General features: G+C 38.8%; 15 protein-coding genes across 19 annotated transcripts; 7 read left to right on the top strand and 8 right to left on the bottom strand.

Moving 5' to 3' along the window:
- Positions 1 to 18346: 18346 nt before the first annotated feature.
- LOC129722284 (uncharacterized) lies at positions 18347 to 19002 on the top strand. The gene has a single exon (XM_055675610.1). The coding sequence runs from the start codon at positions 18388 to 18390 to the stop codon at positions 18922 to 18924; it is 537 nt and encodes a 178-aa protein (XP_055531585.1). The 5' UTR covers positions 18347 to 18387; the 3' UTR covers positions 18925 to 19002.
- Positions 18922 to 19650, bottom strand: LOC129722285 (uncharacterized). Its single transcript, XM_055675612.1, has 4 exons — positions 19505 to 19650; positions 19392 to 19451; positions 19158 to 19325; positions 18922 to 19094 (listed from the first exon to the last, which is right to left on the bottom strand). Exons 1-4 carry the CDS (start codon positions 19506 to 19508, stop codon positions 18988 to 18990), a joined length of 339 nt encoding a protein of 112 aa, XP_055531587.1. The 5' UTR covers positions 19509 to 19650; the 3' UTR covers positions 18922 to 18987.
- A 7890-nt stretch (positions 19651 to 27540) lies between these two features.
- On the bottom strand, positions 27541 to 36151 carry LOC129724203 (cyclic nucleotide-gated cation channel beta-3). Of its 3 annotated transcripts, none has more exons than XM_055678902.1 (7): positions 36000 to 36151; positions 33815 to 34661; positions 33581 to 33753; positions 33136 to 33521; positions 32927 to 33076; positions 32767 to 32851; positions 27541 to 29091 (listed from the first exon to the last, which is right to left on the bottom strand). In XM_055678902.1, exons 2-7 carry the CDS (start codon positions 34603 to 34605, stop codon positions 27842 to 27844), a joined length of 2835 nt encoding a protein of 944 aa, XP_055534877.1. In that variant the 5' UTR covers positions 34606 to 34661; positions 36000 to 36151; the 3' UTR covers positions 27541 to 27841. The 3 variants fall into 3 exon arrangements, with proteins under 3 accessions (XP_055534877.1, XP_055534878.1, XP_055534876.1); XM_055678903.1 differs by having other exon boundaries at positions 33581 to 33750; positions 35871 to 36108; XM_055678901.1 differs by having other exon boundaries at positions 35871 to 36106.
- Positions 36152 to 36583: 432 nt separating this feature from the next.
- On the bottom strand, positions 36584 to 38993 carry LOC129724591 (probable tyrosyl-DNA phosphodiesterase). 2 transcript variants are annotated; one of them, XM_055679589.1, is made up of 5 exons: positions 38779 to 38993; positions 38642 to 38722; positions 37552 to 38587; positions 36905 to 37490; positions 36584 to 36845 (listed from the first exon to the last, which is right to left on the bottom strand). In XM_055679589.1, exons 1-5 carry the CDS (start codon positions 38810 to 38812, stop codon positions 36711 to 36713), a joined length of 1872 nt encoding a protein of 623 aa, XP_055535564.1. In that variant the 5' UTR covers positions 38813 to 38993; the 3' UTR covers positions 36584 to 36710. The 2 variants fall into 2 exon arrangements, with proteins under 2 accessions (XP_055535564.1, XP_055535565.1); XM_055679590.1 differs by lacking the exon at positions 38779 to 38993 and having other exon boundaries at positions 37552 to 38584; positions 38642 to 38736.
- A 554-nt stretch (positions 38994 to 39547) lies between these two features.
- On the bottom strand, positions 39548 to 41464 carry LOC129724592 (inactive peptidyl-prolyl cis-trans isomerase shutdown). Its single transcript, XM_055679591.1, has 2 exons — positions 41047 to 41464; positions 39548 to 40985 (listed from the first exon to the last, which is right to left on the bottom strand). The coding sequence occupies exons 1-2, from the start codon at positions 41088 to 41090 to the stop codon at positions 39704 to 39706; spliced, it is 1326 nt and encodes a 441-aa protein (XP_055535566.1). The 5' UTR covers positions 41091 to 41464; the 3' UTR covers positions 39548 to 39703.
- A 20019-nt stretch (positions 41465 to 61483) lies between these two features.
- LOC129721530 (uncharacterized) lies at positions 61484 to 63926 on the top strand. Its single transcript, XM_055674207.1, has 2 exons — positions 61484 to 61713; positions 61772 to 63926. Exons 1-2 carry the CDS (start codon positions 61688 to 61690, stop codon positions 63906 to 63908), a joined length of 2163 nt encoding a protein of 720 aa, XP_055530182.1. The 5' UTR covers positions 61484 to 61687; the 3' UTR covers positions 63909 to 63926.
- Positions 63925 to 64905, bottom strand: LOC129721531 (UPF0598 protein CG30010). Its single transcript, XM_055674208.1, has 3 exons — positions 64579 to 64905; positions 64316 to 64523; positions 63925 to 64255 (listed from the first exon to the last, which is right to left on the bottom strand). The coding sequence occupies exons 1-3, from the start codon at positions 64702 to 64704 to the stop codon at positions 63957 to 63959; spliced, it is 633 nt and encodes a 210-aa protein (XP_055530183.1). The 5' UTR covers positions 64705 to 64905; the 3' UTR covers positions 63925 to 63956.
- A 12141-nt stretch (positions 64906 to 77046) lies between these two features.
- On the top strand, positions 77047 to 78183 carry LOC129723641 (protein TEX261). Its single transcript, XM_055677982.1, has 4 exons — positions 77047 to 77333; positions 77394 to 77695; positions 77756 to 77867; positions 77923 to 78183. The coding sequence occupies exons 1-4, from the start codon at positions 77264 to 77266 to the stop codon at positions 78033 to 78035; spliced, it is 597 nt and encodes a 198-aa protein (XP_055533957.1). The 5' UTR covers positions 77047 to 77263; the 3' UTR covers positions 78036 to 78183.
- Positions 78101 to 79400, bottom strand: LOC129723639 (ribose-5-phosphate isomerase). Its single transcript, XM_055677979.1, has 2 exons — positions 78627 to 79400; positions 78101 to 78573 (listed from the first exon to the last, which is right to left on the bottom strand). The coding sequence occupies exons 1-2, from the start codon at positions 79053 to 79055 to the stop codon at positions 78184 to 78186; spliced, it is 819 nt and encodes a 272-aa protein (XP_055533954.1). The 5' UTR covers positions 79056 to 79400; the 3' UTR covers positions 78101 to 78183.
- Positions 79401 to 79919: 519 nt separating this feature from the next.
- Positions 79920 to 81106, top strand: LOC129723640 (neuferricin homolog). Its single transcript, XM_055677980.1, has 2 exons — positions 79920 to 80383; positions 80445 to 81106. The coding sequence occupies exons 1-2, from the start codon at positions 80086 to 80088 to the stop codon at positions 80957 to 80959; spliced, it is 813 nt and encodes a 270-aa protein (XP_055533955.1). The 5' UTR covers positions 79920 to 80085; the 3' UTR covers positions 80960 to 81106.
- On the bottom strand, positions 81047 to 82732 carry LOC129723638 (E3 ubiquitin-protein ligase MARCHF5-like). The gene is made up of 3 exons (XM_055677978.1): positions 82546 to 82732; positions 81789 to 82443; positions 81047 to 81731 (listed from the first exon to the last, which is right to left on the bottom strand). Exons 2-3 carry the CDS (start codon positions 82385 to 82387, stop codon positions 81284 to 81286), a joined length of 1047 nt encoding a protein of 348 aa, XP_055533953.1. The 5' UTR covers positions 82388 to 82443; positions 82546 to 82732; the 3' UTR covers positions 81047 to 81283.
- Positions 82733 to 87068: 4336 nt separating this feature from the next.
- LOC129722003 (THO complex subunit 5 homolog) lies at positions 87069 to 89898 on the top strand. The gene is made up of 4 exons (XM_055675170.1): positions 87069 to 87249; positions 87316 to 88063; positions 88127 to 89091; positions 89156 to 89898. The coding sequence occupies exons 1-4, from the start codon at positions 87139 to 87141 to the stop codon at positions 89390 to 89392; spliced, it is 2061 nt and encodes a 686-aa protein (XP_055531145.1). The 5' UTR covers positions 87069 to 87138; the 3' UTR covers positions 89393 to 89898.
- Positions 89899 to 113760: 23862 nt separating this feature from the next.
- Positions 113761 to 117140, top strand: LOC129724302 (transferrin-like). Its single transcript, XM_055679057.1, has 6 exons — positions 113761 to 113967; positions 114433 to 114523; positions 114595 to 115016; positions 115082 to 115760; positions 115822 to 115970; positions 116114 to 117140. Exons 1-6 carry the CDS (start codon positions 113892 to 113894, stop codon positions 117007 to 117009), a joined length of 2313 nt encoding a protein of 770 aa, XP_055535032.1. The 5' UTR covers positions 113761 to 113891; the 3' UTR covers positions 117010 to 117140.
- On the bottom strand, positions 117065 to 124267 carry LOC129724301 (protein rotatin homolog). Its single transcript, XM_055679056.1, has 10 exons — positions 124131 to 124267; positions 123885 to 124075; positions 122470 to 123830; positions 122316 to 122411; positions 122069 to 122255; positions 120887 to 121947; positions 119169 to 120797; positions 118760 to 119109; positions 117609 to 118701; positions 117065 to 117520 (listed from the first exon to the last, which is right to left on the bottom strand). Exons 1-10 carry the CDS (start codon positions 124168 to 124170, stop codon positions 117154 to 117156), a joined length of 6375 nt encoding a protein of 2124 aa, XP_055535031.1. The 5' UTR covers positions 124171 to 124267; the 3' UTR covers positions 117065 to 117153.
- A 7219-nt stretch (positions 124268 to 131486) lies between these two features.
- LOC129721808 (uncharacterized) lies at positions 131487 to 135350 on the top strand. Of its 2 annotated transcripts, none has more exons than XM_055674813.1 (5): positions 131487 to 131601; positions 131663 to 131792; positions 131860 to 133085; positions 133739 to 134189; positions 134257 to 135350. In XM_055674813.1, exons 2-5 carry the CDS (start codon positions 131685 to 131687, stop codon positions 134791 to 134793), a joined length of 2322 nt encoding a protein of 773 aa, XP_055530788.1. In that variant the 5' UTR covers positions 131487 to 131601; positions 131663 to 131684; the 3' UTR covers positions 134794 to 135350. The 2 variants fall into 2 exon arrangements, with proteins under 2 accessions (XP_055530788.1, XP_055530789.1); XM_055674814.1 differs by having other exon boundaries at positions 131557 to 131579.
- The last annotated feature ends 6316 nt before the right edge of the window (positions 135351 to 141666 follow it).

Raw genomic sequence — 141666 nt, 5'->3', positions numbered from 1 at the left:
ACATCACTAGCGCTAGATTCCCGGTGGAAAGTAATCAACGATCCCCACGGTAGTGATCATCTTCCAATCGTTATATCAATTGCTAATGGTTCAACTCCCCCGAACCCAATCAATATTTCCTACGACCTTACACGTAATATTGATTGGAAGTGTTATGAGTCTATTATAGCGCAATCTATCGAGACTCACGAGGAACTTCCTCCGGAGGAAGAATACGCGTTCTTAGCTGGCTTGATAATCGACGCCGCGACTCAAGCTCAGACGAAACCGATACCCGGGGTAACGATTAGACAGCGCCCTCCCAACAAATGGTGGGACAAAGAGTGCTCTGAGCTGTACGCGCGAAGGTCCGCGGCGTATAAGGACTACCGGGAGTACGGCACTGTCAACCTGCTTCGAAAGTACGAGGCACTGGGCGAAAAAACGCGGGTACTGGCGGCGGTTCGTAAACGCGTTGTCCAGGGAAACAGCGATGAGCACTCTTTGGGATACCGCCAGGCGCATGCGGAACCGTGACGTTTCGAATGAAAGCGAGGAGTATTCAGATCGCTGGATACTCGATTTTGCCAAAAAGGTCTGTCCAGACTCTGTACCGGAACAGAAAACCTTTCGCGACGCGTTATTAGTAACTACGGAAGAGCCTCCATTTTCGATGTTGGAATTTTCAATGGCTCTCCTGTCGTGCAACAATAAGGCTCCAGGGTTAGATAGAATAAAATTCAACCTGTTGAAGAACCTACCCGACTCTGCAAAAAGACGCTTGTTGAATTTATTCAACAAGTTTCTTGAGCTAAATATTGTTCCGCATGACTGGAGGGAGGTAAAAGTCATTGCTATTCGGAAACCCGGGAAGCCTGCCTCTGATCACAATTCATATAGGCCGATTGCGATGCTCTCTTGCCTCCGGAAATTAATGGAGAAAATGATCCTCTTACGGTTAGACAAATGGGTCGAAACAAACGGGTTACTTTCAGATACTCAATTTGGCTTTCGCCGGGGCAAAGGGACGAACGATTGCCTAGCGTTGCTTTCTACTGAAATTCAACTAGCCTTTGCTCGAAAAGAGCAAATGGCTTCTGCATTCATGGATATTAAGGGGGCTTTTGACTCTGTCTCTGTAGAAGTTTTAAGCGCGAAACTTCATTCGCAGGGACTTTCACCATATTTGAATAACTTTTTGCTCAATTTGTTGTCAGAAAAGCATATGTATTTCTCACATGGCGATTCGACAACTTCCCGAATTAGTTACATGGGCCTCCCCCAGGGCTCATGTTTAAGTCCTCTCTTATATAATTTTTACGTCAATGACATCGATGATTGTCTTGCAAATTCATGCACGCTAAGGCAACTTGCAGACGATAGCGTTGTATCCATTACTGGTGGCAAGGCTAGCGACCTGCAAGGACCATTGCAAGATACCTTAGACAATTTGTCTGAATGGGCTCTTAAGCTGGGTATCGAATTCTCTCCGGAGAAAACTGAGCTGGTCGTTTTTTCTAGAAAGCATAACCCAGCTCAGCTGCAGCTCCTACTAACGGGTAAAACGATCTCTCAGGTTTTAGTCGCTAAATATCTCGGGGTCTGGTTCGACTCCAAATGCACCTGGGCTTGTCATATTAGGTATCTGACACAAAAATGCCAACAGAGGATTAATTTTCTTCGTACGATTACCGGAACTTGGTGGGGTGCTCACCCAGGAGACCTTCTAAGGTTATACCAAACAACGATATTGTCAGTTCTTGAGTACGGCTGTTTCTGCTTTCGCTCCGCCGCGAACACGCACATTATAAAATTAGAGAGAATACAATATCGTTGTTTGCGTATTGCCTTGGGTTGCATGCAGTCGACCCATACGATGAGTCTTGAAGTGCTAGCGGGTATTCTTCCGTTGAAACATCGTTTTTGAAATCTCTCTTACCGGTTGCTAATTCGATGCACAGTTATGAACCCATTAGTAATTGAAAATTTCGAGAGGTTGGTCGACCTTCAATCTCAATCCAGATTTATGACTTTATATTTTGACTATATGGCTCAAGATATTAATCCTTCTTCATACGATTCCTCCAATGTCGCACTTTTAGCTACTTCTAATAATGCTATATTCTTCGACACCACCATGAAACAAGACATTTCTGGTATCCCGGATCAATTGCGACCCCAAGAGATCCCTAAGATTTTTTCCAATAAGTTTAAACATGTTAGTTATGATAAAAGCTTTTACACTGACGGATCTAATCTAGATGAGTCCACTGGCTTCGGTGTTTTCCACGAAAATTTTACCGCCTCCTACAAACTCGATGCTCCTGCTTCCGTGTACGTCGCAGAACTTGCTGCTATTCAGTACTCTCTTGGAATCATCGAAACCCTACCCATAGACCACTACTTCATCTTCACAGATAGTCTCAGTGCCATTGAGGCTCTGCGATCAATGAAGCCTGTGAAGCACACCCCGTATTTCCTGGGGAAAATACGGCGGTTTTTAAGTGCTTTAACAGATAAAAATTACCGGGTTACCTTAGCGTGGGTCCCTTCTCATTGCTCGATTCCGGGTAACGAAAAGGCTGACTCTTTAGCTAAGGTGGGTGCTATTGACGGCGATATTTATGAAAGACCAATTGCTTTTGATGAATTTTATAGCATTTTGCGTCAGAGAACACTCAACAGTTGGCAATCATCATGGAACTCAGATGAACTGGGACGGTGGCTACATTCCATTTTTCCTAAGGTATCGACGAAAGCATGGTTCAAGGGGTTGGATGTAGGTCGGGACTTCATTCGCGTGATGTCCAGACTTATGTCCAATCACTATACGTTAAACACGCATCTCTTTCGTATAGGGCTTGTAGACAGTAATCACTGCGTTTGTGGCGATGGCTACCATGACATCGAGCATGTTGTTTGGTCGTGTACCGAATACTGTGGTGTTAGGTCTGAGCTTATAGATTTCCTTCGGGCCCGAGGAAAACAACCGAACGTACCCGTTAGAGACATTCTGGGAAGCGGTGATCTCCAGTACATGACACAGCTATACGTGTTCATAAAACACGCTGGTATTAAAATATGAAACTCTTCTATCTATTTGTTAGATTACCATTCCCGCTACACGCTGAAAGAAGATGATACACTAAGCTGGAGACACCCAAACGAAGACTCGGCATCTTCATGTTCACGCAGACACCTCAGTCCAAACTGCTCAAATAGAACATCACTGCTTAGCCATGTACAAATAAATAAATCGTATAACTCAATATAGTTGAAATCAAAATTGTAACTCCCCTCCTCTCACCTTAAATCCCCACTAGCTCGTAGTCGGCCGCGAGAATAAAGAAAAGGCCTCCCTCTTTTCCCTGCTAATTTAGAATTTAAAAAAAATGTACTTGGCTCAGTTAAACATAAATTGTATCGTGCCGTGTCAAATAAACTATTTAAAAAAAAAAAAACACGCATCCACCCGAGTGCCTTCCGTGCACTCTCCGGCCAACACAAAGTATCGTCGGCAACGATAGTTTTTCTCTCGCACTGCGGCAGCACGACGGCAACTCAACGCTGTCCCGGTCTGGGCACGGCGCGTCGGTGTGAATGCGTTCATAAGAACGCATGCAATCAATCTCAAACGAGCCCGGACGACACGCGGAACAGCCACGGCCCGGTCCCGGCCCGGTCCCGGAACGGAAGCAGTGGGAAAAGCCCTTTAAGGCTCGAATACACACACGGCGTATAAGGCGTAAACGCGCCTTCCGTTGGGACGCCTTTCAACCAGAACCTTCTAGCTTTGTCTTCTAGTGAAGAAGGTAGTCGTTCGCCGCCTTCAACTGCGTACTTGACTGCCTTCCGTGTAGACGCATCGTGCCTTCCACGCGGTCTTGTGTCGCCTTCTTTTGGCGAAGGCGCTGGCACGCCGTGTTGTATCATTTTCCGCCTGCTGGTAATTCTAGAAGTGTGTTGCCTTATTTTTTCTTCCAACAAACATAAACAAACATGAATTAGGTGGCATGACGACAAGAAGGTTAGCGCACGCCGTAGTTCGAGTCGGCGTGATTGCTCCTTCCGTGTAGACGAGTGGAAGGTGGCAGATGCTAGAAGGCACATTAAAAGGTTTTAAGAAGGTACTGACAATTTTCGTCAGGAAGGCGTTGTCATGCCGTGTGTCTATTCGGACCTTTACTTCGTTTTGTAACTGAGCGTATTTAAGTTTGGTACATTTTGAATCTGTATGATCATTCGCTTTTATTCTCAGTAGAGAATATGCTTTTTAACACCAATTGTAATAAACACAACACCAATTGTAATAAACAAATTCTATTATTTTTTTTCAAATGATCTTATATCTGAAAAATAATATTCCATTTTTAGTTACTCTTTGAGTTTATGAATTTGACTCTTGAATATCGTGCTTGTTGTAGCTTAAACCAAAAACAGTGGTAGTTCGCGGCAAAAAATGAATCGCGGGTGGCAAAACATAACACTTTTAACTATGTATGGGTATGTATATTTATATACAGATCCTGTTAAATTTTGGCACGGTTCAACTTTGAAACTGTTCAATTTCAATTTCAGTCATGTTTGGTTTTGTAACAAAATCTAGTTAAACAAATATTAAATTAAAATCGATCATCCAAATTAATCTCATTTCAATGATCTTACCAATGGCAGAACAAACGCTAGCGTAGTAATCCCAATACAGCAAAGGAAATCAAATTTTAAAAATCCTGATAGCCACAAACTTCAAGCTGGCACTGAAATAATCACGCTACTGAACCGATTTTTGATGTTCCAAAAATCACCTAGATTTGCATTGCAGTGATATTTCCGAGTAAACTCTGTACATTCACGACGGTTGACAATGGAAACCCGAAAATGGCAACAAAAGAGACAAGATATTGATTCACTTGTCGGATCTCCACGCTTACTGTGATGGTTACTGGCTGTTCATTAGAGAAAAAAACGAGTGCGATGATATTTTCTTTCTCGTCATAGTCAACATTTTGCTTGGATTAATCGCAGCTCTGGTCTCATTAGGCAACTAGACCCTCCATATGACACTGCAGTGATGATTTTATGAAACTCGGTCCAGCTATGAGTGACATAACTGAGATTGAATAGTCTCCAGAACACGTTTCTTTCCATAACTATTGAACCACAAATTCAATCTTAATAAAAATCAAAAGTTAAGGGTTTTTTAGGTAGTCCGTTTATTTAAAACCAATTTTGTTCAAATCGGTTGTGTAGTTTCTGAGATAATGAAGTTTCGTGATTTTCACATTTTGATAAATAACATACAAACTAAAAATCCGAATACAATCAAATTTGATAGGATTTTATGGGGCAACTAGACCTTTCATTTGAGAATAATTTTATGAAAATCGGTTCAGCAATCTCTGAGAAAATCGAGTGAGATTGAAAAGTAGTACATACACACACAGACAGAAAATGCTCAGCTCGTTTAACTGAGTCGAGTGATATATGCCATTCGGCCCTTTGGAGCACTTTTACTCCTTCGGTTTTTCCAGTGATTGCTATACTTTTCTAGGAGAAAAATGCGAAAATGCGTGCCATAATCAATGATTTAGCATTGGGGGTTTCTTTTGAATGTTGTATTTTTTTTTAATAGGGGGATTTGTTAGTAGCTTAAGTATTTATGATAAAATAAAGTAAATAATGAGTATGTGTGTCCAATCACAAATGGTGACTTCTCAACACTGTTAGTAATTTGTAATTTTAACTGTTAAGATTTGTTTGCTTTCGCAATTAGGACTTATCATTCGTAGGGATTTAAACCTACTTGTCAAGAAAGGAAAGTAAACTTACAACTAACAAATGCTAACTTATTGGCTATAAAAAGAGCTTATCGTAGCAATTGAGGATTGCAACGATTTTTGTCGAAAATTGTTAATAATTTTATTTGACATAGCTTCTAATGGTTCAACACCAGTAAGTCTATGTAATTCGAGTGTACCAAACCAAGGAGGACGCATCAAAATCATTTTCAGAATTTTATTCTGAATCTTTGGAGCGTTTTCTTCCTTGTTGAACAACATCTTGACCAGATCGGTACAACATAAAGCATTGCTGGTCTAAAAATTTGTTTGTAAATAAAAAGTTTGTTCTTTAAAAAATGTTTAGAATTCCTGTTAATTAGGGGATATAAACATCTCGTATATTTGATGCACTTGGCTTGTATACTCTCAAAGTGCTCTTTGAAAATAAGTTTTTTATCGTAAATTATTCCCAACTACTTAACCTTGTCAGACCAACTTAAAATAACCCCATTCATCTTGACAACGTGATTATTGTTTGGCTTGAGGAAAGAAGCCCTAGGCTTATGAGGAAAATTTATCATTTGAGTTTTAGAAGCGTTGGGAGAGATTTTCCATTTTTGCAAGTAGGAAGAAAAAATATCTAAACTTTTCTGCAATCGACTGCATATGACACGAAGGCTTTTTCCTTTTACGGAAATGCTTGTGTCATCGCAGAACAATGACTTTGTGCATCCTGGAGGCAATTCAGGAAGATCTGAAGTGAATATGTTATACAGGACTGGGCCCAAGACACACCTGCTCTGACAAAATATCTATCAGATTTTGAATTCTGATAGACAACCTGCAGAGTTCGATCAGTAAGATAATTTTTCAAAATTTTGATTAGGAAAATTGGAAAATTAAAAGTTTGCAATTTCGCAATCAAACCTTTATGCCAAACACTGTCGAATGCTTTTTCTATGTCTAAAAGAGCAGCTCCAGTGGAATAACCTTCAGATTTGTTAGCTCGTATCAAGCTAGCTCGTAATTATTATTCTCATACTTCTCGGGTCCTCAACTGCGTTCCTAAAAGAATTTGACGATTTGAGTATGCGTCAGCAGATAAAGAGTCTGTAGGAAAAAGGAGAGGAAAGTGATTTGACAGATGCGACGTCCATTGTTTACACTGTAGTTTTATCGCTGTCAGTTTTTCGAAAATTAAACAAGATGCCGTTACCCGAAAAGCAACGTCACGAATTGATTTTGTGCAAGCACCTGGAAATTCGTTAACGCTTTCATCGGGACATCGGAAATGTGTCTCGTAATGATCTGGTGCTCCAATATTTCGTTCGTTCTACTGGTACAAATCGTACAAGTAAAAATTCCTCAAAATAAGGAAAAAAATAATAATTAAGTAAAACTTTGTTCTCTTGTTTAATAAGCGGGTGCCACAAATCTTCAAACATGCTAACACTCACGGGCCAGATAATTAACGTATCTGAATTACCCGAAATCTAATATGGGTCATTCCATTCGAAATGACCACGAAAAAGCACAAATTTGGACACGACCATCACAGATTTTGCTCCAAGTTGGCAGAATTATTCATCTACTGTCACTTTGGAAAAATCCCAAATTTGGTGTCGATTGGAATACCCCCCGCTCTGAGGGACCTCCCTGTTTACTGCAAAGTCACGCATTTTTTGTTCAAAATCTCATTTTTCTTTTTCTTACAATTCATAGACGTAAGATGTCCGAAAAATTATGATAGATGATTTTTGAAGAAAATAAACCAAGGAATCCAGAAAAAATATAAGTTTTGACCGAAAGTGTTTGTATTTGAAAACTAAATTTCCATTTTTCGGCAAATGCAGCCATTTTTATTTTAAATTTGATAATTTCATCGTGTTCTTTGGAAAATTTCACATAAGAAACAACTATCATCCCGAGGTAATATAAGCCAATCTCGAGATATAACATTTTTACGAAAACGGTTGTAAACTTCGTAATTAATTTTTTTACAATTTATAGACGTAAGACACCCGGAAAATAGTGATAGGTGAATTTTGAATAAAATAAACCAAGGAATCCAGAAAAAATATTATTTTTGACCAGAAGTGTCGCCAGATACATTATTTTTGTATTTTAAAACAAAATTTGCATTTTTCGGCAAATGCAGCTAATTTTATTTCAAATTTGTGGGTTTCATCGTATTTCTTGGAAAAAATTACGTAAGAAACACTTATCACCCCGTGGTAATATGAGCCAATCTCGAGATATAGCATTTTTACGAAAATAGTTCTGAATTTCGTAATTAATTTTTCGTAAAAATGTTATATCTCAAGATTGGCTCATATTACCACGGAGTGATAAGTGTTTCTTAAGTAAAATTTTCTGAGAAACACGATGAAACCATCAAACTAAAATAAAATTAGCTGCATTGGCCGAAAAATGCAATTTTAATTTCAAAATACAAAAATAATCTATTTGGCAACACTTCCGGGCAAAAATAACATTTTTTTCTGGATTCCTTGGTTTATTTTCTTAAAAATTCACCTATCACTATTTTTCGGGTGTCTTACGTCTATAAATTAAAAATGAAATAATTACGAAATTTACAACTTTTTTCGTAAAAATATTATATCTCGAGATTGACTCATATTACCTCGGAATGATAGTTGTTTCTTATGTGAAATTTTCCTAGAAACACGATGAAATTATCAAATTTAAAATTAAAATGGCTGCATTTGCCGAAAAATGTAAATTTAGTTTTCAAATACAAAAATAATTTATCTGACAACACTTCCGGTTAAAACTTATATTTTTCCTGGATTTCTTGGCTTATTTTCTTTTAAAATCATCTATCAGTATTTTTCGGACATCTAACGTCTATGAATTGTAAGAAAAAGAAAAAAAAGAGATTTTTGACAAAAATTGCGTGACTTTGTAATAAAGAGGGGGGTCCTGGAGAGCGGGGGGTATTCCAATTGACACCAAAATTGGGATTTTTCCAAAGAGATAGTAGATGAATAATTCTCCCAATTTTGAACAAAATCTGTGATGGTCGTGTACAAGTGGCATGTACACTTCGTATGGAATGACCCATATGTATCTGATTATAACTAGAGCAAAATCGCCCTAAGGAACCTATGGTCGAATATCGAACATTTTTGATTTGAATGAAACCTCATAAAAAAATAAACAACGTGAAAAAAAACTTTGACCGAAAAAAAATTAAAATAAACACTAAATGTCAATTAAAGAAAAAAGAGTTGTGTTTTTTTTGCAAAGAAACTTGAAGTTATTACGCAACTAAAAAAAGTCTAGGATGGAGAAATAAAAATCATTTTTCATGGAAGATATTTTGTTTAATTTCAACATTTTTTAAGTCAAACATTTCAAATCAAAAATTTTTAAATCATCTGATTAGAAAATACACGTTTTTTTAATTTGTCCCTGGTTCTCCAGCAAAACCCAGAAGTTTATTGAAATGTATGATCAATATTATGCAATTAATTCTTTGACAAACAGACGATTGGGAAAACGGTCCGCAAAAAAAAGGGTTAAAATGTTCCAAATGATATATTCATATATTAATCAAATATACAGCTTCGCTCGTATCATATTTTTTGAAATCTGAACAAAAGAGTGTTAGTTTTGTGTACCGGTTTTTATTAATTATATTAATTGTTATTAATTATAAATTTTTGCGTATTTCCAGCTCATTTGAGGTGGTTTTTCTCACTAACAATCCTCTGGTTCTGGTAAAAAAAAATCACGATCAGCATTCGAGTGCGGTGTCACGTTGTGTTTATTTCATGATTCGAATAATGTGAAATTAGACACTTTATATTAATTACCTACTTTTAAATCAAAGCTAAAATAATTACAAAAATAGCCTACCTTTTGTAATGCTTGGGAACTTCTCTATTTTTTTGTACTTTGTGAACTAGATATAATCCTTCAATTGCAAGAAACTATATTTTTTTCACTGGCAAAATGGTAATCCAAGTCTCGACAGTTCATATGTCAAGTGGCAATAAAGGCATTTCATCAAATCAACAAATCAGTTATCCAGAACCAACAGGTGCACACAGCTTATCCATTATATTTTTCCGTCTCACCTTTCGAGTACATCGTAGGACACAACAACAGCCCACATCACTGCTTTATAAACATATGGGAGTTAAAATATGAATAACTTTATTCCAACATTTCAACTTTTCCACCAAACAAAAACATACCCGCAGATATATTGCCGAAAGTAGTATCACATTATAAACCGCGTTTAGTGTCGTGTTTACTGTCGTGCCTTACGCAGCAGTAGTACTACCTTCATGTTCTAGGCCTGACATAGATGTAATCCGACCGGCAGACGGCTGACGATTGCATCTGGCATGGTAAGAAGTTATTTCGAAACTACTAGCCTGTAGGCGCCTTCCACCCTATGTACCTACTAACATGCGCGCGTAGTGAAAGTGAACTTACGACAGCAATCACTTCGTGATCCTCGTGTTATGAACAAAGGGTGCCCCTTGTAGTTTAGCATTAAATTGAGATGCACAACGAAAATTTTTATGAATCTATAGAAAATACTAATCAGTTAAAATCGAGCTAATTTTAGAAAATGTTCATTCCATGAAATTTTTTTTTCACTTAGAATGACTAATTTTTAAACACGAGAAATACCGGGAAATTTTTTTCTATTCCTCCGGTTTTGCTGAAGCACAACCCCAGACATGCTTCTATGTAAAACTAAACGAAAAAATGGTTTGCAGGATGGTAAACGCGCAAAGTAGTAAGTAAGGGAAGTGTGTAGACAAACAAACCAGAATAGAATTCAGTTTTGTTGGTGCTTCGAGTCGGCAAATCGTAATAATTGTATCAGCCTGATACTATCAAGTCAACCAAAACAATACAATACTCTTTATATTTGGGTTTAATCTTATGTTTAATTATGAAACTAATTTAACAGGGATGTTCTAGCATTAAAAAAAAAAATCAATTCTATTACATATTTCAGCGATGATCTCTATTATTGTATGTACCTATATTCATTTAATAAATAAGTGGTAAACGTTTGGTATCCGGGACCCGGGTACGATCAGAGTGAAGGTCTTGTGTCACAATGTGTTATCCTTGGTAACAGCTCTGTTTGTTTCATTGTGACAAAAACATTCTATGTATTAGACAAGTTTTGTATTCTACAATTAACGCAAATGTGTAACTTTTGTTATTTAAAAAAAAAAACTATTGTCTTCAACTGAAATTACTATTCCGGTACGTATTTCCGGTGCTCACCTTAACGTGCATTTTTGAATATTCGTGGCATTTGTTTTTCTTTGCCACGTGAACACAACTATATCAGATTATTTCCACCTCGTCCGTAATATACCGCATCCTACGCTTATATGTCACAATTTACCGAAAGCCAAACTGCGCTTCAATTTCCATAATGTGTATTTGACACGCTTTCATCGCCCGCGTTGTGCCGGACGTTTCGTGAGTGCTATAGTTTGGAAAATTTCATGTCGGTACGGTATTGATTAGACAAATATAATTTTAACGAAAGACGCCGATAATGGTAATAAAGCGGTGAACTTTATCATTCTCATAGTTGAAAGAAACAAGCGGGTTTCTTGAAGTATACACAGTATAGAACTATAAAATATTGGTCGGAGAGCAAAACTTTATCCAACCCTTTGGTGGAGTGTATGAATGTGGTGCAGAGTTTACAGGGGGAAGCACAAAGGTTAGCTATTTTGATTGGGCATCGAGGGGTGGTCGATTATTGTGCGATAGCGATGAATTGCAGGAAGTTTATGGCTTTCATTAAAGTACATAAACCGATTACTTTTAGCCAAGGCTTTCCTCACGACGATCGATACGGAATTTTCCACCTATTACTTGATGGTGTATATCCGAAAAATGCTTGAAAGCTTTTACGAATGATGTTTTGATAGTTTGGTTCCCATTCTGAATTTTTATTGCACGAATTCCTAAAATAAAACGATGTACCTGAAGGTTTCGGATTATATTGACTTCCTCTATTGCACTTTTCTTAAGCGAATTTTCCCGTTTTAAAAGTTGACTAGCAATAAATAAGACCCGGCGAACCGAAAAAACAATGTTGAACCACCAATGTGATTGTGTTTTTTTATAACTTGTAGTTTGTAACTGTAACCAATCAAACTACAGGGAAGGTGGGTAAGTTCTTTAATGCTTAATATCGTGTCACACTATACTATTGCGTCTCGTTTCTACTACTTACTAACTTATTTTCCTGGTGTTTCATCCCTCAGGATTCCACATGCTGGATACATAACTCGCCGTAGAGTTGTACCAGCTCGTGGTTCATTCTTTGCCTTCATACGCCACGCTCACATATTCCGCCGAAAATGGTCCTAAGTACACGTCGTTCATAATCGGTTAGTACTTGCGAGTGCTTGCGAGAACTACCGATGTTATGAGCGTTATGTATATGGTGCGGTTGGTACGGGGGCGAAGTTTGCCAGACCTCAACGTCTTGTGTCTGAAGTAAGCATGACTTCCAGCTACAATATGTCTGCAGATTTCTCTGCTGCAGTTGCTGTCTGCCGTTACCAATGATCCGAGGTACACAAATTCATCAATCACCTCGAACTCATTTCCGTTGATCACTACGCTACTGCCTGTGTCGCTGTCAAACAGTCCCAAACCGTGGTGTGGCTTTTGCTGTACGTAAGAGTCGTCTCCATTCCACTCGGTCCATGGGTGCAGTTCGCCAGCTCTGCAGTCTGCGTAGGGTCCGCAGGTAGTCTTCCACCTGATCGATCCACCTTGTCCACTGTGCACCTCTCCGTCTTGTCCCTGGCGGACTGGTTTTAAGAAACAACTTTACCGGGCTGTCGTCCGACATCCTTACAACATGCCCCGCCCACCGCAATCCGTTCGCCATCTGCAGTCCACCGAAGATGGTACGTGACACCTTCTGCTCGGAGACCGCAAGGGCGCTTTGGTCCTCCACAAGCATAGTCCATGTCTCATGCCCGTTGAGGACTACCGGTCTGATCAGCGTCTTGTAGATGGTTAACTTGGTACGGCGACGAATTCTACTCGATCGGAGCGTCCTCCGGAGACCAAAGTATGCACGATTTCCTGCCATAATGCGCCGTTGAATTTCTCTGCTGGTATCGTTGTCGGCAGCTACCAGTGAGCCAAGATAAATGAACTCATCGACCACCTCGATTTCATCACCACCAACTTGAACTCGAGGTGGGAGGTTAGCACTGTTTTCTCGTAAACTCCTTCCTTTCATGTATTTCGTCTTCGATGCATTGATGACCAGTCCAATCCGTTCGGCTTCATCCCTTAGTCCGATACGTATCCGCCATCTTCACAAAGGTCCGAGCCACAATGTCGATATCGTCGGCGAAACCAAACTGTTGACTTTTGAAACCGACTTTTGGAATATCGTGCCACTCCTGTTAATCCCCGTTAAACATTATGTTAAACAGTAGGCACGAGAGATCATCACCTTGCCATGGATCTCTCCGGGTTTCGAAGAGGCTCGAGAGTGCCCCCGAAACTCGAACTACACACATCTCTCGATCCATCGTCGCTTTGTCCAACCGCGTCAGTTTGTCCGGAAATCCGTAGTCGTGCATTATTTGCCTTAGCTGGTCCCGATCGATTGTGTCATACGCCGATTTAATATCGACGAACAAATGATGTGTGGGCACGTTATATTCGCGGAATTTCTGCATAACCTGCCGAACTGCGAATATCTGATCTGTAGTGACGCGGGCACCCATGAATCCTGCCTGGTATTGCCCCACGAACTGCTTCGCAAATGGTTTACGCACCGATGACAGAGTATTTGGCAGAGTACCTTGTAGGTGGTGTTCAGTAGAGTGATTGCCCGATAGTTGCAGCACTCCAGCTTGTCGCCCTTTTTATAGAAGGGACACACAATTCCCTCCATCCGCTCCTCCGGTACTAGTCCTTCCTTCCAAACCTTGACAATGACCCAGTGCACGGCTCTAGCCAGTGCTTCTCCACTGTATTTCAATAACTCGCTGGGAAGTTGGTTCACTCCAGCAGCTTTATTGTTTTTCAGCCGGCCCTTCTCCTCGTCCACTTCCAGGAGATCGGGGGCTGGAATCCTGATGTCATCTGCTCGTTCACCAAAATCAGTTGCCATACCGTCCTTGCGCTCTACTGCATCGCCGTTTGCTCGTGGAAGTGCTGCTTCCACCTTTCGATCACCTCACACTCGTCTGTAAGGCGGTTGATGTCCAAGCTCCTGCACATATCGGCTTGCGGCACGAAGCCTTTACGGGAGCTGTTCAGCTTCTTGTAGAACTTCCGAGTGTCGTTAGCTTGGTACAGCTCTTCCATCGCTATGCGATCTCGGTCGTCTTGCTGGCGCTTCTTCCTTCGGAGGACTGAGTTTTGGCTGTTCCGTGCCTGTCGGTATCGTCCCACGTTCTCTCTCGTCAGTGTTGCAGCATTCTCGCCCGTGCTGCATTATTCTCTTCGACTAACCGTTTGCATTCGCCGTCAGACCAGTCATTTCTATGATTCGGGGCCCTTGTACTTAGTAGCGCTACAATAGTGCTACCTATGGCGGATCGGATGCTCCTTCAACTATCTTCAAGGGGAGCTGCGCCAAGCTGCTCTTCCGTGAGTAGCGCTGCCTCCAGCTGCTGCACGTATTCCTGTGCAGCCTCGGCATCTCGCAGTTGCTCAATATCTGGTCACGGCGTTCGACTCCGGCGGGTGTTACACACCGTCGATAGTTTTGAGCGCATGCACACAGCTACTAGGTAATGGTCCGAATCTATATTTGCACTACGGTAGGTGCGAACGTTGATGATGTCGGAGACGCGAACGTTGATTTGCTGTCGATCAGAACGTGGTCGATTTGGTTCTCTATCTGTTGGTCGGGTGATCTCCAGGTGGATTTGTGGATACCTTAGCGGGGGAAGAACGTACTTCGGACTACCGTACCATGGTGCAAAGTTTACGCACCGATGGCCGTTATAACTAGACACGGCATGCAGGCTATCTGGTATGATTACCGGTCTGTACATTGCCTTCCGTCCTACCTTAGCATTCATGTCCCCAATGACGATTTTCACATCCCGTCGCGGGCAGTTATCGTAGTCCTGCTCCAGCTGCGCGAGAACGCTTCCTTCTCGACGTCGGGACTTCCTTCATGTGGGCAATGCATGTTGATGATGCTGTAGTTGAAGAACCGGCCCTTTATCCTCAACTTGCACATCCTTGCGTTGATCTGCCTATGCCCTATAGGGCGCTCCTGCCTATGCGAGCCCTATTGCGCTATTTATTTTCTGCTCAACGTTTCAGCCTGGTATACTGTTCAGTAACCGCCTGGAACGTCCTTCCGATAAGGTCCGAGTCGTCAGCAAAGCAGATAAACTGGCTGGATTTTTTGAAAATCGTGCCCTGCATGTTGAAGGCCACACGTTTCATAACACCTACGGGCGCCAAATTAAACAGAAGGCAGGAAAGACCGTCGCCTTGTCGAAGAAACTTGTGTGTTTCAAACGGGCTTGATAATGCACCCAAAATCATCGCACAGCACTGTACACCATCCATCGTGGTACTGATCAGCCTTGTTAGTTTCACAGGGAAGCCATTTCCATCCACAACTTTTCATTGCTTTACACGGTCGATAGTGTCGTAAGCGGCCCTAAAATCGATGAATAGGTGGCTCGTGGGGACTTGGTATTCACGACACTTTTGGAGGATTTGCCGCAGTGGAAAAATTTGGTCCATTGTCGATTGCCCATCCACAAAACCGGCTTGATATTTTCTTATAAACCGTGTATAATCTCGTGCTAGCGGCGAGAGATGGTGAATGATGAACTGGGAGAGCACTTTGTAGGCTGCGTTGAGAATCGTGATCGCTCGGTAGTTCTCACATTCCAACTTGTCCCCCTACTTGTATATTGGGCATATTACCCCCTCCTTCCACTCCTCCAGTAGCTGTTTTGTATCCAGGGCCTGGCTATCAGCTGATTATTCCGTCACATTTCAGCTCGCGGCACACAGCCTGCGTGGGATGCATTTGGTTTCTCGTAGAATTTACGTGTTTTTTTTGAGAACGATACAGCTGCTTCATTTCCTCACACACCAGCTCTTTCAGACTGCGCTATTTGTATCGGGAAAGATGGGTTTACTGTCTTCATTTCTGTTTGTATCGACTCACGATATGACTGGTCGAAATGTCCTCGCTGCATTCTTGTCGTCTAGAACCGTCTTATACTATTCGTCGAACCAGTTGTTTCGTCGATCTTCTCTACGAATCCAACAGCACCTTCTGCTGCATTTTTCTCTAGAGGGGCTTCGATAAGCTCTCCCTCATCCGGTAACGCTGCCTCAAGACGTACTCAGGCCATGTTTTTGGAGGCGGCGAAGTCGATGAGTCAAAGGCCGTTATCGTTCGTGACCCGGTGTGCACTGAACTTTATATTGACCGGTCTGAATTTCCTCTGCTAGTCAATCTGAGCGCTTAGATCTCGATTTTGGCGTCATGTTGTGGGTAGCGGTCATGTGCACGCTCCAACTGAACGTAAAAGGCGTCCTTATCGTCGTCGATGCTTCCTAGGTGAGGGCTGTGCACGTAAACGATGCTAACGTTGAAGAAACGGCTTCTGATCCCCAACATTCTGGTGACGATAAGCAACCACCTAATCACGCATCCCGTTCCTAGCACACCTTGACCAGCCACACACAATACGTACTGTTATATCTATGGCTTGCGTGTGATCGTGACCAAGGTTGTTAATCGATAATCTATCGTAAAAGTCGATGACGATACCGTCTGTTATCGTTATCGACGATAACGCTAACGTCTTCAGGCATTATCGTCATTGCCGAAAACGATAGCAACTGGACGGTATCGAATCAATAACGTTTGTTTACGAACAATCATTGTTATACCAATATTTGCATCACAAGATATATCATTCAGATGCATTTTAATTGTGATTTGTGATTATGACAATGCCACATACCTTACTATGCATATTCGTGCTACAAAAAGCGCCTCACAAGTTGAAACAATTAAAACTGAGACATTTCTTTTCCTGATGAGAAACCAAACATAAACAAACGAGGAAAAGTTTCTTCCTGTTGCCTAGTGATGCTTCGTCTCCTACCCTCAGAAGTGAAAAAACGCTTCCTCACCCCGTGCCTACTTTTTGATCAAGTTGTTGCAACATTCGCAACCACAGCAGACAAAACTGACATAAGACGTTAGTGAGCTGATAATGTCTGGCGACTATCGTCATCGCCGATAACGTTGATGTTTGAAGACGCTATCGTTATCGTCAATAACGATACCAGATGTTATCGGTATCGGCGATGACGATTGTCGACGATAATTTATCGTATTAACAACCCTGATCGTGACATTCACTCGGTGTTCTCTAATCGAACACGTTTGACGGTAAAGCTCTGTTATGCTAAAGATAGTTTTACGCAGAAAAAGCAGAACGATTTGCAACTCCATGTCCCGAGTTTCCAATCGTAGTTTATATGTCGTTGCATAGGTCCATGAAGTTGATTGCTACTGGCTGCAAATAGGCAAAATGTCCCTCCTGGTTTTGTTTGCGTTAGTACTTAAGGCCTTTTCTGATATCCCTATAGATATATTCATGGAGGCTGGGTGTGAGGCTATACTATGCCCACTACCGCCGGCGGCGGGTTTATTATTGCACATGAGAATTTATATGAGCACCCGTGAGCAAATTGACAACTATTTGTTCACACTTGATTGCGGGAACAAAACATGCACTTTTGTATAAGGTGTATTAGGGTAAGTTCGAGTAAATTAAAAATGAATGTTTGAACCTCATTTGGAAATACAACTATTTTAAAAATGTCAGACGTTCCTGAATGATATATATTCGGACTATGAACTGGAAATGGCAAGGGTAAGATCGGCTGAAGTAAAAAGTTTTTGTTTTAATTTGCCCCCAACTACCTTACATCATTGAAATTCACCCAAAGCTGCGGAAATGTCGTGTTTGAATTCGCAATATGATAGTGCTATTCACACAGTCACGGTCAAGGATCAACGAAATGGGAAATTAAATCAATAAATCGTGTATTGCAACGGCTGCTATTTCCAATCATTTCGGTTATATCTAACTTAAGCTGTGCAATGAGCTTTCCAATTATTGCAATAGTGCTGCATATATTACGCCAATTGTTCACCTAGGTATCTGTTTGTTTGTCGTTAAGCGGGAAGATAGCAACCCAGTGGCCTTTTATAAGCGTGACATTGAATTGAGATCTCATCCCGGTGCGGCTTTCGCATTCTGCTGCAGTTTAACGAACTTTTAGTGTTATGGCATAAAATTGGCGTGTTCTGTGGCTGCAAAGTAGAAATGAAAAAACTTGTTTTTTTTTTCATTTCATCCAGTGCCATCGGCGACACTCTTAGCTATCCACTTGAACGCTTGAAACATAAAGTAAGTAAACATAAACGAGACATTCTCCAATAAGAAGATCATCAGACGACCTGCGATTTGGTACTGGTTGCACTAATGATTGTTTCACCTTGAATGAGATTCAATAAATAGGTCAGTTTGGAAAAAGAATGCTTTAGTTTGATTATTGACCACGAAGGATAACAATGTTGTCGCGTTTTTCATATGCAATAGTTGGATGCTTGGTAGTGGTAACTTATGCTGCACCTCAACTAAACTATCCTGCTGGCACGCGGCTCGATTCACTTCCGGTGAAGAACAACACCGAAACACATGGAACAGCACAAAGTGATTTGATTTCGGGACGAAAGAACGTGAGGAATCAGAATGAAGAGACCTTAGCAGAACTCCAAGCCAAATCAGCGCAGTATTCGTACGATTCTTCGATTAAAGATTCAATCAGTGATCAGACCGTATTTCGACAGGAAACACGCGAAGGACTCGCGCTGAAAGGAATGTACGCCTATAGCGATGGATTCTACAAGCGTGAAGTGCATTATGTCGCCGATGACAAAGGTTATCGGGTGGTGAAAGAAATTTCGATTCCAATTGGTGATGGACCTCAGGTGGACCCTAACGGGAAGGCAGATGTATCGTCATCGCTTTCCGGGTCATACTCTATCACAGCTGATGATATTGCTAGGCCAGTGAAAAAGAATGCGAAAAAAGTGGACAAAATCTAGTTTTAATATGCAGAAAAGTATTTGTATTCTATCGCATCTAACGAGTAATCAACAAATAAAGTATTAAGATCGTACACATTTTTGACGTTTAGTAGTTTTATCCAGCTGACAAGTTTCATAGGAGTTGCACTTCGTGTTTCCACAGTAAGAACCGGCTCCACCAGATTGATCTGTATGATTTATGAGATAAAAAATAACACAACACAAACGTATAAGTATAAGTGTCAACTTACATTTGTTACCCCCTGAGGCACTTTGGGTCAGTTGGTTCGGGCTGACACAGGATTTGAAGTTGCATGTATTTGGACAACACTTTCCGCCGCTAGTACTGCAGTCCAGATCGCTCAAGCACTTTGGGGTACAAGTCTGTACCTTCGATGAAACAGGGCACACGTTAGAAGCTAAAACCAAAAAATCAATTGCTCAGACATTCAAATCAATCTGCTTTCGTCTTAAGTACAACTCACATGCGCCGTCGATTACGACTATAACAGCCAAAATGATGAAACCCAAAAGTAGTAATTTAGCTGAAATATTGAATAATTTTAAACAATGATAACAAAATGAGCCTTCCTAGTACCCATTATAGAAAATGTATTTTTTCACACTGATTATTTACACCGCAAAACTTGACCGGCTGCGATCTGCTGAACAGACTGTTCGGGAATGACGATCAAACGACTTAGTGGAACGAACCTGTTTTGAAGTAAACGAAGCAAAGGAAAATATCCAACAACCTTCGCACAGGTCAGGTAGCTTGAATATTGAACAGGAGGGGCTGAGAAGTCGTCTATCCTACGAGTATCTTTCTGTCGTGTAGAAAATTGATGACATACCTACACAGAATTCTTTATGTCAACAGGGTAATTAATTTAGTAAATCCTCTCAAAACTAATTATGCTAACAATTCTTAATAAATAAGTCAGAACTATTCTAATGCACTTTTTTTTTTTTTAACAGAAGTTTGATAGTTGCTATTATACAAAGAATAAAAATCAACGAAACATAAGATTAGGCTGAATTCTCGGTAGATGGATTGGTATTCTTTACCTCGTACTCTCTCCATGGCACCTCGTTTGTTGCGTCTTGACTAACGCTGCATGAAGTCATATGCTTACATTAAGCAATTAAATATTGGTGCAGAAATTTGCATCAAACAACATGTTTTTTCAAACGGCTTTCGTATGTAGAATCATACAAGTCGTTACCAAGTTCTATATAAAAAATGGTTGTGTTTGCAATATATAAAAATCTGAAAAATCAACGAATCATATCATGTCAACTGTTTCATGTGCGATCCAGAGATTCTCGTTTGCTTAATTCTGAAGGATGATTAGGACGTGAAAGTACGTTTGGACACAGGTTTTGCAAAGTTCCCGAAATTTGATTACCCGGGAAACGGAAAAGAAAAGTTTCATTTTCCGGGAGTTCAAAAATCAAATTTGAAACGTAGTTTCAAAGTATATAAAAAGTAATAAAAAAAACCATTCACATTTTGTCATCAATCAGCTTGAAATACGATTTCAAGAAACAGCATATTCAAGTTTACACAAAAAATGTTGTTTGTTTATCGCCTAGCGCCTAAGTGGCAATTACGTCCTAGAGTTTTACACGGTTTTCTGGTTTTTATGGATCAGCTGAAAAAGTGTAATTTTATGAACAAAAGTGATTTTCAAAAGTTGCATCGTTGTCCTTTGATTTTCAAATGAATAATTAAAAAACTGCTCGAAATGTCTTCAATGACAATTCGCCCATATTCGCTCTGACGGAGTTACGGTGCTGTCACCTTCAATTTGTTTACTCTATGAGTGCAGAGGGTAGGAATTTCTTCAAGGGTGAATGTGATAGCAACCATTTTTGTAATTCTCTCTAAAATTCGCTTACGGACAGTTCAATGTGTGTGAAGGAGATGATTTAATTCCGTCAGGGAGAATACCGTACAGGGTAAACTGTCATTTAGGACATTTCGAGCAGTTTTTCATTTTTCATTTAAAAATCGAAGGACGATGATAAACATTTTTTAAAGATCACCTTTTGCTCAGAAAACGCATCTTTTTCAAATGATACATAAAAATTGGTAAAGCTTTGGAACCCAGTTATTTTGGCTTCATTCTGTCGAAAATTCTCCCGTTCATCAGAAATCCATTTACAGCTCCTCGAATAGTGGAAATAAAGTTTTAAACTGTCTGATTTCTATAAGGTGTTTTGCTAAAGTTGATAATTGGATCCTTAGATTTTACACGGTTTTCTTATTTTCACTTATCAGCTGAAAAAATGTAATTTCCTGAACAAAACGTGATTTTTAAAAAATGTTTATCGTTGTCCTTGTCCAATGTGTTGTCCAATTTTAAATGAAAAATATCAAACTATAACGTACATGAGCGAACTGTCATTTAAGAGATTTATGACATTTCGAGCAGTTTTTATTTTTTTATTTAAAAATCGAAGGACAACCTTTTATTAGAGTGCCTGTAAATATATAGAGTGGCGACACTGTCAAAATTGGAATAAAAATTATCTGTCAGTGTCATTCCAATTGAGCAAACAATTATTAAACACGTGTGGGGAAAAAAGAAAGGATGTTCAGTGTTACCAGCGTTACTTTGGATGACACGGCGCCACTCTAGTTATATATAGGCACTCTACCTTTTATTACCTTTTTAAAGAATTACGTTTTGCACAGAATACATTATTTAAAAACTGGTATAGCTTTAGGATCCAATTGGTTATTTATCGGAAAATAAAATAAACGGAAACCGTTTGATTACGATATCAACGCAGTGTTGCTATTGCTCTCAGTGACATCCCATGCTAACCGTTACCGTGTATATTTTTGTTTTCTGCTGCACACGACTTGAGGGGTCATCCACATACCACGTGGACAGCTTTGGGAGGGGGAGGTTGGGAGGTTGTTGGTTATTGTCCACGGTCCATACATTTTTTTTAGAATTTATATGAGCCGTTGTCCACGGAGGGGGAGGGGGGGGAGGTCAAAATCGTTAAAAATCTGTCCACGTGGTATGTGGATGGCCCCTTATCTATTGATTTGTATTGTAAGTGTAAATTGTGTTGCTCGAATGCGATACCTTTTCGTGCTAAAATGCCATCATATAGTTTTGTTTATTTTATTACTGCCTGTGTAAAGGAGACAGCCGCACGAAAATTCAATTTGAAAATGGTTTTCTCTATCTGGAACTCAAATAATAATATTTATTTAGAGGCCATGAGACATCATTCACACTCAATCACACAAATTCATACACAGTCAGTGCTAGTGTGTAATGGAATTAACTCGACTGCACGCCTGCACTAAACCATAAGAAATAATTGTTGTTCAGTGAGAAGTAATTACGTCAATCGTTATTTTTCCCGTTTGACTAAGAGTTGGAAATATATGTTTTCTATTACTTAATAGGTTCAGTTCGATAAAGTTACTAGCTACTAATTTTTGACTAATTTCTAATTTTTGACGTAGAATTACGTTGCTCAGAAAGGTCAGCTACATAACTGCGTAATGTTCTCTCGGTAAAATAAAATACCGAACTGCCTGAAAACATTTTAGTTTACCGTTGTTCAGTAAGAAAATTACTGAGAAATCGGAAACCGTAAGTGTTTACCGGAATACCGTAAATTTTTTTACAGAAAAAATCCGTAAAACCGAAAATTTCCGAGTTCAGTAAACTAAAATTCCGAATCTCGGAACCCTGACATCATTTAACCGAGATTTCGTCGAACGAAAAAACCTCTTACCGAGATTCCGAAAAACTGAACTGTCAAAATAACGAGTACTTCACTAGCGGTTTTTTCGTGTTTCGGTGTAGAAAGAAAAGGAGCAGGTTTTGCGGCTGATTATTATTGAAAAATCTGCAAATTTCAGATTAACTAAAATATTGAGTGAGTATACACTATTTTTTTCAGATCTCGTTTTTTTGCTGCAAAGAATATTTGAAGAAAACGATTAATTCTTTCTCCAATCAATTTTGTAGGTTACCACCTCGCTCGCAGGATGGAAGTTGCAGAGTGATAGATGTTACATTATTTCCTGAAAGCAATACAACATTGCAGTTTTTACCAGCTGTGTTTAGTTGATCAGTTGACTTAGTAATTAATAAATTAATTTGTATATTTAATCGTTTTAACCATATTCTGGGTTATCTGACAAACAAATATCGCAAAATACGTACCTCTGTAAATTTTACCAAAGTTCTCGTAATATTTTGACAGTTGAACATTACCGAGAATCTCGTTAAAGTTGACAGGTTTTTGATTATTGCTTTTACAAAATCTCGGTGTTTTGATGTATTACCGAGATTTTTACAGAGATTTTAGCTATTGAAATCTCGGTAATTTGTTTTGCCGTACACAATATCGCACGCTTAGCCTTGGGGCTAATAGCGGTCTCGATCAACTAGATTAGTTGAGATAATTCGTTATCGATATTGTTTTTGGCACATTTTGCATGTGTAGGATAAGTACAACGATACACCGTGCCCCAGTGCTGAGTCGAGAAAATTTCCAGCTCGAAAAGATCCTTGACTCGATCGGGAATCGAACCCGATATCACAACCGTGTGGGAGAGCTAGCCGACCGACATCGCTAACCACAGAGCCACGGGGACCATTAATTTGTTTTACCGTACTCGGTGATAAAATCTAAGTGTGTAGGGATGTAAAATGAAAATCTAGAAACGGAAAAAGTGAAAAATATGTCCAATTTCAAATGCTAAGAAGTCGGTTAGTTTTCAATGGATTCCCTTCGTTTTTGCAGTAATCGATTGAAAAATTATCTATGTATCCGCCCAAATGCAACAAATTGTAATTTGCTGATTCGAACTATTGTAGTATTGAAAAATATCAAGCCTCGTTAAAACGCAAAATTCGACCTTGAAGAAGAATTTGATTAGTAGTTTAATGCGTACTTTCCCTAGCACGGTCGACAGAACTATATATCTAGTAAACCGGAAATTTTGACCTATATAAGAGTTTGCTTCTGCCTAAACCAGTCATATTAGTTCTGGATAGCGACTAGGACAGTCCAGGCTTTATTTCCACTGTCGGGGATAGCACAGAGATGCGATCAGCATCATATTCGATATTAAATCAAATAACAAATTGTCCTTTTGAAGACAAATTGAATATCTAATCGAAGAATTATTATTTTTTCGTTCATTCATTACACTTCATTTTAGATGTTGGAACGGTTATAAATTTGATTTCATCTCCATGTCTCAGCACGTACTGATTTTTTTCTTCAGCAATATGCAGCACCCAACAGCCCAACGTTATGTGCTTCTAAACGACACTATAACACATAATCAAATCTTTAAAATGGTCAAGACTTAATAATGCAAGCAACTATACTATTGAAAATGGTCAACCCATGCTGAAACATAGATTTCGATGATTTCATTTAAGGCACGAAACGAAATTTGAGAAGAGAACATCGTTACCAGTATAGTGTATGAAGATTGCAGAAATCGACTTTGTCACTTTTCCAGTACATTCCACAGTATTCAGAATAGTATAAGAATATATGTACACTAGGGTGTCCCAAAAAAAAATCGATGTTGAAAAAGTCAAGGTGCTCAGCTCTAAATTGAAAGATAATGTTATCTATAGCATTTTTGTAGAACATTTCGACTTTCTAAAAAATTGTTTTCAGGTTGCCCAAACGTGATTTTTGAAAAAATGCCTTTTTTAAGCTACAAACCCAATTTTTTGCACTTTTTTCAATTCTGTACGATTCCTTTTTTCGTACATTTTTTTATTTTTGTTGGGTTGTTTTTGAATATTTTGCATGGTTTGGTTCAGCATTGTATTCAGTTTTTTGACTCCCAGAGCCCATTAAACATCACCAGCATATCGAACTATTTAGTTTTTATAATTCTTTTTTTTTAGTCCCCAAAAAGTGTGTATTCCGTTCATTTCATGCTATAGTAAAAAGCTATTTGGAACTTACTGTTCATTAATCTGGGAACTTTGTATCGATGACAATTGAGCGATAACTTCATATCCTCACGAAGTTCGTGTGTGCATTAAGGTGAAACAGTATTGGCACACTTCGAGCATCCACTTCTAATTTTCAGAAGCACAAGACTTGGAAATAGATATTATGTTCCTTGTTAAAATGTTATTTTATGTTTGCTTCACCGCAGCAAAAATAAAAAAGCGTGTTCTCATGTGACGCATTAACTGTTACCGAGTCTTGTGCTTCTGAAAATTCGAAGTGGAGGCTCGAAGTCGGCCATTTTCGGATTCAATACCGTTTGGCATTAACTGTTGTCATTCATTTTTCCCCGCAAAATGTGTTGTCCCGAAGCGGTTTTAATATTGTGATTTTTGCTATGCGGAATGTATAGATGAACGGAAAAACAGGAACTTCTTGTTGTGAATATTTTTGAACGGCATTTTAAAGACTTTTAATGCCAGAAATGTAAATAAAAGCTAAAACACGTGCCTTATCTACACATTGACAGGCAATCATCGTCGTCAGCTTTAGTTACCGACAGTGCCTTGAACCCTTTATAAAGCTTGACAGCTATTTCTTTGGAAACTATTCATTTTTCAGTACTGAAAATTTCATCTCGTTACGTTTACGTCATCTCGATAAGTTTGAAAAAAGTTGTACTGAATGGAAGACAAAGAAAGTTGTACCTGTAGTGAACTCGTCGAAATCTTACTTAGAGAGTGAGAGATCAAATGAGAATGAGATCCAGATTAGAACTTCTGATTATGTAAAGGTATATAGGAGATAGCTTGGTTGTACCTAAGGGGAGACATCTGGCTTCCTACTCTTGTTACTCACTCACCTCTATGATCCCTGTTGTATTTTTCGTAAGTGATGCCATTTACTCGGAAAATACTTGTTTTTAATGCTTTTTGTCAGCTATATGTATCATTCCTTCTGCAGGCGATAGTTTTACCGCCTGAGGGTTACCGGAGAATCTGCATCTTTAATATACTTAAAATCAATCAATGATTATGATTCATTCATTGACCCATCTGAATTGTACTCTCCGCACAAGCAATATGCCTCAACAGGTATGTTCCAAACTTAATCCAGAACGGATTCAAAAGTAGAAATAAGCTTACACTACACTATTTACTACTGAGATTGAGCAGCGGTATGCTGTTCTTATGCTTTACGCAAAACCGTATTATCTCCTTGCACACTTTTAGATCTTTTGGTAATCGATATAAGTGATGATCCAAGTCGGATCTCTTGTAGGCTTTGTACTTTATTTTGAATGTTCACTTGAAAATATTTAAGATTATAACAGGTGACATCATAAAAAACATAAATCAAAATAACGAAGCATGTTGTTCAGCAACACTGCCAGCAAGCCTGAGGATAAATTTCAACGCACTCGGGGTTTTCAATTTCAACCAATCAGCGAGTGGTTCCCAAAGTGGATGCAAATCTATACCCAGTTGTCTTCCCTTAGGGTTGTACAACAGATCTTGTTGTCCAACCAAGCTACCAAAACGTGTTCTATTTTAGTACTAAATGGTAGACAAATAATTTTGTACACTCATGTCGAGAATAGAACGTGGTCCTCTCTGAAAATTACAAGAACACAAATTTTCAAAATCAACTGTCAAACGTTTCCGAGAACGAATGACTGTGAACTGGAAGAATCAGACTCTCGGATCGGGATATCGCCAAAAAATATGCACTGTCTGGCGAATCCGGCTGCGTCGGCTACCAATTTATCCGTAGCTGTAAGCAACTCGATATGACGCTTAAGCACCTAGTCGCTAAAATACGACTCTGACAAAGTACAAAAGAAACACAGCACGGGGTCATGTACCTGTTAAGCTTGTTTTTGCTAATAAATTTGCACGGAAACTAGTGATCTGGCAAGGAATTGACAGCTGTGAACGGAAAACCCATGTTTTTATTACGAACAAAACAATGGACGTTTACAACGGTTCACAAGCAATAGTTTTTAAAAAAAAAATGAAATACTCAAAATATGTTGGGTGCATTTCCAACATAAGTATTTCAATTTGTTTCCTATGCTTTTCTCTGTCAGCACTTGTTCCCAGATTGTGAGTTAACCAAACTTTAACAATAATCAATCAAAGTTCCCTATCGAGGGACACTATTACAATCACCTCGAACCTACTCTAAGCAGTTTGCATCTGTTTTGCAGGGGATTTTCTTCAGGCTGAGTGGCTGCAATTTCGGCAGATTTTCTTCGTATAATGTTTATTCAAAGATTTTTCTGTGTTGAACCGTATTTCATGTATCCCTAAGACACGTAGTTAATCGGAGTTTTTGTTCTAGGTATTTAAATTGTCCTTAATGATCAAAATTCAGATGTTCGAGGGCCGTTTCCTTGGGCTTATTAAAATAGGCGCCACTGATTAAGCCGTTCCTTACCCTATATTGTGGTATACTCCGCGTTACTCTATATGCACTGTCAGTTCGTTCGTTCGTGATAGTCGCTCCCAGACTTTGCATTTCACCCCAAGAAGGTTTGACTTGTTTGATGAAGATCTAATACGTTACACATAATGTTACATACATGGGACCTACCGTAATAAAAAAATAGTTTCCATTTGCTAGAAGGTGTTCTTTCAAACCTAGATTGCAGTCATCTAAACGATGCGATTTATTACTTGAAAAACACAAAACATTTATTATTTCGAGCTATTAGTCTCTCCAGTGTGTTTTATTGGTACTAAAACTGACGGGTTTCTTCATGGCACTTTCATTTCACTTGTTCTTCCACAGAAGGTTAATTTTTATTATGGCTATTAGAACAAGAATGTTACAACAGACATTTTGGTTTTTATTAACTCCAAGTAATCTTGTGATTCTGTTCACGATAACAAATAATATTTAAAAAACATTCTAAAGATTTTCTAGACAATGTTTCACATTGAATCAACGAGGATGGATCAACCGAGATTTACACTGGTGATTTTTCATGTTCATTAAGCTCTTTGGATAGCTCGTTCAGCAGTTTGTATTTTTCCGTATCGGTTAGATTAATGTAACTGTTATTATCCATCAGCTCCTGTTTAATACTGTAAACTAAATCACACGGAAATTCAACATTTTTTTCGTTTTCAATTTGCACCTGTGTAGTATGTACTTCCAGACTACGATTAGATACGGTATCTTCCTTTTGGTGCGATTTGTCAATTATTTCCACCTTCACGTGATCGCCTTTAAATCCTTGGGTGAGAAGCTGTACGGCAGGTGATTCACTTGGTAATGCCTGGATGACTGTTTTCAGTAATTTTGGTGATAGGTTATGATTCGGATTACTGATAACTACGTCTGTATCGGCATCTGTGGTGTCGATACTCTGCTGTGATTCCGCTTTTTCTCGAGCAGCATTCTTGCGCATCAAACTCTTAGCTCGTTTCTTGAGAATTGCTTGTGCATTCGGATAGTAGACGATCGCTTCATTCAGATCGGATTTTGATAAAACAAACAAATTCGAGAAACCTTTGGATCGTACATCAGCAGTCCGTCTATTTCCTTCAGCACCGTTGATAGCCAACAAACTGATTTCTCCGAATACAGAACCTTCATAAAGAGTAGCAAGAACAATATCATTTCTGGGGCCTCCCATAACCAGAACTTGACCAGTTTTGACGATGTACATTTCTTTGCCAACTTCGCCTTTACGACAAACGTAATCGCCGGGAAGAAACGTAACAGATCTTAATTTTAGCACCAGCTCTCGAAGCAACGCTTCTTCACAATCGGCAAATAGTTGCACTTTGGACAGAGTTTGAATATGAACGGAAATAGCAATATCGGTCTTCAGATTAGCAGGCAACGCATCCATAATGTGTGTTTCATCCAAGCTTCGCTGCTGTTCCCAGGTAAAGGTAAACCACATCTTAACTCGTCGCTGAAGATCTGTCGGCAGGCTCAACTGCCGCATGTACTCCAACGTTTCGTCGACCAATTGTTTGTACTCGGATTTCGATCGTGTGGCGGTCGCTATTATGTCTCGGATTTGGCCAATCAGCAGCGCAAATACGAACACTCCCATCAACCAGGCGGCCGTCATAAACAACAGTTCACCCTCCTTCTCCGGCTTCGGGTTCTTACCGATTGATGTGGCGGTTTTGGTTGCGAACGCGAAACAGCGAACATAGGCGTGACCTTTGTTGTTGAACACCCAACGGTTGGAGCCAAGACCTGAAATAGTTTCGAGTAGAGGGTATTTACTAATTTTGATGTTTTTCTTTACGGTCGTATCGAATTAGTACGTAGGTATTGTCAATGTGCATTCCTGTCTTCGTTTGAATCAATTAGAATGATTGAACGCTCTTTTATTTAGCTTATTCGATAACGGGAATAGCATTTTTCAATTCATTCAAATCGATGTTTTCATACGAAAGTCGTTAACCACAACAAGGGTAATATTGCTGCAACATTTTTTTGTTTCTTTTTCTATCACATAAAATTATTCTTTCATTATTGAATAAAAATATGGCTTCGCAGTTATGTATTACATTTCATTTGTCATTGAAACAGCACAACGTGAATAAAATAAAATGGCTTTAATGTGCAATCTAATTAATTCGAACGTTAAAATGCTCTTTTATTTAGATCGCGAGATACATTATAGCATTTTTTTATACGAAATATATAAGCACAAAGTCACTGTGGAACACATTTGAACATTTAACTGTTCTAGATGTAGTCAATAAATTTTCAACTTTCCTTCCTTAATCATATTTTTAGCATGATTTTAACGTGTTAGCTCTTATTTTCTCTTTGAGACATAATTCCACGTAAGTGGGAACAAAAAAGAATACACTATAGAGCGACCTTGCCACAAATCTAGCACAAGTTTTAAATAACAGTGTTAAATGAGAAGTGAATTGAATAACTTAAGGTTCATTGTTCATTAAATACTACAAGGTTGTATGAAATGGTGACGTGGGACTAAACACTGTAATTAGTGGATTTTTTGTTACAAAAAATACAGAGCCTGCAGACAGAATCAAGGTGTTTGCTCAGCGACTGTACGTATTTTTATTTTCAGCCTTCCCTGTAAATCAATTTTTTTAAATATATTTAACAACACTCGAAAGAATATCGTATATATTTGGCGATATTAGTAACAGCCTGTAGTATTTTTTTGTGCAAACAACATGTATTTGACAAGGCACAAGCATATCATTCTTGTTGAAAAAGCACCAAGAATTTCTCGTAATGCGTCAAAGTCAGAATTAACTCTATATCCTCTAAAACCAAATCCAATAATACTTACGTTATTATAATAAATGGTTTTGTCTTATTTAACCCTGATTTAATCAAATCTATAATATGGTTCTTATTTTCAAAATAATATAGAAGCCCTTACAAAGGTTCATTAATTGGCAAACATAAGAAGATATGTCTAGGGACGTTGCGATACCATTAAACATCGATACTTAGGATCGATACCTGTATCGAGAGCAAGTACTGATATTCCGATAGTATCGAAGTATCGAGGCTAACGTATCCATACCTAAATGTATCGTTGTTGACTCTGACAAAAATCAGAAACCGTGGAAAAACTGCAAATCAATGAATATCTGCACACGGACTCCAAAAATCTGCGTTTTGCAGACAAATCTGCACATTTGGTATCCCTGTCAGTTCGTAAAATGGTCTATAAATTTACTGAATCTAGAAACACCAGCTTCTGCAGAAACTTAGTCAAAAGTCGATTACGCTTTTCCTTAATAATTGATCCCGTTTTCGAAAAGAGCCGCTGGCTCTGTAGATTTTACCTTCGGATCTGCATGACCGTAGAAAAGAATCGTTCCCGTAGGTTAATCTACAGAAATTTCTGTTAAATTTGCATTGCAGAGGAGATGGTATGCATGCATACGAAGCATCAAAATGGCACAGAAAACAGCAAGTTTTCTGCTTCGTTCGTTCTTCTTTGAGTCTTTTCGATACTGAGAGGTGTGTATCGATATTGATTAAGTATCGCTGGTAAAACATCGATACCAAATATCCGAGTATCGGAAGTAGAAGGATCGATTCTGTATTAAGCCTGTAGTACACTCTTTGACCGAGCGTCAAATATTTGTCACTTTTTGACAGATAAAAATTTGGTCAAAGATAATTATTTGTCACTCTCCAATTTTAACATGGGGCAAACACGGGCAAACAACAACCATGATGTCAAATAAATTTGACCATTATGTCAGAAGGTCAAATATTTGACCATTAGACAAAGAGTGTACTACAGGCTTTAGTATCGGTGGCATCGCAACGTCCCTAGATATGTCTAACAAAATTATTAACAAGTTACAGCAAAAAACCGTAACAATCAACAATTCCATTTTTGTTTTTTGCTTGCCAATTTTTTCATTTACCTACAACTAAATTCGCTGTATTACGAAGACCGGTAATATACATACGTTTATTATGGTAAAGCTTTGAGTAATAATATATCATCTAACAATTTTGAAATGTAAAAAGAGATTCTAATGAATCTTAGTAAATAAACCAAAAATTTACAAGCATTCGCAGGCTCTTACTCTTCTATAAATGTGTATATGTGGAATTTACTCTCTCGATACTATCCGGTCACGATTATTTAGTGAATATCGAAGATAAAATTGAATAAATATCCGTTGCAAAAGATTACAATTCTTGTTGAATATTAAATGGTAATCATATTTATGAGATAAACTTTCAATCACCATCAACAGCAGCATTGCAGTTTTTCCTCGATTGCACACGAATAGAAATGTACGAACAAAAGTGTACCACTGCAATACGAATAGTACCGCTGCAGTTCGAATAGTACCGTTGTAGTACGAATAGAAGTGTACCGCTGAGATGTACGAATAGAAGAGTACCGCTGCAATCATAGACGACGAGAGACCTGCGGTTCTTTACTCCACTGTTGCTTTTACCAGCATGTTTTCTTTCAAGACATCAGTTTTTATTAGGTTTTGAAAGCAGGTTTAAAAATTGTTCAAGAATCGGGATTATTTCAAACTTTTCGAAAAACTTTTAGCTTCAAGACATCATTTTAGTCTAAGCTCATAGAAGCAAAAATAAATTGACCTATTGGGACGGGGAGACTCTGTCAATTTTTATATCGATATCGATACAGAGAATAACACGGGAACGGATGGTGTCCATTCACGTCGTCTGTGCTAGGAATGCTCGCATGTAATTGGTTCATTGTTCGCGTAAGTTTCCCTGTAACTTTTTATCAATTTTCACCTTTGAGCAGTAAAATAATAATGATAACTAGCGTGTTATAAAATTGTTACACATTTTATCTATCCAACAACATATTGGTTATTGTTATCCATCATGTAGTTATGCTGTTATAACCGTTTGAAATCTGACGCAACATTTGCCAGTTACATTTCCAATTTTAGAGAATGCATCCCAGTATAGTAAACAAAGACGTAGTCCCACGTCAAAAGTTGTATAAAATTTGAGAAGAAATGGAAAAAATGTCAATTGGATAGTCGCTTAAATTCAAAGTACTTCTATTCTACTGTTAATTTCTGAAGCCTCCGGTGATGTAGCTTCATTTTTACCGTACATAAAAAGCCTATCCATGTATTCGATGGAATCGAAAAATTTGTAATAACATTTAGAACCGAATGCGCCTGTTGTTCATAAAGGACTCTGGCAATTGAAAAATAGTAAAAATGTTTTAAAAAGGATTCATTGTGATTGAGCCTGTTACCTCAATTATAAATTTGTTTTGAAATCTCTATTTAAAAAAATTAAAATCAATATTTCTAACTAAAAACCAAACCAAAACTGTAATTTTTAGGTAAATCATGATAATTTGCCTTTTCACACAACAAAATCATCAATAACTTAATTCTACATGCTCACCTTGATAGGCGCTATACGCATAATATGAACAGGCCGTCAGGTGAATCATGTACAGCATATAGGTGAGCGTCTTGACGACACGAATCTAGAATGCAAATCAGCAGAGCAAAAGATTAATGATAGCGCTAACCGGAACCTGCTGCTGCCGTTTGCTACTGACCATATGCGGCGACGAAATCACACGATCAATCAGTTTGAAAAACTCCCAGAAGCTTTGTATCTTCAGCAAACGCGGCGATCGGAGTACCACGTGTTCCGTGCCGAACTTAAGGTACAGCAAATCCAACGGCATGAGAGCGACTAAGTCCATCTGTAATCATTTATGCGACATGAGAATTTCATTAAGTCTGACAGGTGTGCAATACTCACTTTAAACTGTAGTTTTCTCATGTAGTTCTTTCGGGTAAGGTTGGTGTCCTTGACCCAAAATCCTTCAAACAGATACATTATTCTATGCTTCACAAACAGAATATCAATCAGATAAATAACATCTGCACAGATATCAAGGGCGATCCAGTATTTCGTATTCTCCGGAGTTTGGTACGGGAATGAAGACCGCAATGGGATGACCCATGCGTTATAGAGGAATGACAGCGAGACGATAAATAGCCATGAGATGTAAAACTTTCCCTGTGGGTCCAAAACAGTGTTTGTTTTTGCACCAGTACAAAATATAGGGCAAAAGTAGTCGTGATGACAAGTTTCGGCTCCGGTAGCCGATTGCAGGGTGAGCGCCGAATTTTGAATAGCACGTACTAAAATTAAAACATAATAATTTTCATCACATGTCTTCACTCAAGTTTATGGTACAAACATTCTACGTTGTGTCTTTGAGTGGATGGGGCTATGGAAGGGGCACTGACACTGCTTGATGGTGTGGGCGGAATTTCCAATTTACTACGCATTCGTTTAGTTCTTTCGGAAAATCTGTTAGCGAGATGTCGTAATCGGCCTGTTACAAAATCGTTGGCACTTGCTGGAGGACTTCTGAAACAGGGAAACGTTGGAATGAAATCAAATGCTTTTTAATAGAACACGATATACTCACATTATGGTGCCTTCATCTTCAATCGTTCTTTCACTGCAAAAGTTTTGTTCCATTTTTGATTGTGATACCTCGTCGGCTGGCTTGTCATCTAGAACCTTGTAGGATTCATCGCACAACGAGCCAACGGATTCTGTGACACACATTTGCAAGCTCTCCAACGGGGTTCCCACCGAAACAGGCGATTCCTCTCGGATATCGGTTGTGTAATGCTGATGCTCCAATTTTACTAACATGTTGTTTTCGTCGTTGATAATTCTTTTCACTAACTCGTGGGTACTCCTCAAATTGGATGCAGTTGCTTCCGCGTCGAGACATCCAATCTTGCCATTCCGGAAGTACAGTTTGGATTTGTAACTTTTTGGACTAAACGATTTGATACGTCTTTTGTGCGTGATATTTACTTTAAAAGTTGGTGATTTAACTCCCGAGTCATCGGCTCGACCGAAGCAAATTTTCGTTGGACTGCATTTACTCCTAATTTGGTGCATAGTTTTTTCGAACGCCTTCCGCTGGCGTTCTCTTCGGTATAGTTGTTCATCGTACTCGCGTTCTCGTTTTAGAATTTCCTCAGTAACTGTTATGAAATCTTCTAGTTCTTTAATGTCTTTGGAAATCTCTTCCAAACTTTTGTGCAGTTTGTTATCATCACGACTGCTGTTACGTGATATACCCCCACGTGAGTGGGAAAAGCGGCCATTAGCCGACGACACCGAATATTTTTCCGGATATAACACAGTCTCCGAGCGAGACTTGTTGTCCTCCCATGCACTCGTTAACCTCGCCAAGGACATGGTGGGCTCCTAAACCCAAGACACGCGACGCACAGCGATCGGCACTCAATGCGCAACTGTGGAATAGAGAAGGAATTGAACACATCATTTCCTACGGTTATCGTTTCAGTGTGCGAACATCCTAATAGTAGCAGCAAGTAGTTGAGTATCATTGGACAGACAGGTACCTATTACTGCTTGTGGCCAAAGCAGTTGCTGCAGTGAATACTAATCGCGTGCTAGATGGTAAATTATGATCGTCATTTTATTGCATTCCGTGCCAACCGCTGTCGGTTATCGGAGTACCTCACAGACATTGAATATTGCCAATCAATTCATCTATAAGTTAAAGTTTCTGCCAATGCGTACAAGATTTAGTGCTTTAACGTGACTGTTCTTGCTATGGATTTTCTTAAATTACATGATTTTAATCGATTCAATAGGGTTTTTTTTCTCTTGATAATACAGTCATACGCACTCCGCATTTTTTTTAAAGATACAAGTATTCAACGAATGGCGTAAGTAAAGCCTGTAAAAACGTTTGAACTACGAGAAAACATTAAGTTAGGTTATATATTTTTCAACCAAAAAACACTTGGTGTTAGCAATATATTAAAGGAGATATCTTTGTAGAGTTGGGCCTTAGCAAAGCCTAGGTGCTAACAGTTTTTATCAAAGTACAAGATCGCAATTAAATAATACCTTGTTTAGTTGCGTAAAACAACAATTATGATGATTTGATTTTAGTTTTGAAGCTTTATTATGTTCCAAGACGTTTCTTTTGTTTTTTTTTTTCAACCAGTGTAATCGAGACGTTATACCATAAGCAATTAAAATATATAAAGAATATCCTGAGAACTATTGGCAAACAAAATTTTTAAATGAAAGGCGTAACCATTAAGTTTAAACTGCACTGAACGTTCACTGAACAGTGTTGGGTTCAGGACGTTAACGTTAAGAGCGCTCAGAGATCGAGAACAAAGATATGTATCTTATGTATCCTATGTATCTTATGTTTTTCGTTTTTTTTTTCAATTTCCCTAAAATTTTAGATGCTATTCATTTCAAAAGAGATTGCTTAATATATAGAAGAACGCACATTCGGTAAATCAAAGATAAAAGCCTAGATTTTTTCCATTTTTTTACATGTTGAATCCAATGTTTCTCTCTTAAATTTTCCGAAAGATAAATCCCTTTCATTCCAAATGAAGTTAACATATTTTATTATGTTCGGAACAGGGGTTAATATTAGAATAGACAGCTCGCGTGTTTGCCAATTGCCTTACCTACTGTGAAATTTTCAACACCCATTTTAAACTCGTTTGTTATGTACTGTATATGTTGAATATGTAATATTTCAATCCACATCACCAACGATTTGTTCACAAAACGAATAATGACAACAAACTACTAACCAGCTCTTCATCAGTTAAACATTTTCATTTGATTGAAATTAAAACTTTTTCGGCGACTCACGATGAAAACATTTCAACATGCTGAATGACAGTAGATGTGCAAATAAAGAAAATACGACCAAAACAGCGCATGTCCTGTAGTCCTTTCCGTAGCAAACGAGGAGAATTGCATAGATAGTGCACATACTGATTTATACAGCCAAGGCCAATACCATTTTGCTGTTCAACATATGCAATAAACCTTGTTTAAGTGGCAATCAACAGCTGTTTCATGTTGTTTCATATTGTTTCACATCCTTGCAGCGATCAGAATCAAAATTTCACAACTTCCTTCATTCATACGAACATATTTACACCCAGGGAATCTGGCGTAACGATCACTGTCACTGCCTCTATTTGACAAAATTTGATTACCCAAAAGGGTTGATGTGTCAGGTTCATGTCCATGTGTAGCCGATGGATGGGTTATAAAATGTTGTCATGTGTAGCCGATAGTTAGGCTACAAAAAATTGTTTTTTTTTGCAAGCACATACACACAAAGGACAAACCATATACGCGTACACAAATAAGCGTATTACGCATAGAACTCTTTTATTATTATCCTGAATGCAGCAGTTTTTCACAATTTGAAAGAAATAATTATATTTTACAAAACAAATACAGCAATGGATTTCGTATGAATAAAATTATGCAAACTGTGCTTCCCTCCCTCATTGTTTTAAATAATCCATAAAAAATGGCGTATCCTCTGGTGCGTATGGTATTATTGGAACGTCGTAAGGCATCGGAAACAGAGGGTGTTGTTGCTCAATCTTAGATTCCATTGGAAAATAGTTTTCCTCGATCTGTAACAAAAATTACTAATTATACAAAACCTTGCGACCAAATTTGCCTTCAAACCTACCACAAATTTTGGTAGAAAGAGAACACCCGCCTCGTAGCTATTAATCCTTAAGGGCGCCTCAAATTTTGCCGACTTATTATAAACACCCCATGCTGCCTTGGATAGATTAGCAGAGGTAAGCAAAAACCAGTAAATTCCCCTATGAGACCAGCGGCAGTATGTTTTAATATGAGGCACTGCTTTCGACCGATTTCGCGAATCACTCTTCCACTGATGGAGGTATTCCTTAAGCCAAGGCTGTTTATCATGGGTAGCCTTCATGTACGGCAGGCATCCACCACCAAGCAGATGATCGTGACTATTTCGAACATTGGAAAAACTAGGAAATATCATTTTGAAGACTGGAACTCGTCGCAAACCGATTGGAGCTGAATCCTTTCGGAAGCTGGCCATCACTTCCGATAAAACCCAAGACTGAGGATTCGGTCCTAAACTACCAATACTAGAGCTTTGTGCAACCAGTGGGCATGTATCATCGATTGGAGCTGAGTGCTGCCCGAGTAGATACCCTAGTCGCGGATGTCCCCAAAGTGGACCCTTGGCAGTGTTGAGATGACCACCAGGAACAGATGCTACCAGAAATACGCTGCAAAAAAAAAATAACATACTTGTTTGTTCCACTAGTACTAGTATCTTCCTCAACGTACTTAACTGCTCGAAAGTCTATTTTTTGTATTTTGGCAACCCATGGCTGCAGTTGACCAATTTTGTAAGAGTTTAAATAGGTAATCAAACTCCCTCGGAAACCAGTCCGGCTCTCCCCAAAGCCTGTATCAGACTCTTCCGGAACAGGTGGCAATTTGGGGCTAATCCATAAACCTTGCGTGCGATTATGCCAATCATCTTCATACAAATTAGCTGTCGAAACAACAACTCTCATTGATCCGTCCGTATAAGCATACAAGCCCATCTTAGTATGGTGTACCCCGAATGGTGTAGCAATGTGCACCTTAATAGCTGTCACATTTGGCTTTTTTGAAGACACGACTTTAAGCTCTGGTGTTTCATCACCATACAGTATGAGCAAAGGCCGATCTTCACAACCAGCAAAGAAGTAGTGACCCAAAAGCCAACCAATATCGACCATGAAATTCATTTGAACGGACGATTCAAGCTCACCTAAACTGCTGTCTAGTAGTTCTTGAAATGTTATTGATAACGATTCTTTGTGGGTTATTGGCGCATCCGTGATAGTTGTTAGGAAAAAATTGTATGGAGCAGCGTTTTCTAACTTTTTGGCCATCTGCCCACGGGGCAGCACGACTGGATAATAATCGTGGATATTACGTGGTATAACCTTTTTTAACGAAACTCCAGTGGTGTTTGTTTGGGCCTGGTGTATTACTTGGGAGCTGCTAGCCGGAGGCGTTTCGACATTTTTCTTTTCTTCGAACTTTTTAGCCATTTTTTCGCGGCGTTCAGCAAACAAATCGGCTACCGCGGAATTCGTTTCGACGGTTTTGACAGCATTGATGTCGGTTTTGGAAGAAGACTGTGAAGACGGTGTTTTTGGTTCCTCGTCGTTTTTCAAGTGCTTTGCAGGAGGGCGGTTTTTATTGAACAGCTCCGGGTACACTTGTGTAAGAATTCTTAGTTGCTCTGAAACAACCTCTCGGCTCATAGCTAGTTCCTCAGAAATTCTATAATGACTCTCAGCTTCGGCTTCACACAATATTTTCTCTACTGTAACATCGAAAACGTTGATTCAGGCATGTTACTAAAGTCTATTATACTCACAATGCGGATGAGAATATTCTTTGAAGTGATGTGGATTTTTTCGGTAACACTCTGTTCCGTATTGACAAATTCTATCTGGAACTTCAAGACAACATTTCTACAAACTTAATACTTGGTATCGTAAGACATACACTTACTTTTATCCAGAGTTTTTCTTTTATTGGTTTCCATCGATAAATAAAATATAAACAAACTTCTTTAATTTGATTTGTAGCTTATTATCAGGCTTCCGTATCATATATTGGAAACTGCTACTTGCACAGTCATTAATTTATTTGACAAGAGAAACTGATGCTTATAAAAGATGTAAACAAAAGTTTGCGAACCGCCACTGCAATCTGCTATAATCGCCACAAAATTGTACCCGACTAGCGCACAATTTATTATAGCACATTGTGCACACGATGTTGTATTATTTTATGAATGGAGAGACACCTGCGAATGGACGAATCACAATAGGCTTATTTGCAAATAATTGAAAAAATCAAGTTTATTAAAGCGGGTAATGTTGTTTTACGAGATTGCGAAAAATGAACGAGAACAGAAGGTGTGACTTAGACTAGGAAAAAATGTTCCTCATCCAGACGGGAAAAACCAAACTGCCGAACCACGTTCTTTGGCGCGTTTAAGTTGAAATACCGTTAGGCCAGCTCAATTTCCTACTACTGTCCTCACACTCCTACTACATATTTTACCTCGCTAGGGAATATCCCCTAACCAAGTCTTGAACTGGAGCAAACCTAACTGGTCTTAAAGCGGTCCTCCAGGTCAAAACTAGGTTATTTATAAGTCTGTTTGATTTTTGGTAAGAACAGCGAATTTCAGATTCATACTTAAAAATGGTGTTGTGCCATAAAAAGTGAATATACAAAAGGAAATACGTTTAAACACACACAAAACTCGATATTTATAAGTCAATAATACTTTTATTTGTTTTATGCGGTTAAGATTCTTTTGGTTCAACAGTTTATTGTTTCTACATTTGTTAAGTATGGAACTCCAATTTGATCGGAATTCAAGCATTTAAAAGTATTCACATTTTTACATAAATTTTTCTTGATTTCATTTGTCTTCCTTTGGTATCTTCTCCAGCCGATAGAAATCTTTACTGTTGTCTTTATAAAGAGTCAACTTAAGTTGGAAAGAGTTCGCCAAATCCTGTACAGTGTCTATTTCCTTGTTGGTCAGACCCTCAGGTAACGTTAGTTGTTTGCTCTTGTCGTCCTCTACAAAAGTTTCTAATGTTTTTCGCATTGTGTCAGTGAATCGAATTTGTTCCTCAGTGCGTTTTTCATCCTTGCGCTCTTTTAACCCAAATGCACGTGCACAGATGGCTTTCTCGTCCTGGCGATGCTTTTCCCAGCGTTCGTTTAGTATCTTAAGCTCTTTACTAATATCTTTATTGGAAGCTTCAAGACGCTGTGCCTTTAGTAAGCAGTTTTTGGCCCGCTCATATTCGCCCAAATTCATAAGCGCACGACCTTCATGGAATAGTGCCCTGGGAATCCGATCAATATTGCCAAGTCGACGTATTTCATTTATCATTAAACATGCCCGACGAGGGTTATCTTTTTTATTATAGCAAACAGCCAGACTACTATACAGCTGAATCAATGTTTCGGTTTGTTCTTTTTGTTCTTCTTCGTCTTTAACATGACATCTTTCTAAGTAACCAACAGCTTTATGATAATCGCTGATGGCATTCGAAACCAGATTTCTCTTGAAGTAGTCTTTAGCATGATTTCGCGTGTCCACTACCTTTTGTTTAACTACGCTATATGACATTTGCTCTTCTGGAGTAAGTTTATCTAATGCTTCTGCATCGCCAGGATCTGTGAAACTTACTAACTTGATAATAAACAAGGCGTCTGCCTTTGGTTTAATTCGGGGCTTACATCCAAGCTCACCGAAAAGAACTTCATAGCCTATTACGAACTGAGCTTCTTCGCTTGGTTTCATTGATTTTACAGCATCCTCCAAACCAATTAGCACTTCAGACCTTCCAATAGTGAATTGTTTGAATTCACCACGCATTGAAGTCGAGTCGAATGCATATGTTTCTCCTTCGAAATAACCATTATAATCTATGGTAACCCTGGCTCGTTCGGGAACAAGTTCGTCACCTACTCCCTGTTTTGTTATTCGTTTATAGATAAATTCAGAAACCATAAACATTTGCGCTCGCAATTCATCGAAACTCTTGTCCCAAGGGCTCATAATCTTCCGGTGAGTGTCCTCATCCTCGTCGGCGCTTCCATAATCATCTTCCATGAAAAATTCTTCGCCATGCTCATTATATTTGGTACTTATTTGAAACTGTGCTCCTTTTTCGCTCAACAAGTCGCTGCATCAATATTAACATATATAAAAATTAGAACACGAGCAGAAATCAAATGCATATTTACCCGATATTGACGGCTTCACTTAGCACGAAACCTTTATCATCCATAATGTACAGTGGCGAAATATGTGCTTATACAAGTAGTGTGCACGAAATATAGCAATTGTAGTGCAATTTTGAGCTATGTCAGCAGAAAAACGACAGCTTTCAACTTTAATGTTTTGAATAAGCCGTAAAGACTGCGACCAACAATAAAGAAACACCGCCACCGCTTGTTGAACTTTGATATCCTTGCCGGAAACTGTCAAAAGTAACCCAGGTGGCAAATTTCACGACGGATTTCAACTATAGCATATTTACATGAATGACATAAATGCATACATAAATGGTTTCAATCCGGATTTATTTATGTTTTTATAGCGAATTTCTGTATTCCTCACGCACATTATTTGTTACTCTAAAGTGAGTTATGTCGTTTTCGTTTTCGCGGTGTACTACACTCAAATAACACTTTTGACACCGAAAATGTTTTATTTGATTTTTCGTGTTACCCTTTTTCTGTCTCTCCCTACACTTTTTCTGTCACTGATGACACCCGAAAAAAGCAGAGTGTGCTGTAGGAAGTTACCAACAGAGTCTATGTTTATAAGAGTCCCGCAAAGATGAAGCCTAAGGAACCAAATCAGTGTCAAACGAGGGTACCAATCGAGCAATGTAAATAAACAAGGTGATAATGTTAGGAGTGGATGAAAAGTGATGTAATTGAGCGTAATAAAGAATATGTGTTTTTCCGAAGTTTTACTTACACATTTCAATCCAACATTAAACCTGTACACTGGTTCACTTAAATTTAACAAAACATCACCGGTGTAATCTTTCAAAACTGTGTACCTTGTGAAGAATTTCAAAAAACGATATCCGCCTCTGCATGGTGAAAAACAGAACTGTATAGTTCTTGGCAACAAACGGCACAAAAACTGTGTTGCCGAAACGATAGATTTTCTCTTCGCGCGACTCTATATAAACATTGACTCTGGTTACCAACACATTCACACGTATGTGTCAAAACTGGTTTGTTTTGGTTTTCGTTCCACGTGGTAAAGTGTCAGGTAAATTTTTTTTCAGCACATTTGCGAGATGGACATATGAAATGGAAACGATTGTGAATGACGAATGCGATTATGACCAAAACAAAACGAATTGACAGCTATCCCATTATTACGCATACCAATGCAATGACACTGAAAATGTTTTATTTGAAGCTGCAAAGTATAGCACGGAAAAAGTGTAGTACACCGCGAAAACGAAAACGACATTAGGTATGACCCATTTTTGAAAAAAGTGGAGGTACCCCAATTAGAGTTCTTTTAAGGTTACTCACTTCTGAGTAAGGGCGTCATACGTCAAAAATGGTTCCAATCCGGCATCATTCACGCATCATTCACATCATTCACGTGTCTTTATATAATGCGGCAACCAACCGGTTCACAGTTGCCCGTGAACTGTGGCTCATGTTTTTGTACAGTACGCACACCAGAAAATCCGTCATCATCCGTCACCAAACACTGCGAAGGATTTTAATTGTATCGATTGCATGTATTGGGCACTGTACATCGATACAAATGTTTCCGTTCATTATCACGAATAAAAGCCCGACTCAAAACGGCATCGCAGGACACACAAACATGCGGTTGTTCATTTTAAAGAGATGTTTTTTATGTTTTCAAATCCTCTGCAATAATGATGTTGGGCTGAAATTGTTTTGGAATATTGTTACATGTTGTTTGTAATGTAATTGATTAGGAATATTTGATTTGATGAAAGATCAAATGCTGTGAAACTGCTAGCAAAAAAAATAAAAATAAAAAGCGACACCAATTGTTCTTCGGAAACAGATAATATTGCTGTTGAAAACTTTTGACAAATACATATAGTCAGGGGTGAGTAAACATCATGGATAATAACTCAAAACTGAGTAAACATGGTAATTATGAAAATTTGGGTAAATGTTACTCAATTATCCAGTACCCGATAACTCACTTTTTGACATTTTGCATAAGAATACCAAACTGAGTAGATCCTAATCAAATTAGAGTTAAAATAAAGCAGCGTGCTTCACCTCGTTTTGACCTGCACAGAAAAACAAAACTACCCAAATATGCGTATTTTTGACGTAAATCAGCCCTTATGTGCGGGAAGGTCTTTTAAGCCTGTAGTACACTCTTTGTCTAATGGTCAAATCTAAGAGAAGAGTGGCCAAGATGATACCTCGGTTTGCTCCAGGTTTTTTGCTCCAAACGTGATTGGTTGATTTTGACAGCACGCGTGTGTGACAATATTCAAAAGGGGTTCAGCTTACCGTGTTGCTAAACAGCTGGTGTTCGACCCAATCATTGAGTAAGTAAAAGTGAAATATTGTGGACACAATTTTGTTTTCGTTGCGACAAAAAAAGCAAAAAAGAATTTGAATGAAGTGCCAAGAGTTTGGTCGTAAAATTTTATCGATTTCCCAAGAATGCAGAACCTTATCGACAGTGGCTAAAAATATGCGAAAAATCTGAACAAGATATTTCAAATTTTAAAATCTCACGCAATAGTCAAAAATGCAGTGAAGGTATTTCTTTTTATTATTATGTTGTTTATTTAGTTGTTCGTGGTAACGTGAAATCAAGCTTTTCTTGAAAACAAGCAATTTTCCCTTTGATTTTGCAACAGGAATTAAGGGTTTCGCCAAATATTTTTCATTCTGCTCTCTATAAAAAGCAGGGGGAATCTTTCTGTCAAATATCGTGTAACCGTGACCAGCATATTTGGCAACAAGGCGTCCGGTTGTTTTGATTGTGTCGTTTTGATTGAAGTAAAATTTAGTAGAATTGTAACGTTCTTTTTTAACAAAACTCTAGAAATCGTGGAAATCTCTTATTAATACTGCGTTACGTAGTGAAATTTGGTGGCAGCAGCCTGCAATTAGCTGAAAATCATGAAGTTTCCTCGCCACACAGGAAATCTTTTAAACGTCATGGACCAACAAACTTCATGGACCAGAGTTGATCTGCGATAACGCACACATATATGAATTTTGGCAGCAGTAAATCCCCCCTGATAAAAAGTCCGGAGAAGTCAGAAAAACAAAAAAAAAGTTTGGCAGTGGTCGTATGATGATATAAATATGGACGAAGTTTTGTTGTTTTGTTTTATATGTTGTTTGTAATCCAATTTTCATTGTTGTGTTTTTTGTTAAATAAAATATCAAATAAATAATTTTTTCTGGTTGCACTGGATTTTGCGTAAGGCAGATGAAAATAATGTTCAACCGGGGATATGTTTCATAGCAAAGAAGAAGAGAAAGGAGCCACTTGGCCACTCTTCTCTTAGGGTCAAATGTTTGACCTTCTGACATAATGGTCAAATTTATTTGACATCATGGTTGTTGTTTGCCCGTGTTTGCCCCATGTTAAAATTGAAGAGTGACAAATAATTATCTTTGACCAAATTTTTATCTGTCAAAAAGTGACAAATATTTGACGCTCGGTCAAAGAGTGTACTACAGGCTTTAGGTAGAAATGATTTACCCACTTCTGATTAGGGTTGTCGATATTAAAAATAAGATATCGATATTTGCTTTATCAATATTAAAAGCTGCATCGATAACAAAATCGATATCGTGCGCAAGTTATCGATATTTTTTTTACTTATGTGTATTTTTTGTTTGGCTTTTAGTTAAGCCGATCGGGCAAAATTCTTGTCGTAGGTTAATAAACAGCCGTGAGTAGAGTTGCTCATTAACATACGGCAAGAATCTCACCCGATCGCTCGCGTTGGCGTTCAGCATGTTTTATGCCTTAGTATTGAATATTCCGGCGAAGTGTCTGATATTTCATCTCGTCCGTTAGGACAGCAGGCCGATTGCTGATCGCTTCACGCAGGGTGCATTTTACAATCAGATTGAACCGACGTTTCGTGAGCCGCGTCTCCTAATCCATTGACTAATCACCAGCCAGTTACTGAAGCATCCCACCTGAACATTACTGTTATTGCTTATGTGACACCGATTCTTTACTGAAATTCATTGATTCTGCCATTCCAATGCAACACCAAGGCATCGCATTTGATCGGTTTAATGTGGTGGTTATTGCCCCGAGAAGTTTCACACCCAAATTTCTGGAAATTTGCTCTATACATGCTGTCAATAAAAATGGAAATATGGCAACCATATTGCTGTCAAACTGCTTACATTTTTCATCTACCAACAGGGTTGATACATGTTGACACTCTTAAGTGAAAGTGAAAAATAGCATCCATAAACGTTATTTTTTTCAATCCTTTCAGAGTTCTCTCTTCCCGCTTTTTGCATGGAAGTGAACTGTCAAAACACCTCACTATATTTCATGCGATGGAAGCAAGACAACAAAATCAGTTTATCAGTTAACGAAGATTGTCAAGGCATCGGTCAGTGTCAGTCAGCGTTGCCAGGTATCCAGATTTAGCTGGATTATCCAGATTTTTGAACATGTATCCAGGTAGACAGCTTTGATGTCCAATTATCCAGATTTTTCATGGATGATCCAGATTTTATCCAGATTTTATTTTCTCCGTTCCGCAAAAAGGTCAGCACTTCAATTTTGGCGCGAAATTTTGCAATTTTGTCACCTCAAATTTTGCGTACCCCAAGACTTTTATCCGGAAAATTAACCTTTCACCCCACGAAATGACTGCCAGATTTTTTCCAGATTTTTATTTTGCCTTTTCCAGATTTTTGAAAAAATGACCTGGCAACGCTGGTGTCAGTGAAAAAGTGTTTCGGTGAGGTTCATTTTGGTGGAGTGGACTGTTTGTTTTTCTTTTTCGCTTTGAAGTGAAGATCATTTGGTTGGATTTGTCGCCAAATTTTTTTCCGTAACCGTGAACGATGCTCTGAGTATAACTGAGTATAACAGCACGTTACTAGGACGAAAGTCTAGTGTATTTGAAAGAGTGCTGCGATCATTGGAAGTGAAAATTGAAAATGATTGGCTGTAATTTTCGAAGAATTTTGCTAGGGAAAATGACTTACCAGCACTGTCTACCAATCATTGATTCTAGTACCAGCAATTCTGGTACCCACTTTTTAGTTGGTTTGCCCTAAAAAGGCTGAAATAGAGTAAACGTCCTTTAATTGCTATTGACTTATTTTCGAATAAATATGTTTATCAATGCTGAAACCAAGGCTTAACGTTTGTTTTCTGTATAATGTCCACTTTCAATGAATATCTTAAGGCTCTAATACACTCTTTGACCAAGCGTCAAATATTTGTCACTTCTTGACAGATAAAAATTTTGTCAAAGGTTTGTCACTCTCCAATTTTAACATGGGGAAAACACGGGCAAACAACAACCATGATGTCAAATAAATTTGACCATTATGTCAGAAGGTCAAATATTTGACCGTTAGACAAAGAGTGTACTACAGGCTTTAAATTGTGTGCAAGCCATGATGAATTTATGATTGGTAGGCAAAATTTTATAGGCAATATCAAAATATCGATAATATCAATCACGGCAATATCGGCCAAAAGTATCGATATTGCGACGAGAAAATATTGATAATATCAAATATTGATAAAGTATCAGCAACCCTACTTCTGAGCAGCGATGGAAACGAAACGATGATGATCCGATTGTCGTTTTATCCTGAAGTGTACAGTTCCCGATGTGTTCAGGTAATGAATAAACTTTTTCCTCTCAGTACGTAACAAAATGTTGATGCATTGCTCACTCGGAAATAATAAATACATAACTAGACTATATACAGCTCTGTAAATCTGTAATCTGTATATGCAGATATCTGTATGAAAAATACGTAAGAAATCTGTATAAATACAGATGAATCTGCATATGTGGCATCACTGCCTGTCCCCTTCGCATCACAGTGACGCAATAGCAATGATGTGGTGTGGTGACGGCGGGAGGGAGAGTCATTTTAGGCTATCGGACTACTTGGGCAACGATTGTTTTCAGCAGGTTTGCTACACCAATTAATGAAAAACTGCTGGAGTAGTCTGAAACATAATAGGATATTTTTTTTTTATTCATTTAAAAAGAAGGCTGCTCAAGCAGGTAATACAAAAATGAATAGGTACCAAACATTGCTATTATTCAATTGATCGAATTACGATAAGCTTACGGTTATGTCGAAGAATTTATCTACCTCTTGTTTTGTTATGGTTTGGTGAATGGAACATTTTCCTTATATTAATTTGAGAGGTAGTGCTAAGAGGGGAGAGAGAGGAGGTGGCTACCTGATATAAATAAATTTAAAAAAACGCAAGGTTGGCATAATTTGCATGATCGATCGTGGGTCGTGGACGCGAAATAAACGCAATAGTCATCTTCGCGTACTAATTAGTAGACATTCAAATGCTTGAACCTATCTCCTGAAGCTAGTTTCTTTTTAGTCGTATTGAACTAAGATTTTTAGTAAACATAACAATAATTCTTTTCTAGCAACAATAAGTTTCAGGGTACGTGAAATATTTTTTTTTATCGATTCCTTTCGGATTGACTCTTTTTTACAAAGAATCACCGAATGGCGAACGGACATTCCCTCTCATAAATCAGAATTCTTATACTGAATCCTGTTTGCCAAAAGGGTGTGCTAAATTAACTATGTTCACGCGCTAGAAGTTTTGATATAATAGCGGCAGTTCATCTTCTAGCTCTCGAAAAATTCGTTCGTTTCGTTTTTACACCTAATCACGGAACCACACGCTGCGAAAACACTTTGAAGACTTTTCTGATTTTCGTGATATCCGACGTTGAATCGGCCAGCATGACCAAAAAATTGTTCGGGCTAATGGCACAATTCCCCTGCTGAAAAGCACTACCACAATGATTATTCAATAAGTTCCAGTACTATATAGTTTAAAATACACCTCCGTTTTTCTTTTAGAAATATTCGAATTGTAATCAAGAATAGAGAATAATTCTCAACATCTGATTGATTAGTGAGTACTTGGTACAAGTAAGTACAGTATAGGTCCGATTGTTTAAGTGTTCTACTCATTTTCTGTAAGATTTAAAATCGAACCCATACTGCATTTACTTTCACATATAACATTTTTGAATAAAAAAGATGTGCTGCTTTTCTAATGACCTTGTTTCGGGTAAATTGGTTGGATTGTAACGATAAATGTTGTTCATTCATGATAAGTCAAATATGATTACCATAGTGTCAGTATCATATTCGACCAATAACCGAACCATAAAATCAAAATTGCACAGAAAAACTTGGAAATCCGAAGTAAAAAGTGGACTTCAAATTCGTTTTCCTCCAAATGATAATTATATCACTTCGATTTGACTTAACACCGATGAAATGAATGGATTCCTCATCGTAGAAAAGGAAAGTTAATTTTTTTTGTTTTGAATTCAATGAACAAATAACAATTTTATTAAAAAAATGTGTGTGTGTGCCTGTGCGTGTGTGTACGTGTGTATGTGTGTGTATCGATGTGTGTGTATGTGTGCGTATCGATGTGTGTGTGTGTGTGTGTGTGTTTGTATGTATGTGTGTGAGCTTGGGAGTATTTCTGTGAGATAACGATAGACTTCAAACAAATCATATTAAGCCAAAATGTCGCAATAGCGCTACTGGGTACAGTTGATAGCAGAAAGTTGAGCATTAGAAGCACTGGCCGAACATTCAGTTGCATTGTCCTTTGGTAGAATACTAGTAAGTGCAGTTGGCAAAAGGTCGCGGTTAAGCCTGACTCACAGCACGTTCTCAATGTTACCTCCAGAAAGTCTGTTTCTCATCGGCCTCAGATTTTGGTAGCCTCAGATTTTGGAAATTAATTTTTTGATTAATATTCTTTGAAGAGCTACGTATTTTTTATATTCAAAACATCGAAATAAAAATAGTTGCTCTATTTTATAGTACAACTTCTTGAAAACATTTACCCAAACTTTAATAGAGATTTGAGCAATAGGGAGAAAGTTCACGGCCTTAAAGCTATACTTGAAACCTTACCTCCAAAAAAATATTTTTTTTCTAAACGCACTTTTTTGTTGTTTGCAACTGTACTATTGAAAAATTGAAACTCTAATACAATAGAACGTACCGCAACATACTGAAAAATAAATAAAGGTATGTAACCTATTGATTCAATACTACAGGGAGCACGGAAAAATTGAGAATACTGAGTTGGCGGAGGTTAACTGCATCATAACAATGTCAGCCCTTACCCATGGTAGTCGCATTATTGTCCTATGTATTATACTGGTCACCGAGAATCAGTCCTATCTAAACAGAAGACCCAAATAAAATAAACTGAGTTGTGATTACCGGCAGCATAAAGTTATAAGCCCAATGCACAAGCACAATTGGTTGAGATTCGCCGAAACGAAACCGAACCAAGCACCATTTTTAATACATTTTAATACATTTTTTAAACCAGGGCATGTGGAAATTAATAAACTATCTTTCGTGCAAAATTGAAATCATTGGAAGAGTTCCTAATGACATAATACAAACCTAAATTAATCCACCTAGCGGTCAGATCCAGCCTTTCTCATTCAAACTTGTTATTTGTAAAAATAAATTTACATGAACGCTTCAATCCAATAAATGTATATTCACTCTTTAGGTTCTAAAAAATTGATGTTGTAGTCTATACATATAAAAATGCAGTCCGATCTGTCTGTCTGTCTGATCCATATAGGCTCGAAAACTACCGATCCGATCGACGTGAAAATTTGTATGTAGGGGTTTATGGTGCCGATAAAGGTTCCTATGATAGTTTGAGACCCCTCCTTTTTCTGGAAGGGAGAGGTTCTATACAAATGAAATACAAATTTCTGCACATCTCGAGAACTAACCAACTAAATGGAACCAAATTTGGGAGGTGAATGTTTTTAGAGGTAACAGATATGTGCATAATGGTTTGACACCTTTCCCTTTCCTAGAAGGGAGGGGTCCCATACAAATGAAACACAAATTTGAAACGCACAGCTCAAGAACCAATCAAGAAAATACAACCGAACTTGGTATGTGAATGTTTTTAGAGGTGACGAATATGTCCATAATGGTTCGACGCCCCTCCCTCTTCTGGAAGCACATGTTCCTGCACAAATTATGTACGTCTCGCGAATAATCAACTAAATAGAACCATGGTTTGGTAGGTAATGCAGGCAACATTTTGGATTGTAAGATGGCAACTTCCGGTTTCTGGAAAACAGCCAAAAATGGTCGATTTCCACCCAATATTGTAATATCCGGATCTAGAATGATACACAGGAGCTAAAATCGATCACAGACACCATTTTGAATTCTAAGATGGCGACTTCCGGTTTCTGAAAAACAGCAGAAAATGACCAAATACTGTCCCAATATTAGTGTTTCTTTAACCAGTATGACCCTCAAAATCCAGAAATTGTCTCAAAATGCCATTATGAAATCCAAAATGGCGCCTTCCGATTTCGGAAAACAGACACAAACGACCAAGTACCAATTAATATGGGTATTTCCGGAATCGTAATGATGCACTGGAGTCACAAATCTACTTCAGAAAACATTTTGAATTGTAAGATGGCAACTTCCGGTTTCTGGAAAACTGCCTGAAGTGGACGATTCCCATTATATATAAGTATCTCCGGAACCAGAAAGATGCTCAGAAGCTAAAAATTGATCACAGACACAATCTTGAATTTCAAGATGGTGACTTCCAGTGTCTGGCAAACAGCCGGAAATGAGCAAATACCATCCAATATGAATGTTTCTGGAACCAGAGTTACGCCCAGATGACAGAAATTGATTTCACAGGCAACTATAAAGTCCAAAATGACGACTTTCAGTTTCTGAAAAACAGTCCAAAGTGACCAAATACCACCCAATATAAGTATCTCCGGAGCGAGAATGTTGCAAGAAGCTGGAAATTGACCTCAGACACCATTATGAATTGTAGGATGGCTAATTATGGTTTCTGGAAAACAGCCAAAAATGGCCGATTTCCGTCTAACATGAGTGTCTCCGGATCTAGAATGATACACAGCAGGTGAAATTAATCACAGACCCCATTTTAGATTCTAGGCTGATGACTTCCGGTTCCTGGGAAACAGCCGAAAATGATCGAATAACACCCAAAATGGGTGTTTCTTCAACCAAAATGACGCTCAGAGGCCAGAAATTATCTTAAATACCATTTTGAAATCCAAGATGGCGACTTCCGGTTTGTGAAAAACAGGAACCAGAATGATGCAGTGAGCAAACAATTGACCTCAGGCACCATTTTAGTTTAGACCACTTTTAGTTTCTGGAAAACATCGAAAATAACTAAATACATCCCAATATGGGTATTTCTGGTTTCAGATTGATGCCAGAAAATCTGCTGAAAATGACCGAATACCACCCAATATGATATATTAAGAATTAAGGTGATGTAGGGAAGCCAAAAGTCGAGGATGTTGTCATTTCGATAAAACCAATCATTTCAAACGATTTGTTATTTGAGTTTGATCATATTCAAAGGCCGATTCGTCGTGCATTTGCAGACTTGAAACACATCGCAAGGAATCAATGAATTTGGAACGTTCAAATAGTACGACACCACATTTAAATTATGTTGAGGCTACATATATCGGTCAAAGCAGGCATAGTTTTAAATAGTCTTTGAATTTCTTATCTTTCCATAACTTTTAAGCCACATATCAAAGTGTTATTTAGATGAAGAAAAAAATTGTTATGAAGTTTGATATTTGTAAGTTTGAGAGATGACTCGTTCGTACGCCACTAGTTATGTTCGGTTGTGTAGTTTCTGAGATAATGAAGTTTCGTGATTTTCACATTTCGGTACATTACAGACGAAGTTACAGTTCGATTACAGTAAAATTCAATAGGGTGTTACGGGGCAGCTAGACTAATTATTTGAAACTAATCTTGTGGAAATCGGGTCAGCCCTCTCTGAGAAAAGTGAGTGAGTTCAAGTAGTCTTCGGAATATGTTCCTTTTAATAGCTGGATTTCACATTTTTAAACATAACAGGCAAAGTAATAGTCCGATTGCAAAACAAATCAATAGGGTCTTATGGGGCAACTAGACCTTCCATTTGACACTGATTTTATGAAAATCGGTCCAGCCATCTCTGAGAAACATGAGTGAGATTAAACAGTCTTCAGAACACGTTTCTGTTCATAACTTTTGAACCACAAGTCCAATCTTTATAAAATTCGAAAGTTATTGTTTTTTCAGGTAGCCCGTTCATTTGAAACCAATTTTGTTCAAATCGGTTGTGTAGTTTTCGAGATAATGATGTTTCATGGTTTTTACATTTTGATACATAATCTCTAAACTAAAAATCCGATTACAATGAAATTTAATAGGGTCTTATGGGACAACGAGACCTTTCATTTGCAATTAATTTCATGAAAATCGGTCCAACCATCTCTGAGAAAAGTGAGTGAGAATAAAAATCTGCACATACACACACACATACAGAAAATGCTCAGCTCGTCGAGCTGAGTCGAGTGATATATGCCATTCGGCCCTTTGGAGCACTTTTATATCTTCGGTTTTGCAAGTGATTGCTATACCTTTCTAGGAGAAAGGCAAAACCCTGTAGCAGCTTGCATAAAGCATTATCTTCGTGACAGCCTTCAATTCAGCTTCAGATTTTTTTGTTGCATCTGTAACAACCAGAGTGTATGGGTTTCACACCGCACACACTCGATCTGGTTGATTTCTAAATTCTTCGTACACATCGCAACAATTTCGTCCAGGTTGTCTTCAGTGCCATCTTCACCGTCTGTACCTTCGTCGCTATCACGAAAAAATTGTTCACAAACGTCGTCCATTTGTTTTTCTTGTATGAGATCAACTGCTTTTATGCCATTTGTGGCTTTGTCGATCGTCGCCGAGTACCACTGCCATGATTGGGTACGGAAAGTTTGGCCGATTTTCAGTAATTCTCTTTTCAAGTATTCAGCCGTGTGACGCTCGGTCAACTCAACGACACCTAAAAATGAACCGAAACTGAAATAATTCTGAGGCCAAGTGAAAATGGCTTACAGTATCCCATAGAAATTCGTAAAATTATTTTTTTTTTCATTTTAACCGGTCAACGTTGTCAAACAAAGTTTTCTTTCCAGGAAATGAATTAATGGTGATTAATTGAGATGTTTAGTGTTTCTTTTACATAGGAGGGGGAGGTGGTCTGAAATCTAGATTTTCAGCGTTACGTAATTCGTGTACGACGCCAAACAGAATGGTGTATAGTAAAGTTATTTTTTACACGATTCTACGTACCGTGCAAAAAAAATCGTGTAAAAACCCGCGTTATTTGGAAAAACGTCGTAAAAAAACCGCGTTATTTGGAAAAACGTCGTAAAAAAGAACCGTGTAAAATATAACCGTGTAAAAATGAAACTGTGTAAAAACAGCCTACACACTTAAAATAAAACACCGAATTCGGTAATATTTTACCGGAATCTCAACAGCTGAACGTTCGGTGAAATCTTCGGTGTTTCCGAAAACTACCGAACAGTTTGTGAAACCACCAACCGAGTGGTCGGTAATTTTCGCAGCTTTTTGGTAATGTTCCAAACCGAGCAGCCAGTAAAATTTACCGAAAGAAACTTTAAAAATGAACAAAAATACCGAACGCACCTGTAAAAAATACCGGTGGCAGAAGAAGTCGGTTATAAATGAGCCTGCCGGTACCGTCTTAAATTAAACTTAATTAACCAGATTACTTACGAAAAATGTTAGCGACTCGTACATCCTGTTTGAGTAATTCACCATTAACACTTTCCAAATTATAAATATCCTATACTTACACACAACAACAATTAAAACAAATCAGCAGCACCAGTAGAAAATATTCGCGTCTTGCTCGGTTGCACGTATGAGAAAAATGGCCACCACATTCACAATTTGGAATTTTTACAGGTTGTTCGGTAAAAATTATACAGATTTCGGTGAATGTGAAATTAAGCAAATATTCCGGTAAAAATTAACAAAATTATGGCAAAACTTACAGATCATACAGAACAGTCGTTAATTTGATGCTTTTTTGCAGGAATACCGGTATTATTACACTTTACCGATGGATAACTGTAAAAAAATTACCGAACGACTTATTTTGGATTAAGTGTGTACTATAGTCTGTTACCGTTACTGTTACTAACTGTAACAATTTCACGCGAAGACGAAAAATCGTGCAAAAAAACGCGTTATTTGAGAAAACGACGTAAAAAAATCGCGTTATTTGGAAAATTGTCGTATAAAAGTACCGTGTAAAATAAAACCGTGTGAAAAAGACTTTACTGTATATACATAGAACTAAAAATATAACACGTCGATGTTGTACCATCATGTTACATATCAGAGTTTAGTCGACCATTGCAAATATTTTTATAGTCAAAACGGTTCGTTTGGCCGGTGTGAGGTCTTCGGCAATGATGTAGATAATAATTTCAAGAGATTCAAAAGTGAAATTAAAAATTAATTATCTAAAAAAGCTCATTTTTTAAAAATCCAATTTGTTTTATAATACGAAAGATCACCCAAACATTGAGAACTATCAGATCATGGAGATATCGACTATATATAGAAACAAAAAAAATTATTTTTTTTAATTCAAATATGACTTATCTAGAGCTAATATGTCGTAAGAGGACATCTATAAAATACGTTATGCTTGATGAAAAGGAAAAAAATTTAAATAAAATTAAAATAAATCGAAAATTTTGAAAATATTCAAATAAATTTTATACAGTCATACCTCGATATAAGGCAACCTCGAAATAACGTAACTTTTACCTCGATATAACGTAACTTTTCTCAATTTCCCAAAATTAAAGTACAACAATTATTTTTGGGGTGTATAATGTTCCGAATAAATGTTCTAAGTAAGTTTTGAAACCATTAAGTGCCGTAAAGTTGACATTTATTTTTTCAATGTTTTGGGACTGGTTATGTTGGTCTACGAAAATTGTCTTAAAGGGACATAAGACAGGTTTATATATACTTTTAAGTGAAGGGAAATAAATTTTTGTGCACTTTCGAGTAACCATAAAGAATTTTGCATCAATAAAAAAATAATTTTTTTCGTGCTTCGATATAACGTAACTCGATATAACGTAACGAAAATAAAAATAAAGTTGCCTTATATCGAGGTACGCTGCCGGTAACCGCAAGTCAGTCCCATCTGTAAAAATGTTAAATCGAGAAAACAGCTTCGAAAAATATTTTATTCACGGTCAGTTATCACCTATTTAAGATGAAATATTTTGACAATATTCATGTCAAAATATAGTTTGCATACTAGCCTGCACTAATTACGTTGTAAAAACCACTGATATCATTGATTTTATGATAAAAACCTTGAGTGTGACTGACTTGCCGTTGCATTCTATACCGAAGAAAAAAGTAACCGCAAGTCAGTCACATTGCCATGTTGAAACTATTCAGCTTTTTACGCACCATAATGGCGGTCGCTATAATGCGAGTTCGTAATATACGAACCTCTCTGCTTACGTCAGATTTGCGATTTCTGAATAATTGGCAACACAAATGTTGCCAGATATATTTTTCTTTTGATAAATTGTATGAAGACTTCAAACTGACGTAAGCAGAGTTGTCAAAAGGGTGGGTAATTTATTACGAACTTTACATTAGAGCGTCCGCCATTATGGCGCGTAAAAAGCTGGATAGTGCGTGTTGACGTGTTGTTATTCGTTGCCGTGGAAAACTGTCAATCCTTCGTTGTTAGGAAGTGTATGTCCACGAGAACCGTTTGAAAAATGTCGACGTTGGAAAATCTCATGATTTACGGAACCGATGAAAGCTTATCCGGACCCGGATTAAAAACAATTTTGACCTAAATTTCAAATGACAATAGCAACTTAAAAACTTACTCAAATTCAATAAAAATTGGAAAATCAACTTCCCGAGTGAAATACTTGAAGTTTTTAATACTTATTTTAAAAAATTAGACATCGCGATTTTTAGTGATTTGTTTCACGAATTCTGACCCTATATATAAAATACGATTATATTTAGTGAAATAAAATCGTAGACTATATATAATCAAGTCCGACCTGTATTCTTCCGAAAAAGCATTTTTAAATAGCTTCTCAAAAATAACTCGTGTTCCAAAAATTAGCCAATAGCCAAAAATGGTATCTCTCACCCATAGAAACGTCTATGCATAGTTTCAGCCAAGCTAAAATTATATTTTGAAAAAAAAAATTAACTGGTATATATTTTATAAAACTGCTCATCGTGTTAGATTTAAAAAAACAATTCGGTTGTCTCTTAGAAAAATTATTTTTAAAATGTTTGTTTCCAAACATATTTTCTGTAACTTTGCCGAAGACAGCACACCTGTCTAACAAACCGTTCTGGCTCTCAAAATATTAGTAATGATCGTCATTCATGAACCCTTCACAAAACTTAGTAGCAATTAAAAAAATACTAATATTACATAATGCATACTAAGCTATGGGCACATCTATGGAAAGTTTTAGCCAAATCAAAAATAACAACTAAAAATAATTTTGAAATTGGGTCTTTTTTACGGCATCACATTTGTGGTACGAAATTATTAAGCATACAAGATAACTGCTCACCTAGAGACCGGCTGACGAGATTCAAATCCTTCAAACTGAATGCTTACTTCCATCACACTTCTGTTCATCTTTGAAGTACGAATTTCATACTGAGGAGTTGGCCTTCCACCTCGGCCGTGATCAATTCAACAATCGTCTCACTTGTTTGTTGAATGGTTTTAACAATGCTGTGCCGATTAACTTTTAAGTTCAGGGCTTCAAGGATGGGATCTACGACATCCCAAAGTCCCTCCCACTTCATACTTGCAAAGGGGAAAATCGTGGAGTGTGCACAGTTTAACCAGCCCACCAATAATTTTTCGCCGGTGCACTCTCACTATCGTGGACTCATCCGGTTGCCCAGCGTGTTTAATTCTTTTGCGGCGCAAAAGGTTTTCTACTTCGTCATCTGGAAGCCGTTTTCCGAAATTTAAAATATTAAATTCAACGGGGTGCTGCTCCCGGAGATGCCGATGGCAGTTTGAAATAAGTATAGTTTTTGGCCGGTAAGTGCAATCCTCCGCCGCGATGCATCTGAAACCGCCATCCTCAACTGCGAAAACTTGCCGAACTTTTTCGGATATACAGTGGTGGGCACCGCTAACCGAAAATTTAGCGACGCTAATCGCTAAGTCGCTAACCGGAAAATTTAGCTCGATAATCGCTAAACCCACATTAGCGGAACTTTCGCTAATCGCTAAACGCTAACTTTTTAATATTTAAATAGTCTTATCACTTTATTTATTGCTCATGTTTTGTAAGATTTGGATCACTTTGATCTGTTTTGGTTAAACAAACGAAAACAATTACTTTTTAAATCTATTTACAGTAAGAGGTTCACGAAACGGTATTCATATTTGATTTTGTAAAAACAAGAATAACAAAAGTTATTTAGCTTGCATTGAAAATAGATACTCTTAGGAATGTTTTCATGAAAATTCAATTATTATCTGAATCGTAAAAGTAGAACCAAAGTTCTCATAATTTCAAGCGCATTGCAATTTACCAAAGTTCTTGGTGTGCCAAAAATTCAATCTAGACCCGATCAGAAGAGCATAACAAAAAAATTACAAAATTCTATCAACACGAGATACAAATAACATAATTTGATACGATTTTGTATTTTCCCATATGCTTTTAATATCAAAATATAATCTGAATGAGTTTTAAAAAACAAATTCTGAAACATAGTTGTTTTGAGACAAATCTCACATTTTTTTCGTCTCTATCAAAACCTGTAGTTTATAACAATGGTTGTTATTATACTGTTCCATATGCTATCTCATTTTGTTAGAAAGCTGATACGTTAGTAACAAAACTTGATAAGGGTTTGATATTAGTAGAATATTTATTGTTATAATTTCTGTTATTTTAACACCTAACGGGATCTAATTTGAAACACAACCTGAAAGGTTTTTTGTATAACAAAATAACAGCTTCTGTTACATTTTTGTTTTGTCTTTCTGATCGGGGACCTTGTGCTTGTTCTTCAAAATGCTCCTGTGGCTTGTACGATAACTGGAACTCCATTCTAGGGTAAAAAATCTTTCATCTTGCGAAGCAATTTAGGTACGCCATCAGCAATCCACAGTTTTTCTATATATCTCTATTGTCGTTTCTCCACAAAATTTAGCGAATTAGCGATTAGCGTTTTGAAGGCCAAAATTTTAGCGACGCTAACAGTTTCGCTAACCAGCTCAAAAATTAGCGAAATCGCTAACTGAATTCTAGCGTCGCTAATTAGCGAATTAGCGGAATGGTGCCCACCACTGCGGATATATTAACCTTTTTACCTTGTTGTCCATCCTGACACACGTTTTATACAAGCAAGATCTCTAAACCAACTGGAAACTTGAACCTGTCACCAAAACAATCTCATTATGGGAGTAGGAGACTAAACACTTTTTTCACTCTTTTTTTGACAAAAATCACAATCATTGGTTGAATGATCATGAATGATCTTTGTTCATCATATGTACATATTGCGACTAGCTCCATATACTCAGCTGTGCACATTTAAGATACAGATGTTGTTGTTAGCACTCACGAGAAGACTAGAAGAGGCGAATAGTGCGAAGGAAGGGAAAGAGAGTACGCCAGCAGGGATATTATATACATGGTGCTCCTTTGCAATCCTCGTAACTCGTCTTACACATAGATCATCTGCTTGCAAATGTGAGAAGAGTAAATGTATATCGCACACTGACAGCGATGTTAATGCATCACAGAGGAGATTTATATGTATTCAAAAATCGCTAGAAACGATTTTTTTCCATCGCTGCTTCTGAGTACCCGCACGGAAGTCATTATTTAGGTAAAATTGAACACCTCGAATCATATCAAATTTACCCATTTTTTTGACAGCCGCATATGAAGGTAAAAAAATGGGTACAGAATTATCCATTAATGGGTTTTCGACTCTTGTCGTGTATCCACAAAAAAATATTACCAAGCGAACACGTCAAAACAACGAAAATTTACGTAAACCTGAATGTTTTCACTGCTTTAGGTAAATAATACGCATGAAAATAGGTGAAAACAACGCAACAGCTTAATAAATTGCGAATACCTAATTTTGGGTAGAAATTTGTCTGGAGTTTTTGATATTGATATATTGATGATTCGAGGTATTCAATTCTCGACTACGAAGGTGCAGATATTTGTTTGGTTTTTGCATGAGAAAAAGAAAGAAGGAAATATTTTTGCTTTTGTCATCACACACATTTTGACAATTGCATATGAGAGTTCGCCTAGGTGCGAACAGCCTTAAAAATCTCTTTCAACTTCGTAGTCGCGATTTTTACCTGAACGACGACTTCCGTGCAGGTACTCAGAAGTAGGTAAGTACCTTCCCGCACCAAAGGGCTGATTTGCGACAAAAATACGCATATTTGGGTAGTTTTATTTTTCTGTGGAAGTGCGTTAAGTGAGGTAAAGGGGGGCGAGCAGAGAGGTGCGTGCAAGTGTTAGTAATAGCGAATTTCTTTATTCCACTGTGTGCGGGCAAAACTGCCGTGGAATAATAAAACGTCATCGCCATTTAAGACGCAAGTAAGAAAGAGATGCCAGATAATTGTTTACGAACTTAGCACGTGCAGTGGTGGGTTGAAGCTGACAAATTTTACAGTGCGCTTCGGGCAGCACGGCAGGTCAAAACTGAGTCAAAATCGAGCGAATAAAGAAGGGTTTTGACAGCAGTTAGTGCGCTTATAGGTCAAAACGAGGTGAGCTGGTGGAATAAAGAAATTCGCTATAAGTTTCCTTCTCACCTCTCTTTTATACTCATTGAGGCGAGAGTAGTGTATTTTTTGCAGGCCTATGAAAAGGCCATTTATATATGACCGAAAAATAACAAGCAGAATATTGGAACCACGGTGGGTTCGAAATGGAAATGGAGCCACAAAAAAGTCACATACAACCCAGTGAAAAAGCATAGGCGCGTCTAAGGCCTGATTTTTTGTAAATATTATATAAGGCAATCCACGAGACAGTTGCGATCAGCTGATTTCAGTCTGTTTTCAACTTATGACAGCTTTACGTATGTTCGATTGGTCGCAACTCGGATGCAACCCGGATCCAGAAGCGTGAAAAACAAGTGTTTGCCGATCGATAGCTCTATTATTGCGGGTGCCAATCCTAAATACAACAATAACAAATCACTTTTGATATTATTGCCGACATTAGAAGATTTCGGTTTTAGTCGTGTTTTGGTTTCACAGCTTGAAAAACAGCAACAATAACAAACGTACAAGCATTGAAACGTCACCCGTGGATTGCCTTATTGTTTGTTTTTATCTGTATACTAGAGGTGGGAAAAATGGTTCATCTTAGTGAGCGGATCAGATCGGTTCCGCTCACTAAGATGAACTAGTTCTTTTTAACAGCTCACTCGCTCTTTTCGTTCCTACATAATTTTTGGTTTTTATCAGTGTAGCTAATTATCAGACACCACAAGCGAGAGCCAGGTGAAAGCTTTACACCCGATTTGCCAAGCGCAACTCCCAGAAACTGCCCTGATATGCATGACTTGCATTTCCCATCACCCAGCCACCAGCCAGCCGCAAGAGCATGCAAAAAAACAACTTACAACAGTCCATACACAGGTACACGGGTTGACTAACGCCGAGTACGCACACGAATGGATGTGGAACGAAAAGAACGAAAGAACTGATTCACTGAGCTGGCAATCCGCTCGCAGGCTGATCAAAAGATTCAGTTCTTTGAAAGAGTGAAATCTTCCGCTCTCAGAAGAACTGGTTCTTCCGATGGCTCTTTTGTTCAGCTCGCAGGCAATCCGCTCGCGATCAGAAGATTTCGATCTTTTAAAGAACTGATTTTCTGATCAGCTCGCGAGCGGATTGTCTGCATAGATTCAAAAGATCAGTGAACCAGTTCTTTCGCTCTTTTCGTTCCACTTTTCGTGTGCGTCCCGGCGTTAGCCAGCCCGTGTGCTGTGTGTGAACTGTGGCAAGTAGATTTTTTTTTATTCCCGCGGCTGGTGGATGGTTATGCATAGGAGAGCAGGCAGCCGGCGGCAGCTATTTTCTGGGAGTTCTATTGCAGTGTCGCACGCCGCTTTGCGCTTGGGGTGTAAAACTTTCATACGGCTCTCGCTTGCGGTGTCTGATCAACAAAATCAGCTTCAGCTTTTTGCTTGAAGCAAGGGGTGAGTTACCGCTCTTTAAAAAAGAGCGATAGATCACTCACTCACTTTGAAGAACCAGCTCTTTAGATCAGTTCGTGAGCGGATTGCCCACCTCTACTGTATACTACTGCTGCGACTTCAATTCCGGACTACTTCGTGATAAGGGCGAATCCTTGCTTGTTTTCCTATCTAGTTTCGCCCTAATCACGAAGTAGTCCGGAATTATTTAGATCAGACTGGCGTTATAGCAAACAGCTCTGCCATAATACCCGTGCAGGAGGAGCGATGAAACGTCATCCATACACAAGTCTAAAGAAGAAGAAGAAAAATTATTTAGATTTCAATTTTCAAAACCAAAAGAACCAATAGTCGGTTTTCAGTTTTTTGTTATAGAATTTAGTTGTTTTTGGTATTAAAGGATCAAGACGCAGTGAATACTTTTGGAAACGCACACAACAACTAATATCCAGGAGGTGGAATGGATGCTTACATAAAATTGGACTGGTGAAAATGTTGCTCACAGGGGGAACTTTCATGGTTTACCGATATTCTATAATTGCAGGTCAAAAAATCATCGGCGCAGTGAGCCACGTTTATTGGATTATTTTGCAATAGATTTCTCCCGCTACACTGAAGATATTTTTAATTTACACATTAATGAAGTCGACATAGTGCATCAACCTGACGATTTGTATGTAGATAACCATAATCAAACGGAAGTAGATTTTCCGATTGATCCTCGAAATGGCACAGAGGTTCGTAAAATTGTAATCGACAATACTAGCTCTGGAAACTGTCTATCCACACGTTTGTATGAACAGTTTCCCAGTGGATCACGTTTGAATCGAGCTGAGCATCAGCATTGCTTGACAGTACTTAACCGTTTGAACATGAGACTGCCTTTTGAAACAGTTGAAGAATTAGAAGCTCTAGCAAAATATAGAAGTTTGATAACAAAGCTAGAAAAGGAGAGATCATTATTTGATAGTTTTGTAAAAAGTTTCTTCAATAATGATTTGGTTTTTCGAAAACGCACTGTCGATTCAGAATTGAATAATTTAGTGGTGCATATCTGGAAGCATAAGGTTCAGAGAACAATGGAAACCGTTACTGCTGACAAAACATTCCATCTATCAACAGCAGTGATGTGGTTGAAATATAAAAATAATGAGCAAAAAATAACATTTGAGCCGGTATCTGAACACAATTCGGAAATTGAAAGTGTGAAGCACATTTTCACAGAAAATTTGCTAAGTTGTCGTACTCTGAAGAGAAACGTACGAGTAATTGATCGGTTTTTACAAGAACAACTTACTCTCAGTAAAACTGATGATTCTGCACAGGTCGAATTAATTTTAAAACAAGTTGAAGACGTTAGATTCGTGATCAATTCCGGAACACTAACACACATGCTCGATATATTCAGCAATATACAGAACCAATGGTTTGTCCCGTTTAAAATAATTTCCGTTGAAGGACGAAATGTGATATATATTGATAAAAAAATGCAGCCGATAAGAATGATGAGTCACAATCGGAACGTAAAAGCACATAAATATTTGATAAGAAGTTTTATGAGCCATCTAAAAAAAGACGGTTCTTTGGGGACAGGAAGAAAAACGAGAGATCAAAAAACACCCCAAACGTCTGATTATAAAGTCTTTGAATTCGATGATTATCTTCAACGATTGGAAGAAATGAGAAAAACAAGTGACACGCCTCAACAAAATGTTAGTTTAAGTTTATGGAAATTACAAAATGGAGATGAGCAGTATCGGTTTCTTGTTAGATTTCGAATGGATTGTTACGAATCATTACGTAAAGTAAAGTTTTTTATAAATGTGTCAGTTAAACTAGAATATCAAGCAGAATTTGGTGCCGAACAAATGACTCAAAGTGAGTTGATCAGAGAGTGGACAAGGCAATTTTTAAGGCCGAATTCGAAAACGTTACGATTACGAATAAATGCAGTTACGCATACAATTCTTTCCCATCACTATCTTGAGCTGAAGGATATAGAAGAAGAGCTGAAACGGACATATGATATCGAACCGATGAACCTCATAACAAACTTGTGGCAAACATTGAAACTTTTATTAAGCTTTCCTCCTGGGGATCATCTCATGCAACATGATACGAAGAATCCAGAAACTGTACTGATTCTTTCAAATGATCCTAATTTAGCGGGATCTGGCATTAGTTTGAATTTTTCGAACATCTATTCATCCGTCGAATATGAACCATGCGTTTTGGAGCAATATGACTGGGTACCAATCGATCGGACAGTTATAACAAAACTTCATAAGGAGCACACGCTGTTACCTTGTACTTTTCCGCATTGGAACAATGTTCAACGAATTGTAGCACGTGAAAAACTGCGCCCAAAACCGAAGCCAGTTCAAGTTCAAGCAAAGTGTCAGCTCAAGGCTAAAAAATCTAAAGGTAATCGAGAACGACGGAAACGCAAGGAGCGCGAACGAAAGCAACAGAAACGCAAAGAACAGACATTTGTGACGAAAATTCAAAACTCGCTTGATCAGTTCGCACCTTATCCTGGTCCGTTAAGGTTTATCAACAAAAGTTCATCGTCATGCAGCTCATCCATAGTAGAATCTCCTATGAAAAATTCAGCAAAAGGAGAAACAATCGACTATCAGACGTACATTGACCAAGCCAACGTTCAAATGCTCGAAAAATAAAGCAAGTGTATGTCTGAATCAGCAAAGCTGTTTATTTGACCTAAAATCTTATTCTAACTTGTATGCTCTTCTGCCAATATATGTGTTTTTCCACCAGTCCCTGTCCAATTCGAACTGGACCCCATTCCAGCTGAAATATGTAGGAGGTTTTTCTTCTCCCTCGGAGAAAGTAAAATGTTTACTCAGTTCGATCGCTAGCTTCGACCTAACCAGCCCAATAGATCCATACCTTTCTGGTGCCGGGTGGTATACGCGACCACTGATTGGAAACATGCATATTCGGTTAGGTTCCCAAGGTACAGACAAAAGTTCATCAGCATGTGCGTAAGACAAGCAATCGTTGTTCTCTTTAAATAAAAAGATAGTCAGAAACATATTCTGCAGACAAACACGTTCAAAATACTCACTTGTATCTTGAAAAATGTGGCTGAACACGATAGGAACATCGTCACATCGCACGTAATTGCGCTCGCGACCACAAGGTGACACAAAGGGGAAGTGTTCTCGGTAGCGGTCACTATCGTTAAGGCGCAGCCGTTTGAAAAAAAATTCTAGAAACTTTTTCTCTTTGAAACATGATGTAAAATTTTTTATGCGTGCATCGTCTAGAAAGAGCTAACAGAATCTACCATTGTAATATCATGTCAACATATTATTTTTGTAATATTACCATTCCCTCATGGTCGATGTAGTAAAAATATTCACGTACATTTTTTGCGGGTGACTGCCCTTGTACATAACTTAACGTAGAACATCGTCTCGCTCTTATCGATAACAGCAAGTTTTTCATGAGCATATTCAAATACTCAAATCTCGAAAATGACTCAGTCAACCAATTTTTTGCACTACTAGCTATAATAACAAAATAAACCTAGCATTACACAATTATGTGGATCAAAGCGATCAAAGCATAATGCACTGTTGACGAGATTGTTGCGATCAGCTGATTTTAGTTTGTTTTTGTTGATAACAGTTTGTTGATCAATTTTACACGAAAAAACGAATTACCTATGTGGATGAGAAAATAAACTTTCATTTGAAGTTTAGTTCTACCACAGATAACAGACATCCAAGCTATAACAAAAAACTCCAGAAATCGTGTGTAAGAATTCAAACTCTTACTCGTTTGGAATGCTAACGACATCTTTCTGCAACTTGCAACTCTAACCAGTCTAGTGATGGCAGCGCTGGATTACAGTCAAAGCTGCCAGACGCATGAACATTATCACAGGTTAAAGAGTCGCTGTTTTTGCAATGATATAACACTGATTTTGTGAGGTGGGTGTATTTTTTTTTCAAATCAACACTAAAACAAACAATTTTATCGTAAATAGAAACTGGGATTGAATAAAATTGTCGATTGTGTACAAATTACGACTGTCGAAATTTCTACATAAAAAACCGCAACCCTTCTTATTGCGATAATATCGATAAAAGCTGTAAGACTATCTATTTTATTAAATCGTTGACTTCTAAAGGCCCAAATACACACACGGCGTAATGACACATTCTCCATACAAAATGGAAGGCGGGATAGTGATCACGCCTTCTATTTAGTATGGAAAAGGTGTCAATGCGCCATGTGTGTATTTGGGCCTTAAGTGTTCTTAGCGCCACCATACTGCGTATTGCGACATGCTAAAAAAGTCAAAAGCAGAATCGGCCATATTGGAAAAAAATTGCCAGCGAGTAGGTTTGTTTATAAACAACTAGGGCATAAAAACCTGGGAGGGAGGAACGAATACTACACTCAAAACAGAGGGCACGCACTTGCGTCGTTTTTTGATAGCGTGTAACTATCTTCTTGCTGTAACGCATGCATGACTCATACGAAGTTTTAGGTAACAACAGGAATACCGAATGTGCAAATTTGTCTGTAAAACACAAATTTTTCAAGTCTGTTTCTTTAAATTTGCCGTTGTATAAATGTTTTTTCAGAGTTTTGAGTTTATATATATTTGCGCAAACTTTTTAAAAATGTGTATGAGAGCGTAACCTGTGAGGTGGATTTTTCGGGGTCTCATACAGTTGCAAAATTTTACCATCCTACATCTCACTGTTTTGTGAGACGTGAAAAACCATTCGACTGTGATGAAGTGTGTTCGAAATTGTAACCAAAGTCTTAAATCCAGAAAAGCGCAAGTTTAATAATCGAAGTACGCTGACACGATTATTACTGAAAGCTTATGGAATTTATTATTTCACGTGAAAATAAACCAAAATATTTTGTAAAACGACAATGAATACAAAAATGGTTTGCGATTAATATTTTTGACGTAGGACTACGTCTAACCGCACTATATCGAGATACATTCTGCGGAAACTAAAACCAAGCTGTAACGTTGGAATGAAAGATTTCAAACGGTAATACTGATGTAACCACATGATGGATTACAATAATCAATATGTCGTTGGGTTGATAAAATGAGGGACAATTTTGTGATTCCATTATCATTATCAATTCATTGTTAAACAGTGAAAATTTCATAAAAGTTTGAAGGTCGAATTTTCACGAACAATGTACCAATCACATGCGAGCACTCTTGGCACAGACTGCATGAGTAGACACCAACTGCCTGCTGTGACAGGGCCGGCGTTTCATGTGGGTAGTATGGGTAGTAGTAAAATATCCATGTGGGTACTTACCCACACGGAACTATCGGACAAAACCAAAAAAAGTAATGTTGCGAGCGACAGATTTTTCGATGGATATTGTTGAGCGAGAGGTTATAAATCTACAGATTTATGTACAGTTGTAAAGTTTCTCAGGGAAAAGGATTTTTTTCAATTGTTTCTTTTACGATAGAGTATTTTATTTACGATAGAGTTCTAAAGATTAACAATGTTTTCTCGTGAAAGTTTCCCATGCCATATTTGAGCCTCAAAGCGTTTTACAGTTTTTTATCTCTTGTGTGTTCTGATGTAGCTCGAGTCTCCCAACGTAAAAGTTTTCATGTCCCTGATTTTTTTTTATTTTCAAACAAATTTTAATGAAATAACATCAGATCTCGATAATTCATGCATTTATAAAAGGTTTGCTATAAAAAAAATCGATTCCGGAAACTTCAAGAACTCTTGTGCATTTTGAGGATGGTCAAAAAAGTGAGACTTTCGCGACTGTAAGTAAATCCTCATCAGAAGTCCGAAGACAAAATTGTTGAGCCCTAACGTTTGCATTAAAAAAATGCTCCAAAAATGCCGGATTTTCATGAGTTTACCTTTACACGCACTGACAAAACTACGCATGCAGCATCAATCATAGTATCTCATGAGTCAACGAAAAAAAATGACTCGAACTCTAACCGTAATGGTGAAAACAGTGAGGCTGCTCCATTGAGAAGTGTGCGCGATCAAAGATACCGCAACGTCGAAAACGGACATCATACGGAAAAGGGACACCGGTTATGCTTGTTCCGGTATCTACAACATCTTGGCACTGTTGGAGTACAATCAGAGCATCGAAAGAAAGACCGGTTCCGTACGGCCGACGACCCTGAGCGACCAGAACCTCCAAAGAATGCTGAAGTGGAAGACCGAGGAAAAAGTGACTACATCGCTGCGTAGGCTCGATCGGGAGGTCGGTGCTACCGGCCAAATAGTGGAAAAGTACCTGGCGAACATGGACATCAGAAAGCGGCAATGGACGGCCTCAGAGCTGCAGGCAATGACACAGTGTCAGCGGCTGATTAAGATGGTCGAGTCGATTTCTCCGGCAAAACGCGACGTGATGGTAGTGATGGACGCCGAGACCAATCTCACCCTGGATGGCAACGACTGGCAGCCAGAAGCTCCGTACTGGTCGTGATCGGGGAAGTTTATAGTACGAAGTGCCAGTCGGAAGTTGCGTCGTATATTAAAAAATACCATAGGGGCGAATACGCGGTGCTCTGGCCGGATATGGAGTCGGCCTACTAATCAATGCAAACGTTGGAGGTTGAAGTGGCTGAAAATCGATGCGGTACCCAGGTCGGCCAACCAACCCAACGTTCCTCAGCTGCGTCCCATGTTTCTAAGCAAACCAGAAGCGTAAGACTAATTTCAACAATTTTGACGAGAAAATTGAGGAGGAATTGATAAATAAAACAAAGAAAGAATTCAAAAACATGCCTACACGCATGTTTTCGTCCACCATGGCGAATGTTCCCGTAAACTCCCGGAAGGCCCTTTGCAAGTGAGCCTATATAATTACCTTCCATGGGAAATTCATTGAAATCAATTATCGGTCTTGGTTTTTTCTATCGCCATCCGAAAAAAGTCCATATTTTAAATGCAAACATTACTACTGAACGAAATTCGAAAATCTAATTTCTCTGCAACATTCCGTTGGCACCCCATTGTTGATGCACTGTCGATTTTTCTTAAAATTATGTTCAGGTATCAGTAGGTCGCACTACCCCCCCGGCTACGCCTTTGTCACCCATGAACCTTTCCTATTTCTTACTACCCACTCGGGAAAATAAGGTGACGCCGGCCCTGTGCTGTGATATCCTGTATGGTAGTGACAAAAAAATTGACAGAATCTCCCCGTCCCAATAGGTCAACTAATGTTCGCTTCCATGAGCCTAGACTATTTTGATGTCTTGCAGGTGAAGCTTTTTCGGAAAGTTCGTAATCACCTCCACTATCAAACAGTTTTACGTTCTGCTGTTAGAATGTTATTAAAACTGATGTCTTGAAAGAAAAACATGCTGGCACAGGCAACAGTACTGCACCGAGCAATGTATGAATAAAGCGCGGGTCATTCGTCGTCTATCAGTGCAGTCGAACTCGATATTCATTTGTGTGCAGCCAAGCCAAGTGAAGACTACATTGCCGCTGTCGACGCACAGTGGGGCGTGTTGGGTTAACACGTAGGTATCGTTTTGCGATCTGGAACACAATCGAATTGCCGTTTAAATTATCTTCTCTACTTCTTATTTCGTATAGTAATACCAGAATTCAATATGATTTTCCGGGTGCCGCAAAATACATTGCGCCACCGGGACTCTAAAATTCTGTACGTATTTTAGCATGGTATATAAATTAGGTTCATTGTACAAATAAAATGCGTTGTTTATTTTTGAACTCTACACTCTGTATTTCTCATGTCCATTTTTAATTTTCTGTGAATACACATTTTTGATTAAAAACTGTAATTCTTTATTGTTATCTTTTCCACGAACTTGTAACTGCAGGAATTTTTTTATGTGACATCTTTCGCTTGGTGATCGGAGAGTGAGCCATCGTTCACAAGACAAATAAATATTGTTGATTTAAATTTAATTAATTAGTACTGATCATTATTTTACGAACTAATTTCATTTTTTGTCATATGACTTACATTTTAAGTTTAGTAACAAACAAATTTTAATGAAATAACATCAGATCTCGATAATTCATGTATTTATAAAAGGTTTGCTATAAAAAAAATCGATTCCGGAAACTTCAAGAACTCTTGTGCATTTTGAGGATGGTCAAAAAAGTGAGACTTTCGCGACTGTAAGTAAATCCTCATCAGAAGTCCGAAGACAAAATTGTTGAGCCCTAACGTTTGTATTAAAAAAATGCTCCAAAAATGCCGGATTTTCATGAGTTTACCTTTACACGCACTGACAAAACTACGCATGCAGCATCAATCATAGTATCTCATGAGTCAACAAAAAAAAATGACTCGAACTCTAACCGTAATGGTGAAAACAGTGAGGCTGCTCCATTGAGAAGTGTGCGCGATCAAAGATACCGCAACGTCGAAAACGGACATCATACGGAAAAGGGACACCGGTTATGCTTGTTCCGGTATCTACAACATCTTGGCACTGTTGGAGTACAATCAGAGCATCGAAAGAAAGACCGGTTCCGTACGGCCGACGACCCTGAGCGACCAGAACCTCCAAAGAATGCTGAAGTGGAAGACCGAGGAAAAAGTGACTACATCGCTGCGTAGGCTCGATCGGGAGGTCGGTGCAACCGGCCAAATAGTGGAAAAGTACCTGGCGAACATGGACATCAGAAAGCGGCAATGGACGGCCTCAGAGCTGCAGGCAATGACACAGTGTCAGCGGCTGATTAAGATGGTCGAGTCGATTTCTCCGGCAAAACGCGACGTGATGGTAGTGGTGGACGCCGAGACCAATCTCACCCTGGATGGCAACGACTGGCAGCCAGAAGCTCCGTACTGGTCGTGATCGGGAAAGTTTATAGTACGAAGTGCCAGTCGGAAGTTGCGTCGTATATTAAAAAATACCATAGGGGCGAATACGCGGTGCTCTGGCCGGATATGGAGTCGGCCTACTAATCAATGCAAACGTTGGAGGGGTGAAGTGGCTGAAAATCGATGCGGTACCCAGGTCGGCCAACCAACCCAACGTTCCTCAGCTGCGTCCCATGTTTCTAAGCAAACCAGAAGCGTAAGACTAATTTCAACAATTTTGACGAGAAAATTGAGGAGGAATTGATAAATAAAACAAAGAAAGAATTCAAAAACATGCCTACACGCATGTTTTCGTCCACCATGGCGAATGTTCCCGTAAACTCCCGGAAGGCCCTTTGCAAGTGAGCCTATATAATTACCTTCCATGGGAAATTCATTGAAATCAATTATCGGTCTTGGTTTTTTCTATCGCCATCCGAAAAAAGTCCATATTTTAAATGCAAACATTACTACTGAACGAAATTCGAAAATCTAATTTCTCTGCAACATTCCGTTGGCACCCCATTGTTGATGCACTGTCGATTTTTCTTAAAATTATGTTCAGGTATCAGTAGGTCGCACTACCCCCCCGGCTACGCCTTTGTCACCCATGAACCTTTCCTATTTCTTACTACCCACTCGGGAAAATAAGGTGACGCCGGCCCTGTGCTGTGATATCCTGTATGGTAGTGACAAAAAAAATTGACAGAATCTCCCCGTCCCAATAGGTCAACTAATGTTCGCTTCCATGAGCCTAGACTATTTTGATGTCTTGCAGGTGAAGCTTTTTCGGAAAGTTCGTAATCACCTCCACTATCAAACAGTTTTACGTTCTGCTGTTAGAATGTTATTAAAACTGATGTCTTGAAAGAAAAACATGCTGGCACAGGCAACAGTACTGCACCGAGCAATGTATGAATAAAGCGCGGGTCATTCGTCGTCTATCAGTGCAGACGAACTCGATATTCATTTGTGTGCAGCCAAGCCAAGTGAAGACTACATTGCCGCTGTCGACGCACAGTGGGGCGTGTTGGGTTAACGCGTAGGTATCGTTTTGCGATCTGGAACACAATCGAATTGCCGTTTAAATTGTCTTCTTCTTCTTCTTATTTCGTATAGTAATACCAGAATTCAATATGATTTTCCGGGTGCCGCAAAATACATTGCGCCACCGGGACTTTAAAATTCTGTACGTATTTTAGCATGGTATATAAATTAGGTTCATTGTACAAATAAAATGCGTTGTTTATTTTTGAACTCTACACTCTGTATTTCTCATGTCCATTTTTAATTTTCTGTGAATACACATTTATGTTTAAAAACTGTAATTCTTTATTGTTATCTTTTCCACGAACTTGTAACTGCAGGAATTTTTTTATGTGACATCTTTCGCTTGGTGATCGGAGAGTGAGCCATCGTTCACAAGACAAATAAATATTGTTGATTTAAATTTAATTAATTAGTACTGATCATTATTTTACGAACTAATTTCATTTTTTGTCATATGACTTACATTTTAAGTTTAGTAAAGCGGGCAATGTATGCAGTTTGCGAGGATGCGAAAATGAACGGGAATAGAAGGTGTGACTTTTAGGCTTAGAAAAAATTTTCCCTCGTCCAGACGGGACTCGAACCCGCAATCTCCGTTGTCTCCGGCGAGGTGTTTTGGCCAATTAAACTACTGGGAAAGGTATAAATAGTTCTACACCAAAGTCGAGTCACCCTCTACTTGTGTGTTCCCGTATCTCAGCACGCCAACTAAACTTAAAATGTAAGTTATATGACAAAAAATGAAATTAGTTCGTAAAGTAAATTTAGCCAACGGAGCTCTTCCGTGATACGCGTTCGGAGTCTAGCCAGCAACTGACGTGTCTCATCAAAACACCTTGCCGGAGACAACGGAGATTGCGGGTTCGAGTCCCGTCTGGACGAGGGAAAATTTTTTCTAAGCCTAAAAGTCACACCTTCTATTCCCGTTCATTTTCGCATCCTCGCAAACTGCATACATTGCCCGCTTTACTAAACTTAAAATGTAAGTCATATGACAAAAAATGAAATTAGTTCGTAAAGTAAATTTAGCCAACGGAGCTCTTCCGTGATACGCGTTCGGAGTCTAGCCAGCAACTGACGTGTCTCATAGAGGTGGGCAATCCGCTCACGAACTGATCTAAATAGCTGGTTCTTCAAAGTGAGTGAGTGATCTATCGCTCTTTTTTAAAGAGCGGTAACTCACCCCTTACTTCAAGCAAAAAGCTGAAACCGATTTTGTTGATTAGACACCGCAAGCGAGAGCCATATGAATGTTTTACACCCCAAGCGCAAAGCGGCGTGCGACACTGCAATAGAACTCCCAGAAAATAGCTACCGCCGGCTGCCTGCTCTCCTATGCATAACCATCCACCCGCCGCGGGAATAAAAAATAAAATCTACTTGCCACAGTTCACACACAGCACACGGGCTGGCTAACGCCGGGACGCAAACGAAAAATGGAACGAAAAGAGCGAAAGAACTGGTTCACTGCTCTTTTGAATCTATGCAGACAACCCGCTCCCGAGCTGATCAGAAAATCAGTTCTTTAAAAGATCGAAATCTTCTGATCGCGAGCGGATTGCCTGCGAGCTGAACAAAAGAGTCATCGGAAGAACCAGTTCTTCTGAGAGCGAAAGATTTCGCTCTTTCAAAGAACTGAATCTTTTGATCAGCCTGTGAGCGGATTGCCAGATCAGTGAATCAGTTCTTTCGTTCTTTTCGTTCCACATCCATTCGTGTGCGTACTCGGCGTTAGTCAACCCGTGTACCTGTGTATGGACTGTTGCAAGTTGTTTTTTTGCATGCTCTTGCGGCTGGCTGGTGGCTGGGTGATGAAAAATGCAAGTCAAGCATATCAGGGCAGACGTTTGGTTGCAGCTTGTTTCTGGGAGTTCTATTGTAATTTTGCGCGAGACCTTGCGCTTGGCAAATCGGGTGTAAAGCTTTCACCTGGCTCTCGCTTGCGGTGTCTGATAATTAGCTACACTGATAAAAACCAAAAATTATGTAGGAACGAAAAGAGCGAGTGAGCTGTTAAAAAGAACTAGTTCATCTTAGTGAGCGGAACCGCTCTGATCCGCTCACCATAGTGAACCCATCGCTTGCGCCACTGTAGATATAATAAGTCGTTATACACTGTGTGCGTGAAGAAATCACTCTCTCAGTTTCAAAAATAAACTCCCACCGGGCAGTGTGTGCAGTTCATCGTTGGCGTGCTGAGATACGGGAACACAATAGTAGGGGGTGATTCGACTTTGGTTTAGAACTATTTATATCTTCCCCAGTAGTTTAATTGGCCAAAACACCTTGCCGGAGACAACGGAGATTGCGGGTTCGAGTCCCGTCTGGACGAGGGAAAATTTTTTCTAAGCCTAAAAGTCACACCTTCTATTCCCGTTCATTTTCGCATCCTCGCAAACTACATACATTGCCCGCTTTACTAAACTGATCATTATATCACCGGCACATGTTCCGGTCGTATTCCAGGAACAGTTCTACCGATTCCGGTCATCCGCTTCGGCAACATAAAGAACCAAAATACTCTTCTTCTTTTGAAAGATGTTGAGGGTAAATTGATTTATATAATCAAGAAAACTAAGAAATATGATTAGACATTATCGCTCGGTTTTGGCACATGTGTGCCAAAATCGAGCCGTGCCAGAAGTAAAACGAGCTCAAATCAAACAGAGCCTCAAAGGGAAATATAAAACTATTGTAGTCCTACGTCAACTATGCGGCCGTGTCTTGGATACCACCCTCCTACTATTTTTTCAAGCAACGCGATACCTTTCAGATATAACAATACTCATAACGAAAAAATACTTTTTTCCCTTGGTTCAAATTCCGTTTCCGTTTTTCCCTCCCAGATAAAAACTATCGCATCTCATTATATATCATTTGGATGCATTTAAATTATGAAAATGGCAATGCTACGTACCTTGCTACCAATATTCATTAATTTAAGATTTCCAACTTAAAACATCTGAATTTGCGGTATTCAATTGCCTAGTTAGTGAGGATATATTAACAAACACGAAAAAGTTATGTTGCATAGTGATGCTTCGTCTCCAACCCTCCAAAGTGAAAAAAACGCTTCCTCACCCCGCGCCTACTTTTTGGTCAAACCATTACACCATGTTTTACTCATCATGGTCTAGGGATTAGTCACCTTTGTTTTCATGAAAAATGTTTCGATAATATTACACGATATTGGTTGATATATTTTGATATTTATCGTTTATCTGACAATAGGGGGTTTTAATTTGAAAAAATACCTGCTTTTTCTTATACTAATCGATAACCGACCTTTCAGTAGGCATTACGTAATTTGTTTTATATATTTGTTTTAAATTTTCACTAACTGGCAAGTAGTGCACCACATCTGTTCAACTGAAGAACCAAAAACGAGACAGAATCTCTTTATTTTAAGTATCGACATCTAGCGGTGGAGAGAATGCATTTTACACTCGAAATTTCATCACGCTTATATTCCATTCATTCAACAAAAGGACCGTATGAGCTCTCGCCGCTTTTTCGTCGAGAGAATCCTTTGTTCTCCCCGGTGCTGCTATAGCGAGGGTGCCTTGTCATGATAAACGTACAGTGCCACCCGCATACGTGCAACGGTTTTTATGTAGATATATTTGTAATGAATTTCATTGTTGCCCAAGTTGAAAACTGAATATCTTGACTAACGACAATTATTTTTTTACATTGTACTTAATGTCGTAAGCAGTGCTGGTACAGCGCGTCTGATATTCATTTCTAGCAATGTTAGGTATAAAAAACGGTACGAGAAAAAAATATTGTCGTTGATCGAGAAATTCGGTTTCCAAGTCCAACGAAAATATTCAAGTAAATCAACTAACAGGTTAAAATAGTTTCAACAGTCGTGAGGTGTACGATCCGAGAAAATTTGTTAGACAATGTTTGAATGGTTGAAAGATTTTTAGTTTAATTTGTTCTATTAACGTTGATTGTGAATTGTTATTGAATTTCCACTTCAAAGATCTCTTGAATGCGGTCCTGTGTGAAGTGCGGTCGGTCCTGTGAACTTGATTTTGATAGATTCAACTATTCAAGATCACCTTTTTGCCTGGTCATTAAAGCAAAAAAATTAGTTTTTGGTGCATGTTCAAACTATTGGAGCGAACTGTTCGAACGATGCACTGTAAAATCAATGTAGGATGGAACAGCAAAAAATGAATGTGAAAGCTTGGGCACCAATTTGCTGCAGAGTTTTGTTCGAAGTTGCATATCTGTTCTGTGAGTGCACAGAGTGACATTGCTGTTGCTGGCTTTTGGGAAATATTAGAGACTGTGTTATAAAGAGATACGCAAAGAGAAAAGCAGTAAAAACCCTTTGCTAATATTCTATTTCATACAATTCTGGCAACCACAATTATTTCCGCATGACTTTTCATACGCACTAGAAAGTGTAATGGAATTTCGAAACTTTGTAAGGATATATTACTGAGTTTCAATGCTTGTTCATACAGTTATTTAATTTTCAATGCACCACTCATAATATAAGCATGACGAACACATTTTTCGTTGAAACCATATTTGCACGTGATTCACAGAATTGATACTGATTGCAACACACATTCTGTATGAAAAGTAACACGCATGAGTTTGTTTACTTTGCACCTTTGGAGCCTCGATTTGACGGTTCACTTGGAGTTTTCGACCTCACTTTTTGCGTATCTGTTCATAACACCGTCTGTAGGGAATATAACCCTGATAGTAAGCAAAGTGACATTTCTGCTGCTGGCTTGTGGAAAATATAACCCTGGTTTACGTGTCATGACAGGGATGCCAGATGTGAAGACATGTCTTGATATTGGAAACATTGGAGCGCGTGTGAATAAGTGGAAGCCTAATAGTCGGTTGATTAACCGCACTCGATTCAATGTGTCCCTGAAAGTTTTGTAAACTTTCAACGGGGACCGTGTTTATAGGCTTCCTATGTATAAAGGTATTGTTTTGTGGAGTGTGGATATTTGAAAAATGACTTGGCCTCCCTGTGTCATGATTATTGACGGTAGGGTACACTCAAAATAATTTTCACGTTATAATTACCGGAAAAGTTATTGGAATATTTCCCACTGTCATTTTCACGTAGATTTTACGTGATTGTCATTTGAGTTCATCATGATCTGGTGAGATGATTTATCCTGTGAATATTATTGAGTAGACATATGCGTTTCATGTAATTTTCACGTAGAATTTAACTACCGGTAAAGTGAAAAGCATTTGACTAACGGATAGCTACTACGTTTTATCAAACGTATAAATTTCGATTGTGGTTTCCCAAATTCTTAAGAGAGAAATTAGATTTCAGAATTTTTCGAAATATGTTGCTAGATAAATCACACGGGCATGCAAAATTTCCAATTCGAAAAATGATTGAACGACATAAAAACTGACAAATATTAAGACATTCACCGTCGATAATTACTGTTAGCTGCTACTGTTTATGTTCAGGTAACTTCTGGATCTTTGAACTGAATCTGTGCTAAATCTGTAAGCTTAAGATTCCATGTCGAATCCTTATGGTTTTTCTAAATCTCACTCATTGGCAAGCCATCGATGAAATCAATTTTATGTTCAGAGACTGAATTACACAACAGCTTCGCCATTTTGATTCTTGTATTTATTCGCACAGAGAGTTCATTCTGTTTGACGTTGCCAAGTTCACGTAGAATAAAATTTGGACGCCATTATGAAATCATAATTTGGTAGGAAAAATGTTGGCGTTCACACTCTCCTTGTTTTGGCAAAGTGCGATTTTTGAGAAAAAAAACTGATTCGATTCGATCAAAATCTAAAAGATCGATACAAAAAATTCAAATCGACCTATAAGAATTAATCGACCTAAAATAATCGGCCCATTGCTAGTTTGCGTTTCCGAAGGGGCTTTGTGTAAAGCAGTGACGTTTTTCGCCGTCGTATTTGTTTTTCTCCCCGTTGGACTATTATATTACTTGTGCGTCCTATCGTTATAGAAAAGTTTTGCATTTATTGCCCAAAATTTATTCGGGCTTATTGCCAAAGAAATTTGTTATCCACCATAAAGATGGATACCTAGCTTTTTTATTGATTTACTTGTGTGCACGTTAAAAGAAGTTCTAAAACTCGAAATCCGCCGGCAACTATGACTTTCCTCAGTTTTCTAAGCTATGTTTCTCTACTAGTGCAAATCTGTTTCGTGACTGTGTCAATCGGTAGGTTGTTCTGGCAGTTGATAAATAATCCGTACTGACTGATTTTGTATCATTTTCTAGCTGCGGGTCTTTACTATCTAGCGGAACTGGTTGAGGAATACACGGTTACAGCTAAAAAAATTATCACCTGGATGGTAGCAACCTCACTGATACTCTATGTGATATTCATATTCACGGAACCGTTTTCATGGACGATGTTACTTTGTGGCATAGGGGCACAAGTACTCCATTTAGTAATACTAAAGAATTTTCCTTATGTTAAATTCCTCTCACCAAATTTTTTGAGTGCTGTGATTTTATTATTGGTGAACCATTATTTGGCATTCATCTATTTCCAGCAGCAGTTTCATCCTTTCTCTGAGGTGCTCAAGTGTGTAATTGGATTATTTTTAAGTGAATTAACATTCTCTTATTCTTACCAGGTTATGGCTTATTTTACGCTATGTTTATGGCTCGTACCATTTGCACTGTTTGTTTCTTTGTCTGCCAATGACAATGTTCTTCCTACGAGCAACGAAAGAACGCCACTTCTGAGTAAGTTTTAATGATATGTTTTGTAAAATTTATTTTGAGATTAATCTTTCCGCAGGTGACGATTTAGTGACGAATTACTTTTCGAGTAAGAAAAAAATTGGACTCTTGTCACTTTTCAATTATGCTAAGGAATCGCTTCTACCAGAGCGTAATAAAAAGTCATTTTAAAAGCACGCATTGACAAAACAAAACGAAGGTTTGGCCATTAAGCATTCACATTAGATTATTATCTGTTATCTTTTGTTACGTATTTATTCATCAAATTTCGATTGGAAATAAACATTGAGGAAGAGATAATTTGGAACGACATACTAAATCAGACACTCCTTTCTGTAACAGATCCATCCGCTGACCCAAAATACGCCCGTGTGGCCATTTTGACAAACAGCCCAGTCTCCACGACTCCGGGAATTATTGAGATATCCTGATTAACCTTGTCCCAGTCGTAGGACACCGTACTGGGAAAGTGCCAATCGAGAATAAAATTTCCATTATCAGTCACAACGGGACCAGCTTTAGCTACTGCCATGCGAAGTAAAAGCTTTCCACCGTAACTTGAGGATATTTTGTCCCGAATTGGTACATAGGCCATCGGAATAACTTCTATGGGTATGCCTTTTTTGTACTGTTCACCAAGTTTTTTCGAATTTTTCGTGTAGTCAGCAATAATAATAAGCTGTTGTGCACAAGAAGCAACAATTTTTTCCTACAATACAACATCATTTTGAATTTTTCCAAATTTTTTTTTTTATGTCTTACCTGCAAAAGGCAACCGCCACCTCCTTTAATCAGTATCATATCCGCGTCTACCTCATCGGCGCCATCAATAGCACAGTCAATTCTGGGGTTTTGCTCTAAGTCTCCTAAGGTAAGAGCATTCTCAATTATAAGCTGACGCGCTTGAAAGCTTGTCGGGATACAGATCAAATTTAACTTTTCACTTTTGACCCGCTCGACAAGACGTTGAACCGCGTAAACCACAGTCGAACCGCTGCCAATCCCAACCACGGTGTTATCTTTCACGTACTCATCCACTGCTTTGAAGGCGGCTATTTTTTTGGCTTGTTCAAGACTCATTATGCTGAAGGAGCGTTGGCTGAGTTTATTTGAGAAACCTCCTCGTTGCGGTGCTGCTTTAAGGCTTATGCAACACGGGACCGATCCGGTTTTTAGTAACCGCAGAAGCATGGAACAATACTGTCCACTTTGTATCTAGTGGGTCACCTCCACTATGTTTCACAAACCACTGTATTATGCAAATGCAACTCGCTGGAGGTGCCGATCACAGTACATAATTCGTATAAAATGTAGGAATTATTTTGTTTCGCTATTGCTGTATGCGCTACGCATGTTTTGTTTGCACCGCGTGTGTAGATGAAACACATAAGAAACAAATTTTGTTACCTGCTTACTCTAATATGAAATCACGTTAATAACTGTCGAAAAACTATGATAACGATGATAATAAAAGTGAAACTGTTGCTGGCTTTTTCATTCGCGCATGAAAACAAAAAAAAAATGGAAAAACCGGAAAAACACAAATCGATGGGTGTGTTATCACTTGTGAGCAATTTCACGCTAATTCACCATTAGCAGCTTCATCCTATAGATTTTTATTTCGAATGTGAAGAAGACATCGATAATTCAAGCAACGGTGCATACTCAAGATCTCAAAAAATGGACATTTTTTTCTAAAATGTCTTTTTATTTATCCGGACTATTCATCCGGACTACAAATTCATGATTTAAATTTCGACAAAAAGCACGGAACCACTGCCTTAATACACGTCTCGTAAAATGGTCTATTATTGTTTTAAAATATTTATGCACTAGAAAATTTGATTTTAAAATTCTTCCTTTGTTGACACTGATGACGTAGAACTCTGAATAATCGAGCAGCAGTACGGTAAATCCGTTAATCTTGGATTCATTAAATAGACTTCTGGTAGCTTTAATTCACGATTTAATTTGAAAACAGAAAAACAACGATTTATTTTTCAAAAATCTTTCGTTTACCATTTCACTCAGGAAACGACAGTTATCAACGACTAGGTGAATTGTCGTGAAATCCCTCATGTAGCACATATACTATCGGCAAACAACAGTTCGTACAGCCATGAAAGACAGGTATGTGGTACATTGCAGGGTGGTTCTGTAAACGTGTTGTTGCTTAAAGGAAACCATCTAAAAAATAGTGTAGAGGTACAATCAGAGAACAATGGTTCTTTCCCATTTGGTGCCTTACATACGTCACATAATTGTTATTGGAGCAGCCGTTTTGCTGTTCATAATTCTCTCCAAAGAACCCGATAGGAACCACGAAGAATCATCTGTTGGAGTAGGTCAAGGCGATCTAGGCACTAAAGACGATTTGTTGTTCACTGAGTCAGAACTAGCCCAGTACGATGGGAAGCCAGGTAGTAAAGGGCTTTTTCTAGTTATTCTAGGCCATGTATATGACGTTGAAAGCGGATCCAAGCATTACGGTCCCGGTGAGGCGTACAACATGTTTGTAGGTAGGGTGATCTCATTTACAATATCTCTTTTTTAATAATCAGAAGAATATACAATTTACAGGACATGACGCTTCTCGATCGTTTATCAGTGGTGAATTCGAAAGCTATTATCCAGAGTTATCAGATGTTTCAGGCCTCACCGATACTGAGCTAAAAAGTCTCGTCAAATGGAAATCTTTCTATGATAAAACGTATCCCTACAGAGGTAAACTGATAGGAAGATATTTTAACGAACGCGGAGAGCTTACCGAATACCACAAATTAGTTCTGGATCGGGCGGCGAAAGCAGAACTTGAGGAGGCACAACCAAAGCAGGAATATCCATCTTGTAATGTAGAGTGGAAGGAGGAAACCGGTACACGGGTTTGGTGTACGTCTAGAAGTGGCGACGGTGTTGACCATGGGTGGGTGGGGAAACCGCGACGATACATTGCCGAAGAGACTTCTGATAAAGAAAAACTACCGTTTTGTGTCTGTGTACCGGATGGTAGCAGCAGTTCTCCTTCATTAGTGCCTTTTACGAATTGTGATGCCAGTAGTGTGAGTTGTTTCGTAAAAGATGAGAACAATGAATAAGTTTTGTTTACACCTGATCGTCCCTTAACACATCTCATAATACGTTATAGGAGACTAACAGTGTATTGGAGTATTATTATCATATAGTTGCTTCATAAAAATATATTTATTTACAGAACGATTAGTGATTTACGTTACATTTAACAAGTTTGCTTGATATCAATTATTACCAGAGATAAAAAAGAACTACCTCTAAGCTATAAACTGAAATATTTTTGAATCGTAAAAAAATCCGTCGCACCGACATGCAGATATATAAAATAAATATCTGATATTTTTATATGGAACATAGAAAATCTTTAAAAACTAAATTTTGATAAGCATCTAGAATATATTCCGATAATTTGAAACATTAGGCTGAACATCTGTCGGATTTGGGATATCCATTTGTGCCTGATCATTTTGACCATGCTGCTTCTGCTCTTTGACCGAGCCGTACTTGCGAATGTTCTCTGGGAGGTAGTCCAAAATACGACGTTGTTTCTTTCTGTTGAATTGCTTCTGTTTGTAGTAGATTTTGAGAACACCCTTGACCAACACAAACGCAAAGCCGCCTACTAGCGCACGCTGGAAATTGTTTCGGATCGAATCGAAGAATACGTTTCCCACAATAGACGAAATAGTCGGTAGGAGCAAAGCTCCACACAACAATCGTGTGCCGGATAGCGGGTCGGATGTTACAACCGTTCCCGGTGGGAGTGCATTCGGATTCGAGGGAGAATTGGAATTTGGTTGACTCGTACCACCGTTAACTGGTTCATTTTCCAAATTCCTGCAACAAAAATTACCTTTAATACTCAAAGGATAAATGAAAACATCCAAAACCTACGAAATCGGTAAAAGCAAACTTAGAATCGCGAACTTTTGCATGCTGAATGATTTGGTCTGTAGAAAACGTAGCACAAATTCCTCCCAACGGATCATTCTGCCAAATACCAATCCAATCGGAATTGCTGGCAAACCAATCAGTAGTACGATTGGTTCCGCTCGCTGCATTAGGCAAATTCCCTCCTCATAACCAACCGTTTGCAGCACCGTCACTGCACCGTAGGTAACGGCTGTCCAGTAAATCGATCCCACGATAACGCCGGCCGTTAGGAAGGGACTTATTTGTTTGATCACCGTATCAATTCCCTCCAATACATGCGCCAATGCGCCCATCGATGGCAGTACAATGATGTACTCGCTTTGACATTGTGGGCAACTGACCCGCTTGAAGGTGTTTCCTTTTTGCTTTTCATCGACCCAACGTTGCAGACAACTTTGATGCACCCATTTAGTTGCCCCGCGACAATTGCAAGGTTGTACCCATGGAGCCAACTTGTCGTCCTCTTCCGTGGCAAAACAGACCCAGCAATTTCGATCGTCTGAATGACCTGTATCCAGAGATTTGTCGATTAATTCCTCAACCGTAGAAGTTGAGCTCATTGTGTCTGGGAGATTAGCTTATCTTGCACAACTTTACGCGTTTATTATAGATATACCTAGATAAACAAACATTAGTCACTTTCTTTTTGCTCTGTTGGAAAATGCAGAATATGACAAAAGTCCTTCACCTGCATTGAATGTAAAAGAAAATTAGTTACCTTCAATTATTTCGATCGTTAGAATGAGTGAAATGTGCGCGACCAAATGCTGAAAACTATACTTTTTTTTCAGATTTAATCTTTTTATTAAACCTGCGTAGAACTAGACTGATTTATAAAATTATATTCCTTTTTTGCTGTTACTGTAATGCGTTGCTTTTATTTCGTCAGCAAAAGCCAGAGATGCCAGATGCTCTTGAAAAAAATTGCAACTTGAAATAGGAAAATAAGCTTGGAATCCTGATAAAGTCTACTGCTTGAAGTTCTAAAAATGCGGTTATACAGATAAAAGTCTGATTGTGCAAATAAAAGAAAACTCGGGTACCAATCTTAGGAACTCTGAACAAAAGCTGCAAATCAATAAAAATCTGCGATTTATGGTCAAATCTGCACATCTGATATCCCTGCTGATAACGAAACGTCAAGTAGAGATGGGCGTTACAAGTATCGATGTTTTACTTATTTCACGGAGTTTATGGCATTATTACCAGGGATACCAGATGTACAGATTTGTCAGCAAAATGCAGGTTTTTAGGGTTCGTGTGCAGATTTTTGTTGATTCGCAGATTTTTGCAGATTTTCCGTAGTTTCTACAGATTTTTGTCTGATTATTCTAATATTTGCGCAGATTTCCTCAAAATGTTTGCAGATTTTTGCAGACATTGGCATGCACAAGCGAATTTTTTTCGAATTACGGATAGATTTTTCCAGATTTCAAGAAGATTTTTCGATTTTCGAGCCTTCGAAGAGAAGAATACCACATACATAAGACATACGTAACACTGGCGTTTTTTCTAATACACGTTGCCCATTAGCACTCCGAACCCCGTCCTGTCCAACTGCTCGACAAATTATGAACAAAATGAATTTTCTTTCTCTCGGCATTATCGAGCCCCAAAGAAAATTCCATAAAGAACTGTCAAAAAGTTATTCACAAAATCAATGCAACATTTTTCGAGTAAGAACGAGAGAAATGCAGGGCTCCGCAGGTTCACTGAATTCAATAACAACTTAAAGAGTGATTTTATTCAGAGTGTGGTACCATTCGAGTAGTTCATTTTGTACCAACTTTTTTGGAAGATTTCTTCCTGAGTGTTACGTATGTCTTATGTATGTGAGAATACTTCGTCATTAATAACACATGAAGAAATTTTCTTTTTTTCGCAGGCATTTCCGATCGGAATTGGGTTGTTTAGCTATACCAGTTTTTAAAAACATTAGAACTGCTAAAAAACTGCATTTTCTAAGCAAAACGTTATTTGCATGAAAATTATATTGTTGTCCTTTGGTTTTTAAATCCCGAATTAAAACTGCTCAAATCTGATCGGAATGGCTTCAATGGCAGTTCAATTCAATTGAGTTGTTTAGCTATTCACATATTTCCGATTTTTATATATCATCTGAAAGAGTGTAATTTTTTTCGCTCTAAATCGCTACAATGACAGTTGGTATATGGGCGAACTGTCATTGTAGCGATTTCGAGCAGTTTTAAATCGTGATTTAAATAGCGAAGGACGATAGAAAAAAATTTTAAAGCACGTTTCACTTAGAAATTGCAGATCTTTCAGGATATATAAAAAACTGATATACTAAACAACCTAGTTCAATTTTATTCTTATTTCAAAATCGGAGGCCATCGATATAAAATTTAAAAAAATCACATTTTACTCAGAAAACTACACTCTTTTAGCTGATATATAAATCAGAAATCAGTGAATAGCTAAACAACCCAATTTGGTTGTTTTGCTATCAGTTTTTTATATTAAGCCCTATTTAGAGTTCCAACGAAGTGAAAATCTCATACAAAATGTTCATTTTTTCACGCTCGTGAAAAATGCAACCTGCAAAAATTTCACTTCGCTTGGAACTGTAAACAAATTCGATCCAGTGAAATCGAAGGTTGTGGATCTCATCTTTTTCACTTGGGTTTATTTTTTCCACGCATGCAAACACTAGTGAAAAAAGCAGTAGCAAGCGAAAACTTGCGTGCATTTTTATTTCGTCAGTTGCTTCCAGTTTTCACTTCGCTCGAAGCATAAACTCGTGAATTTCGCTTCACTTGAACTGTAAACTGCAGGCTGGTGAAATACCTGCGTGTTTCACAAACGGGTTTTCAGGACAGATTTCGCAAGCGTAAATTTACGCTTTTTCACTTGTCAAATTTTTCACTTCGCTTGAAACTGTAAACTATGCTTTATCTGAAAGAGCTGCATTTTCTAAACAAACGAGATTTCGCCCATATACCAACTGTCATTGTAGCGATTTAGAGCGAATTTTTATTCTTCATTTAAAAATCGAAGGATAACCCAATTAACCCACTGGATTCATAGACTTAAACAAGATTATGTTTAAATATATGTAATCCGAATATATATCGTGATAATGACAAATCTAACAAATTGTGAACAAATAGAGATGTTATCGAAAATGTAGAAGGTGAGCTACTACCTACCTCTAAACTTCGAGAGAATATTGCGCACTTAGTAACAAAATGTTGATGCCGTCTAGTTTAAAAAGAAACATAAGCAGAAAGTTAACAGTTAATATATCCAGCTTTTTACGCGCCATAATGGTGGACGCTATAATAGAAAATTCGCAATACGTTACCCTTTGACAACTCTGCCGTAAGTCAGTTTGACTCTTTATGTATCCAGCTTTTTACGCACCATAATGGCGGTCGCTATAATGCCTGTTCGTAATCAGTGATGGAAACGAAACGAATATGATGCAATCGTCGTTTATTCATCACTTGTGCACTTCACGAAGTGTACAGGCCGGGACTAAACTTGAATCCTCTCAACCCATAATGAAATGATGATATGGTGCATAGGTTTCTGGAAGAAAACAAACACATGACTAGACTACATCAGCTCTAAGAAGCGATTCGATCGTTGCGTTTGTCTCTCCATAGGCCGGTAGTTAGGGGAAGAAAGGATAGCAACAGGAGAATAGCATGTCGCCTGAACAGCAGCAGAGGTTGGGTGCGGTGAGAGGGAATGTGTGGGGGAAGGGACTACTTCGGCAGCGGTTGAGTTTAAGCGAGAGTAGGAGGGCATACACTGTCATTTTCTTTCTTTTTCTGACAAAAATTCATATTCATGAGTCAAATGAATAAGGATATACAAAGTTCTGATCCCTCTGTGTAACAGAGACGAATAACTTCATTTACCGAGTTGTGCACATTGAGAACCACGTGTTGTGGTGTACACTAATGAATAGAAATATATCGTAAAGAGGAAAGCAAAGAGAGTGCACCAGCACCGATACTTTGTTTTTCGCATACTGACGACGATTTCAACGCATCTTAGGCTTGTTTTATGTCTATTCATTAATCGCTAGAGGTGATTTTTTTCCTTCGCTGTTCGTAATTACGAATTACGTAATTCACAAATTACGAACGCGCATTATAGCACCCGCCATCATGGTGCGTTAAAAGCTGAATTACGCAAGGAAAACAAGAAATCTGGCAACATTAATGTTGCCAAAATACCGGAAATCACAAAACTGTCGTAAGCAGAGAGGTTCGCGAATAAGGCAATCCACGAAACAGTTACGATCAGCTGATTTCAGCCTGTTTTCAATTTATGACAGCTTTACGTATGTTCGATCGGTCGCAACTTGGATGCAATTCGGATCCAGAAGCGTGAAAACAAATGTTATCCGATCGGTAGCTCTAGTATCGCATGTGCCAATCCTAATTACAAGAATAGAAAATCACTTTTGATATTATTGCCGACATTAAAAGATTTCGGTTATGGTCGTGCTTTGGTTTTGCAGTTTGTAAAACAGCAACAATAAAAAACGTACAAGCAGTGAAACGTCACCCGTGGATTGCCTTATTACGAACACGCATTATAGCACTCGCCATTATGGTGCGTAAAAAGCTGAATAGGAAATCACTTTTTAACATAATTTTTGAAAATCTCCCGAAATCTCCTCTCTCGACTTTTGGAGGTAGGTAGTAGCTCATTTTATACATTTTCGGTAACATCGTGTTTTTAGAAAAGAGTTTTTCGAAAAGAGCTAACAATTAAAAAATACGATTGTTAAAGGCGGAATATACTTCATTTCAAAACAAAAATAAAATAAGGAATACGTTCGTTTTCTATATCGCCCGTCATTATAGTGCGTAAAAAGTTGAATAATGCAAAATTCTTAATAAATTGCCCACCTTTTTGATAACTCTGCTTACGTCAGTTTGAATCGTAACATTTGTTTTGGCAATTCTTCAAAAATAACAAAAGTGACGTAAGCAGAGATGTTGGCATGTTACGAACATGCAGTATAGCGACCACCATTATTGGTGCGTAAAAAGCTGAATACAATGTACTAGAAAGTTAAAAATTTAGGCGTAGATTAAACACAGATTATAGCACAGATTTTCCTCACTATCATCAAAGTAGAAAACAGTTCGAATTTATACTGAAGCTTACTATGTTTTCTAAAACTTAAATTTTTGTCAGTGTCGGTTTAAGAATAAAATTTCCGGAGTTGGTTAAAACAAAAATATCTGGCAGCCCTGTTTAAATTGAATATTTGCGGTGTTTGTACCTGACGATAATAATTGCTTTTAATTTCAATTATTCGAAGAAAATGGTCAATAAAAGCGATAATAGTGAACGTGAAGTTAGCGACAAGAAACGTAGAAAAACCTCGCCCAATGATCCATCTCCCACAAAGCTTTCTAAGGAAGATTTGTACGCCGTAAGTTACCATGGAATATCTCTGAATTCTTAAATTTTCTGTTCATAAAGATTTTTTTTTAACCAGCACACGATCGCTTTCGAGGAGCAGGAAGCAGCAAAAAGATCGCCAGATAAAGATGCTCTTCTTTTTCATAGTACATGCGACGAGTTACGGAAGTTGTTTGATGAGATAGCATTGTTGAAAAAAGACGACTCCGAGGATGCGAAAACTAAAGTTACGGAGAAACGAATTGAGGGGTCGTTGGCTTTTGTTGTCCTGAAAAAGCTAAACCGTCTAGATAAGGTTCGAATCAGAGACGGCAAGGATGCACTGCATAAGGAAAAACTACGAGTCGATAGTAATCGTTTACAGTTGCAAAATTTACTGTACGAAGCGGAGCACTTGCGAAAAGAAGTTCAGAGATGCTATCTGTTCAAAAGTCAGGATGAGGAAATTGAGCTGGTTCCAGTGGAGGAGTTCTATGAGAATGCACCGGAAACAATTTCCCGTCCAGATAAAACGAAGAACGATGAGCACGCACGGCGCATTGCCCGTCTTGAGTGGGAGCTGCAACAGCGAAAGGAACTGGACGCGTTATGCAAAGAGTTGCATGCATCTAAAGCAAAGGTGGCGGAAGAGATAGTTTCCAAAACCGAGAGACTAGATTCACTTGCTCCCCGCTTGAAGGAGTTACTTGTTGCAACACGACCATTGCAAGAGGCGCTCGATATGCCGATCGAAAAAGGATGGGAAATTCAAAAGACGGTTCGTTTACTGGTACAACCGTTATACATGATGTATGCAAATGTTACGGCGTACGGCGAGGCTTGTGGTATGTACATTTATAGTTTCAGTGTTGGTGGTCAATCATAGAAAAATGTTTCTTATATTACAGATCAACTATTGTCGACTTCTGTTCAAGGTGACGAGGAAGAAGCACGACAAGCAGAGATTACTGGGAACTTAGATTTTGAATCCGAGGACGATGCTGAAACTGATAGGGAGACAACTCGTGGTAGTTACAACCGTCGTAAATCCACTAAGCAGCAGGATCCGCTGAAGCAAAAGCGCAAAGCTTTGGTCAAACCTCATCCTCTCAGTGTGAATGTAATGATAAAGAGTAAGGATGGCAAACAGTCATTGGCGCTTACATTTCAGTACCTTCCAAATGCTGGTTTTGTGACGGTTAAATGTGCGTTAGTCGATTTCGAAGTAACAGGCGTAGCAGCCGGTGATGTTATGTCACAAGAAAACATCCTAAATGAGTTGTTTCCGGATGACAATGGAGAGTGCAGTCCTAATCCGAAAACTAAATTTCAACTGCAGGAGGTTGGGATTAGTATGGAAAAGTTTATCCCAATGATGAGAGAGAAAGAATTAGGTAAACCCTACAAGTGGGCACAGGAGCTGTGCGGTATTGAATTCGCAGACTCAGCTGAAAGGTTTTTAGTTGCCAGCGATAAATGGCAGAAAACGATTCCAACCATTATCAAAGCTATCCGTACACGGTGGGAAGCACGACTTCGATTGTATCAACAAATACATGAGCTTGAGACTGGGACAGTAGACACGAGCATTAACACGGAACATAACAGTCCAATTCGCATATCTAGCACATTGGTGCAGTGGACAGCACTCTCGTTTTCGGAATACGTTGCTGCAAATGTTACCACAAAATTCGTTGAGCAACGTAACTCCAGTGGAAATGATCTATATTTTCGAGCGATTATCACTCGTGGGTCTGCTAAACTCGAATGCTACATTTGCGTACCCTGTGACTTTCCAGATAGCACACCACTGTGGTCTCTATCGCTGAATTGGAATGGAAAACATTCAGCTACTGACAACGCTGCTGTAAGGGTAAGATATTTGCAGGATGTGTAAATATAAAAAAACATTCTTATTTTTTGAAACGCCGTTACAGGATATGGAATACTGGATAAACAGTTTGCAAGCTCCAAAGTATCCAAAAAATATTTTATCACTGCAACTGAAGCGGACGATGTCATGTTTGGACATCTATTTGGAAACGGAAGGACCGCTGCATACACCAGCCGAATTTACTCAGGATAAAACGTATCTGAAACCGTTTCGTGGTCGTGCTCGATCACGACCATATCGTATTGTATCGAACGGTAGTTCTGTTTTTACACAAATTTAAACAACTTCATTTTACAGTCTAGTGATATAAGATACTTTGGCTTTCTACAGTTTCTTATAAAAGCGTTTCAGAAAAACATGCAGTGCTGTTTAAAAATATCACAATAACAATTTCAATAAGGTGGATTTTTTTAATTTTTTATTTTGCCGAATTGTAATTTTCTTCGCTAAATGTTCTATTAGACGAACTTCAATGTTTCCTTTTGTAATAATATTATGAAGACATATAACATAGAACCTTTTACCTGCTTCATCTTAAACGATGATTGTAGTTGTTCGTTAGCCAATACTTATATGATTAAATCGAGTTCATATTACGTCAGATCGACTTGAACTGTCCTACAGTACGGTCGCATTTTACCAACAGCTCGAGGCTAAGTCTTAGACTACCGAGAGATATTAAAATTTTGTTTTTCGCTTTCAACAGGCAATCTTTTAAAAAGACTACCTGTTGAAAGACAAAGTAATAAATTTGTTTTTAAAGTTAACGAGTGTTTAGTGAATAAATTTGGTTTGAGATATTTCTAATTAAATTCTATAGTTAAGTGAATGTGTAGTGAAGTTGTCCAGTTATGCCTGGAAAAAATAAAAAAGCTCGCTTTGATGCGGCTTCAAGGAAACGTGAGGCATCTCCTCCAAGTGACACTGAAATTTCAACTAACAGGTATGATATTCTTTCTTCTGTTGGGGATCTAGAATTCCAAACTTCTCATACTGAGCATAAAGCCGTTATGAAGAAGGTTAAAGCTCCACCTATTGTGGTATTTGTAGCAAACTTTAAAGCATTTCGATCAGAACTTTCATCATTTCTATCGAATGTGAAAGTTAATTTTCAAATTGGTCGCCAAGGCGAAATCCGTATTTTGGCCGAATCTTTTGATGGCCATAAACATCTTTTACAGTATTTGACTGTAAAGATGTATAAATTTTACTCTTTTGATGCCAAAAGCGAGAGACCGTTTAAGGCTGTGTTGAAAGGTCTCTCAAATCATCAAAGTATTGATGAAATCAAAGATTGTTTGTCAGAATCACTTGGTTTTGCCCCCAACCAAGTAATTTTGATGAGACGAAAGGCAAATGCCAAAATTTTTCAAACTGGAATACACCAGGAAAATTACTTAGTACATTTTGATCGTACCAAAGAACATAATTTAAAATGTTTAGAAAAAGCACGTGTTTTATTCAACGTGCGAATAAAGTGGGAAAATTTCAAGAGACATGGAGGAATCCATAATCTTACGCAATGTCGGAATTGTCAAGCCTATGTTCATGGAACTCGAAACTGTCATATGGCTGCAAAATGTATGATTTGTGGTGACACTAGTCACACGAAAGATATCTGCCCCGTGAAAGAGATCACTAACAGTTTCAAATGTGTAAATTGTGGGGGAAATCACAAATCTAATTTCTTTAATTGTCCTGTAAGGTCAAAAATTATTGCTTCTAGACAACGTAGGAATTCTGAACAACCTGTTGTCAATGTGGGTAATCAAAAGACTTTCAATACTGTTCAGGCATCACCAGCACTTTCATTAGCAGGAGTGTCTGTAGGTAATAATTTAAATTCAGATAACAAATTTCAGAAAAATAATCCTGTTCAGGCAACACCAGGCTGTTCTTATGCCAGTGTCCTTTCAGGTAATATTTCAAATTCAAACAGTAACAAACCATTCGTGTTTGGTGCTGAAAAATCAGCCAGTATCGATTTGGGTTATCCAACTCCCGAGTAGATTGAATACCTGCAACAATCCATGCTGCAGCCAATGTCCGTTTTGTTGAACTGTAACTCGATGTACGAGGCTGTTCAAGAAGGTATATTACAACTAATATTGTTATGAAATTGAAATTCAGCAATGATTTTAAATAATGCTGTAAATTTTCTAAATTGGAATGCTCGCTCTTTAAAAGCGAAAGAGGATGAATTTTTCAATTTTTTAACAGTCCACGATGTGCATATTGCAGTTGTGACTGAAACGCTTTTAAAGCCAAATATTAAACTAAAAAAGAACCCAAATTTTATAGTTCATAGGTTTGATAGAATTGATGTTGCCGGTGGTGGAGTTGCAATAGTTATCCACCGTCAAATAAAACATCGTGTTTTACCCCATCTTGAAACCAAAGTTATCGAGAGTTTAGGAATTGAAATTGAAACAAGTATTGGCATTTTATTTATAGCCGCAGTGTATTTGCCTTTTCAATGCACTGGTGAGCAAAAAAATTATTTCAAGGGAGATTTGCAAAAACTCACAAGAAATAAATCTAAATTTTTAATCATCGGTGATTTTAATGCGAAAAATCGATCTTGGAATAATGCTCAAAGCAATTCCAATGGAAAAATATTGTTTAATGATTGCTCGGCTGGATTTTATTCAGTTTTATTTCCAAATGGTCCTACATGTTATTCTTCTATTAGGAATCCATCTACAATTGATTTGGTACTATCAAATCAAAGCCATTCATGCAGTGATTTATTAACTCATGCTGACTTTGATTCTGATCATTTTCCCATAACATTTTCTATTTCCCATGAAACTATTTTAAATCCCACTAGATCTGTGTTAAATTATCACAAGACTAATTGGGATAGATATCGTTCTACGATCGAGGAAAATTTGAATAATAATTGTTATAATTTATTAAAATCCATCTGACAGAGTGTGTGTCTTAATGAAAAACTTAATACTAATGTCAATAAACTATCACAAAAGGTTACCTAACGCGAATTCTATTTTTAAAAGCTGTGCCAGTTATATTAAAATCGAACGCATCTGCTACTGTGTTAAAGCTGGCCGACATAAAGCGTATTGGGTCGAATTGACCATATTGTGCGTTGCGTTGAGGCAGGTTCAACAGGGATCTTGGTCTGAGAGATCGTTCAGGGGCATATATATCCAGGTGGCCGAGGATTTCCGGGGCGTCGATTTCATTTGAAAGAACTTTACCAATGAATACAGCTTGCGCCTCGAATCGTCTCTGCTCAAGAGTTTGCATTCCTAAAAGCCGACAGCGATCAGTGTAGGCTGGCAGATTTGAGGAATTGCGCCAAGGGAGGAACCTCAGCGCATATCGTACAAATTTACGTTGCACGGATTCAATTCTGGCAATCCAGGAGTTGTGGAATGGACACCATACAACGGAGCAGAATTCTAAGATAGACCGCACTAGAGAGAAATACAGCGATCTGAGACAAAACGGATCACGAAACTCGTTGGCTATCTTAAACATGAATCCGAGTTGTCGATTAGCTTTAGCGATGATCTCGTTGTAGTGCATTTTGAAAGATAGCGCAGTATCCAAAATAACTCCTAGGTCTCGAATTTGTGTCACTCTAGATAGAGGCTGACCGGACATAGTATAATCAAATAAGATTGGCTTCCTTGTCCGATAGAAGGAGATGACACTACATTTCTTAACGCTTACAGAAAGAAGGTTTCTAGAGCACCATAGGCTGAAAATATTCACCACTTGCTGGAGCTCAACGCAGTCCGCACAATTTCTCACGACTTTAAAGAGTTTTACATCATCGGCGTACAATTTACGGCAACCTTCCGGAAGTAACAAAGAAATGTCATTGATGAATACCATGAAGAGTAGCGGTCCTAGGTTGCTACCCTGCGGGACTCCAGAGACATTCGTGAACTGTGCAGAAAACTCACTTCCTATCTTCACACAGAGTGTTCGATTCATTAAGTAGGAACCAAGCCATTGCACGCGAATAGATGAAACTCCAAGTTTTCCAAGTTTAGCCAAAAGTATCCTGTGGTCTACTCGATCGAACGCCGCTTTCAGATCGGTGTATACTTCATCTATTTGAGCACCGTTACTCATATTTCTCAAGCAAGTTGAAGAGAATTCGGCTAAATTAGTCGTAATAGAGCGTTTCGGGTAAAAACCATGTTGGTCCGACGTGATGTAATGTTTGCAGCTGTCGAATAGGGCGTCGTTTACGATTATTTCTATTACCTTAGAGCATGCGCAGAGAGATGTGATGCCTCTGTAGTTTTTCACGTCACGTCTATCACCTTTCTTATACACGGGAAACATAATGGAGGATTTCCAACTGGAGGGAAACACGCGTTGTCGAAGAGATAAATTGAACAGCAGGCATAGCGGATGAATAAGGACAGAGGCACATCGTTTCAGAACGCATGACGGAATTCCATCAGGGCCAACAGCGAAGGATGATTTCAGTTTATCAATGGCAGTAGTAATGTGACGGCTTGTTATTTCAAGCAGATTGAAATCAATAACATCTCTAGGAAGGTAACTTAAAGCAGTATCAACCTGGGCGTCGGAAGCAGTATGCTCATGAAAATTGTGCTGGAAGCTACGGGCAAATAGAGTACATTTTTCAAGCAATGTGCTGCCGTGACAATCACCAAGAAACATATCTACTGGTGAACCATCTTCTTTACGCTTAGAATTCACGAACGACCAAAATAATCGTGGATTCCGTCTGAGGTTACCCTGCATCCTGGAGGTGTACCGTTTGTAAAGAAGGCGGTTATATTTTCTGTATAACTTGCTGATTTCATTGAATCGATGCTTCGAAATTGGACAACGCGCTTTACAATAATGTCGCAACGCCGTGGAACGCTGTTTCTTGAGATGCCGAAGACGAGGATTAGACCAAGCGTGTTTTCTTAGAGGTCTTCGCGGAGGAACAATACGGTAGATTGCTGAGTTGATAGCACAGTTAAAGTACTCAACAGCATCATTTATAGGTGGGGAGGATTCCAAGAATTGCCAATCGATGCGAAAGAAAGCAATACTTAACGACTCAAAATCAGCTCTACAAAAATCAAGACATGGAACGTCACCAATGTCCTCAAATTGTACGGGTGCAGTTACTTCTATCGTTATATCTAATGCAGGGTGATTCGTATCAAGTAAGGACTCACTCGCGTCAGTGAGTTCACATGAAGTGGCGTCATTTACTAGCACCAGATCTAGTAAACGATCGTAGTCGTTAGTAGCGTGGTTCACTTGGGTCAGGTTGTTCAAACTAAACCCGTCTACCAAAGCGGAACAGGCAACAGATATCCGTGAATGAATCAGATCAATTGAAGGAATGCCATCGCTCCCACGTTTCCAAATTACGCCCGGGTGATTGTAGTCTCCAAATAGAAACGATAGATCATTTGAGCACCGTTACTCCATAGTAACTTCCATAGTAAGTGAGCTAGTGCATCCCAGTGTTCCGCTAGTAGGTAGTGCAATGTCGGGTGAAAAGTCGGCAGGTGGTAAACTGGAACACGGAAGCTGATTAGGTATGGAAGAGTTGCTAAGAATCGTATACTTGCCTGAGGATAAAAGTTGGGAGGCCCCTTCCTCAAACTCGAGCGCAGCGCCAGAACGACTCTGATGGCGGGAAGCATAATTTCGTCGAAGTATAAACTGCGGGACTGGATCGAGCGGGTTGGAGTCTCCCATGGTGCGACAGGCAATGCGTTCTGGCGAATCCTGGATTAACAAATTCCGGATAAGGGTGTTGAAGGCAGGTGAGACCCCGGAACGGGCAGCACCGTGATGGAAGGTGTATTCAAGCGAGGTATCCAAGCGTTTTTGGAATCGTCCTCAAATTCACGAAACAAAATTCCTTTCGGCCAGGTATCGGAGCGAAGCGCGATTTCTTTGAAGGTTGGATCCATCCCAGTTTTGTATGAGATAAAGCTCATTTTGCTTATATCAGCCCCTTTTTTCACCAGTGGTACTACTTTTACAGGACCATGACATTTCAAACTGTCTTTAACCAATTTTTCGATTGATTCCGGTTTGACACTGGGGTGAATACGTGAGAGATATAACCAAAACTGCTCAGCTGGCTCCGGAACGGTCAGGATCTCGGTCGAAACATTGCCATCACTTACCGCTCTGGTACCTCCAATGAGTGGTTTAATGATAGGTGAACCTTCGTCACGACGCCGTTTCTGAGGTGGTGGACGACTGTAGTCACCGGGTCCGATGTTTGCAGGGAGAGATGCGATTCGTTTCGACAATTGAACAATCTGCTGACCCTGCTTGGCTAATTCGTTTTTGAGTTCAGCTTGTGCGATTACCTGACGCTCTGTTATAGAATTAATCGCAACTACCAAACGAAGAGATTGCAGATTTGAATTGCGCACATTTCATCAGTTTAGCGCACTCATTGCACATCCAGAACAAATTTGGGGTTGCATGGACGATGTTCAAAAATGCCTTGTTCAATTTCGTGCTAGTGCATTTTAAATGAATCATTCTGTCGCAAAAAGCCATGCATGAGATGGATTCTTCATCACCTTTTACCGGTTTAGCACAATGATCACAAGCGGTAGACATACTAAAACAATTTGCGAATAAAGAACCAAACAAGAACAACCGATAGAGTCGCTCTAAGAAGTAGAGTAGGATTCTGCAGCGCGCCTTTCAAAATCAAAGCTTAGACCCTTTCGAGAGTGTAACGAGAGTCGGACAATTATGCTGGTGCAACTTATTTTACAACGCAAAAAATCACTGTAGACTAGTAAAACACAGTAAATTTCACTATCTTCAGATTGCAGGCACTCAGACACTACACTTTAGCACGACAAAAGCCTAAAAATAACAACCGGTGATATGGTAAAATAATCAAAATAACGGAGCTAAATCACGGCGATAGCAATGGGCGATATTGTATCGGTATCGGAAATATCGATACTTTTGAGACGATATTTCGATTTTTTGGATCGATACACAAGCGTCCGATACTCGACCGTATCGATACTGAAAACCGCGATATTTGTATCGATATTTTTTTATGCATACGGACCAGCTAGCTGACATGTTACAAGGGCTAACATCTCAATCACCGCCACTTTTGATACGCTATGTTATGCTGTCTGTCAGCGTCAGTGGAGCCCACGCATCGTAGAACCGCTGCGATGTTGGCTGCGATAAAGCAAAGCAAATCGGATGGAGATGCCAGCTAGTTGATACGAGCTGGAACCACTGAAAAGCTGCCACTGTCAGTATAAGTATCGCACAAGTCTATTTGCACTAGCAAAACTTAAGCCTGTATTACACTTTTTGACCAAGCGTCAAATATTTGGCACTTTTTGACAGATGAAAATTTGGTCGAAGATAATTATTTGTCACTCTCCAATTTTAACATGAGGCAAACACGGGCAAACAACAACCATGATGTCAAATAAATTTGACCATTATGTCAGAACGTCAAAAATTTGACCATTAGACAAATAGTGTACTACAGGCTTTAGATGGAGAAATAGATAGAGAGAATGTTGTGAGCCAAACGAACTGTCAAAATCTGAGCCAAACGCAGCATAGGGCCAAATTCGAAATTTGTTTTACTTAAGCCACACATTTGAAGCCAAAAAGGAGTGCTCAATAATAACGTGTTCTCAAATACTTTCAAAAATAGGCATAGCTCTACGTTGCATTATTAAGGCACAAAACTTATATTGTTTCTCTGACAATTGATTAAAATATTGTTTGTTTACATTTATACTCAGCTTCATTTGTTTTTATTTCAATTAATTCTACTTTCTGCGTTAAAATGCATCCACAAACCCCTCAAACGAAATTCAACGTTATCAGAAACGTTTGGCTTCTATTTAGTTGGGCTATAACCCAACGAGCGGGAGCCCAACTAAAACGTAGCCCAACTAAACATAGTCCAACGAGCGAAATTTGACTGTATTTTAAAAACAAATATAAGTTTTCTGGTTACACTGTTCAGATCGAATATTTGCAAGCGGAAACTAACTCATGCTTTCCGTCGACACAAGTTAGAGTACAAGAGAAAAAAAAAAATTGCAATATTTATTAGTTAGAAAAATTCAGCGGTAGACTTCACTATCTTATTTTCGCTGACATATCTAACTTTTTTATGTCATCAACTTCCTCATCAATTAATATGGAAGTGTGTCAATAATTTATACAAATAAGACGGGAGCTTCACAGCCCATTGGGCCAGTGAATACAAATCTTGAAGATATAAGTTGTTTAATTCATTTGTTTGCCGAGGCTCAGAATTTCTGCATTACCTGTATGTATTTGTTTGTGAAGTCATTTGATTCATGCTGCTCTAGAGAATGCGGATAGATACCAGAAAAACAACAAAAAGTCGCTTTACGAACTAATTTCATTTTTTGTGATATTGACTTACATTTTAAGTTTAGTAAAGCGGGCAATGTATGTAGTTTCGCGGGAATGCGAAGATGAACGGGAATAGAAGGTGTGACTAGAATTAGAAAAAAATTTCCCTCGTCCAGACGGGACACGAACCCGCAATCTCCGTTGTCTCCGGCAAGGTGTTTTGGCCAATTAAACTACTGGGTAAGGGTAACTCTTCCTAAGACCAATGCAATGTCGAATCACCCTCTACTATTGTTACCGCATCTCAGCACGCCGCGATGAAACTGCACACACTGCCCTGTGGAAGTTTATTTCTGTCAACTGAGAGAGTGGACTCTTTACGCACACTATGTATAATGACTTATGTCCCGTCAGGACGAGGGAAAATTTTTTCTAATTCTAGTCACACCTTCTATTCCCGTTCATCTTCGCATTCCTGCGAAACTACATACATTGCCCGCTTTATTAAACTTAAAAAAAAAGTCGGCACATCAAATTTTCATTGCTGGGAACCACCAAAATTTTGCTGATTTTTGGTGTGCTGTGCTTCCAGCAATCTGTTCAGCAAAATGAAATTTGCTAATTATTCAGTAATGCTCAATTGCATAAAAGTGACAGGTCGTTTGCTGCATGTTCGGTAAAACAAAATACAACTTGCTGGTTGTCAGCTATGACAATTTGCTGTTCATTCAGCAAAGCATAAATCAATTTGCTGGTTAACCAGTTAATTCAAGGGAACCATGTTTCCGTCAAGCACCAGATTCCATCCGCCCATCGGATCATAGGCAAATTACTGTTGAACTAGAGATGTATGATTATCATTTCAACTTTTAAGTTCATCTAGCCCAACAAGGACTTATCTATGGTCCCATATTCACTATCAGGAGCTTAGCGATGATCCCGTACCAGCTGCACAGCGATTTGGCACGTTTTACTAATGACAGCTTGACGTAAATTTTTTGACATATCAATTCTTTTGCTGGATTCCAGCAAACATTCATTTACTGTTTTCTGTTCAGCAAATAGTTTTGCTGTATTTTCGCGAATCACTGAATCCGCGAACCACTCAATATCAATTTTCAATTTCCCGGTTTTTTCCCGGTTTTCCCGATGATATTTAGTGAAATTTCCCGGTGTTTTATTTTCAAAACATATGAGAAAAAAAATCAATTTTCACATGCTTATTTGTGCCTTGCCAAAAAAGTGTTACAAAACTATGAAAAACATTCCTCCTTCATCGTGTTTAGCTGTTTGTCGACTTTAGCAAGTACCTTCATGGTGATCTGCTGCACAATTTTCGCCCTCTTTATCTCCAAATCGTTGACAATCTTTGCCTTCTCGCGCTTTTTTGCTTCCTTCTGCATCTTTCTCTGTCAACCTTCTCTCGAGCTTGCAGTGCTTCTGTATCAGAATGCCAATGAAATGCGTGGGATAAATTCAAGAGTTGGGGCATAGAGTCCTCAGGCAAAACTTCAAGCGGACTTTGGGAAGAAGAGCCTCAGAGTGACCAATGAAAAAAATGCACATGAAACTGTCTAGATGCATTTTGCAAAATGCATGAAACGTTGAGATCCGTTATTTCAAAACAATTTTTTTTTCGAAAAACTTCGATCCTGGGACTTTAAAATTTTCGAGCTGGGGTCAATGTAATGTATAAGAAATTTTGTCATGGTCCGTAAAATAAATTCAACTGACACTCTGAATAAACAATTTGAAAAAAAAAATAATTTAGCTACTGTTTGTTTTTGATATAGAAAAAATCTGAGAAATCTTTAACAAATAGCTCTTCAAGGTGGCGTCTTTCCCCAACAAAATCAAGTAGTCAAAAGGTCCAACACAGAATGAAAAATTTTTTTTTGCTGCTTTTTGCTGCTTGTGGTTAAAATCATACCAAAAATCGGGAAGTACAAACCGGGTAGCTCCGTTCCGGTCCGGTTCGAAATAAAATCGAGACTCGAAGTTTCCGGTCCTATTTGACTTTTGACCGGATTCTCCCCGATGCGATGTCGAACACTATTCACAAGAAGTTTCAATACGCCTCCCGCGACGCTGATAACTTTTTGACTTCTTTAAAATCTGACCATATATGTTACGGAACAGTAAATTTATCCACCTGATCAAGCCTGATTTTATTTGACGCAGATCTTGCTGCGAAGCCGCTGTCGACTTTAACTGAAACCAACAACCAGCTTTCCCCTATCCGGCAGAATCATGCCAGTTAGGTAAACATAAAAAACAGGGTCTCATGTTGACATTTCCTCAGAAACTGTTGTACAAATAAAGCGGCAGACATGAAGGAGGATGATTTTCCCGGCGTGAAGCCTAATTTCCCGGTTTTCCCGTATTTTTTTCCCGGTGATTTAAAATTCCCGGCTTTTTCCCGCTTTACCCGTTTTTCCGGTAAAGTGGCCACCCTGAGTAAATGTATTTATCAAAAATTCAAAAAATGATCTCAGCTATAGTATCGATACTTCTGGTATCGATACTTTTTGACCGATATTTTGAGTATCTCGATACTTTCGGTTCTTCGGGTATCGATACTGAAGTATCGATACTCTCCGTCGTATCGCCCAATGCTACACGGCGATGTAAACAAACTAAACAGCGTTGCCAAAAAAAAAAAAATGATGATATGATGAATAATGATATAATTTTACAAAATAGTGCTGACATTGACAGAGCATTAGAAAATTTTAGCAGCTTAATACTCAATGCCCGGAATTTATCAGTTCCTAAGGCAAGAGTGAAATTTAATGCACCAATTATTGACAGTGAACTTAAACTTCTTATACGTTTGAAGAACATACGGAGACGTCAATACCAAAGATCTCGTGATCCTGCTTTGAAAATTATTTTTCAAGAATTACAAAAGGGATTAAACATAGATTCACTCTTGCGAAATGAGAATTTCATGAGAGAAGTTGAACAACTAGAACCTTATTCAAAACCTTTCTAGAAGCTTTCGAAGGTTCTTAAGAAACCCTCGAAGCCCATTCCAGTCCTTAAAGATGGTGATTGCATTTTTCTAACGAATGAACAAAAATCTCAAAAACTTGCTCAGCAGTTTGAGAGTGTTCATAACTCCTATTTGAACGTAGTAAGTCCTATTGAAAATGAAGTAAACCAAAAGTATGTTCAGATCACCACCCAAGAATTTCTTTCCGAAGAGGTATTGGAGACAAACTTGAATGAGGTGCGAACTATTCTCAAAAAATTCAAAAACATGAAAGCACCAGGAGATGATGGGATTTTCTATATCCTCATCAAAAGACTTCCCGAAAACTCTTTAAATTTCTTGGTAAAAATTTTTAACAGATGCTTTGCACTAGCACATTTTCCTACGAAATGGAAAAATGCCAAAGTCACTCTAATTTCAAAACCCGAAAAGAATCCAGCTAAGGCATCAAGTTATCGACCAATTAGTTTACTTTCCTCTATTAGCAAACTTGTTGAAAGAATAATTCTTAATAGAATGATAACACATATAAATGAGAACTCCATTTTTGCAAATGAGCAGTTTGGTTTTCGCCATGGGCATTCCACTACTCATCAGTTACTTAGAGTATCAAATATGATTCGAACTAATAAATCTGAAGGCTATTCGACTGGAGCTGCTCTTCTAGACATAGAAAAGGCATTCGACAGTGTTTGGCATAAAGGTTTAATAGCTAAAATGTCAAATTTCAGTTTTCCGCTTTACCTTACAAAAATGATACAAAGTTATTTAACTGACCGCACTCTCCAGGTTAACTATCTAAATGGTAAATCTAATAGATTGCCTGTTAGAGCTGGTGTGCCTCAGGGGAGTATCTTGGGCCCAATCTTATATGACATTTTTACTTCTGATCTTCCTGATTTACCACCAGGTTGTGAGAAATCTCTGTTTTGTGACGATACAAGCATTTCCGCAAAAGGAAAAAGCCTTCGTGTTATATGCAGTCGGCTACAAAAAAGTTTAGATATATTTTCTTCATACTTGCAGAAATGGAAGATTTCCCCTAATGCCTCTAAAACACAGTTAATTATTTTTCCTCATAAGCCAAGAGTTTCATTTCTCAAACCCACCCATAACCACGTTATTAAGATGAACGGTGTGGTCTTAAATTGGTCTGATCAAGTTAAATACTTAGGGCTAATTTATGATAAGAATCTTACTTTCAAGGAGCACATTGAAAATATCCAGTCAAAGTGCAATAAGTACATCAAATGTTTATATCCTCTTATCAACAGGAATTCTAGACTTTGTCTCAAGAATAAACTGTTAATTTACACACAAATTTTTAGGCCAGCAATGTTATATGCAGTTCCCATCTGGACAAGTTGTTATGCAACCAGGAAGAAGACACTTCAAAGGATTCAGAATAAACTTTTGAAAATGATTTTGAAGCGTCCTCCCTGGTTTAGCACGAACGAGCTACATAGGCTCACTAATGTAAAAACATTAGAAAATATGTGAAGCCAAATTATCAACAAATTCCGACAAAAATCGTTGCAATCCTCAATTGCAACGATTAGCTCACTTTATAGTCAGTAAGATAGTTTTAAGTTTATTTTAAGTTTCGTTTTATTCCCTTTATTCCTTTTTTTTTTCTTGACAAGTAGGTTTAATAATTTTCCTACAATTGCATTATCTTTACTGCGAAAGCTAATAACATTCAATAATACTAAAAAGCGTACAAATATATGTAATAGTGTTGAAATGTCACCATTTGTGGCAGAACACACAATACTAATTCTGAATAGACATTTAAGTACATAAATAAATCATTACAAACTCCCCCCCCCCCCCTATAAAAAAAAGAGTTCATATTACGAATTGAAGCTTGTCAGGTTTGAAAAAAAAACTTTAGATCATACCCCTGTCTTGGTCGGCGACTACCGATTAAATGACGCTTATCTATCTACAATGCTTATTCATCACAGTTACAACTGATTTCTATGTACTGTGATGACATCACATGTTCGAAGTACAGGTGGAATACTTTTACACTGAATGATATGCAATGATAAGCTTGGAATAGTCATGTTCCTGTTTTGGCTTAAAATATTGCTGCGTGTTTCGTATCAAAAGTGACATATAGCGAATTTCTTTATTTCACCAGCTCACCTCGTTTTGACCTGGAAGCGCACTAACTACTGTCAAAACCCTTCTTTATTCGCTCGATTTTGACCCAGTTTTGACCTGCCGTGCTGCCCGAAGCGCACTGTAAAATTTGTCAGCTTCAACCCACCACCGCACGTGCTAAGTTCGTAAACAATTATCTGGCATCTCTTTCTTACTTGCGTCTTAAATGGCGATGACGTTTTATTATTTCTCGGCAGTTTTGCCCGCACACAGTGGAATAAAGAAAATCGCTAATAGTCAGAGCTTTGGTCGTTGAGTTTTTTAAGATGATTTAAATTTAGCCTAAAAGGATTTTAAACTTATTTAAAAGTGATTCCAAATATGGATGAAACTGATTCGAAATTTAGCTCACAGCTTAGTTGAAAGTTTATGATGAATAATTTCAAATTATCCTAAAAGAAGTACCTCTGTGGGGCTCGTAGAAGCTCTCTCTTTAGAGACTTGGTCTCTATTTTGAAGCTAGTCTCTAAAAAGTCTTTTCAACGATTTTTTTTTCTTTTTACCTTTCTCCTAGAAAGGTATAGCAATCACTTGCAAAACCGAAAGTATAAAAGTGCTCCAAAGGGCCGAATGGCATATATCACTCGACTCAGCTCGACGAGCTGAGCATTTTCTGTATGTGTGTGTGTGTATGTGCAGATTTTTATTCTCACTCACTTTTCTCAGAGATGGCTGGACCGATTTTCATGAAATTAATTGCAAATGAAAGGTATTGTTGCCCCATAAGACCCTATTGAATTTTATTGTAATCGGACTTTTAGTTTAGAGGTTATGTTTAAAAATGTTAAATCATGAAACATCAATATCTCAGAAACAAAATTGGTCTCGAAAGAACGGGCTACCTAGAAAACCCTCAAGTTTTGAATTTCATAAAGATTGAACTTGTGGTTCAAAAGTTATGAAAAGAAACGTGTTTTGAAGACTGTTTAATCTCACTCATGTTTCTCAGAGATGGCTGAACCGATTTTCTTAAAATCAGTATCAAATGGAAGGTCTAGTTGCACCATAAGACCCTATTGATTTGTTTTGCAATCGCACTATTACTTTGCCTGTTATGTTGAAAAATGTGAAATCCAGCTATGAAAAGGAACATATTCCGAAGACTACTTGGACTCACTCACTTTTCTCAGAGATGGCCGAACCGATTTCCACAAAATTAGTGTCAAATGAATGGTCTAGCTGCCTCAGAAGACCCTATTGAATTTTACTGTAATCGAACTGTAACTTCATTTGTAATGTGCCGACTTGTGAAAATCACGAAACTTCATTATCTCAGAAACTACACAACCGATTTGATTATTATTATCAGATGAGCGGGCTAGTTAAGGGTTAACTGATGAATTATGATTGAACACGTGGTTTCAAAGTTTGGCTGCCCTATACGTTCCCATTTCATTTGATTATAATCGAACTTAAGCAACCGTTATGTATTAAATTGTTAATAAAACAACGAAAGTCTATTATCTCAGAGATTACATGACTTATTTGAACATAACTAGTGTCATACGAACGAGTCATCTTTCAAACTTACAAATAACAAACTTCATAACAATTTGATATGCGGTTTAAACTTTATGGAAAGAAGAGAAATTCAAAGACTATTTAAAACTATACCTGCTTTGATATATGTGGCCTCAACATAATTTAAATGTGGTGTCGTACTATTTGAACGTTCCAAGTTCATTGATTCCTTGCGGTTTGTTTGAAGTCTGCAAATGCACGACGAATCGGCCATAGGATATGATCAAAGTCAAATAACAAATCGTTTGAAATGATTGGTTTTATGGAAATGACAACATCCTCGTCTTTTAGCTTCTGTACATCGCCTTAATTCTGAATATATTCATATTGGGTGGTAATCTGTCATTATCAGCAGACTTTCTGGCATCAATCTGACACCGGAAATACCCATATTGGGAGGTATTTTTGGTTGTTTTCCAGAAACTAAAAGTGGTCGTCTTGAAATTCAAAATAGTGTCCAGGGTCAATGTTTGGTTTCTATGCATCATTACGTTTACGGAAATATCCATATTGAGTATAATTCGGTCATTTCCGACTGTTGCCTATAAGTTGCCATTTAGCAATTCAAAATGGTGCCTGAGGTCAATTGTTAGCTCCTTGCATCATTCTGGTTCCAGAGATACTCATATTGGATAGTATTTGTTTATTTTAGGTTGTTTTTCACAAACCGGTAGTCGCCATCTTGGATTTCAAAATGGTATTTAGGATACTGGTTACAGAAAAACTCATATTGGGTGATATTTGGTCACTTTGGACTGTTTTTCAGAAGCCGAAAGTCGTCCTTTTGGACTTTACAATTGCCTGTGAAATCAATTTCTGTCATCTGGGCGTAATTCTGGTTCCGAAAACATTCATATTGAATGGTATTTGGTCATTTCCGGCTGTTTGCCAGACACCGGAAGTCACCATATTAAAATTCAAGTTTGTGTCTGTGATCAATTTTTAGCGTCTGTGCATCTTTCTGGTTCCAGAAATACTAATATTCAATGGGAATCGTCGATTTCAGGCTGTTTTCCAGAAACCGGAAGTTGCCATCTTACAATTCAAAATGTTGTCTGAAGTCGATTTGTGGCTCCAGTGCATCATTACGGTTCCGGAAATACCCATATTGGGTGGTATTTGGTCATTTGCCGCTGTTTTTCCGACACCGGAAGTCGCCATTTTGGATTTCATAATGGCATTTGGAGACAATTTCTGGATTTTGAACGGCATACTGGTTAAAGAAAAACTCATATTGGGTGGTATTTGGTCATTTTCTGCTGTATTCAGAAACCGGAAGTCGCCATCTTAGAATTTAAAATGCTATCTGTGGTCGATTTTAGCTCCTGTGTATTATTCTAGATCCGGATATTATTATATTGGGTGGAAATCGGCCATTTTCGGCTGTTTTCCAGAAACCGGAAGTTGCCATCTTACAATCCAGAGATACTCATATTGGATAGTATTTGTTTATTTTAGGTTGTTTTTCACAAACCGGTAGTCGCCATCTTGGATTTCAAAATGGTATTTAGGATACTGGTTACAGAAAAACTCATATTGGGTGATATTTGGTCACTTTGGACTGTTTTTCAGAAGCCGAAAGTCGTCCTTTTGGACTTTACAATTGCCTGTGAAATCAATTTCTGTCATCTGGGCGTAATTCTGGTTCCGAAAACATTCATATTGAATGGTATTTGGTCATTTCCGGCTGTTTGCCAGACACCGGAAGTCACCATATTAAAATTCAAGTTTGTGTCTGTGATCAATTTTTAGCGTCTGTGCATCTTTCTGGTTCCAGAAATACTAATATTCAATGGGAATCGTCGATTTCAGGCTGTTTTCCAGAAACCGGAAGTTGCCATCTTACAATTCAAAATGTTGTCTGAAGTCGATTTGTGGCTCCAGTGCATCATTACGGTTCCGGAAATACCCATATTGGGTGGTATTTGGTCATTTGCCGCTGTTTTTCCGACACCGGAAGTCGCCATTTTGGATTTCATAATGGCATTTGGAGACAATTTCTGGATTTTGAACGGCATACTGGTTAAAGAAAAACTCATATTGGGTGGTATTTGGTCATTTTCTGCTGTATTCAGAAACCGGAAGTCGCCATCTTAGAATTTAAAATGCTATCTGTGGTCGATTTTAGCTCCTGTGTATTATTCTAGATCCGGATATTATTATATTGGGTGGAAATCGGCCATTTTCGGCTGTTTTCCAGAAACCGGAAGTTGCCATCTTACAATCCAAAATGTTGTCTGAGGTCGATTATGGAACATATTCGTTATCACTAAAAACATTCACCTGCCAATATGGTTCCATTTAGTTGATTAGTTCGCGAGATGTGCAGAAATTTGTGAAGAAACATGTACTTCCAGAAGAGGGAGGGGCGTCAAACCATCATGGACATATTTGTTACCTCTAAAAACATTCACATACCAAATTTGGTTGTATTTTCTTGATTGGTTCTTGAGCTGTGCGAAATTTGTGTTTCATTTTCATGGGATCCCTCCCTTATAGAAGAGGGAGTCGGGTTTCAAACCATTATGTACATATTTGTTACCACTAAAAACATTTACCTGCCAAATTTTGTTCCATTTGGTTGATTAGTTCTCGAGATGTGCACACATTTGTGTTTCATCCAACTATTATGGACATATTAGTTACCCCTTAAAACACCCACATACCTAATTCGGTTTCATTTGCTTGGTTTGTTCTTGAGTTGTGCAGAAATTTATGTTTCATTTGTATGGGACCCCTCCCTTCCAGAAGAGGGAGGGGTCTCAAACTATCATAGGAACCTTTATCGGCACCAAAGACCCCTACATACAAATTTTCACGTCGATCGGTTCGGTAGTTTTCGGGCCTATATGGATCAGACAGACAGACAGACAGACTTGACTGCATTTTTATATGTAAAGATTACAACATGAATATTTTAGAACCTAAAGAGTGAATATACATTTATTGGATTGAAGCGTTCATGTAAATCTATTTTTTTCAAATAAAAAATTGAATGAGGAAGGCTGGGTCTGACCGCTAGGTGAATTAATTTAGGTTTTTTCTTATATAAACTAAATGGAATGGGTTCGGATTTTTCACCTAAAAGTCCCTTATTCCACTTTACGTTGAAATTTTCAGGCAATGTTGGGCATTCGCATCGCCACAAAAAGTTATCGTATTCCTGATGATTTTATTTGTTATTTTTAAACTTCACAACCCTCACACCATTTTGCAAAATTGTAGTCTTTGCTGGTTACTATCAAAACTGCCCTTCCAAGCACTTTACCTCAATTTGGTTTTCTTTTCTATATAAAAACTATCCGTAGCTACAAAAAATGGAAAAAACTAGCTCGCATTTCAAAGTGAAATGGGTGAATTTCAAAACATTAGTTTTTTAAACAAAATTTTATTTTTGTTTTCAACTAGAAGACACGAATTTTTATTTGGATATTTGGACCATTTTGACTTAAGCGATATATTAAAACTATAAGAGCGTTTTAGAACTAAAGTAGGTGAAATCATGAAGCTGGTGAATTCTCAAACGGCCTTCAAACGACCATACATGAAGCCGCTTGATAAAGTTTTTGTTATGTCGAATTCGTTTTCGAGGTGTAGCTACACAGTTGCATTGGTATGCGTAATAATGAGATAGCTGTCAATCCGTTTTGTTTTGGTCGTAGTCGCCATCGTCATTTTGTCTCGTTTCCATTTCATATGTCCATCATGCAAATGTGCTAAAAAAAATTTACCTGACACTTTACCACGTGGAACGAGAACCAAAACAAACCAGTTTTGACACATACGCGTGAATGTGTTGGTAATTTCCTACAGTACACTCTGTTTTTTTTTCGGGTGTAGTCCGGGAGAGGAAAAGGGTAGTCAGAGACAGAAAAAGTGTAGTCCAGAAAGTCAAAAAAAAAAACATTTGTGGTGTCGAAAGTGTCGTTTGAGTGTAGCTACACCGCGAAAACGAAAACGACATAAGAAAAACTTTTTTTTTATTTAAGAGTGTTCAGTTTGATTTGTTCAGAAGAATTTTTGGCGTCTTTTCTCTATCTCTTGTTTTTACTCAGATATATCAATTTATCAGTCCTTCACTCTTTTCTAATGTTAATGTATCTGTATTTAAAAAAAAAGGCCTACACACCCACAATGTTTCATCGAATTCTGGGAGGGTACTACCAACCCCTCAGTCTTTTTAGGAAAAGTCGGGTATTAATCGGATTGTTTTTAAAAATATTTTTTTGATCGTTTATTCAGAGTGTCGGTTTAATTTAATTCACGGACCTTGAAAAGTTGGTATTACCTTCTATTGACCTGAGCTCAAAAATTTTGTAAATTCCTAGATATCGAAGTTTTCGAAAAGTTAAAAAAAATAAATGCATGCATTTTCAGACATTTGATATAAAAAAGTTAATTTCGTCAATTTAATATTCATTTTTTCATCAGTCAAACAAGTAGAACTTGGACTGATTGAGGTCAAATTTCCCCATGCATCCCTTTGGCACCTTAAGCATGGGAAGCCTAACGGCAAGTTACCAGCAAAAAAAAGGTGAATGAAGCAAGAAAATGCGAGAAAGCAAAGATTGCCGATTTGAAGAATTTGGTGACAACAAGAGCGAAAATTGTGCTGGACTTTATGTAGAAACCTGCTAAAGTCGATGAACAGCTAGCTAGAAGTGATAAAGGTGAAATAATTTTTATAGTTTTGGTGCTTATTACGGGAGTCACTTCACGGTGAAATCAGAGTGAAGTGAATGAATTCCTATTACGGGACTCACGTAAGTGAGAAAAACGTCGCAAGGTGACATCTGCCGTGAAATCTGGGTTATTATGAGTGTCATATGAGTGAAGTGGAAACGGAAAAAGCGACGTTTCGCGTGGAATTATTTCACGACCATTTTGAACGGTGAAATGATTTCACGAAGATAGGGAAGTTTAAAAATCGATTGATTTGTAATTTGTGATAATATATATGGGATTTACTTTCCAGTAACAAGGCTAATCTTTTTTTTTCTTGAAAAAAATCGACTTTCTGGGACTTACAAATTTTTGAGCTGCGGTCGGTGGAACGTAAGGGAAAAATTTACCTTCAAATTTCGTTTAGTGGTAGGGCTCAAAAGTTTCCTCTTGTCGTGTCTTGTCCTCATACAAAATTTCAGCTCAATCGACTTTCCGGGACTTGAAATTTTTGAGCTGGGAAACTCGCTCATTGCACTTGTCATATTCTCTATTTCACTTCACTGTCAATCTCACTTCACGGAGGTGATTTTTGTCACCTCACTTGAGGTGGAATCGGGAATAGGTCTCAAAAAGTGAAGTGAGCGCGAAAGTGAAATATATTTCACCGTGAAGTGACTCCCGTAATAAGCACCTGACTGGTTTTCCGCATATTTTTATGGAAAAATTTGAGAAATATTGGTGCTAATTACGGCAGTCACTTCACGGTGAAATATATTTCACTCTCACGCTCACTTCACTTTTTGAGACCCATTTCCGATTCCACCTCATTCCACGAAGATACTTATGAAACAAGCAATCTTTTTGACGTGGGACTACGTCTTTCTTCACTATACTAAGGTACATTCTGTGAAAACTGGATTGAACATGTAACGTTTTTGGTTGGCGGAATGGAAGATTTTAGATGCTAATAGCGCTCAAACATACATTTTTCATACGATTGGTATATTTCCCTAACGCAGACTTCAAAAACATAGACGAAATGGTTTCACGCGTTCAGTCATTGGCTAGCAATGCCAGTCAATTGGCATCGCATTCATCACCCAACGTAAGCGACGAAGAAAGCAAGCAGAGATGCTTCAGCGTGATTGGTTCTTCCCCCAACCCCCCAATCACCCAACCCCACGCTATAAAAGGACATTCCGTGTTGAGAGAAGATCATTCCCTGGTCGACCGTCAAGGCGAACAGTTCGGCTTACCTTCGATCTGAGTTGGACCCCACCAGTGGTAATCAAATTCAGATATCGTTGTCGGAATACAGCCCGAAATTGTATGTGAACGGCACTGGGGACCATTGGAAGACCTGAAAGCCGGTTGGGTGCTACCGATAGTGTAGGTATAGTGTGTCGTATATCAAGCGTGTGGGTGTGTGAATAGCGTGTGTGTATGTGTGAGTGGCATGTGCGTGTGCGTGTGTGTGTATAGCGTGTGTGTGTATATAGCGTGTTTGTGTGTATAGCGTGTTTGTGTGTGTGTGTGTGTATAGCGTGTTTGTGTGTTCGTGTTCGTGTGTGTGTATAGCGTGTTCGTGTGTGTGTATAGCGTGTTCGTGTGTGTGTATAGCGTGTTCGTGTGTGTGTATAGCGTGTTTGTGTGTGTGTGTGCGTATAGCGTGTTTGTGTGTGTGTGTATAGCGTGTTTGTGTGTATGTAAAGCGTGTTTGTGTGTGTGTGTGTATACGCCTGGTGCGAAGACTGTGTATAGCGTGTATAGCGTGTTCGTGTGTGTGTATAGCGTATTCGTGTGTGTGTGTATAGCGTGTTCGTGTGTGTGTATAGCGTGTTTGTGTGTGTGTGCGTATAGCGTGTTTGTGTGTGTGTATAGCGTGTTTGTGTGTGTGTAAAGCGTGTTTGTGTGTGTGTGTATACGCCTGGTGCGAAGGTTCAAATTATGCGACCGTAGTTTTTTTTTGAGCCCATAGTAGGCACGACTTCCACTGATAATACGTCTCATTATCTCCCGGCTGGTATCGTGTGTATAGCGTGTGTGTGTATATAGCGTGTGTGTATTATGTGTATATGTGTGTATTACGTGTATGTGTGTGTATTACGTGTATGTATGTATAACATGTATGTACAAAAATGCATTTATCCGAGGTAAATATATTCATGACAGAATACTTGTATAGGCAACAAATTAATTATTTTTTCTAGTAAATTGGTATTTCTATGATAGTGACCATAATTTTATGCTAGTTATTTACAGCACACTGCAAAACTTCGGGAAAACGTGTAAAGGTATTGTTCCATCTCATAAAAAGCAATGGTAGGGTAATCGCTCCGTTATTCATCTCAACAGCTTGGTGCACCTATATTCATCTTATTTCTCTCATTTGTCCAATTTACCGTCAAATTTCTACAAACTTTAGAACGTAAATCTATTTGCTTCGCGATTTCCTCGATAACTGAAAGTTTTACGTTGAAAATATGGTAAAATTTGACGATAAATTGATCAAAAAGGCGTGATGAGATGAATATAGGTACTGAGATGAATATAGGAGCGGTTACCCTATGAAATTAAATAAAATCGCATTTCTCTCGGCTTGCTGAAAATGCAAATGGGACGAGCTTTCTATACCCGGCAGTATACAAGGCTACAATTTGATACAATTTAATTATCAAGAAAGGCTGTTTTTTCCTAATTATGTAATTTAAAACTTCAATTCCCTATTGAAAACAAAGTGATAAGTTTCGCTGAAGCAGAGCTAGAGTTCGACTAATATTATTTTTAAATACTAGCTGAAATAGAAATCTCATATTGGAAAAACTTTGAAATCAGAAATGTGTGTCACTTATTTTATCCTCAGTTTGTTCAATCGAACTACTAATAACTAGTAAGATTAGTAAGATTGTACAGTAAAACTTATTTTGCATCATTCTTAGAAATAGAAACAGTAAATTGAAATATACATATGAGAATTTATGATTGATTCTCTCACTAAAAACGCCTTTTCGGAAAAATAACTGGCAACTTACATTCTCAGCCTTCGAATTGGTTTTCGACCCAGACTCCGGGTCGGAACCCGATTCTTCATTTCAAATTCAATTTGCTTTTTGCATTTTCAGAGGTCCCACAAAGTCGATTAAATTTTTTTAGATAATACCAGATTTCGACGCTTTATGCAATTTCAAGACATTTGTTAAAAATTCATTTCATTTGTAAAGCAGGCCTGATGAAAGTAGTCACTTGGTCAGCTGGTCAAAAAAAGTGAATTTAGTGACTTTCTGATTAAAAAATCGACTTCTGATGAATAATGGGACTCTTAAGTGACCAACTTGCAGCCCTGCATGTTATGCAATTCCCAACCTTTTCCCGCATTTTTCGTTTTCCCGATAGAGTGGCCACCCTGGATCACGAATAATCCGATTTATCTTAAATATAACTAACAATGACAATGATTTCCATTTTTTTGAAAAAAAAAAAATATCGTGTCCACGTGAAATTATCATTACCTCATTGCCCCCTCCCGATGATGAACGTGGACATTTGTAAAGTGTTAAAATTCACTATTTTTGTCAAGGTGTGCACTAGAAATGGTCGGGTATGATGTTTTTTTTCGGTTGAATCCCAAACTCGAGCCTTTTTTTCGATCAAACCCGAACCCGAAAATTTTATTTAATCAAAACCCGAACCCGAAATTGTGAAACCCGAACCAGACCCGAACCCAAGATTTTATAGTCGGGTTTCGGGTTTTTAAACTCAAATCCGACATGAACCCGACATTTTTAAACCCGAACCCGAAAATTTGTTTTTTTCACCGAACTCGAGCTCGAAATTTCCAAACCCAAACCCGACGGGTTTCAAAACCCCGAAACTCGACTACTAGAAATCGTTAAGAAAAAATAGTTTTTTGAAATCGTTGAGGAAAATGAATTTTTAAAAATTTTCTTAGCCTTGTTCACGCCTTTATTTGTAGGTCGAGACAGGTCTTTCAAAATTTACACCAAACGGTGAGGGTGCTATGGCTACGCTTGTTATTCATCCTTCGACGTCATAGTGAATGATTATCAATTGCCACTATAGATCAGTATGTGACTTACATTCCTCGTGTGTTTGCCAAGTCTTTATCATTATCGTTTTCTGAGAAATGCATATGAGCGATACTTATGAGACACCAGACATTGCACTTCCGCTTAGTTTAAATGTTTCATAACGAATTATTTACTTGCAGTGTTGTCGATTATGAATGCATCGTCCATATGTGTATCCAGAGTTCATCAGGACTCCCGAGTTATCGAGTAATTAAGAACCAAAAAAAGGACTCAGTTAATAAGACATAGGCGGCGCAAAATTATACTTCAATATCATTTGGCGAAGATCGGTAACTAATGCGGCGTTGACAGAATCTTAACTCTTTTGAACAACTGAAGATCGCCGACAAATATCAACGGCGATGGACCTGAGGAATGATAAGTTATTGCGGTTTCAACCAACTAAAAAATCCATCAGTGGATAAAATCACACTGTCAGCTTAAATTACAAAAAGGAAATTTCCAAAAGTTTACGATAAAAAGATCATCCCGTTAAAACTGATGCTGCAACATAAGTTATTGCATGAAGATATCCTAACCCCGACATGAATTTGCAAGGTTCAACTGGTGTTTTCCACAACAAACAATTTTTAGATAATTCTCCTTCTTGTGCATTCAAAAATAAAGATTTTGTAACGTGATATGGGAATGTAAGTACGTCGAATCTGTGAGTGAACTTGTAGTGAAGCATAATTGTATGGAAAAAAATATCGATGCAGCGCTGTAAAGCGTGAATGCAAACGTATAAGTTACCGTTGACCATGTTATCTAATCATGTTGCTACACCTGCCGCCTTATCTGATAACGATGTGGATAAGTGTGTGCGAAGCACTTACAAAATTCTGCAGTTTAACCGAAATTATCAGTTCGATTCCACGCCCGGTTTATAACGGTTCGAAGGTCTGGTATGGTTAGGTGTTAGGTGTAAAAGTTAAATAGCATTAAATTCCGTTATTTCTCTGGTCATTAGAGGCCGCGCAGTGAAAATGTGGAAAAATTCAGCCACCGCAACTCTGACCTTTGCGTTCGCTTTAATTGCTAGTGTCCACGGGCAAACTCCAGGTAGGTTCAGTTTTTGCAGGTTTCAAAATACAATCAATCTTTGTTCAATCATGTGATTTGTTAGAAAAGCGAAAAAAAGCTGTTATGCTATTAAGCTGTCTGTTCAACGAACAGCAAGAAATAATTGAAGGTCGATCTAAAACGGTGTACAACAAATCCTAGCGATTTCTGATTAAGGGATTTGGATTCAGAATATCAAGTTATCTTTTATGTTTGATAGCGCAACCGGCAAATGCTGTTACTAATCTACGTTGAGCGCGAAAGATTGGTTATTGGAGGTAACCATATCAAATTCTTAGGAAATAATAACCGTTGTCGATTCATCGCCGCATTCAGCGTATATATTGACGGGGTGAAGAGTAGTATGCATAAGATAAGATAAGAGCCATGTTTAAATATTAGTTTAAACACCCAAACCAAAGTGTTCTGATTCAAGTGGCTGAATGTGTTTGTGCTTTTTTGCAGATAGGATATGTGCCACTACCAAATTCACCGAGCAGTGTCTTCAGCTACATCGTGGCAATACGGAAGTTGTATGTGTCACCGTGCAGGATAGGTATTGTTAATTAAGCGCAAACTGTACTGACTAACGATAAGCTAATAAACTCTACCCTTTTCGACCGACAGTATCGAATGCGCTCAGAATATCCGCAATGGAACAGCCGATATCGGAATTTTTAGCGCGGAAAGCATGTTGCAATTAGCCACACTAGGATGGGATGGACTTACGATCGTTAAAGAGCTACGACATAAGGATCGTATTCGAGAAGCTGTTGACTACCGTGCAGTAGTAGTAGTTCCTTCAGGACATCAGGGTGGGCTGGAGGGGTTACGCGGAAAGAAATTCTGCCATCCAGGATTACACTACGGCCGCCAACAACGCTGGAGCGAGCGCTTTCTAAAGCATTTTGAACGATTGGTTGTTCCAACACCCTGTGAGGATCAGAAAAGTGGAGCCGAAATTGAAACAGCGGCTTTATCCAAATTTTTCCAGTCGGCTTGTCGTCCTGGAAAGTGGTCCAACGTACCCCAAGAAGACGCAGAATTGAGTGAGTATTGTATCACATCTCTAATTAACACGAATGTCCTTCAACCTATGATTACACACGTATAGAAACTAAGTACCCGAATCTCTGTGAATTATGCCACAATTCCAACCAATGTAGTTACGACGCAACGACCGTGTCCAATCATCGCGCCGCACTGGATTGTCTTCGCTCAGGAGGTGATGTAGCTTACGTATCACAACAGGATGCGGTTGAATTTTTCACCTTTAACAACGACATTACGGAAAACTACGCCTATCTATGTCCAAACGGGACGCTAGTACCGGTGAAAGATACCACCAACATATGCTCCTGGTTAACTCAGCCATGGCCGGTCATTATGTCTACCGCTGCACGGCCGGTTGAGATTGCATCACGAATTGATCGGTGGATGCGCGGAGTTAGTGGATCGGTTTGGGAGACTGCTATACAGGAAATTATTGGTCAGGACAGCCAATCCGTAATCTCCGCTGGATCTATCCAAGCTCCGGTAGATTATCTTCGACCCTATCGGCAAATTCCGATTCCGTCGGATCTCTGTCAAACTACGGCTCGCTGGTGTACCACATCGCTCGAGGAGAAAGAAAAATGCGATGTACTCCGGACAGCTGCATTAACATCCGGAATCCTTCCCATTATTGAGTGTACGGATCCCGTAACCAGTCGAATGGCTTGTTTTAGTGATATCGCCAGCCAACGAGCAGATTTTATTGGAATCGATTCTAATTTTGGCTTCTTGGCAAGGCAGTAAGTCAGTTATTTTTACAATTAAGTTTTTTTTTACTATTCGACAAACTGTATATTTCAGTCTGTTTAACTTGACTGCGGCAATGTTCCAGGAAACCGAGAAAGAGAAGTACTCGTCAGTTGTGGTGATTGTTCGCGACGACAGCCGCTTCGCTCGTTTCGAGAATTTGCGCAACGCCAAAGCCTGCATTCCAGAGTTTGGTGGAATCGGTGAGTTTTCCTCTAGTGTATATCTGACAATAGAGTAGAGCTGCGAAAAGCGGTCTAAACAATTGTCGACCTTTAATCCATATTGAGAGTACCTATATCATAATTGTGTGTGCCGTTCTACACTAAACCTAACTTACTTTCAGCATCGATTGCGTTCATCAATGTTGGTAGAACACGTGGTGTGTTTGATCGAAATGTTTGCAACTACGGACGATTGCTGGGAGACTTTTTCGGCGACTCGTGTGCCCCTGGTTCGCGGGACAGCCTGCACGACCCGAATGGTGTTAATGCCGAATCATTGTGCACCCTTTGCCACAATGCGTTCCGGCCGAACGATACCGTAGTATCCCCCCGGGCTGGCGATGCCGCTGAAGAAGACACGACGGCTGTACATGATGAGTTGGAACTGCAGCCACCGGAGATTCAAAGTAAGAGTGATTTAGAGGGCACCATCGATAGAAATGTTAATTGCGCTGCAAGTCAAAATAATCCATTCTATGGGACGAAAGGTGCGCTGAACTGTTTGATGCAGGGCGGGGAGGTGGCCATTGTTGAAGCTCAGAACTTAGCTGAACATGCTCGTGCGTTGGGAATGAATCCAAACGATTACAGAATTTTGTGTCGTAATGGTACATTAGCAGCATATCCCGGATTTCAAATAGATGAAGAATGTGTGCTAACAACTATTGTCGATGGTGAGATTGTTGTGCGACGCAAATCTTCTAGAACAGCTGGTATCGTTAATGCATTAAGTTCGCTAGACGTGTATCTTCAAAGTGATCCGGATTTTAAGATGTACAACATTTATAACGGTGTGAAAAATTTACTCTTTGAAGATTCAGCTTTAGGGTTAGTTTCCACTCAGCACACCGAGTTAGGTCATGCTGTACAGAACTACATTCGTTTGTTCGAAAATATCGAGGACTGCAAAAACAGCGCAGGAACTACAACTGTCAGCCCAGGAGGAGGCGCAGCCATGATAACCATCAACGTGTTTATGACATTCTTGTTTGTTTTGTACAACGTCGTTAGAAGATGAAAGATAGCTTATAAGAAAATTTCTTTCATACATCGAATTAGTTTTTAGAAATCACTTTCGCAATTTCCATATAAACTGTTCAATTGTATTATTTTTCTAAGAAACCATTAATAAAGATCGAACGAATTCAGTATGAGTCTTATGTTACGATTCTAATATCTTAATTATGATTTTCAAAACGTTGTACAAATCATCATCATTTCCACAGTTGGGCAGCAGAGATCTCTGCTTAAGCAACGCATTCAATCTCCTCGGTACAGGACTACTTTTAATGGCACCTTTACCTTTCTGATTGTTGGCAATCAGCTTCCACACGGAACATGCCATCAGTAGTTGCTCCTCGGCATTGGTTCCATCCAAAACTGCTTTCAGAGTATGCATGTAGTCAGTTGAAGCCAACAATGCTGGCCGATTACTAGCTACGAATGACAGGTTCCGCAATATTTCCAGCGAAAGCCGACGAAGTTTTACATTAGAGCTTCTAATTAATGCTCCCAGAACGGTTAGGTGTCTAAAACAAAACAGAAGTAATAGAAAATATTAGATTAAGTTGCAAAATAATCGAGTAAAGCTCTGGGGAAGTACAATTCAATACATACTTTACTTCAGCGATGTCACTATGTCGAGTGTATATTTCCCAAAACTCCAGCCAAAGCCTGGTGACTTTCGCCCATGGAGTTTGCAACTTCGTTACCGCCGGATGTAGCTTGCTTATGTTGTCCATCACGTTAAACTTAGACAGTACGGAACGACCTTCCTGGCACGAGCAACAGTTGGTCAGGACTCGTAAACATAGTTCCATTACAACGAGTTCGCTTTTAGGTCCTTTAACCTTGCCCGTTTCAGCAGTGACTGTCGCTATCGTGAGTTTCAAAATGGAGTGTGGATGGCCCGGATATTTTGAGGATAAAATCTTGCATACGAAAATGGACTTTTCCGTTAAGCAAACCAGAGCTTGTAGGAACTCCTTTTCCAGATCTCGGTTATTGCAAAGCCAAGGCCACAGCTGCAGAAATAGTTTGCATATGCGATTAATGTTGGCCTGGTGTACGAGGATGTCATTTCTAAACCATGCGGATACTATGCTGGCTATTGCTGAAAGTTCCTCGATGATGGGAGTTTTCTTGCTGTCTCCATTTCGTTTAATGAAGTCTTGATAGCTTATGCCGATTCCACTATAGATTGCATCCAAGCGATCTAATAACATTTCTAGGAACTTACTTTTACGAGACACTTGTTTGGCCTTCTCAGAGTGATGCAGTAGAACTTGAATGGCAGAAAATAGAGAGCGCTTTTGCAGAGAAAACAACAGTGCTCCATTTTCGGGTTTATCGCGGGCACAAACAAGTTCAAACTGTTTGATAAGACACGTCATAATCCGTTCCGATCCGGTCGTCAATGGTTCCGGCTCATGCGTTTTGCTAGAAGTTTTGACTATTTCTTGCGGCCTTTTATTTGGATCACAATTCTCACAATCTTCGTCCGAAGAGAATCCGCTAGACAACTGAGTCTGCATTTTAATATTTCCTCTGGAAATTGATTGCTTATTACTTCGCTCCAGGGAACATTCGACATCCAAATTCTGTGTTTCAATTAAGTCAAAAAATGATGTGAAGTCGGTGGAGTCGGCAGATGTGACGTTTGACGTTACTAATAACACGGTCAGGAATTGAAGGCAAAGGCTTTGATAATCTGGAAACAAAAATTCGTTTAAGTGTTTTTTTTTGTGTGAAAAAGCAATGCTCTATACTTTTCGCGGTACTACGAGAAATTCCTCGAATTATAAATTGCACCAGTCGTGCAACTCCTAATGAATATAAGGCCACGCTAACAAGACTATTACCCAGCTTATGCATCGCGAGAATATTCAATAGATGCATGATGCTACCCGTTACCTGCCGAAATATGGAGTCATCACAAGTAGTGTATAAATCGACATTCAAGAGGTAGATGATTCCTCCGATAACAGCTTGGTATGGAGAAATCAGCTCGCATATTTCATCTTTGTTGATTTTGCAGCATCGAACGAGAAGGTTGCAAATTTCCGATACCATCACAGAAGCTGAACATGTAGGATGCAACGGAACCATAGAGATGCAGCTGAAAATTCGAAACATTTTTATCGAGAGTCATATAGAATCTTCAAACCATGAACTTACTTCATAAGCCTTTGTAAGCAGCACTTTTCAACGAAAAATTCCAGCAGATCTGGCTTAAGATCTAGCAAACTACTGAATATCATGCTATAACTTTTAACAACATCACATGTAAGCATTTGAACGCCTTGCTGTTCTTCAAGTTTCATGTCATCCTGTGTGGTAAAATTTTGCAGCGACTCTAAAGCTTGCTCAAAGAAACGATGTTTTTTAAGGATTGTTAAAACTGTCTGTAATGGATCTGCATCCAGTTTGGTGTTGCTGTTTCGATCGCATGGAAGCATGAATGTGTGTAGGAGACCATCGTTCTCCGACCGATGTGATAACAGATTGATCAGCAGTCCTGCGGCAGATTCTTTAACGAGACTAGCTTCCTCCGAGTCGAGTAACGTTGTAACACAACTTGCATGAATGCCACCTGGTAGATATGCACACTCTTTAATGATCGCATGTGCTCCTGATAAACTTTGAGCCATTTTAGTTAGTACGTTCCAAGCACATGCTCGAATCAACACACTTGTGTGGCTGCATTGCAGTGCCAATACCTTGTAATGCTTCGATTTCAAATGTACCTCCTTTATTTGCTCCAAAACAAGTGATATTATAATCAAGCAGTTTTTTGCGATGGTCGATCCGGAGTAGGTTATCGAGCCTAGAAGGTTAATGTAGGAACATAGTTTGTTAACGACGTGGCTCAAAAATTTACTATCGAACTCAATTAGTTCGCTGTAAACGACAACTCTGGCTAGACCAACCAGCGAAAGAATTCTCATCAAGTCACATTTTTGCAGGTCGTTATCCAGACGGTTTATAATTATTTCGAATAGTTTGTTAAGCAGGTTAAAGTTGTGTTCACGTTTTATTTTTATTTGATAGTTTTCTTCGTTCAACAGCAGACATGTTACGTTTGGGTTTCCACACGAGAGTGCTACTTGTAGAGTGATTTTGATGAAATCTGCATTTTTCATGAACAGTTCACCCGAACAGGTATTGGATTTCAGCAGCTGAATAAAGATACTACTCTGTTCGAAGAGTGACGTAACAATCCAAACCAGCACGTTCTCATATCCAATTTGGATCAGATCTCCTAACAAACCGATAACATCTACAAGCAGTTTTTCATCTGCCGCGGTATTGGGGGGAGTTATAATAAATCTTTTAAGATGCTTAACGATGGAGTTGTGCAGTATTTGTACTTGCATTGGAAGAAGCAAATTAATCTCTAACCCTGACAGACCAATAGATACTTCTGCGTGGGATGTAGCCGTGGCGATGTTTTTCAAACTGTTCCGAAAAATTTCATCAACGTGGCTCGTCTTTATCATGTTGAGATCTTTTTTGGTCAAACATAATGAACGATCAAACCTAAGACTTTGATCTTCAAGATCTATCACTTCACCATCTTTGTTTTGTTTAGATGTCATTAGATGTGGCGGTAGAATGCTGTAGTCTATGATCACAGTTTCATCGTCTTTGTTTTTCGATTTGAGTGACTGGCGGCATTTTTTAGCATTAACCAGGATATTATCGAAGGCGTCGAACCATTGACATGCAAAAGCTAATCGAAGAAATTGCCACGCTACTTGTCGATAATTGTCTTTGTATATCGAACTCTGTGTTGTTTGATTCAAACTAAAATATGTAGGTAATTATAGTGTTTTGTTTTATCATTGACCATGCGCATCCATAGCAAAATATGCAATGGCAAGGCACGGACTTACCTATTGTTTGCATGAGCAGTTGTGGAGTTTCGTAAGGTTGCACACTCTGCTCCGCATGTACCGTTGAACCGAAGAACGCTGTTGTCTTGACCAATCAGACGACTAGAATGTTTTTCCGTTATACAATCACGGCTAAAGAAAATCTCCTCTAAAAGACTCAGTTCATTGAAGGAACTTTCCTGCCAGTGAAACTCGCACACGAAAGGTACACTGTAGTTTTCGCAAATTTTCGGTAAAGATATGGTCTTACCACACCCGGAACTATACGCGTCAAAAAGCAACAGGAAAAGAAGCGAACAACAATCCGGTTTAAAAACGGGCAAGTGGTGATAGGTGAGTAGTGCCCGCATTACCAGATTGTACGCATTTACATTATTCGCCAGGAACCGGTTAAACTCCGGAATTGTGAAGCAAAGTTTTGCTAATATTCCAACGGCAGGCACGGCGCTATCCGGGTAATCAAGGCAGTGTTGTTCACGAAGAGCATTGTCCAATACTTGCAATACAAACGCCCATCCGTTTGATTGATGAATTATATTACACAAACATGGATCTTCGGCCATCAGATTCAGTTGTACTAAAGCGCTGCGCCTTATGGCGGGATCGCAGTTGTCTTGTTCAAGAGTGTCCAATAGAGGTTTTACAGCATTAAGCTCGTACACATCGGCAGACAGATGTTTTGCAATGTCGTATTTACTTTTTACCAAACAAATGCTGTTGGAGATCGTATCACGGATATGCTCGATATTCGGTGAATAGTTCTGATGACTTGTGCTCAGCAGAAAAAGCACACGGGTTAACGCTTCCTCGCGAATATCGGCATCGTCTTGAAACAAGAAGCGAAGATTGCCGCGAAGCAAATCCAACGCAGGTAAACCAGAGTCCGGGTGAAACAGCGCAATAATGGCACGGGACAGTGTCGTATGTTTCTTGACAATTGCCAACGCTTGAAGTAGTGGCATAACGGGCAGGATGATATTCAGTAAATCGGACCAGCGGTTCAACAAAAATGTTCGAGAGTTTAGTACGAATAGCAGAATAGTTTCAGATTGTTGCTGGATCTGGAACAGAAAAGTATATTACACTTGACAAGAACTGTACACTTTTGCTGGCATATTTTAGCTCAAAATTAATCAAAATTGATCGATCAAAATTAAACTCTGTAAAAGAGTACAAACTTACTTTTCTATTGGCATGGCAAAACCCGAAACAGACAACTTCGACCAAGATTTCAACCGTGAGTGGAATACCTAGCGACTGCAATTTGTTTTCCATTTTGAAGGAACCTTTCCGGTGCGTCAGAATTGCACCCTCATCCAGTGAGCTAATGTAATCCTTAATCACACCACAACAGGCGTCGTACGCAGTACTGAACAAACACGGAAAATGTGTTATCAAATAACACCGCAAAACTGCAGTTTATGCTCACCTTTTAATCAGTTCATCCGAATGGGCAAGAAGCCGCAAAATCAGCTTCTCAGCTGTTTCTCTCAGTTTCGAGTTTCCATCGAAGTAATGCTGGCAACTAGAACAACACAGCACACGGTAATTTGAATTCAACGATACAAACAAGCCTCACTTACTTTCCAACAGCGCGAACCATCAACTTTACCAGTTCTGTTGATCGATGCAAATGCAACGTGTCAATGGCTTCCAATCCTATGAAAATCAATTCTTCATCGGACAACACCGTGGGCTGTCGCAGAACAGATACTGCAGGAGCAAACATTTCATCAGCACCTAGTAGAATTTGCAGCTTGTGATTTTCGAACTTTAGTACTTGCTCCAGCAACGGTTCATACACCGATGGGTAAATATGTTTCATTGGGTAATCGAGTGCCGCTATTTGTAGCTCGTGAAGCCAGTTTTGGTCCCCTGCTTCCAGCACTAGACGATGATTCGTCGAGTTAATAGTCTCGAAAGCTGCCGGGTTATAGGACAGCTTATTAGGAAAGCATGTATCATCGTTAGTGGCAGGTACATCCAATTCATCGCGCGAGTTCAAGCTAAAAACGTGCAGGAACCTAGAAAAAATGTCAATTGTGACAAGATATTTCGTTCTCGCTGCGAAACACTTGGGATTTGATTCCCAGCTATGACGAAAATGTTTAGTAAGGTAGCCGAGTTCATGTCTGATTTCGTTGAACTGGTTTTTTTCTAGTGCGATGGTACTGCCAAATTCTAAAAGCTCGTGGAAAAGATTGAAGATTTTATTCGAATCCTGAAGGTCGACGTCATCGGAAACATCTTTCAAGCAGCCAATGCCCAAGCGGTAAAGCTCGTAAATAACTGCTGGAACAGAAATTTGCACAGCGCGCCCTTCTTCCGGATTTTGCTGTTTGGGATCTCGATAGGTGTACATGCTTGTTAGTCGCAATGATTTAAGTCTTTTTTGTAAAGAAACTGTTAAACGGTGAAATATTTCAACACCTGCTCGGATACTGATATTTCTGGCTTCTATTAGTTTTACAAGATTATGAAAGATATACGGCGGCTGAAGGAAGAATTCAGGTGGATACTCATTGATCGAAGGTATGAGATAATCTAAGGCATGTCGTATATCCTTTCCATCTCGTCCCGGTTGCAATGATTCGTTCAGATTTTTGAAAATTTTTGCATCTGAAGGTAGCGGTGTTTCCCAGTATTTAGTAAAGTAGCTTGGATTTTGTGCGGCAAGCATTTCAGGATTGGGGCTCTCACTTTGTCTAGGGCTACCAGTTAAATCGATGCAATCGATCTTGATGCTAGACATACTTTCGGCAAGACTCTCAACATTGCTGTTAGTTTGATGATATGTTGAATTTGAATTGTTCACCAGTTTAACCACGCTATCCACCATATTAGCTAATTCTGGGTTAGAACCAATAAGATATTTGATTTTGCCAAATTCTTTAACGAGCCGACCGCTGCTAAAATGATTAACGATATCCCGCCTATATTGACTCTGAAATAGTGCACTGTCGTAATTATATTCATTAGGTATGCAAAGAACATTTACCATTAGTAGTAGAGAGAGCAGCTCAAGAACCGTTGCTTCTTCGCAAAGAGGAACATTTGCAAACCATCGGATGAGATGTTTGGTCAGGGAAGTTGGTTTAAAATTGATTTCATAGTTCTCTCGCAATCCTCGTTTAATTTTATTTTCAATGTCGTGCAATGTGCGAACACGAATTTCTTGAATCTCATGGCCTAAAATTAAAAATATAATTTCATTTCTAACGATCAGGATAGAGAAAAATCATACCTAAATTGGTCAGCGATTCTTGATCAATGGTAAGAGTCATGACTAAATTTTGTTTCGTAAAATCATTGATAACTTTCAAATTTTTAGAAAATTGGCCGTTGAAGCTATCAGTAAACAGATTTAATTCGCGGTTTTTGTTTAGTTTGATTATTTGACAGCTATGTTTAATATACACGCTCGTAAATAATAACTCATGAACTGAGCAACTCTGACTCAGTTTAGAATACACGCTCTTTCTGGTTAACCCAAAACTGAGCAAAACCTAATCAGTTTCGCTAAAACCGTATGTACTCAAAATTGAGTAGAAGTTGTTTTACTCATTTTTGAGTAAATATTACCCATATTATCCCTGATGCGCGATGCGTAAAAGTTACTCATTTTAGACCCAGAAATGAGTACTTTAAGCTTCAATGAGGGAGTTTCGGAAAAATTATCTACTCGATATTATTATATTTTGCATTTTTAATTGATTTTATGGCTACGTCTTACAACTTTTGGATTTCGATTGGTATAGTCACAGCGAACATAGCGAAGCTCTTGAAAAAATACCGATGGCAGCTCTGAAAGACTCGTGGTCGAAGATGACAATCCCATGAAAAATAACGAAATACCTGCCGGTCTTGAGCACTTAGACCTCGCATGCAATGTGGGGAAATGCAGATGTGTGCTCAATCCTTAAAGGGAAAAAAGTAAGTCGGTAGCGGAGAACTTTTCAGCATACCACTTTGCAGAATACCATTTCGCAGAATAAGAATAAAAAATGTAAAAAAATGTTGGGAATTTACCTTTATTCGCCGAGACACGGGAGATCTTTGAATTTATTCGCCGTATATCCAACCAACGAGTTCTGGTGGAAAAGAAAAATTGGCATTAGTTGCAGTCAATTATTTCAAATTATGAATTACTTACCGATAAGAAACTAATTTCAAACACTACTATTTCCTCCTTTTTGAAGTAGAACACTTCTCTCAGGAAGTTCGGCTACATAGGGATGTCAAATGAAAATCTAAAACCGAAAAAAGTGAAAAATATGTCCAATTTTAAATGCTAATAAATCGGTTAGTATTCGATGGATTTCCTTCGTTCTTGCAGCAATAAATTAGAAAATCTTTTAAGATTCTTCTCAAATAAAGATAATTGTAATTTTATTATTCAAACTATTGTAATATTGAAAATAGTCAAGCCTTGTCAAAACAAAAAATTCGACCTCTGATTGGTCGTTATATGATTGCTTCCCAAGCACGGTCGACAGAATCATATACCTTGCAATTGAAAATATGCTATTTGGCATATATAGGAGCTTGTTTCAGCCGAAGCCGCTCATAACAGTTCTTGACAGCGACAATAGCAGTCATCCCTTAGCAGTAGCAGTAGCAGTGCGGATAGCGGCCACAACTGTGGGTAGCAATGGATAGCACACTAGTTGCAGCGGTTCTCAGCATCGATAGCAGCTGGGCCAGCTGATGCAGGGGCAGCGTATAGCGGCCACAACTGTGACATGGCTACGAATAGCGTAGCAGTTGCAGCGGGTATATCTGACCATGAAGCATTTATGCAATAATTGAATTAAAATTGCAATTGCAGCAATCGGCCTTTTTCGAGGCTACTAAATGTTTTTGGAAGAGCATAATAAATGGTTAATAATAAACTGCATCTGAGGTTTGATACTGCTGCAAATGAACAGCAGTGTGATGTTTATTATGATTTGTTGATACTGTGCATAACAAGCGGTATATACGAAACAAATCCGATTTCAAACAGAAAAGTTCGGCACATTCTGCTCACGATGCTGAGTCTCTTTTAGAAAATTCACAACACTTTATTAACAAGGATGTAATGTCGTGAAGAAGACGGTTAAAGTTTGACATCCCAGCAGAATTTCGACCTTCATTCTCATGTCTACCATCGGCAATATCTAACACGCAACAATTTGCTTCCATGCGACACGGAGACGGGAACATTTTTTACGTCCAAGCCGCACAACATGACACAATACATATTATTTGTTGCCCTAATAAAAGCTCTATCGGTCCGGCTCGACAGAATGTCCACTAGAAATCGTTTTTGTACATCCGTGTTACGAAATTGAGAAAATCTGTAGGAACTGAAAATAAAGGCGGGTCTAGAATGAATGAGATGTATATTTCGTACATGAGTATTACGATATACGAAATAAAATTTTTCGAACGTTGTAGAATGGTATAACTGGAAATAGTTTAGACACACCAATTTTTCCAGTTATCCCACAACGTTCGAAAAATTTATTATGTCAGAGCGGATATCGCACGCTATCTGACCATGAAATATTTATGCAATAGTTGAATGAAAATTGCAATTGCAGCAATTGGCCTTTTTCAAGGCTACAAAATGTATTTGGAAGAGCATAATAAATGGTTATTAATAACTGCAACTTAGGTTTGATGCTGCTGCAAATGCAAATGTGCCTAACAAGCGGTATATACGAAACAAATCCGATTTCAAAATGACTAACGCGCAAGCAGCCGGGTTATCTTTCTTGTAAAAGTATTCTACTTCAATCTTGCGGTCGTGGCTCTGCACACAACCCTCCTGTGATTTTTTCAGACGGTTTGCTTGGTTTGCTGTTTGTTTTCAATTGCAAAAAATAACAACATCAACACGCAAGCACCGATTACCCAATTTTGAGTAAATTTGCCGCCATGATCAATTTAATTCTACTCATTTTTTGACGTCTTCGAACAACTGAAAAAAATGATTAAAATTCAACTCAGCCGTTGAGTAGCCCAGAGTGAGCGTGTAGGAAACCTATACATTAGCAATACTCAGAGGGAGAGATATGCGAAGAGAATGTTGTGAGCCAAACGAACATGTCAAAAACTGAGCCAAACGAACAAGAAAGGTGACACATTAGAAGGTATTGCAATCAGGTACAATAAAGAATATATTTTTCTTTACACGTTTTTCATGTTTTATTACTAAACAATGCATTGAGAATGCTTGAAAATTTGCTGTATCATACTGATTTACATCTGGTGGTTCACAAACCTCTAGTATGGTCAACAAAATAATGATCAATCATGGTGAAAGTATATCAAATTAGACATAAACATATAATTCTACACTTTCGCGGTTTTTATGATGCTTTTTATTATTTCTCAGGACTCCCACCGTCACCATCAGTTATTCGAGTCAAATGAAAAATTTATTCCATATTGCGCTTTGAGATGAGATCGGGCACCTCTGATATGTGAAACCTAGTTGCCAAATTGGTGGCTTTTTTCATCGCTTATCTCTCCCTCTGAGTATCTCTACTATACATTAGAGAAATGATAAGACACTCACCGTTAGGAACCATTCAAATATTACATAACGCGGAATTTGGCAATTTTCAATACCCACCCACCCCCACGTAACGCAATTTTACATGTTTGCCACACGCAATGTAACGCTTCGCTGAATACCCCCCCACCCCTGAGCGCGTTATGTATTATTTGAATGAGCCCTTAAGGCAACTGTCAACATCAAAACGGATGACGGCAATGCAAAATGATACAACTCGCCCGTTTTGATGTTGACAGTTGCCTTAACGGTGAGTGTCTTGTCATTTCTCTAATGTATAGATTCCCTAGTTTAGAATAGACCATTTTACGAACCGACAGGGGTCACGGATCCTGCTGATATTGATGCTGCTTTTTCTTGCGTTATGTAAGCGATTCCGAGCTTTCTGTCAAAATTTCATTCATGAATTGAGTGCAGAAACGTCACATAAAATGGTCTATCATGTTCGTAGACGACAAAAAATGAGTAGAAGTCCTTTTTGATTTTGAGTAACTTTGACTTACTTTCTGGGTTACCTTCATATAACTTCTTTCTGAGTAACGTCGCATATAACGACGTCCATTTTGAAAGGTAATTTTGAGCTAAGGGGAGACAACTGGGTATAGATTTGCATCCACTCGCTGATTGGTTGAAATTGAAAACCCCGCGTGCGTTAAAATTTATCATCAGGCTTGCTGGCAGTGTTGCTGAACAGCATGTTTCGTTGTTTTGGTTTATGTTTTTTTTGTGATGTCTCTTGTTGTAATCTAAAATATTTTCAAATAAACATTCAAAATAAAGTACAAAGCGTACAAATATGGGTGTAGTAAAAGATCCGGCTTGGATCATCACTTATTTCGATTACCAAAAGAACCAAAAGTGCGCAAGGAGATAATACGGTTTTGCGTGAAGCATAAGCACAGCATACCGCTGCTCAATTTCGGAAGTAAAAGGTGTAGTGTAAGCTTATTTCTACTTTTGAATCCGTTCTGAATCAAGTTTGGTACATACCTGTTGAAGCATATTGCTTGTGCAAAGAATACAATTCAGATGGGCCAATGAATGAATCATAATCATTGATGGTTGACAAGTTTGATTTTAAGGATATTAAAGATGCAGATTCTCCGGTAACCCTCAGACGGTAAAACTATCACCTGCAGGAGGAATTGTAGAGCAACATGACAAAAGGATCTATCTGCTTTGATCGATTTTTTGATCGATCGGTTTCTTTCAACCGCCACGGCTTAATCAACACGTTTCATGATATGTCCTTTACACCATTTGATAGTGGAGAATCTAATCTAGCTTTTTATATAAAAACCACGAGCTATTAAACAAAAAGTCAATCAAGAAAATCGATGAAGGTACCCAAAAAACAATTTTGTTAGATAATGGCTTGTAAAGCTAGAGTTCAGTCGAAATCCACTGAATAATAGCTTATTAAGCTGTAGACCAACAAAATTGTTTGTTGGGTAGACAGTCCCTTTTGACATGTTGCTCTACAATTGTACATATAAAGCTGATGAAAAGCATTAAAAAGATTCAAGTATTTTCCGAGTGAATGGCATCACTTACGAAAAATACAACAGGGATCATCGAGGTGAGTGAGTAGGAAGAGTAATAAGCCAGATGTCTCCCCTTAGATTATGATGTGCTTCAGTTTGTAACATATGTTTTTTAATTGTGTGTGCCTCAGAAGGCATTATAACTGTTTACTTTTATTACAAGGCAAAATTATTGATGAATATGTGGTGTCGTTTATTGGTTTATTGGTGGTGGATTTCTAGCCAGTAATGGAACTGAACTCTACCCAAAAAATGAGTTATGTCGTACTTAAATTTTGAGTAATAATGACTCATTTTTAAAGACGCCTTATGTCACTCAGTTTTGAGTATTTGTGGAGTTACTCAATTTTAGAGTTGTTCCACTTTTTACGAAAATGCGTCAAATGTTACTCATTTTAGAGTTATTATTTACGAGCGTGTAGGGTTACGAACTTAAAAGGTGGAAATACACCCGCTCATTTATGTCGTTTTCGTTTTTGCGGTGTAGCTATCCCGCGGACTACACTTTGTCCTATCAGTTTTTTTTACATTTTCCGGACTACCCTTTTTCTGTCCCGGACAGTCCACGCAAGAAACAGAGTGCAGTTTTGAAGACACCAACACATTCACACGTATGTGTCAAAATAAAAAAAAATCAAAATCGGTTTGCTTTGATTATCGTTCTTTGCGTGTCAAACATCAGGTTGAATTTTATTTATTTTATTTTGTTATTTTGTCATTTTTCAGTAAATTGGCAAATTTTTCGTACAGTAGCACAAATGCGATAAAAGACAATGGCGATAATGACCAAAACAAAAGTGACAGTTACCTCTGGTATTACGCACACCATTGCAACTGCTCGGAATGTGTTTTTTTTTCAGCTGCAAAGCGTAGTCCGGGACGGGATAGTCCTGCCGTAAAAACGAATTCGACATTAATTTTACTCTAGATCTGAATAAGATCTACCCAGTTTGGTATTCTTATGCAAATAGTCAAAAAGTAAGTAATCATGATGGGTAACAATTACTCAGATTTTAGTAATTGCCATGTTAACTCAGTTTCAAGTTATCATCCAAAGAACTTTTGGCATCGCTTCTATACATTGGCTAGCAGTAAAAGCCCAAACAGAACGGATGCGTTTGCGTTGCGTTGACGACAATTTGACAGAAAATGTATGGGCTAACTGTCAAATTGCCGCAACGTATCTATTGTGTTTAGGCCTTAAGTATTTAATCTGTCATTGAAACAACAATTTCTCAATAAATTATATTACAGACAACATATAACAATATTCCACAAACATTTCACAAACGATTAACGGCAATGCAAAATTATACAGCTCGCCCGTTTTGGTATTGACAGTTACCTTAACGGTGAGTGCCTTGGCGATTCTCTAACATACAGGTTCACTTGTCAAATCCATCCGCCCATTACTGCTCTTAGAAATCTGGATGAAGATAATTATGTCGAGTTCGTATCATAGCATGGTGACATCACAAAAAAGAAGAAGAAAGAGATTTGACAGTTACAGTTTTTTACGACATTAAAAAATTACGTGTTTGGTTGTGTTTTGGTTTCGCAACTTGAAAAATAACAATAATAATAGTCAGGTCAGAAAGACTATTCACTCCTTTAAAATAAAAAAGATAGCATATTTTCATCCTCCTGGGTATTTGTATACGAACTCGACGTGAAGACCCCTAATGATAGTTTAATCCTCGTAATTCGTTAAAAATATTTAGGAGTGTAGTAACAAGAGGCGCCGAAATGCATATGTCAGTTACAGGGCTGCCAAGTATACAGATTTTTCTGTATTATACAGGTTTTTTGACCACGATACAGAAATGATACAGGATACAGAATTCATACAGAAATTTGATTTTTAATACAGATTTGTACAGAATTTCAGCAATCGATTTTTTTATTCTTGCTTTTCCGTCGATCTGGTTCCGCCACTGGTGGAGGCGACTCCACCCAGGACCCTAACTTACGACCCGTTGTTCAACGGACCGGCGCCAACGGCTTACTTCCTCATGCGATGGAATGCGTGATTCCAGAGATTTTTCGCCTCAGAAAATCTCCCCGTGTCGGCTAGGACTTAACCTGGACCAGTTGGGTTGGTTGTGAGTGGATCACGCCGCCCCACAACCATCGACACCTATGTCGGCGTTGAGATTCTAACCCAGGCGTCGAGCGTGATTGTTCGAGTTCTGCTGGGCGTCTGGCATTTACTAAGCGGGAAATTCCTTTTGTTTGATTTCTCCTGGACATTCGACATTTGGCTAAGCGGGAAAGCTTTGGAACAAAAATACCGGATTCTATATTGCCTTTCTAGCAAAAAAAAAACACGGTTTTAGACCTGAGTTTTCTTTCAGGAATTTTACGCAGCCTTTTTACGGTTTCAGGCGAAGTTTAAGGTTTGATGCCAAGCCTAGTTACCCCAAAACAGAGTACTTGTAGGCACACGAACAAAATACAGAAAAATACAGATTTTTTTTACGGGTGCATACAGATTTTTCAAAATAAAATCTGGCAGCTCTGGTCAGTTACACGTTCGTTCTTGTCTTTCAATTGCATGATGTAAACGATGTAAACAAACGATCAAGCGGTATTTTACATTATATACATGGGTGTAGATTTCATATTGCAATTTTGTTATCGCGACAACTCATTGATAATGTTTTTTTTTAGATTTTTATTCACTGCATCGAGAATGGCAAATTCACCAGTACCAGGCACAAGCCGAAGATGCTCTGGTCGACTTTCCCTTTCACGGAAATTTGCTGATACCTCGAGATCTAGCTCTCGCTGTTCTGTGATAGTAAGTTAATGTATATAATTCATATCAATGAGATGTAAATAGTGCGAGCATTTGATTTTTTTTTTAGAAAACACCACTACATCTATCTCCGGTGCATTCCGACGAGGATACAAAACTGATGCACATTCTCTCACAGAATCCGTTCCGACTTACAGATCGGACATTGGCGGAGGAGGATGATCTCCTTTCAGAAGTGCCCGATGCACTCACGATATCTTCGAACGAAGCAATCAAGGAGCAAAAGGCATTTCACGAACAATCTGTGATTTCGATTAGTAGCGGAAGCGATCAAGAATTGAGTCCCACGCCGCGAAAAAGTACAATCGCGGAATTTTTTACACCAGTCAGACATAATTCAACGACTTCCCGAATGCCCGTAAGCTCCATTATTTCTGCACAGAACACACCTTCCTGCAAATCATCCAAGACAAACACTAAAAAGGTGAACAGAATACGAAAACAAATATGTAAGAGTACAAATATTAAAATGCTTAGCAAAAAACATTTTGATGATTCACAAAAAAGAATAACAAACTTTTTCCTCAAAACTGAGGACAAAAACTTATTTGGTTACCATCGAGTGCTGAAGGAGTCAGCCATGCCTGCGATCAACACCGGAGACGCAGACATCGAGGGTTTATTAGACATTAATTTGAGTGAAAAATCAAGTCCCTTGAGACCAAGCCAACTACAAGGGCCTTCTATGAGTCCCGCACCGAATGATCCGATAAAGATTATCGAACGAATAGAAAAAGTTCAAAGTGCCTATTACGATAAAGAGAAAGAAGACTGGAACATGGAGAATATAGAGGTCTCAGTTTTCGCTAGTAAGGACTCTGAGGAAACTGTAGATTCTGGTTACTCAAATGATGGTCCCTTAGCGATGGCAGGACCGTCGAAAAGTGAAGGCACCAGGAAACCAGCTTCGGTTAAGCGCAAAGATTTAAAAACGAACAAAAATTTGGGACCAAAAATTTCTGCACAGGGAATGGCTGAAAAGAAACGGAAGACAGTTTGTCCACGGTACAAAATTATCGCCGGAACGACTTTTGCTGTCGATGCCTTCCGGTATGGGGACATCGAAGGTGTTTCGCACTATTTTCTAACGCATTTTCATGCCGATCATTACATTGGGCTAAAGCGAAGTTTCGCCAAACCGTTGATAATGTCCCCGATCACGGCTCGCCTGGTGAAAGCTTTTATCAATGTAAGCGAGGAGTATTACACGACCGTGGAATTGCATGTGCCGATAGTAATTGATCAGGTTCGAATAACGGCACTAGATGCCAATCAGTAAGTTTTATTTATTTTACATACTAATACTCAATATGATTGGGATTTACTATAAACGGCGTAATGTAGAAAGGTTCAGTAGCTTTTAATGTAATTTCATAGTTTTTTTTATTTAGTTTTGGTTCAACATTTTCTCTGTTTTGTGCTACGCAGTTGTTATAGTACCATATTTTATGAGACCTGCACATTCTTTCTTTCTGAAACATTTTATAGTTATGCGAATCCCCAGAAAAGATAGCATTTAGCCTATATTGGGGGTCTTAAAGAAATTTGTTAAAAGTTACCATATTGTATCAGATGTTTTAAAATGATGTTTATGCAATAAACAAGCCAAAGCGATATATTTCTACTCTACCAGTTATTTAGATGATATTTAACGTCTTATTGCACTTTAGTCTATTAAAACGGCACTAGATGCCAATCAGTAAGTTTTATTTATTTTACATACTAATACTCAATATGATTGGGATTTACTATAAACGGCGTTATGTAGAAAGGTTCAGTAGCTCTTAATGTAATTTCATAGTTTTCTTTATTCAGTTTTGGTTCAACATTTTCTCTGTTTTCTGCTACGCAGTTGTTATAGTACCATATTTGATGAGACCTGCACATTATTATATTTTCCATAACTCTTCAATAATCTTCTTTTCCAGTTGCCCGGGAGGAGTTATGTTTCTATTTCAACTTCCCGACGGAACTAACATTCTTCACACGGGGGACTTTCGTGCCAGTGCCGACATGGAGGAGTATCCAGAGTTCTGGAATATGAATATTGACATTGTTTACCTCGACACGACGTATCTGTCGTCAAAATATGCATTCAAATCGCAATGGGAAAGTATCACCGACGTATGTAGTCAGATAAGATCATTTTTAGATCGAAATATTGGGACACGAGTGCTGATAGTTTGCGGAAGTTATTTGATTGGAAAAGAGAAGGTGTGGGCCGAAGTTGCAACACAATTTAATTATAAAGTTTGGACGGAGCCGAACCGAAGAAAAGCACTTAACGCGATTGCCGATGTCGAACAACAGAAGTTATTGATCGACAATCCCAAGGAAGCAGATGTTCATGTTCTCTCGATTAACACAATATCGTACGATGTATGTTTGTGAAGTTCACTAATGCTAAATTATAAGCTCTGCTTATGTAATTATTGTTTGTTTCTAGGGACTAGTTGCTTATCTTGATTCTTACCCAGATCAGTACGACAGTGTTATTGCAATACGACCTAGTGGATGGGAGAAAAACAGTCGTCCGCAGTTTCGCGGGAAGATAAACATAATAGGTGTTGAGTACTCCGAGCATTCCAGTTACGACGAATTGAAACGATTTGTTCGATTTCTCCGACCACGGGAGGTTATCAGTACTGTTCCGTATGGTAATTCCAACATGAACAAAACCCCGCAAGTGCCTAACAGTTGGTATCAAGGAGAGATTAAACCCGAGCGGCAAGCGTTACAAATGTCGATGACATCGTTCGTGAAAGTTTATTCCAAACCAACTCCGAAGATGCAAACTAGGTCACAGAAAGTAGCAAGTATGAGAGCCACCAGTAGCTCAATTTTATCGGATCCTGTGCCAACGCGTGATAAAAAAACTGTCCTGGGTAAGGATACGAAGGAAGTTGTGCTGGTTGACACAGTTGTACATTCCGAGACAAATGAACAAGATGGCAACGATTCGGATAGCGATTGGACACCCTAGGTGAGGCCGTAGGATACACAGGTAGAACCAGAAAATTATTGTTTGTGGAGAGTCATTCCAGAGTAGGGTGTGCACGGCTGTAGAAAGTATTCATATAGGTGATTTTTTTGGTTCTTTCTGAAACATTTCATAGTGATGCGAATCCCCAGAAGAGATAGCATTTAGCCTGTATTGAGGGTCTTAAAGAAATTTGTTAAAAGTTACCATATTGTATCAGATGTTTTAAAATGATGTTTATGCAATAAACAAGCCAAAGCGATATATTTCTACTCTACCAGTTATTTAGATGATAATTAACGTATTATTGCACTTTAGTCTATTATTTTATATTTTCATCATATCCATAGATGTTTTTGATTAATCTAGTTGTTATCTCATAGTACGCGTTATGAATTTTAAAACAACTGTTGATTTTTAGTCTCAAATGTCTTTAAATTTATAAAAATAAGCAAAAGTGGATTGGACAAAGGAAAAAGAACGGTATTCTAGCTTGACCAAACGTACTACAAGTACACAGAAGTTCAATACCAGTTTGCAAAAAGTTAAATATAAAGAACACTCGTTAAGTATTTTCTATTTTTTCGTTAACTTATCTACAATTTAGTATCTAAGCTTAATAAATCTTACACATTTCAAAAAACTGCTTTATCTCCTTGACCAGCGGTTCTTAATTTTTTTTTGTCCGCGTACCCCTTGGCAATATTATCCAAATCAGGCTTGGAATGTCGTCGCAGAGTGGGAGAGAGTAGTGGTAACTAATGTTGTGGTAGTCTTAAGTCTAGTTCAGGTTTCAAATTGAACTATGGTTTGCTATATCGCTATAGTCATGTTTAAAGCGCAAGATTGAACAACAAATGAAGTATTGTGAAGAAAAATTTCTTTTTCCGCCATTACAGGTTTTTCTTTGGCGTACGCCCTGAAGCCTTTCGCGTACCCCTAAGGTTGAGAACCGCTGTCCTAGTCTTTAAACCGTCTTTGCCTTTTTCATCCAACAATATTTTATTTTTCGCCATTTTGAGTGGACTGCATACCCATTATGTAAACGTTCTACGTGGAACGGCCCGCGTATTCACTGTTCTGTTCCAGTGCAGCCGCTGATGATGACTATGATGACGAGGCGCTGAGTGGAGTGAGTTTTTTTCTTTTGTTAGTTGTACACCAACCGACCAACGCCACGGAATCCTTCCTGTGTATGAGTGAGAAACGGTTCGCGTCCAGCGTTTCTAGCGCTCCGCTGTCCTCAGGCCGCTGGATGTGTTCATTTTATATCTTGTTTTGAAGAAAACATAATAAAAGAAAGCATCGTGTCTCATCTTTATCTTCGCGCGCGCCGTAATTACGGATCCCAGGATAGAAACTCCTTTTCTTCTCGTACCAGTTGGTGTGGGTTCGGTTCGCAGGATGTTTCCCCCGTCATGTCATTGGTCTACAGTATAACGGGAAACTAGCAACCAGCCACGAGTTCTCGGTTCATATAAGGATTATTGTCTTATTACGTAAGGTGGTAAATTTGCTATCTCGTTCTACTTAGCATTCGAAATTTATTACTCTATGGTTTTTATTTCAAATTTGAAGCTGGTGTTTGCATGATCATAAAAGTTTAGATTTGCATGGAATATGATGACTATATTCGACCTGGATTTTGCATCCAGACAAAAACTTCTTCAAAAACTGTTTTTTTCGATTCACATCGGTAAAAAAACGTTATTGAAAATTTAAAATAATCTTTCAATAGAAAAATATAAATAAAAAATTGTGTACTTACGTTTTTTCTCATGCGCGTTAATGTCATTAATTTAGTTTTATCAATATTCAACTTTAGTTGTTTAGACTACAACCATCAGAGAATGTAAATCTTCATTCATGTGTGAAACGTCCTTTTTATATTCCTAGCTGCAATGGATAACACAAAGTCAGCGGCAAAAATAATGTCACAAAACCATAAAACTCGTCGCATTTCATTTATATACATAATAAACAGAAGGAGTCTTAATATACTTCCCAGAGAAACTCCAAGACCTTTCTCAAGGGACTCTTTTTGTATGCCTGAAGGGCATTGGACAAAAATGCCGTTACGACAAGTACCTAAGGTTGTCTCTTGTAGCTGGCCCTGATTGTTGCAGACAGATTACAAGATGGGTCAGATGGGACTTTGCACATTTTCTCTTAATGATAAATAGCAGAACAGCGTCCAGTGAGGAGTCCCGTGATGATGCGTAGTTCACTACGAGTTAAGCTAAAAAGCTTTTTGGTAACCGCAGGGTCCCTGAGGATACCTTTTCGCTGCCTCTACTGCGACAGACGAAACTCCGAATGCTGCTGTGATTCTTCTTTTGTAAGTATTGCTTTGGTCCAGCCCATTGTGGTATAATCGATTCCTTTATTTTGTAGAGCCGCGTAAATAGATGCAAAGGACGTGTTATCGAAAGCTCCCTCTATATCAAGAAAAGCGCAGATCCTGTCTCTTTGTATTTCAGTGATTTCTCGTTCTTCGTCAGGGTTCGCCACAGAAGGCAGAATTACGAAAGGCAGAAGCACGAAAAGCAGAATCATGAAAGGCAGAACTCTATGACAGTACACACAAGGCAGAATATTTCAAAAGGCAGAATTTCGAAAGGCAGAATCACTGGTAGTAAAACCTTACTCACGATAGCCAAGTGCGTGATGACAAATTGGTGCGAATCCTGGTCACGGTATCAAAGCTGCTACTCTACCTTTATTATTTAATATAATTTGGTAACCAGACATAATAACTGGTCACAAGCAATGACCAGTTTTGATGGGAGGTGCAAATCAAGCCTAATTATTAGATCAGAAACGCGCAAACTGGTTTGGCTCAGGTCCTAAAGAGTCTCACGGCAGCGCGGAGAGTAATTTTTCGATGGTAGGTACAACTTACACTAGTCTCAACGGCTAGTTGATTATAATTAACATTAAACAATTCATGCGGCAAAGACGCATAATCGAGGGCAAGGAACCGAGGCGGCACAAAGCCGCCGTGGTTTCCGCGGTCCGAGCCGGCCGCCGACCCGCCGTCGGAAGCGGCGGCCTCTCGCATACAAATAACTGATCTACTGGTTTTCTAGGATTATTCAAATAGGTTTTCTTTCGCTTAGTTAAGTCCGAACGAGCGGTAGCGAGTAAGGACAGCATATACTTGGACAATAGAGTCGGCCAAAGGCCGCGAGTGCGTATTGTTAAAAAGAAAAAAGACCATTTTTGTGGTTCTGCCATTCGTGCTTTGTTTGATTCTGCCGTTCGTTATTCTGCCTTATGAAATATTCTGCCTTTCGTAATTCTGCTTTTCGTTATTCTGCCTTTCGTGATTCTGCCTTTTGATTTTCTGCCTTTCGTAGGAAACCCCTTCGTCACAAAGCAGTGTAGAGCAGTTTCTGTAGATTGACCCTGTTGATAAGCTTAATGATGTGTATACAGGGTAAGTCCTACACAAATTCGCTGCGGATGTAGTGTTCCGTATTTTCGTCCGGCTTTGGTATAAACACCACCTTAACGTTCCGCCAGCTGTCTGGGATAATGTCCTAGAGTAAAGCTAGCTCGAAACGGGCTGATGAGTTCGGACATGATGACCACGTTCGATTTTTCAGGAAGGTTTGTAGAATGCCATCCGGTCCTGGTGACGAGAGCGAGCCCAGCAAAATCACGTGACGCTGTGCGCCTAGAAGCGAGGTTCTGCAGCTCTTCAGTGTTCGGCTCGGGAATCATTGTTGAGTTAGGAAAATAGATATTCATAAGAACCTTCAGCGTTTCCTTGGTGGTGACAGCCAGATTACCATCTTCCTTTTCCAATTTCCTAAGGCCATTCGTCTTTTTGCAGTCGCGTTGCCTCAGGCAGAGTCTGAATGTCTTCACAGAATGGAAATCTGGCCCTCCTTCTGGCTTTGCAAAGATCAGCGTTATATTTTGTGATGGATGCTCTATAGGCTTTCCAGTTGAACGTGGTTTTAGCCCTGTTGAACAAGCGTCTAGCTTCCCGATAGAAGTGGTTGAGAGTTTTGTTCCACCAGAACACATCACGACATACTGTCCGTTTTGTCTACAGATAGTTTGAATTAAAAGCTTCCGTGAACCTAGGTACTGTAGGTAACTTGCTGCGAAGAAGTAAGGTATTCCAGGTACTCACCTCATGTGTTGATATCCGAGCTGTCCCAGACTGTGTGGTGCGCGTTGGTATCGCAGCCGGCGATTAGTAGCTTGTTGATGTTTCTGCAGTACCGCACAAACACTGTGACGGCGTTATGTCGTTCAGGTCTCCCGGAAAGTGTGCGGAGGCAACGATCATCTTTTGTGTGCCGTTATTCGTGGGGGATTCCTCCGCAATGGCTACCAATTCCCGTTGGATTAACTCTGTAATGGGAAATAATAAAATATTTCTGTTCAACAGAATTGCAATTCTAGGATTAGACTATTGGTTGCAATAGATCAGTTTACCGTTTGCGTTGGTTAAGCCAAGGATCCTGGTGTCGTGGACTCGTAATTCCTGGATCAGTGCTACGGATAGCTGATCCTTGGTGAACGTCCAGGAAAGAACACTAGAGAGAGTGGAGATTCACCTAAATGCAGCGTAGGCTGCTCACGCCGAGGTTGACGTGTCCTACATCGGGTCTGTTTGAGATGCTGATGGCAAGAAACTGGGTAAGGCTGTCAATTCATCTCCAGCAACTGGCTCGCTCCTGTGCAGACAACAGGCGACAGAAGCGACTTTCACGGTTGGGGGGCGGAAAGCGGCTTTGAGTGTGGCGACTTGTCAGAAGCTCACGCCTACTCTTAGAATTTTTCGGTGGAACCTTTTTCCCTATCGCTGGATTGCATCGAGCAGGTGGTAGCGTTACACTTCTTGGAGGAATGTCCGCTTTTCGCGCCTGTGTTAGAGGATTTTCTTCCAACCTGCCACGTACTTGTAGATCAGCAGGAAGCTCTGTGCCGGCCACTATGAGGCGAGCAGACTGTTGGTCCAGCTCCTCCATCAGGGCGACAGTCTCTCCAGGAACGTTGTGATGGCATACTCGCCATGCACGTATCGAGAAACCGTCGTTCTGATTGTGGAGTAGACGAAGAATTCTCTCATTTGTGGGGTCCACACTGTCCTGTAAGTATCTTAAGAATTTTAGGGCCTTCGGCAGGTTCTTCGTGCGAAAGACACGAAGGTGTGCTCCCTCCCACGGTTTGAGAGAAGACGTCGTGCCCTCAGCCATTTAACTGTGTTGAAATTGCCACAGTCAAGCTGTAGGATACCGTTTTTTAGACAGCAACTTCTAAACTTGGGTCTGATGGAAGGTCATTTCTGGTCCGCAAAGCAGTCCAGAATAGCGTTGCGAACAGTTTGGACCTGTTCAAGGGTGAGTGGGGAAGCTGGATTGTCACACGAGGTGATCGCGAGGCTTGTGGCCTCAAGTATTTTATTATAGGATAACCCTGTCGTTTGTCGCGGTGCAGATGGGTCCGCGCATTCAGGTCCTGAGGCTATTTGCTCATAGTGAGCTTGTGTTTGGCGAGGCCATCTTAGTCGACCGCTGTCGCTTGTTTGTGTCTGGCCTGAGCAGTCAGCCTGGTCGACTGGTTGGCGAACTAAGCTTGTGGCTTCCTCGAGTGACCTAGGCTAAGCAGTCTTTTCAGACACCGCCGTTGCGATTGAGAGAGCCGTTTGACAGCAACACGATGTGACTTAGGTTTCCCCTTGCCATTCGGCTGTGCCTCAAAATCGGGAAGACTGTCCGTCGGGTTATTCTCTTTCTCGCCATGCGAACCAAGGATTAGTGATGAAATCGCTGGAGGCCCTTAACCCATTCGCTGTCGAGGGTGAAGTCCATCTCCTCGGGCTCGTCTGTTGCGTGCAATCTCGTGGGGCCGCACGCCATGAAGTGTGTTGGCTTCATTTGTTCCGGCAGAGTAAGGTTACTGGGGCCCGGGTTTAAAGTTTGTTGTTTATTTTTATTTGAATCCCGTTTTAATCTCACGAGTTTGCCACGAGAGAAGGAAATCTTTTGCGTGTTGCGGTAGCCTATTGCAGACGGCTAGATCACGGTAGAAGGGTGCTAGGTATTCCACAGGCTCCGTTTGCGGCTGGGAATTTGTTAACCTCCTTCCCCCTTCATCTTTCTAAAATTCTCAAGAGACTAGATGTAGAATCATTAAAAAAAGTCCATTGAGTTCTGTGGATTAAGAAAATGACAGTGTTATTGATCTAAAACTAATCAGTTACTTAGATTAAAAATAAAATGATAATACATAATTATGAGAATTCAGTTTTGGTTTTCGCCATTGCATTCGACTACTCATCAGCAGGGCCGGCGTCACATTATTTTCCCGAGTGGGTAGTAAGGAATAGGGAAGGTTCATGGGTGACAAAGGCCTAGCCGGGGGGGGGGGGCACCTTCTGATACCTGAACATAATTAAACGAAAAGTCGACAGTGCATCAACAATAGGGTGCCAATGGAATGTTTAAGAGAAATTAGATTTTTGAATGTCGTTCAGTAGTCATGTTTCCCATGTATTTCCCATGGAAAACAATTATATAGGTTCATTTGCAAAAGTAATTCCACGCCCTTGCGAGTGGCTTTCCGAGAGTTTACCGGAACATTCGCTATGGTGGACATGCGTGTAGGCATGTTTTTGAGTTCTTTCTTCGTTCTATTCATCAATTCCTCCTCAATTTTCGCGACAAGATTGTTGAGGTAGTTCTCACGCTTCTGGTTTGTCCAGAAACTCTGGATGCAGCTGGGGAACGTTGGGTGGGTTGGCCAACCTGGGTATCGCATCGATTTTCAGCCGCTCCATCTCCTCCAACGATTGCTTCGAGTAGTGGGCCGACACCAGATCAGGCCAGAACACCGCGTCTTCGCCCCTACGATATT

This window comes from Wyeomyia smithii, chromosome 2 (assembly GCF_029784165.1).
Source record: "Wyeomyia smithii strain HCP4-BCI-WySm-NY-G18 chromosome 2, ASM2978416v1, whole genome shotgun sequence".
Taxonomy (NCBI): domain Eukaryota; kingdom Metazoa; phylum Arthropoda; class Insecta; order Diptera; family Culicidae; genus Wyeomyia; species Wyeomyia smithii.
This window is presented reverse-complemented; position numbering and strand designations above follow the sequence as displayed.

Bases quoted from the DNA above. Each gene is read 5' to 3' on its own strand.
- LOC129722284 (XM_055675610.1), top strand. From the start codon at position 18,388: ATGTTGTCGCGTTTTTCATATGCAATAGTTGGATGCTTGGTAGTGGTA.
- LOC129722285 (XM_055675612.1), bottom strand. The intron at 19,326-19,391 runs GTGAGTTGTACT...TTTTGGTTTTAG, and splicing joins AGTCGTAATCGACGGCGCAT to CTTCTAACGTGTGCCCTGTT. The intron at 19,095-19,157 runs GTAAGTTGACAC...TAAATCATACAG, and splicing joins TGCCTCAGGGGGTAACAAAT to ATCAATCTGGTGGAGCCGGT.
- LOC129724203 (XM_055678902.1), bottom strand. From the start codon at position 34,605: ATGTCCTTGGCGAGGTTAACGAGTGCATGGGAGGACAACAAGTCTCGC. The intron at 33,077-33,135 runs GTGAGTATTGCA...AAATGATTACAG, and splicing joins TGAGAAAACTACAGTTTAAA to ATGGACTTAGTCGCTCTCAT. The intron at 32,852-32,926 runs GTCAGTAGCAAA...TTTGCATTCTAG, and splicing joins TGATTTCGTCGCCGCATATG to ATTCGTGTCGTCAAGACGCT.
- LOC129724591 (XM_055679589.1), bottom strand. From the start codon at position 38,812: ATGGAAACCAATAAAAGAAAAACTCTGGATAAAA. The intron at 38,588-38,641 runs GTGAGTATAATA...TCGATGTTACAG, and splicing joins AGAATATTCTCATCCGCATT to TAGAGAAAATATTGTGTGAA. The intron at 37,491-37,551 runs GTACGTTGAGGA...TTTTTTTTGCAG, and splicing joins ATAGACTTTCGAGCAGTTAA to CGTATTTCTGGTAGCATCTG.
- LOC129724592 (XM_055679591.1), bottom strand. From the start codon at position 41,090: ATGGATGATAAAGGTTTCGTGCTAAGTGAAGCCGTCAATATCGG. The intron at 40,986-41,046 runs GTAAATATGCAT...ATATTGATGCAG, and splicing joins AGTGAAGCCGTCAATATCGG to CGACTTGTTGAGCGAAAAAG.
- LOC129721530 (XM_055674207.1), top strand. From the start codon at position 61,688: ATGGATGCTTACATAAAATTGGACTG. The intron at 61,714-61,771 runs GTGAAAATGTTG...CTATAATTGCAG, and splicing joins GCTTACATAAAATTGGACTG to GTCAAAAAATCATCGGCGCA.
- LOC129721531 (XM_055674208.1), bottom strand. From the start codon at position 64,704: ATGCTCATGAAAAACTTGCTGTTATCGATAAGAGCGAGACGATGTTCT. The intron at 64,524-64,578 runs GTAATATTACAA...AGATTCTGTTAG, and splicing joins ACATCGACCATGAGGGAATG to CTCTTTCTAGACGATGCACG. The intron at 64,256-64,315 runs GTGAGTATTTTG...TTTTATTTAAAG, and splicing joins CCACATTTTTCAAGATACAA to AGAACAACGATTGCTTGTCT.
- LOC129723641 (XM_055677982.1), top strand. From the start codon at position 77,264: ATGACTTTCCTCAGTTTTCTAAGCTATGTTTCTCTACTAGTGCAAATC. The intron at 77,334-77,393 runs GTAGGTTGTTCT...ATCATTTTCTAG, and splicing joins TTTCGTGACTGTGTCAATCG to CTGCGGGTCTTTACTATCTA. The intron at 77,696-77,755 runs GTGCTCAAGTGT...TATTCTTACCAG, and splicing joins AGTTTCATCCTTTCTCTGAG to GTTATGGCTTATTTTACGCT.
- LOC129723639 (XM_055677979.1), bottom strand. From the start codon at position 79,055: ATGCTTCTGCGGTTACTAAAAACCGGATCGGTCCCGTGTTGCATAAGC. The intron at 78,574-78,626 runs GTAAGACATAAA...GTTGTATTGTAG, and splicing joins GTGGCGGTTGCCTTTTGCAG to GAAAAAATTGTTGCTTCTTG.
- LOC129723640 (XM_055677980.1), top strand. From the start codon at position 80,086: ATGGTTCTTTCCCATTTGGTGCCTTACATACGTCACATAATTGTTATT. The intron at 80,384-80,444 runs GTAGGGTGATCT...TACAATTTACAG, and splicing joins GGCGTACAACATGTTTGTAG to GACATGACGCTTCTCGATCG.
- LOC129723638 (XM_055677978.1), bottom strand. From the start codon at position 82,387: ATGAGCTCAACTTCTACGGTTGAGGAATTAATCGACAAATCTCTGGAT. The intron at 81,732-81,788 runs GTAGGTTTTGGA...TTTTTGTTGCAG, and splicing joins AGTTTGCTTTTACCGATTTC to GAATTTGGAAAATGAACCAG.
- LOC129722003 (XM_055675170.1), top strand. From the start codon at position 87,139: ATGGTCAATAAAAGCGATAATAGTGAACGTGAAGTTAGCGACAAGAAA. The intron at 87,250-87,315 runs GTAAGTTACCAT...TTTTTTAACCAG, and splicing joins CTAAGGAAGATTTGTACGCC to CACACGATCGCTTTCGAGGA. The intron at 88,064-88,126 runs GTATGTACATTT...CTTATATTACAG, and splicing joins GGCGTACGGCGAGGCTTGTG to ATCAACTATTGTCGACTTCT.
- LOC129724302 (XM_055679057.1), top strand. From the start codon at position 113,892: ATGTGGAAAAATTCAGCCACCGCAACTCTGACCTTTGCGTTCGCTTTA. The intron at 114,524-114,594 runs GTATTGTTAATT...TTCGACCGACAG, and splicing joins TGTGTCACCGTGCAGGATAG to TATCGAATGCGCTCAGAATA. The intron at 115,761-115,821 runs GTAAGTCAGTTA...TGTATATTTCAG, and splicing joins TTTGGCTTCTTGGCAAGGCA to TCTGTTTAACTTGACTGCGG.
- LOC129724301 (XM_055679056.1), bottom strand. From the start codon at position 124,170: ATGACTCTTACCATTGATCAAGAATCGCTGACCAATTTAG. The intron at 122,412-122,469 runs GTAAGTGAGGCT...GTGTTGTTCTAG, and splicing joins ATGGTTCGCGCTGTTGGAAA to TTGCCAGCATTACTTCGATG. The intron at 119,110-119,168 runs GTAAGTTCATGG...TCGAATTTTCAG, and splicing joins TGCTTACAAAGGCTTATGAA to CTGCATCTCTATGGTTCCGT.
- LOC129721808 (XM_055674813.1), top strand. From the start codon at position 131,685: ATGGCAAATTCACCAGTACCAGGCACAAGCCGAAGATGCTCTGGTCGA. The intron at 131,793-131,859 runs GTAAGTTAATGT...TTTTTTTTTTAG, and splicing joins GCTCTCGCTGTTCTGTGATA to AAAACACCACTACATCTATC. The intron at 134,190-134,256 runs GTATGTTTGTGA...GTTTGTTTCTAG, and splicing joins TTAACACAATATCGTACGAT to GGACTAGTTGCTTATCTTGA.